This window comes from Lytechinus pictus, chromosome 5, assembly GCF_037042905.1.
Source record: "Lytechinus pictus isolate F3 Inbred chromosome 5, Lp3.0, whole genome shotgun sequence".
In the NCBI taxonomy this organism is placed as follows: domain Eukaryota; kingdom Metazoa; phylum Echinodermata; class Echinoidea; order Temnopleuroida; family Toxopneustidae; genus Lytechinus; species Lytechinus pictus.
This window is the reverse complement of record NC_087249.1, coordinates 39,068,703-39,177,328: the sequence shown is the minus strand read 5'-3', so window position 1 is coordinate 39,177,328 and position 108,626 is coordinate 39,068,703. Positions and strand designations below refer to the sequence as shown.

At 35.6% G+C, this 108,626-nt stretch overlaps 4 protein-coding genes across 14 annotated transcripts; 2 read left to right on the top strand and 2 right to left on the bottom strand.

Annotated features, from left to right (window-relative positions):
• Positions 1 to 27,318: 27,318 nt before the first annotated feature.
• LOC129262009 (sequestosome-1-like) lies at positions 27,319 to 37,450 on the top strand. Its single transcript, XM_064100351.1, has 8 exons — positions 27,319 to 27,673; positions 29,526 to 29,709; positions 30,075 to 30,170; positions 31,122 to 31,366; positions 32,607 to 32,916; positions 33,261 to 33,550; positions 34,205 to 34,328; positions 34,809 to 37,450. Exons 2-8 carry the CDS (start codon positions 29,538 to 29,540, stop codon positions 34,973 to 34,975), a joined length of 1,404 nt encoding a protein of 467 aa, XP_063956421.1. The 5' UTR covers positions 27,319 to 27,673; positions 29,526 to 29,537; the 3' UTR covers positions 34,976 to 37,450.
• Positions 37,451 to 38,498: 1,048 nt separating this feature from the next.
• LOC129262016 (tetratricopeptide repeat protein 29-like) lies at positions 38,499 to 54,671 on the bottom strand. 4 transcript variants are annotated; one of them, XR_010293752.1, is made up of 11 exons: positions 54,583 to 54,671; positions 49,225 to 49,500; positions 48,459 to 48,682; positions 47,466 to 47,651; positions 46,287 to 46,505; positions 45,254 to 45,339; positions 44,017 to 44,108; positions 43,456 to 43,579; positions 42,197 to 42,431; positions 38,717 to 41,308; positions 38,499 to 38,646 (listed from the first exon to the last, which is right to left on the bottom strand). XR_010293752.1 is itself a non-coding variant. In XM_054900051.2 (10 exons), exons 2-10 carry the CDS (start codon positions 49,452 to 49,454, stop codon positions 41,295 to 41,297), a joined length of 1,410 nt encoding a protein of 469 aa, XP_054756026.1. In that variant the 5' UTR covers positions 49,455 to 49,500; positions 54,583 to 54,671; the 3' UTR covers positions 38,499 to 41,294. The 4 variants fall into 4 exon arrangements, 2 of the variants coding, with proteins under 2 accessions (XP_054756026.1, XP_063956420.1); XR_010293753.1 differs by having other exon boundaries at positions 54,467 to 54,592; XM_054900051.2 differs by having other exon boundaries at positions 38,499 to 41,308.
• A 6,286-nt stretch (positions 54,672 to 60,957) lies between these two features.
• LOC129261437 (uncharacterized) lies at positions 60,958 to 74,665 on the bottom strand. Its single transcript, XM_054899498.2, has 7 exons — positions 74,578 to 74,665; positions 68,314 to 68,622; positions 66,476 to 68,082; positions 64,983 to 65,195; positions 62,359 to 62,669; positions 61,687 to 61,816; positions 60,958 to 61,230 (listed from the first exon to the last, which is right to left on the bottom strand). Exons 2-7 carry the CDS (start codon positions 68,618 to 68,620, stop codon positions 61,192 to 61,194), a joined length of 2,607 nt encoding a protein of 868 aa, XP_054755473.2. The 5' UTR covers positions 68,621 to 68,622; positions 74,578 to 74,665; the 3' UTR covers positions 60,958 to 61,191.
• Positions 74,666 to 86,131: 11,466 nt separating this feature from the next.
• Positions 86,132 to 103,006, top strand: LOC129262017 (4-hydroxybenzoate polyprenyltransferase, mitochondrial-like). 8 transcript variants are annotated; one of them, XM_064100347.1, is made up of 9 exons: positions 86,169 to 86,526; positions 90,581 to 90,636; positions 96,000 to 96,565; positions 97,063 to 97,229; positions 97,994 to 98,115; positions 98,791 to 98,876; positions 101,034 to 101,167; positions 101,338 to 101,526; positions 102,177 to 103,006. In XM_064100347.1, exons 3-9 carry the CDS (start codon positions 96,010 to 96,012, stop codon positions 102,342 to 102,344), a joined length of 1,422 nt encoding a protein of 473 aa, XP_063956417.1. In that variant the 5' UTR covers positions 86,169 to 86,526; positions 90,581 to 90,636; positions 96,000 to 96,009; the 3' UTR covers positions 102,345 to 103,006. The 8 variants fall into 8 exon arrangements, with proteins under 8 accessions (XP_063956412.1, XP_063956417.1, XP_063956415.1 ...); XM_064100345.1 differs by having other exon boundaries at positions 86,207 to 86,536; XM_064100346.1 differs by lacking the exon at positions 86,169 to 86,526 and adding an exon at positions 86,578 to 86,646.
• Positions 103,007 to 108,626: the final 5,620 nt, after the last annotated feature.

Here is a 108,626-nt window from a genome sequence, read left to right as displayed (position 1 = left end):
GGGAAGAGTAGTCCTTGCCTTACATCACTATGACATCCTATATGCGGCCAATTTGAAGTCTACATGGGTATAGTGATTACCAATGTTTACAACCTTTAAGTCATATCCAATGTCGCAGATTTAGGCAGTATGTTGTGAACAGTTGCTCCCCCCCCAAAAAAAAAAAAAATTAAGAAATTAAAAAATATATTAAAAAATAAAAATAATGAATAAAAAATAATAATAAATAAAAAAAAATTATGTTGTTAGTACCTTTGCCTCATGATCTAAATGTAGGCCAGCAGGCCTATATATACATGTAGCACTAGATGCGTTTTTAATACCACATGGCATAAATCTAAACAAGGTGGTTCACGAGTCGAGTCTCGCCTGATTTCGCGATCAATAAAATATGCAATATGAACCTTTGACCCCTTGATGACTTTTGACCTTATCATCCTCATGAACACATATGTGGTATTACCCAATTGTATCATGTGTAAACATACAGGTGTACATTAATTGATGCAGAAATAAAGAAATGAGGGCAATTTGAACAAAAAATTTGCCTTTTAACCCCTCAATGACCTTTGACCCATCAACTTCAACACACTTGTGGTACTACTACCCAAGGACCATTTCTACCAAGTGTAAGTACAATTGATGGGGAAATAAAGAAATGAGAGCAATTTGAAGTTGAACAAATACTTGACATTTTGGCCCTCAGGTGACCTATGACCCCATCATCCTTATCACACATGTGGTATTACCCAAGGATCATTTGAACCAACTGTGATCAAAGTCGATGCAGAAATAACGAAATGAGAGCAAGGTAAACAAGGTGACATTTGATTACCATTATGTCCCAAGTTTCATATCCTTTGAAGTTATGACATTTCAAAAACTAAACCTTGTTCATGATTCAATGTTGACGAGGCCGCCATCACAAAAAAGATCATTTTCAGTTTATTTCACTCTTGTTTTTACATGTTCCTACGTATAAGTCAACACGTGGGAATACAATATTGTACATCATCAGAACAGTTTTCAAAGAAATGTGGAAATTAGATCATGGCATTTCATGGATGTAAAGCTGTGAAATTTCAGCAAATTTTTGGGTAGGCTTTTTTTTTGTCCAACAGTGAAAACAGTTATTAAAAATAGTCCTAAAAATGTTTTATGCTTTTAACATCCATTTGAACGGCATTTAAACGTTTTGAATTCAGTCCTATTCTGAAAAAAAAAAGTTGAAACAAAACTCACCTGTGGTTGTTGTTGTTGGTTGTTGAGGAGTAAGGCGACCAGATTGGTAAGCTCTGACGACACACTCACACTCCCGTTGTTGACCACTTCCGCTGACTTGGGTGCCAAGATAACCTGCTGAGGCTGATTCTGCTGAGCAATCTGCAAATCAGGCACCTGTTGCAGTGACTGTTGCTGTTGCAGCAACTGTTGCTGTTGTTGTGCTTGCAACAACTGCTGTGCCTGCTGCTGTTGCTGTTGTTGTAGCTGCAGCTGCAGGGTCTGTTGCCCTTGTGGTTGGATCAGTTGTGGCATCTCCTGGTTGTTGAACATGCCGGTCAATTCTTCCTCGCTCATCCCAAGGAGGCGCTCTTCGGAAAGGTCTGAGTAATCCGTCATGTTCATGTTGAAGGACAAGTCTGAGAAACTCATGTCCTCTGCAAAGAAAAGTGAACATCAAAACATTCATTTTGCATCTACTCTCTATTTTCAACACAACAGGTGTAATTTTGTTTGTGCTTCCTTTTTGGCAAACATAACATGTACAGGGTGTTTCATTATCATTATTCTAGACCAAAACCTTTGACAGTCTCTGTGACTTCATTGACTTGTATAATACAAGTCATGAAGTCATGCAGGATGACTCCAGTCTACGGAGGGGTTGTAGTAAAAACAAGGTGCAGTCCAGTGGACCAACTTATTAACCAAAATATTTACTGTTAAATGGTTAATTCATAAGATACATAACTTTGTTTATCTCTAAAATTTATCAATTACTACAAATTTAACATTTTTTCCATCTTTTCTGCAACTTATTTTTGTAAATTTTCTATAAGACTTGATGGTATTAAGATAAAGATTACATAACTGAATAATATACCAAAAAGAACAAAGTAAAATGTTTTCTGCAAAAGGGTATAAAAAAAAACAAGTGGAATGCCTCTGGCTGTCTCACCTGCATTATGCGATAGCAGCAGTGCTGACTTTGAAAACTACTATAAAATGATTATTCACAAAAAACACCATTCATATAATGATACAATACTACGTTCATTGACATTTGACCTTGATCATGTGACCTAAAACTTGTCAGTGATACTTGATTACCCCTATATCCACATTTTATACACTATATATAAATATAAACTATGAAAGTTATGACATCAATCTAATAATTACCTCTAAAATGGCCAAAGTTCAATGACCTTGAATGACCTTTGACTTTGGTCATGTGACCTAAAACTCGCACAAGATGTTCAGTGATACTTGGTTACTCTTATGTCCACGTTTCATGAACTAGACCAATACACAGTTTACAGAGATATGATGGTAATTCAACAAATACCTCCAATATGGCCAAAGTTCATTGACCTTAAATCAGGGCGCGACAAACCTGCTTGCCCGGGGCAAGTGAAAATGATGTGCGGGCAAGCATTTCTCACAGTCAATTGCCCAATCGGGCAAGTGGTTGTTTTGGAAATAAAATAATAAGCTTAGCATATCAGTACACCCTCTAAATTTCAATATCTTTTGGATAATCACAACTATCTCTCATATTATGTCAAACAACAGTGGAAACTGATATAAAATCAGTGCCAATTACCAATAATTTATCGCCAGGTACCTCGTTCGAAAAAACCGTGCCATCGCATCTTGCGTTCTATGTGTGCAATGACTGTGCATGCGCTACTACATGTATCTTGCGCAATTTGCCGATGCAAAAAAACCCAAAACAAAACAACACCAAAAGTTGCTAAAATTTCACATTTTGCAAAAATCCATGAAATGGCCATCTATTTTCCATATTACCTTGAAATTGTTTTGATTTAGTTGGAAACTACCGAAAAAATGAAGAATATTCAGCTCTTTCTCGACTCTCTTTCTTGACTCTGATTTATGATGATGTTTTGGCCTCGGTAAATGTTTTTTTATTATTGTGGTCCCACATGTAGACTTTCATAATGTTGACCAAGTGTAAAACGATCAAACGATCAACGATAGTTTCACCATGAAAAAAACCCCATGAAAGTCTACATGCGGGACTACAATAGAAAAAAATATTGACCGAGTGTAACATAAAAAAATGATGAAGAAAAGACAAGAGAGAGGTGAATATTCTTAATTTTCTTGATAGTTTCCAACTAGTTTAAAATAAAAAATCAAGGAAATATGGAAAATAAATGACCATTTCATGGATTTAAAGATGCAAAATGTTAAATTTTAGCCACTCCACTTTTTTTTTTTAATTTTTTTTTTTTTACACATCATAAAACGATCTTTTTCAGAGTCAATAAAAGAGCTGAATATTTTTCACTGGCTTTCTTTATAGTTATCAACTAAATCAAAACAATTCTAAGGAAATATGGCAAACAGATAACCATTTCGTGGATTTAAAGATGCCAAACATGAAATTTAGCAACTTTTGATGAAGGTTTTTTTTTTAACCTTAAATGCCCATTTATAAATAGTGAAAAAAAATTCAAAATAAACGTAATGACTCAGGCCTATGTTGCTGAAATAAACTTTTAAATGTGTGTTCTTTTATACTGTACATGATTCTCAATTGTTGTTATTTTGTATGACCTTCAAAAATAAAGAGTAGTGCCATCATAATAAAAAATATAAAACAAATTGGGCAAGCAGTTTTTTCTATCGGGCAAGCAAATTTTATCATCACTTACCCGACAGGGCAAGTGACAAAAAAAATTTTTGTAGAGGCCTGCTTAAATGACCTTTGACCTTGGTCATGTGACCTGAAACTCGGGCGGGATGTTCAAAGATACTTGATTACTCTTATGGCCAAGTTTCATGAATCAGAGCCATAAACTTTCAAAGTTATGATGGTAATTCAACAGATACCCCATTATGGCCAAAGTTCATTGACCTTTGACGTTGGTCATGTGACCTGAAATTCGCACAGGATGTTCAGTGATACTTGATTACTCTAATGTCCAAGTTTTATGAACTAGACCAATAAACATTCAAAGTTATGATGGTAATTCAACAAATACCCCCAATTTGGCCAAAGTTCATTGACCCTAAATGACCTTTGACCATGGTCATGTGACGTGAAACTCAAGCAGGATATTCAGTAATACTTGATTAAACTTATGTCTAAGCTTCATGAACTAGGTCCATATATTTTTTAAGTTATGATGACATATCAAAAACTTAACCTTAGGTTAAGTTTTGATGTTGATTCCCCCAACATGGTCTAAGTTCATTGACCCTAAATGACCTTTGACCTTGGTCATGTGACCTGAAACTCAGGCAGGATGTTTAGTAATACTTGATTAACCTTATGGCCAAGTTTCATGAACTAGGTCCATATACTTTCTAAGTTATGCTGTCATTTCAAAAACTTAACCTTAGGTTAAGATTTGGTGTTGACGCCGCCGTCGGAAAAGCGGCGCCTATAGTCTCACTCTGCTATGCAGGTGAGACAAAAACAAGTGGGACATCTCTGGGCTCTGGCAGTCCCGCCTGCATTACATGACAAATAACAGCAGTATTGACTTTGAAAACAACTAAAATGAAATTATTCACAAAAAAAAACCCATTTATATTAAGTTCACTGACCCCAAATGACCTTTGACATGTCACTCTTGCAAAATGATCAGTCATACTTGATTACCCTTATGTTTACGTTGCAAAAGATCCATATTATAGGCCTACTTCAAAGCTATGATACTAATTACTAATACTATACTGTTTCAAAACTTAACCATGGCTAAGATTTCAATGCTAATAGCACGACAAAGTCAAATTTAATTAACCTAAACAGTCAGACCGCAGCTCGCGCGATAATGAGCATATTCACGGAGATTTATTCAGCGGCCCTCTAGCGGTCTCCGAAGGAAAACGTGCGATCAATTTGGCTTGATTTTCCCACTGAATCGGAGGGGCTGAAGTTATAGCTCTGTACTGGTCGCTAACTTCAGTTTACGTCGAAACGAATTGTGGTAAGTCATTCTCAAGACCTTCATCTACATTTTGGTACATGATTTTCCATATTTCGACATTTTTACCTCTTTAATTGATGCTTATTTTAGTAATATTTTAACTGCGATTTTGTAGTCGGAATTTAACTTTTGGTTCCTGACTTTGCTACATAACCAAATTGTTTTGATCGGGGTTTTTTAGAAAGAAGAAAAGTCACTGTTCAAAATATGTCAGAACCAACTTGACGCAAACTCACCTTATATTTTTATTTTAGAGAAAATGATACCCTAAAAATCAAGAAATTTACGTTTTACCCGGAAGTAACCTTCTCGTTCACTCCACGATGGCGCGAAAATTACGTTCGTCGCGGGTTGGTACTTGGTAGTATTTCGCCTTTGGTCCCATACGTTGAAACTTCTGTAATGATGGCAGATGGCTCGCATTGTATGTAACTGTGGACGGTGGACTTGTTTTTTTTTAATTAAGACTTAATATAAACGAAGCTTAATAAGTAGATCCCTTCTTAAGTTTTATTAAATGGTTATCAGGTTTCCGAATTCCATCAAGTTTTTATAGATTGAGATATTTCTTGATTTATGTTGAAAATTGTTAACCTTTTTTCTTAATTAAATTAGTCGAAGTTGAGCCCTATGATGATTTTTGCCCCAGGCGCAGGCTGCGGTTAAGAATTAAATGATGATTAGCTCAGACAGTCTACTCTAGAGACTATAAACAGTTTAAAGTCAAACTAAAAAGTCTGGTACTACCGTACTCAGTAGTATTTATAAACCATTTTGTTCAAATAAAAAAATTGTGGCTGTCACAGACAGTACTTAGTTACATGTAACATAATTCATACTTTGAATGATTATTTAGTAATTTAGACTATTTCTCTCTTTTTTTGTCTCTTCTACACACAGATCTGCATACTTGCCGACTCTGGTCTCTGCTTGCTACTTCATTCTGGAAGATTCCATCATGTACTATAACTATAATGGTCAGACCATGATTTGGACAAAGCCCTTTTTTTGTTTGCAAATTTTGGACTGATAATGATATAACAGAAAATTGATCTTTCTTGATATTGGAAACAAAAAAATTAGAGCACAGTTTTGGGGAGGACTAAGAATACTGACTTGGACAGGAATACATCTTGACAAAAATAAAAATTCAAAATTCAAAACCAAAGAACATTTTTAATGTTAATAATAGTGCATTGCAAGAAACTTTCTACTCAATCACACATTCCAAAATTAAGGGTAAGTCCTTTGATTAAACACAAACATGTAGTTGATTTGCAATTGAACATAAGTTTCTTGCAATGCCCCATAATTATATTTTATTCTCAAGCAACTCTGTTATATGTTATCTAATGTGCTGAAGGTTAAGTGCCATATATGTTCAAAAATTTTTTTTTTTCGAAAGGTATAATATATTTGTCTTTTTAAACGGTATTTGAATGTGGTTACGCCTTGTTTTTGTTTTCCACAGTAATTATTGCATATATGAACAGAAGTGAAATATTTGTTGTGAAGCAATGTATGAATGTTGTGTGATCATGGAGCTATGGTGTGATGGTATTATAATTAATTCATCATTTTTGTTATAAGACCGTAAACCTGGTGGATGTGAGGGAGTGGCCTGGATGAAAGGAAAGTGAGCATGTGTCCAATTACTGATTTGCATATGTTAAGACAATTTTGTTCGTGGATAAATATTAATGTGCATTCCCTATTCCAAGCTAAGAGTAAAGGAGAAGTCCACCCCACCAAAAAATTAATTTGAATTTAAAGAAAAATAAAGTATTGCAGAAAATTTCATAAAAACTATGATTCAAAATTCAAAAAATTACTATTTTGACGTTGAGAAATTTGCCTAATTTTATAAAACAATTATATGCTCATCTTGGTCAATGTGCAAATTACAGAACCAATTATGTCACACGCACTCTAATTTCTTGTGTATTTTTTTGTTTGATACATGTACATGACATGTATATTTTATTTTAATTTTCATTAACAAATTTTGAGAGGGATTTTAATTCCTCCATTAACATTCGTAGTTTCTATAAATGTAACCTATTGTGATTCGAGGAAGATTTTTTAGATCAAATTTGCTAAAATTTATATAATAAAAATGCAACAAAAATTTAAAAAGTAATGTGATGTGAGTGACATAATCAACTCTATTTGCATACTATTGTTTTGTGTATATAACTGTTTTGTGTTAAAAAAGGGAAATTTCTGTATTTATTCAAATAATTTTTGTTGATGTGCACTTGACCTTTAACTCAATTCCCTTCCCACCCCTGCCCAAATAAGTGTAATCAAGAACTTGAAAATCAAAAGCAGTGATTAAGAAGAAGTAAGATTTAATCATAGAGCTATTAATAGCTCCATGATTTAATAAATACAGGCCTAAATAGAACTTCACATGAAAGTAAAAAGAGAATAAAGCTGGGTAGGAACGATGAAGGAATATGATTTAAAGAAAAAGCCCGGCGGGTTCGAACCAGAGTCCTTGCACACGTCAAAACATTGCGATTACGCAATTCGCCATCAATCTCTTCCATACTACTTCCTGGTTTTTTAAGCTAAATGAAATTTTGTAAGTCTGTGCGCCGCTGTTGACCAATCAGAACGCGTCGGCAATTCTACTGCAATTCCAATCATTTTGCGATGGACATTGCCGTGGTTTTTTGTGGTTCCTGACTTTGCTACATCATGAAATTTCATAATTCTTTTTCAGTCGTAAAGAAGAATGTCTACGCTTTATATTGATTATAATATCAATTTGACGCAAGTGTGATTTCGATGCAAAAATGCGCTCTGTTTATTCACATATATTTCTTGAAAAAAATAATTGTTTCTAAGCTAGATATCGGTCTTCAAAATACATTAAATGTGCATTTTATTTAGCTGATCAGAAATTTCAAAGTTTTATCTATAAAATAAGACCAATTTTGTGAGGAATAAACGATTCTAAGAGCAAAAAACACCGATCGGAAAGTTCATCTTCACAGCTCATTACGTATGCATAACCACGGACGGCTATGCATACCGCTGAATAAAATAGAGCACTTTCGGACGGGCTGCGGACTGACTGTAAATGACCTTTTACCTTGATCATATGACATAAAACCCATATAAAACAATGAATGATACTTTATTATCCTCATGTCCAAGTTTCATGAGGGCGCTGTGTGGTTGATGCGGACGTGATTTTTTATCAACTCCAATTTGGGACGTTTTTAATATATTTTTCATCCTTTTAAAATCCGTATTTTTTAATACTATTTGAATAAATAGATGACTTAGGTGTCATATTTTAAGCCAGTAAAAACTTTGATCGTTTTTGATGTACGAAAATTGAGGATTGATTTGAATTGAAAATTTGTTCTCCTTCGTCGGACATCGTTTGTAACTGTGTACCGCTGTAAACGGGGATCTACGTGCGTACCCGGCCAGCCGGCCCTGGTACATGAGACCTGGATTTCGTGAGGCAGTTCAAGAGAAACACAAAGCATGGAATCGTTATCAGAAGAATAGAACTATCTCTAATAGATTGGATTACAACAAAGCCAGAAATAAAGCTACAAGTACTATCAAGCAGGCTAAAAAGAACTTTGAAAATAAACTGGCATCAGAGGTCAAAACAAATCCAAATTTTTTTTGTCAATATGTACAAAATAAGACAAAACCAAATCCTGTCTTGGAGAATTGATTTCCTGAGAGACCCTTTGACTCTACACTTAATGATATTGTCATTACAAGAGATATGATTCTGGAAAGATTATTAATGCTGGACAAAACTAAGTCTCCAGGGCCGGATGAGATCCCAAATCGGATATTGAAAGAACTTGCAGATGAATTAGCCCAACCTCTTGCCGATCTCTTCAATGAATCCTTGAGGAGTGGTTCTGTTCCTGTAACATGGAAAATGGCGAATGTAACTCCATTATTCAAAAGAGGAGATAAACGTAATCCCAACAATTATAGACCAGTGAGTTTAACAAGTACAATTGGCAAAGTTATGGAACAGATTATTCGTGATAAGATTATTAATCACATGGTTACAAACCAGCTGTATAGCTCACATCAACATGGATTCAGAAAAGGCAAATCATGTGCTACTCAACTTCTGGAAGTTATTGAGGAATGGACAAAGGATTTGGATAAAGGAAAATCAATTGACTGTATCTATTTAGACTACAAAAAAGCATTTGATAGCGTTCCCCATCGAAGACTTCTGCTTAAGCTTCATTCATATGGAATCAGAGGTAGTGTCTTGAACTGGATCAGATCCTTCTTAAAGAACAGAGAGCAACGGGTGGTTGTTCATGGATTTTTCTCAAATTCAGTTAGAGTCAGTAGTGGAATTCCCAAGGGAGTGTTATCGGTCCGGAGCTATTTCTGATTTTCATAAATGATTTGCCAGATGTCCTAGCTTCTCAAGCAAGTGTTATTAAGTTATTTGCTGATGACACAAAATTATTTGCTGAAGTTAACAACAATCAAGACTGGGAAATCCTTCAAGCTGATTTACTGAGGATTCAAAGTTCAACTTCCCTTCAATACAGGAAAGTGTAAAGTCCTTCACTATGGCAGAAAGAACCAGCACTATGACTATAAGTTAAGTTTGGATGGCCTAAACATCAAAGTGAGCCACAGTGAAAAGGACTTTGGAGTCATTTTCGACGATCAGCTAAGTTTTTCTCAGCACATAGATCATATAGCAAAGGCAGGAAATAAGAAGATGGGGATCATCAAGAGATCTTTCTCTTTCCTTGAACCTAAGAGTTTCAAGCTACTTTATAAGTCCAGAGTTCGACCTGCTTTGTAGTATTGTTCACAGATTTGGCATCCATGCTTAAAGGTAAATGCTAGTTTTGGTAACGATATCAAAATGAGTTCGTACAGAATCCAATGAAATGACCACCAAAGTGTCTGTTTGTATAAATAAAACGCATGTGCCAAAGGATTCTGGAAGAAATTGTGTAATTGCTGAGAAATCAGCAAATAAGCACAGGATTCGGGTAGAGCGTCGGGCCGACGCTCAAAGCAATAATTATACACTGTCCCACGTGCGCTTATCTGTGTTGGGGAAGTTCAGTCTGAACATTTTTCAGCGTAGATTTCAAGATTTCACAAAGTTCAGTTTATGTAACTGTACCAGATCTAGATCCTTGATGATATACTGACAATTAAGCCTGGTTTTACAGACTTTCTCATGAAATCAGTGTTTACTGCAACTACTGGAATTTCTCTTTAAAGAAGGATCAGGCGAAACTCGAGAGAGTCCAAAGAAGAGCTACAAAAGCAGTTCCGAGTTTACAGGTCAAGAGTTACCCGGAAAGGTTGGCTCAATTAAAGTTACCTTCATTATCCTACCAACGTCACAGAGCAGATCTTATCCAAGTGTTCCGAATAATTCAAGGGACCAACGATCTTGAGACTTCAAAATTCTTCAAATTCAATGAAGACTCCAGAACTAGAGGACATATATATAAGATAGAGAAACCCAGAGCAAATACTAAAAAAAGACAAAATTCTTTCTCACATCGAGTAGTATCTGAGTGGAATAACTTGCCAAATCAAGTAGTGAAGAGCACTTCCATAAACTCTTTCAAGTCAAATCTAGAGAAAACTTGGGAGCTCAAAAAGGAAAAGTTTAACCCTGACCAATCTTTTACTTGCCCATGCTCTCATTAATACCTTTACCTGCTGAAACCACACATCGCCATATTAACCAGTACCAGTCTATCTTCCACTTTACTGACTTCAAGAAATTGGAAGGTGGAGAGGGGCAAACAAGTTTTATAGGTAAAACTTTACGCCCACAACAAGGTATGTTACAAGGTATGTTAGATCCATAACCTTTCAAAGTTATGACATTTCAGAAAATACCCCAACATAATCAAAGTTCATTGACCCTAAATGACCTTTGACCTTAATCATGTGATCTAAAACTTCAGCACAAATGATCAGTGATTCTTAGTTTATGTCCAAGTTTCATGAACTAGGTCCACATAAGTTATGATGACATTTCAAAAACTTTACTTTGTTTAAACTATTAGATACGGGGTAAGTTTCAATTTGTGAAACTATTGGCAAAACATTGTTACTTTCACATCTGTTCCGAGAATATCCAAACTTCTCAACAGGCACCAAGTAATCACAATTTTGCAAGCAAAGGTCTTCAATTAAGTAAGCTCTTATACCTACAGATTTTAATGCATTTTACCTACTATTTGAAATAATTATCTTTAATATCTTTGTCTGCTTCGTGTCTTCTTTTTTAAAGCTTTGCAAAACTATCATTTGTGAATTTACTCAATTTAGGTCACACTTTTTACACTTTTTCAGCTGAGAGCACACTACACGTAGTCGATCGCCATAGAAATTTGAGATCCCAATACCAGCAAAATTCTGTCAAGCAATTTGACTCTAGGATCTTGCTTTCTGTTTGGTAGTTACATGTATGCCTTATGGCTTCAATTGATTTTGTATGCGCCATGAGAGGTGTATGAAAGAATTTCAACTTCATGATTATTGATAATATCTAAAATCTGCGCAAATTATGGTCACCCCATCATACATCATGCCTCACTGATCAACTCCTCATTTTTTATATTCATTTTCTCATTCATGTACGGTACATCAACTAATGATGAACTTGAACTTTGAAGATCATGAGTAGATCAAACGAACAACAAGATCAGACTGCAACTCAAACTAAATTTAAAGCACTTCTGCAGGTGCATCATCAGGCAATTAACAAAACTTGATTCAATACCGTTATTTTAAAGGAGAATGAAACCCTTGAAACCAACTGAATCCATATCAAAGAGAAAAATCAAAGAAACATATTGTTGAAAGTTTGAGGAAGATTGAATAAATAATAAGAAAGTTATGAGCATTTGAATATTGAGATCACTAATGCCATCTAGATCCTCCCATTGGCAATGCGACCAAGATCTGTGATGTCACACACATACAACTCCCTCATTACTTTAGTACTTTATTTCACTTGTATTCTCACTTTTATAGAGTCTATCACAAGGTGAGGTGTTCTTTTTATGAGAGGACAAGTACAGAGGTTTCACAACATTATATCATTGATGAATCGTTTGTCATATATGATTAGAATGAGCAAAAAGAGATGTTTTGGGGTATATTTTCAGTGTCCAAAAGGGGAGAGTTGTTCATCTGTGACATCATAGATCTTGGTCGCATTGCCAATGGGAGGATCTCCATAGCATTAGTGATCTCGACATTCAAATGCTCATAACTCTTCTATTGCTAGTCCTATTTTACTCAAACTTTTGTTGATCTTATTCTTTGATTTTTCTGCTTTCACAAAAGCTAACTTGCTCCAAGAGTTTCATTCTCCTTTAAGCAATTCATTGAAACAGTGTGCAGCTCCGCAGAGCGTGCAACCCAATTTATGCCCTCCACGGCCTAGCCAGGAGGCTTCTAGAGAGTAAAAATCATTTACTAATGTAGGCTTACTCTCAATGAAGCCATGTCTTCCTTCTCATTCACCTACATGAAGGACCCCAAAACCTGAAACTTTCACCCCCGAGATTTCTACTTTCCTTCTAAAAGATCTAGCCCTAAATCATGTACATGGGATAAAACTTCATTTCCGACATTTCTACGTTCTCGTTGTTATTTTTAAACAAGAATTCATCAAAAAAATGAGAAAAATATTGTGAAAAGACGGAAGAGACTTGCCCGATGTTTACGCCACCATCTTGTTTCCTATTGTTCTTCGCCAACGTTACGCAACGCACGCGTCCGAAAAAATCCTTCAAAACAAAGTTTTATTGCTTCAAAACAAGTTTTACATACCATACCATTGACAGCTTTAAAAATACATTTTTCAACATGACTACTGATGTACCTTGTAGTTGTATTTCTTTTTTTTTAATGATTTTTATCTTGAACATTATGACAAAATATATGGTCAATATGCTCTTTAATTAATTTCCTAATCTCATATATTTTGGAGAGGACTAGTCGACACACAATAAAAAAAGGGGAAATCACTGAAAATAACCAGAGAAATTGCTATGTATAAAACATTGCTCTGTAATGCAAGTAAGATAATTTTTCAAAAAGAAATTAAGAGAGGGGGAGACAATGAAAGAAAAAAAATAAAAAGAAAGACAGAAAGGACGAAGAAATGAAGGAAAAGAAAGAAAAAAAAGAAAGAAAAAAATATAGAAAGAGAGAGAGAGAGAATGGCTGCGGGGAAGAGAAAGATGGAAGGAAAGAAAGAAAGAAAGAAAGAAAGAAAGAAAGAAAGAAAGAAAGAAAGAAAGAAAGAAAGAAAGAAAGAAAGAAAGAAAGAAAGAAAGAAAGAAAGAAAGAAAGAAAGAAAGAAAGAAAGAAAGAAAGAAAGAAGGGAAAGAAGGATGGAAAGAAAAAAGCAAAAAAAAACTGAGGGAAGAGAAAGGAACAAATAAAAAAAGAAAAAGAAAGAAAAAAGGTAAAAAGAAAGAAAGAAAAGAAGGAAGGAAAGAAAGAAGAGAGAAAGAAAAGGTAAAGGATTGATGGAAGGAAGGAAAAAAGAAAGAAAGAAAACGAGAGAAAGGAAAGAAGGAAAAAAGAAAAGATATAAGGATAGATGGAAGGAAGGAAAAAAAGAAAGAAAAGAAAGATAGAACGAAAGACAGAAAGAAATGAAGGAAGGAATGAAGGAAAGAGATGAAGGAAGGCAGAAAGAAAAAATATGGAGGAAAAAAAAGGATGGATGGAAAAAAGAAAGATCAAAAGAACGAAAGACAGAAATAAAGAAAATCAGAAAGAAAGAAGGAAAGAAAGGAAGGAAGGAGAAAGAATGAAAGACAAAAAGAAAGGAAGAAATGAAGGAAAGAAATAAAAGAATGAAAGGGATGAAGAAAGTAAGGAAGAAAGTAAGGAAGAAAAAAAGACAGGAAGAAAGGTAAAGAATGGATGGACGGAAGGAAGACAGTAAGAAAGAAAGGAAGGGGGAAAGAAGGACGGATTAAAGAAAGAGGTAAACAAAGGTTGGATGGAAGGAAAAAAGATAGAAAGAAAAGAAAGACAGCTATAGTAACAGAAACAAGGCAAACGCCAAGCGTTGTCTCGCCTGCATATTGCAGTCATGAAGAGACTGCATGTCAAAACTACATGTATGCTATATGACTAGATGGACCTCTTTTATGAGTTTGGCGATCCCACCTCGAAGCTATAGAAAGTTATTGTGTGTACAACAGTACACAGCAGTGCCAGTCATGGAAAGTTCATTGACCTTTGACCTTAATCAAATTCAACTCACATTCGAACTTGACCTGCACCTTCAAGAGATGGACCTCTTGTTTGAATTTGGCAATCCTACCTCGAAGATATAAAAAGTTATTATGTGTACAACAAAGCACAGTGCCAGTCATGGAAAGTTCATTGACCTTTGACCTTAATCAAATTCAACTCACATTTGAACTTGACCTGCACCTTCAAAAGATGGACCTCTTGAATGAATTTGGCGATCTCACCTCGAAGCTATAGAAAGTTATTGTGTGTACAACACAGCACAGTGCCAGTCATGGAAAGTTCATTGACCTTTGACCTTATTCAAATTCGACTCATATTCGAACTTGACCTGTGCCTTCAGGAGATGGACCTCTGGTATGAATTTGGTGATCCTACCTCGAAGATATAGAAAGTTATTATGTGTACAACACAGCACAGTGCCAGTCATGGAAAGTTCATTGACCTTTGACCTTATTCAAATTCGACTCATATTCAAACTTGACCTGTGCCTTCAGGAGATGGACCTCTGGTATGAATTTGGTGATCCCACCTCGAAGATATAGAAAGTTATTATGTGTACAACACAGCACAGTGCCAGTCATGGAAAGTTCATTGACCTTTGACCTTATTCAAATTCGACTCATATTCAAACTTGACCTGTGCCTTCAGGAGATGGACCTCTGGTATGAATTTGGTGATCCCACCTCGAAGATATAGAAAGTTATTATGTGTACAACACAGCACAGTGCCAGTCATGGAAAGTTCATTGACCTTTGACCTTATTCAAATTCGACTCATATTCAAACTTGACCTGTGCCTTCAGGAGATGGACCTCTGGTATGAATTTGGTGATCCCACCGCGAAGATATAGAAAGTTATTATGTGTACAACACAGCACAGTGCCAGTCATGGAAAGTTCATTGACCTTTGACCTTATTCAAATTTGACTCGTATTCGAACTTGACCTGTGCCTTCAGGAGATGGACCTCTGGTATGAATTTGGTGATCCCACCTCGAAGATATAGAAAGTTATTATGTGCACATCACAGCACAGTGCCAGTCATGGAAAGTTCATTGACCTTTGACCTTATTCAAATTCGACTCATATTGGAACTTGACCTGTGCCTTCAGGAGATGGACCTCTGGTATGAATTTGGTGATCCCACCTCGAAGTTATAGAAAGTTATTATGTGTACAACACAGCACAGTGCCAGTCATGGAAAGTTCATTGACCTTTGACCTTATTCAAATTCGACTCGTATTCGAACTTGACCTGTGCCTTCAGGAGATGGACCTCTGGTATGAATTTGGTGATCCCACCTCGAAGATATATAAAGTTATTATGTGTACAACACAGCACAGTGCCAGTCATGGAAAGTTCATTGACCTTTGACCTTCTCCAATTTGACTCATATTCGAACTTGATCTGTGCCTTCAGGAGATGGACCTCTGTTATGAATTTGGTGATCCGACCTCGAAGCTATAGAAAGTTATTGGGTGTACAAAGTTATTATGTGTACAACACAGCACAGTGCCAGTCATGGAAAGTTCATTGACCTTTGACCTTTGACCTTATTCCAATTTGACTCATATTCGAACTTGACCTGTGCCTTCAGGAGATGGACCTCTGGTATGAATTTGGTGATCTCACCTCGAAGCTATAGAAAGTTATTGGGTGTACAACACAATTGTTGACGACGACGCCGACACCGACGCCGGAAATAGTGATATCTATGTCTCGCTCCGCTACGCAGGCGAGACAAAAATGAACAAAAGAAGGAAGGAAATTTAAAGAAATGAAGAGAGATTCAAAAGAAGGAAAGATTGAAAAGAAAAGAAGGAAAGATAGGCAGAAAGAAAAAAATAGTGAGGAAGAAAGCTCAAACTATCCAGTATCCAGTCATAAATAAAAAAGAAAATTTATCAATTTCCTTGGCTAAAAAAAATAGTTACGAAAGAAACCATGTTTATCAACATACACACAAATGCATATGTGGGACTGTCAAACAATGTATTTCAGTGTGTGCGATACAGACGATCATTCGAAACCCGATCTTTTTTAAGCATAAGAGTAGTGAAAATTTCTCCTTTTACTGCTTACAAATGACAGAGCTACCCCAATTTTTAGGAAATATGGACATTACAAGAATTTTCATTGGTAAGAAATGTGAATTTTGACAGTTCTGTGGGAGATTTCTTCCAGAGCAAACTTCGTTCGTGCAGCACCGTACTCCGTAGAAACTTAACTACATGCATCGGCTGCGTGGACTAGGCGCTAGCTAGCTAGGTATGCTAGACTGCCATTGATTCTGTGTGTGTGTGTACGTCTCTGAGTCTCTGTGTTTATTGCAGAAAATGGCGCAAATTTTGCAATTCGAATGATGACTGATAAACTTTTTTGAAAGAAGAAATTAATGATATTGCTTTTTTTTGTCTCTTTTTCTTTTCTATATTTTGATGGCGAAATATGGGGAATCTTTCTAAAATATAATTTCCATAGGAGAATTTTGCTTGCCCGATTCGGGCAATCAATACTTGCCCGACTCTAACTTTTACTTGCCCCGGGCAACCGGGCAAGCGCTTATGTCGCACCCTGTAGGTATGAGATCGAGATCACAGCGAGTATTTACACTCTTCCATAATGATTCCGAAAGGGAGGCGCAACACCCCCATCCACATGGGCGCAAATCCCAGGGGGACACGTCCCCCTTACCTAAAATAGTAGGGGGCACATTATCAAATGTCCCCCTACTATTTTTGGTCTTTTATATTGGAAAGAAATAGGCTACATCATTCAAAATCGAAATAAAACATGTATTTTGGAAGAGACGACCTTACTTTTGGAGTGCACTTTTTTTTTTTGTCAATTCAATTACAGATGGCAGATTTTTTAATCAAATCACGGGTGATATATAGATTTGAAAAAAAAATTGTAAAAAGACTGCGAGGAGCGAAGCGAGCCAGAAAATAATATTTTTTTGATGAAAATTTAATCAAGTAGTAGTAGTATTGCATAAAATTTAGCAACCTAATATAAACACATTTATATATACGCAATTCATCTTTCTTCTCTTGCCATTTCAACTAATTTCCCTTTCATGCTAATGTATTATAGCACTAAGGGTAGTCAGGTGGCGTAACAAGCTAAAATTTAGGGGGCTAGATAGTACGGCATATCGGGCATAATTTATCACAAATCTGCCAGTGAGCAAGCAAGCAAAAATTAGATTTTTTGTTTTGTTAAAAATTTCCTTCTGCGGCCACTCATTTCGGGATGATTTGTTCTTTCTCACATGACTTACCTTCTTTTTTCCATTTTCCTTTCGTTTTCCTTTTTTATGTTCTCATATCACTTTTCTTTTCACTTTTCCCTTTCTTTCTTTCTTTATTTTTTTTCTTTCTTTTAGCTTCTTTCCTTTTCTCTTTTCCTGTTTTTTTTCGGTGAAATCCACTCGGGGGAGGGCCAGCCATACCCCACCTGTTTACGCCTCTGAGATGTAAGCTCTACTCATGATCTTAATCTTCAATTTTTCTACAGTACTGGGGGTGGTGCATTTTCTCAAGTAAATTTTGACAAACCCCCAAAAAGGTTATCACACACAAAAAAAATTGTCATTTTGTCCCGCGTAAGATTTGACAGGTAAAAAAAAAAGATGGTCACTAAAAATGAAAGACTGTCATTTTGTCCGTGTAATATTTGACAAGTTATAAAAAGATGGTCACTAAAATTGAAGTTCATTTTGTCCGTGTAATATTTGGCAAGCCCCCCCCCAAAAAAAAAACGTTTTAACTAAAAATGATCGAAGGCCATTTTGTTTCTCTTAAAATTTGTCAAGTATAAAAAAAATTGTCACAAAAAAAATGAAGGTCATTTTGTCCCATGTAAAATTTGGCAAGCCCCGCCCCCCCAAAAAAAAATGGTTTTAACTAATAATGATTTTCTTGCGTAAAATTTGACAAAAAAAGTTTGTCACTATATTTGGCAAGCCCCCCTCCCCCCCCCCCCCCAAAAAAAAGGTTCACTAATAATGATCGAGATTATTTTGTCGCGCGTAAAATTTGACAAAAAAAAAGGTTGTCACTATTAAAGAAAAGAAGGTCATCTTGTCCCGCGTTATATTTGGCAAGCCCCCACCCCCCTCCCCCATTAAAAAGTTTGTCACTAAAAATGATATATAGAAAGTCATATTGGAAGCAAAAAAGAAAAGGCAAAAAAAAAGAAAAGAATATGAACAAAATATCCCCATTACAAATATTGCTGTGATTCTCATATAGGGAGAGGGGGGCACACAACTTTGTATTCTGAACGACATATTTTTTTTACATCCAAAATATTGACTATGAATCTCAAAAGGTAGAACGGGCCAGTAACGCTCACCCCCCCCCCCCCCCCCGGATCCGCCACTGATTCCAATCTATAATGACTTTTATCTGCAAATACTGATGCTTTGAAATCAAGATACTGAACTGAAGATTGATATGTTGTAATATTATAAATTATGAACGTCTGACGAAAAAAGATAACCAACCGATCACCTGACCGATCAGCTGACCAGTACGCGAATCACATCGGAGTTGATCAGTCATCACAGTGTTTGGAATGCTCACCAAGAATTCAAGAAAAAAGACTGAACATGCAAGTTTAACCTCAATCCATTAAATTTCAAATGTCGTAGAAGTTTACTTATGAATGATGTTAAGCTAAGAACTAATTTATACCAAAATTTTTACCATCCAATTTGTATTAAGGCGTACATTTGCCAAAGTCCTTGGTTGCAAATAAAAATGGCACTTTCTAACCGGTTTTATCAGTTATGTCGCCTATGAGGTCCATACATGTATTGTAATGTTTGGACCTCATTGAGTGACCACTCCCCCCCCCCCCCCCCCCCCCCCGGCCAGCGCCAGCAGCCCCTATCTCTCTCTCTCGTTTCTATTTCTTCTCAATCTCAGTGAGACTGAGACTGCACTGTCTGTGCCATGTGGATTCTTGGTAATACAGATTACAGAAGTTCCAAGTTAATTTTACTGTAATTTTTTTAAAAAATATTTCAAATTCAATTTTATTCATTTTTGAATTTGAATTTGACTTTTGTCAGTTCAATTGGAATTGATCATCACATTGGTAGACTACTTAGATTTTAGTGAAACATATATCAGTGAAAAGAGAAATAAATTATCTATTCAGTGAATCATCTCATACTAGCTCATCCTGTTAAAAAACTAACTTAGGCCTAGGCCTAGCTAGTTATTAATATTATAACATAACCTCGCATAAATGTGAGTCGATGGTGTAACTAACACTGTTGACAACATGTGGGACTGACTTTTACACCCGACGACAAAAACATATTTGTCGTTGTTATTTATAATATGAAATATAAACTTACCTCCTTGTAGATCAAGATCATCAAGAAATGTATCCTCATCATCTTCTTTTTTAACAGAATTAAGATGTGGATCCGAATTCATTACTGAATCGGGTGAAAATAACCAATGTGTTTGGTCTCCCATTTTGATTTCATTTCACTTTTCGACATACCGGTATAATTTATGCGTTGATGTTAACGTTGTCGTCATCAATCTTGTGATAAAAAGGCGTTGCGTGATTGGTCGGTGGCATATCGTGCCATGCCATGGCCTCTGTACATGTAGTCTTTTTTTCTAGCGCGCACAGAAGATCAACAAAATTGTAAGAGCTTAGTCTGAGGCACAGACCTTAATGAACTAAAAATGGTAAAAGGCCCCGGTAATTTAAGACACGACTCTTGTTTGGTACAAATATAATTTGTTGCTTCAGTACACAAGTCCCAGACAGTGCTACGGGAGGGGGGGGGGGGCATGGATGCCCTGAGCAGAGGCGTCGATCCTGGGGGGCAGGGGGGGCGATCGCCCCACCACTTTGAAAATATTGGGGGAGGGGCAAACATATTGTTTTGCCCCCCCCCCCAATAATTCCGCATGGGCAAAAATAGAATAAGATTGTAATGTTACACAGAAATCAGCAAGCGAGATTGAGATACACAACTTATTCTTTATTTAAAATCGCTTTCAAAATGTCCGCTTTTTCAGATTGGAATATAAGAATTTTCAGCTCGCGCTTCGCGCTCGCATCAATTCTGTAGTAAAAACCCATACTTTTCATGATTAATTTGTTAATATAAGTCCCGTTTTCAATTCTAAGCCTCAAAAGAACTCCCGCTTCTATTGGCAATATATCTTGTTCTTTATTAAAAACGTCCAAACTGTCAATTTTTTTTCACTGCAGATCGAAATATCAAAATTTCAGCTCGCGCTTCACGCTCGCATCTATTGTTTTAGATACCCATCTTAATCCTTGGTACCAAAAATGCTTAGAATATCAAGTTTTCGGGTCAGAATATAAAGAAACTTCAGCTCGCTCTCGGCACTCGCATTATGTAGTGAGATATGTATCCTCCTCATGATCTGAGTTACTACCACTGGCGTAAATCCGTGTTGAGGGGTGGGGGGATGACTGAAATATTTTGGAATTTTTTTTGCAATCATGTTTTTAGATATGCAAGGAATTGTAATTGATATGTCCACAAGCAGTGGCGTACCGTGGGTCATATGGCATTGTGGGGGCACCAGCAAAATTTTTGAATCACTGAGTGAGCGCGCAAAGCGCGCTCAGTTGCTAGTTATTCTGACCTAATAGAGACATTTTAAGGACAATGTCATTGAACGGATATGTATCTCACTGATCAAATAATGCGAGCGCGAAGCGCGAGCTGAATTTTTTTTATATTCACACCTAAAAAGGGACATTATAATCAAATTTGTGTAATCATGATAGGTACCTGTCTCGCTAAACAATGCGAGCGCGAAGCGCGAGCTGAAATTTTCGTATATTTTGACCCCAAACAGCGAGATTTTAAGGAATATATATAATTTAGGAATCCATTAAGAGTATGCATATCTCACCATAGTCATCTAATGCGAGTGCCAAGCGCTTGCTGATTTTATTAGAATTACATCTGAACACATGAAACACTTTTTGTAGTCATTGCAATCATGATTATCATACGCATCTCACTAATCAAATATTGCGAGCGTGAAGCGCGAGCAGAAAATTTAGATAAGTTAGATAATTCAGACATGAAGTGGGGCATATAAGGTTTCTTTGTAGGGATTAACTTGGACCATACGTATTTCATTAACCAAATGATGCGAGTGCGAAGCGCGAGCTGAAAATTTTTGATATTCAGATCAGAAAAAGGGACATTTTAAGGACTGATTTTAGGAATTCATGAAGAGTAGACATATCTCGCCAATCCACTAATGCGAACGTAATCACGGACAGGAAATGTTTTTATATATACGAAGACCTTAACATGGGGCAATCACTTTTTGAGTCATGTAAAAGAAGCATAGGCCTATGTCACTACATAAAACAATGATAACTCAAGTGCTAGGAAATATATTTGGTTTATATTGACTTGAAAACGGGATGTTTTAGTACAACAGGATTATATATCTCGTTGAACAGACAATGCGAGCACCAGGAACAATGAAGACGTAGGCCCTGGGCAAATTATGTTTCATAAAGTTATGATAAAAATGTTTCTTATGTAATGTAACATAACATAATTATAATATAATATAACATTATAATGAATAATACTTTCTTCTTTCCCACTACGTTTCTTTTCCTTTCTCCCTCTTTTCTCTTTTTCCCCATTTCCCCGGGTTTTTTTTGTCAGCCGATGGGGGGAGCATGTGCCTCCCATGCCCCCCCCCGTAGTTACGCCACTGTATGTCCATATGGCAAATACCCCTCCACTATTATCTTTTTACCCCATGATGGTTTAATGGTTTTATTAGAGATTACATTCAAAATTTTTTGACATTCCATCTTAATCCCTTCCCAAAGACCCCAACATTGATGAATTAGAAGAAACGGGGGTTTCTCTTCTGTGTTATAATAAGGACACAAGTATTTCGTTTGGAAATGGTGAACTGGCTCTTTATTTGCATTTTATGATTCAATAATATTGTTTTATTTGTTAAGCGGTATTTTAGGAAGAATTTTCACCAATAAAATAATCATCTCTTGTTATTTTTTTTTTCTTTCGTAAAAAGTGGGGGGATGATTGTACAGGCCATCCCCCCTCCTCGAAAAGTGGGGGGGATATACCCCCCCCCGGATTTACGCCAGTGGTTACTACAAACAGTCCTAAACATTACCTTTTTCCAGTTTTCAGGTCAGTATACAAACAAAATTCAGCTCGCGCTTCGCGCTCGCATTAATTTGTAGGTGAGATATGTGGCTCTTTCTCATGAGTTATATATATATATATATATATATAGGCCTATGTGTGTGTGTGTGTGTGTGTGTGTGGGTGTGTTTCGTGTGATCGAGCCGCGCCTTTGGAACGGGACCGTTGATTCATGATTTTGCCCCCCCCCCCCAATCTGAAAAATTGACAGACGCCCCTGGCCCTGAGGGGAAAAGACTGAGGGATGGAGAAGAAAAAAGGTTGGAGCTAGCTCCATTATGGTTAAGATTAAAAAAAAAAAAACATGAAAGGAGCCCAAAATGAGACTTACAAATTAATCACTTATTTTCTCTTTTATTTCATTAAATGAAATATAATATTCTCCTCATTATGTGTTCAGAGTTTTATTTTTACCTGAACATGTGGAATTACCAATGTTTTTACACTTTATTCGGTCATCTTGGTTCTTGATGTCAAATATGTATGCAATATAATTCAAACAATTAAAAAACAAGAAATGTTGAATAAAAGGCCATGCACAATATTTTCTCATTTTACATCCGATTTGATGAATTTTTTTGCGTTATACTGGTTTAATATTTCTCTGATTCAATTTTTTTTCCACATGTGCTATCACATTTTTGGTTATCGCGTAGGGTCGGGCAATTGCGAAACCCGACCATTCGAAAAAAAAGAGCCCCCTAGATTTCCGAAACGTCAGGTCCAGTTTTACCCGATGTTTTGTGAAAATTATAGCAAAATTCTCCCAGTCAGCCCCCCCCCCCTAGAACCGCGCCTGCCTTTTCAGTTCTGAATATCAAAAACAAAAATTCCAGCTCGTGCTTCGCACTCGCAGTATTTGACTAGTGAGCCTAGCCTACTTCTTTTTATTATGATTAGCCTATACAATGTTTAAAATTTTCCTGTTTTGGTCTCAATCTGAAAATTTTCAGCTCTCGCTTCGCGCTCACATTATTGTTTTAGATATAGGCCTATATCTTCTTCACATTCCTACAGTGCGAACAGTGTTACTTTTCTGATCAATATTAAAGAAATCAACTCGCGCTTCGCACTCGATTATTTATTTAGTGAGATAAGTGACATGATTACAAAAGACCTACTCAGAATTTGTAGACCTACTATTTTTAGGTCTGAAAATTCAATAAAAATGTCAGTCCCACTGAACACATGTCCTTAATCAATGTTTCTTTCATGTTAGTGTCAATCAGCGCATGATGGCTATAGTGAGCGCGCTCGACTGAGCGACTCAAATGATTTTTTTTTCGTGCCCCCTCCCCTCCCCGCCAAAACAACAGAGGAATTGTTATTCCAATCAGTAACACAATGATCCGAAAATTTTGAGAGGGCAATCGATGCCGTATGAGACATTTTTCCTTTAAAAATATATGGAAATCTAACTTTGTGATAGATTTTATAACACAAAAGTCATGTTTCCCCCTCCTTACTTTTCCTTTGCTTTCTTTTTTCTCTCCCCCCCCCCATATTTGCTGTACGCCAGAGATTCCGAAGGTTCTTATAATGAAAAAAAATATAAGATATAAGATTCTTCCTATATTAGGCTTCGTTATACAGAAAATAAAAATCGGATTTGTTATTCCGAAGGTTAAGGCCAAGTCCACCCCAGAAAAATTTTGATTTGAATAAATAGAGAAAAATCAAAATAGTATTCACTGAAAATTTCATCAAAATCGGATGTAAAATAAGAAAGTTATGACATTTTAAAGTTTCGCTTATTTTTCAAAAAGTAGTTATATGTACAATTTAGTTACATGCAAAGGAGAGAATCGATGATGTCCCTCATTCACTATTTCTTTTGTTTTTTATTGTTTGAATAATACAATATTTCATTTTTTTTCAAATTTGACAAGAAGGACCAACTTGACTGAACCATAAAATGTGACAGGTATTGCGAGGCGGACATGTTTGTTATTATCGGGGTTATTATACGAATGTTCAATGATAACTTAAGGTTTGCTATATCGTTATGAATACTGTATTGACCAGTCAGACTGCATGTCCCAAGAAAGTGGCTTGTTTCATCCAAGTGATATTCATGACTTGAGATGTTTTGCATATTTAATGAGCTTGATGCGGACCAAAACACCTCTTTTCATTCGGTCATTGCTGCTCTAATTGTGCATCGAATTTCATGAATTTGGTACCATTGTAAAGAAAAAGAATCATTCTTTCAGGTCATGTGTTTGGATTTATTCAAAGATTTTGTAATATAGGTTAAAATTTTGATCTAAAATATGCTACAAAATAAATATTTTCACCTGACAAAAGCTGCTATTTTCACACTTTATTTTTGTTTGAGCCCAAATGATTTTTATATCATGATAAAGCTGAATATGTATGCTTTGAAATGATATAGGTTTCAAAATAAGAATTGGTTTAATCGGGTCAAGATCACACTTTTCATTTGCCAAGTACATAAAGCAGCTTGAAAACAAGAATACTGCACTCTGATTGGTCAAAAAGACCACACAATGGCAAATTCCAACGGTTCCAGTGCCTGGGTTCGTGGGAAGGTCACACTTCCCATGTGGTAATCTCCTCAAATACCCCGCGCCTGTTGTTCTGTGAACCTTATCCAGCCAATCAGAACTCTGGATTTCATGCAAGTACAAAATTTCAGAAATCTCGTCTTGTACCTTGGTGGGAAAAGTGTGATCTTGACCCGATTAAAAGGTGCCGCATATCAAGAGTGGCATTGTGAGAAAGTACAGAAGTTTAGCTTCATGGTGATATAGATATCATTGAGGCTCAAAATAAAAAGTTTTGCACAATTTGCAAAAGAAAACAGAGCAAGAAAATTCAGTTTTGAGGCACATTTTCAGGCCAGAAATTTACTTATTTAACAAAATATTGTATACAAAATAAATGACCAATATGAAGGAGTAACTTTTACTCTATCTGATGGTGCAATAATATTTCATTTAACTTGAGGTTAAAACAGGTATATTCTTAGAGAAATAAAATCTCACGAATCACGAGATTTTGCAAGGAGGAGGATTCAGCCACGAGATGATTTGGATGAATCTGGCCTTTTTGCTCATTAGCATATAGGGACCTGCGGTCTGACTGAAGATAAAGTTCGTTACTATTTTGAAAGAGCGATGTCACAAATGAAAAGGGGTTTGTTATTCCAAAGGTTCGATAGTACGAAAATAAAAATAGAATTATTGTTATCATTTTAAAACATGTTCTTGTATCGTTTTCGATAAAACAGAGTTCATGGTGCCACAATATTACGGGGCAGGGCGGGATATGTCCCGGTGAATAAACATTAGAAAAGAGAGGGGCGGGGAGAAAAAAAGGGAAAAGAGTATGGACTGAGAAGAAAAATAATAACAGGGCATGAGCCTACTGAAAATATACGTTATATAATTGTCGTGACTTCATTTTGTTGAAATTGAATTGAGGTACATTTTAAAGATTGAGGTTGCTTAAGAAGTTTTTTTAATTTATCTGTATCAATTATTGTTTAAGGGTGACGTCATAATATGTTATAACCCTTATGTCATCTTACCCGGCTATATCCCGGCCCCTATCAAATATGCTGGCAACGCCTACTTATTTTCCTTGAATTGTGTTGTCATAATCATCATCATGCATGTCATGTTATGTTTGTTTCTTGACTAATGCCCATTCTTTGTGGGGGTTTTACTTCTAAAAAGGACGAAATATATGTCAAGTCATGATTAAAATTACTATAAATACTTTTAAGAGGATAATTATATTCAATTTCTGTACATCGATTGCGTTCAAATTCCAACAGTTTTTTTTACCTATTCATTAAAAAAAAATATCTTGCTTTACTTTGTTTTGAAAATCTGGTTTGAGTGAGAAAAGGTAATTAAGAAACAGAAAATGTTGTCATTATTGCGCCTTTCCCGCGACCATGAAAAGTATAGGCCTAATGAACAAGCACGACAATCATCTCCTTTTTGATAGGCCTATAATTTATCACAAAAAATAATATATATTTACCGCAAAGATAAAGTTCAGTTATTTTCATGAAACCTGTATTCATCCCATAAAACGATTCTACCTATCGATATAAGAGAGTCAAGTGAAATATGAGTTATATTTTTTAATCAAATTAGCCTGTAGTTTCGATCATCAGTAAGCTTAGGAGTTAGGTTGTCTGTTTCATTAATTTTAATGTTTTAGGCAATGAAACTTATTTCTTTGCAATATTCTCTTAATAGTCTTGCTTAGTCTTGGCCTCTGTTGCATAAATCTGGAGGAATAATATGTGAGTCAGCGATATTGAAAGCAGATTATGAAACGTTCCAGAACGGAATCTTTGGGGTCGTGTGAAAAAGGGAATAACAGAAAACACTGCACATAGTCTGCAAGTACAGACATCTCCTTTTAGACTTTTCGCACACTGCCCAGTAGTGCACATTGTAGGGTCTGAAATAGTGGGTCTAGATTGACTCAAATATTGTGGCGGATTTTAAAACTTTATTTTAATTGATACAGACAGAGAGTGTTTATTCTAGTAGTCTTGACCTGGTTTAATTTGTTTAAGTGTCAAAGTATAGTCTGTGTTTGCAGACTAAGCAACGTTCGACGAGACAAGTATCGATGACGTTATGTTCTATTTTAAGAAACGATGTAAACAAACATTGAGCTGTCTTTCGCTCGCTCGGACGAACAAATCGATCGTTCCGTTTTGGAAACGTAATGTCTACGTTCAATTTCGCTGAGTAAGTCCGGATTCGAGTGTTCCAGAAACGTCTTGCATTCGGGTATATAAAGGCAGCCACTCCCAGTCGACATCCATACTGCGATTCGGTAGAATCTCCGCAAGAGGCAACTGAGTGTCAACGTCTGCGTCCGACGTCAAAACCATCGATAGTTAATCAGAAACTACTAAGAGTAAGAATTCTACGCCGGCCCGGTAGATAGAGATATTAGACCACTTGTTAATTTCACTTTTGATCAGCCATATACAAAAGGGTAAATTGTTATTCTCTTTCTAATTCTACTTTTATTTAGGATCTATTTCATTAGACTCGATCGGGACAGTCTCTCTGTAGTGTAGGGTCCATGTTATACATAGACATGAGCCGAGATCGAAATTATACCCCAGTTAATATACCCCCGATGAGGCATGAATGTAGTATTTACTATTGCCCTGCTCATGAAATAATTAGTAGATATTCACTGCTCTTTAAGGACGTTCCACAGTTATGTTTGTGCGCATTATGATTTGCGCATAGTTTACACTCTGCGCGCTGACGTCACAATGGATGAACAGGTGATTAATTAGCTGCGGGTATGTGCTGATTTTTCTCATCTTCTGCACTTTAACTGCAGATCCGATGCGTTATTTCATGAAGCTAAAAAATGGAATTATTCCATGGACCATTCAAAAAAAGATTCTCTACAATTTCAAAATACTTTACTCTGCAATGCTGCCAAGAATCACAAATATTACCCCGAGTTTGAATAAATGGTAGAGTGGTTTTGATTTTTTCTTCACATAGATACAAAGCATTCGGCGCATTTTTGGTGTTTTACAAAGCACATTTGCTCTAATAAAAATACTGATAGTTTAAAAACAAGCACATGACCCCTATTTTTGAATGTTTGTTCCTCTTAGGTATACCTTCCTCTACAACTCTACAAATTTTGGTGAAAATGACATGGATTTTGAATAAAGTGCAGCATTTATTGTACTTTTGTAGTTTGTTACTGAAATTTCACATTTTTTAGATTGGGATTTTGTTGTCTTTTACGCCATTTTTAAGAACTGACAGTGCTGTTAAACATAAAATTGCAAACAAATAGCACTATAAATATATTCTCCATTATCTAACGATACAATTATTAACTCTCTTGCGAAATTTGATGACTTTTTCATGTATTTTGACTGAGTATACAGGTTTAAACTCATTGTAGTAATCTTGGGCGGTCTAAAAATGCCAAATTCTTTTGAATGCGCAATTCTTAAGAACATCAATTTGGGTGAACTTTGAAGTTCTATAGCAAAAAATCAAGCACATGGACCTATGTTAATTTTTGCATATTTCGAATATTAAGGTTCTAAAGTATCTATGTGCAAAGTTTGGTGAAAATGACATGGATTTCACTTTAACTGTGGAACGTCCTTAATTGCCTTTCTCTCGTTTTTAATTGTTATAACATTGCCTGGAAGAACAATCTTTGTTTGTTGAAATATATGGAGATACAGGTGTGAGAGCTCAACAGTGGCATAGGAATTAAAAATGGCAAGCAGAAAAGGTTGAAAAGAAACTGGATATATATATTGTACAATAAACAGAGTTTCTGTTTATGGTAACTCCCGCAGGAACTCGGCAGGACAGCGTTTTGCTGGTAAACGCCAAGCTGGTATATAACCAATTATCTAGGAAACATTTTACGTCTAGGTTAATCAGTCATAGTGGCTAGGACTTTATATAGACGTCAGATATTAATCTCGGGCCTTATTTCAAAGGGGAGACAATGGCAGCTAGAGTATAGGGATTCGAACTCACAACCTTGCGATTATGAGTCCAATGCTCTAACCACTGGACCACACGACCCGTTAACAGAGGGGTATAGGTAAAATGTGAAATATAGTAAGCCACCAAAGCCATGTCCTGGGATTCCTTATTGATTGCATGGCCTCAATTACCCTACCCCCCCCCAGCATTGGATTAAGATATTTTTTGTGACTTAAAAAAATCCATTTGTGATTAATATGGTATTAATATATGCCATGTAGATCGAAGTATAGTGGCCTTGCCTTAATTTTGAGTCCTGAAACAGATGATAATTATTATACAATAACCGTTCTCATTTTCAGATTCAACGCAACATGTCTATGACAGTGAAAGCATACCTGAAGCGGGGAGAGAACGCAAATGCAGAGATCCGTCGCTTTGTGATTGACGTTGCTGTGAGTTCAAACTATGAATACCTTTCCAAGAAGGTAGCTCAAGTATTTCCGTCTCTGGGTGAACCCGACAATTTCACTCTCTCCTGGAAAGGTAATTTTTTTTTCTTTTATTCATAAACATTATGAAGTTATAAATCAATTCCACTGGTCCATTCATTTTTCCAATTCACTGAAAGAAATAATACAGAAAATAAAGAAGTTAAATATAAATGATAATAAAGTTCTATTAAATAAATATTTTTATAATACACTATATGATCAGACAAATGGGTGGTCATGGTCCCCCATCTATTTTTTTTTCTTGCTTTTTAACTTTACTTAAATTTGTTATAATGTGATAGTTTGACATTACAAACACTATAAATGTATATGTGTTGGGGACTACATCAGTGATTCCCATTCTCTTATTTTGACAAAAATTGTTTGATTATGTTTTTTTTTTCTCCATAATTATAGATTCTGAAGGAGACAACATCACTTTCTCCAGCGATGATGAGTTGGTAGAAGCCTTGGGTCAGATAAATGATGACATCTTCCGGATCTATGTCAAAGGTCAGTTTGTCCTTGTTATCAACAGTAGACTGTTATCATGAGTATTTTCAGTAATGACATGATTAATATTATCATCATCGTTCTTCGTATCATAAATATTAATATAATTTCTGTTAGAAAAATGAAAATAATTTGATAATATGAAAATGATTTATATTATCAAATTATTTTCATTTTTGTTGTTATTAATGTTATCATTATTATTATTTTATTATCATTACTAGTATTATTATTACTATTATTATCATTATTATTGTCATCATATTTCATGATTATTGTTAGTAACTTAGTACTATCATTACTATTACTGTTATCATTATGGTTATAATTATTGTAAGAATTATTATTGTATGGAGAACATCATATTAAATTTTTCATTACCATGGGAACTGCTCATCAGAAAGTCAAAATCAAGACTTTCATTAAAGTTACCATAATAATATTAGGCTTTATGGAATTTAACTTTATTATTTTTCAGTAAATGATTCTAGTATTTTCCTTGAAATGAATTATTATAGTTTATTGCATGATTCGATTACCAATTGATACTGTTATGTCTATGGGGGGTATGAGAATGTCAGAATCCAACTCTTTCTCTCATATCCCCCGGTCTCTCATCTTTATTCGTAGGATTTGTATGATTTCATTTGACTTCATATCTTTAATAATGATAAATCCTTTTTTATGTAGCGCATTATACCTTTAAAAAAGGTCAAAATAAAAAAGAAAAGGTGAAGGAAATCTAAGCTGGAAATGTTATGATGATATTATCATCATAGTATTACATTGTTACTTTGATGACATTATTAATTATCACTGTCATATTGATATCATTATGTTCTTACGTTATTTCTATGATATTATTGTTATGACATTACTATAATGATATTATAATTATATCATTAAATTATTACTATGATCATATCATTGATATTTTATTTGGTGAAATAGGAAAGAAGAAGTGTTCCCGTGAAGCCCCCGCGTCTACCAGTTCTGATGACGGTGGTCGGGAAGAGCAGGTATACCATCCAGGCGTAATCTGCGACGGGTGCGAGAGTCGAATCCGCGGTCCACGATTCAAGTGCATCACTTGCCCTGACTATGACCTGTGTAAGCAGTGCGAATCCAGAGGCACCCACCCGGAGCACAGTTTCGTCAAGTTCCGCAAGCCTCAAGTCGGCCGCAGTCACCACGGTGTAAGTATCAAAGTGCCAATTTGCTCTTCTGAATGTATATCTTATTCACACCTCCCCAGGGGAGTGTTTCATCAATTTTTTGTCCAAAACAACTCGGATTGGGCTATTTTCCTTGATTCTGACTGGTTGGTAAACATAGCTATGGTAACTGTCTGATAATACAGACCTTGTCGGATAAAACACCTGACAAGTCCTATCATAAAACGCTTGATCTTCAGGTTTGCCACACACCTTAGAGGTACAGGCGCAGATCTAGCTTTTTTTCAAGCAGGGGGTTTTACAAGAAAATTGACAAGCCCCAAAAAAGGGGGTTTCAATACCTAAAGCAGGTACCGAGAAATTTTAAAAGCACATAAAAGGGGTTGGCTTCAAAATGTAGGTCTTTACTATACTCAAAATGTTGATACCATTTTCAGTTTATGATGGGTTGCCATTCCTGGAATCCTGGATATAAGCTATTTCACTGACTTAAGCTAATCATTAATCATTCTAAATTGGTTTTTTTCTCGTGTATAATCCATTTTATGTCCTCTAAGTATAAAGAAATGATTAATGATGTTGTTCATTTGAGTTGTCAAAGCAGATTAATGTTGACAATAGAAGTTGTGTACCTCTGTAGTGATATAATAATAATTAATAATAATTACTTCTTATTAAGCGCTTTTTCAAAAGTTACAAAGCGCTGTACAAATGACAAAACAAATACAATCGGTGAAAACTTAAAACAAAACTACACAAAATGAAACACTACTTGCAATATATTAAACATGTTGAAACAAATGAGATTTAAGCATCTTCTTAAACACATCAATAGAAGAACATTGTCTAAGTTTATGGGGTAATCTATTCCAATATTTGGGGGCAAACACAGAAAATGACCTATCACCTACTAATTTTAATGTTCGGGGGATGTGAAGAGGGATATGTGATGATGACCGAGTGTTGTACATTGATTGGCAAACTGTTAGGAGGTCTGACAGGTATGGTGGAGCTTGATCATTGAGACATTTGAATGTGATAGTCAGAGACTTATGCTCAATTCGATTTTTTACTTTCAGCCAGTGTAATTCTCTTATCAGGGGGGTTGTCTGTGTATATGATGGTTGACAGTAAATGATAAGGATATAGTTTAGAAAAAAATGATGTTGATCAGCCCAAGAGAAACTTTTATATCTTTTAGGATAAGGCAGTAGTCCTTTCAGAAAATGTTAATTTATTTATTTTTTCTTTTGCAACACAGGGATTTTTCAACAGACCTGGGATGTTCCGCCAATTTGGCCACCCTGGCTGGCGTCATTGGTGGCAGTGGAACCAACAACAGCAACAGCAGCAGCAGCAGGAGGGTGGTACCCAATCTGCTACCCAAGAGGAGCAAACCCAGGGGGCTGGTGGCTCTCAAAATAATGGAGGCTGTCCCATGGGCCCAGGTCCCTTCTGCCCCCCTCCTCCCCCACCCCCAGGGTTTCACATGCCACCCCCACCCCCACCTCCACCCCATGCTTTCCTGAGGGACATCGGACAGACTGTTGCCCAGATGCTTGACCCTCTAGGTAAGATGAGATATCGACAAATATCAAATTCTTCTCTTTTTTATTTGTAAATATTTTTTCCCTATTCTTTAACATTTTAGATCATTCTTAAGATGTGTTGAATTGATTCAAAATGTGTTCCGAAACACTTTTAAAATTAAACATTATAATTGTGTCAGCCTTGGATATCTAGGACTTGAACTTGCATATAAATGATTGACTGTTTTTCCACCAATTTAAATCATAAGTTTCCATCAGATTATGGTGCCTCCTGTTTTGAAGCTATTACACACAGAATTCATTAAGAACATAGCTAGGTTTGCTATAAAACTTGACTTTATATAAATGATTATTTTTTCATGTAGGAATTGATGTTGATATCGACATCGACCACCAGGGTAACCGTACACACTGTGCTGGAGAAGCCAACGCCTGCGGTGGAGGACGTGGCCGTGGGAGACATGGGCGTCGTCATGGGGGCAAAGGTCAACGTGGATGCCGAAAGACATGGCACGGTGGCGAGCAGACATCTATGGATATGAGCCAGGAGGATGTGGAACAACCGGGTCAAGAAGCTTCAAACAACCAAGATAAGGGAGCTAGCACACAGAATGAAGCCAGTCAGAAACAACCGCAAGAACCTTCTGAACCAATGGTATGTCCTTTTTCTTTTTTGTCAAGTTGTAGCCAATACCCTCCCCCTTAATACAATGAGTTGCGATAGATACAAATCAATCTCAAATTGTAATTTATCTAAATCTGTGCATTTAAAGAGATCTGAATAGAAAATAAAATCTTATTTTGCAATTTTTGAATTTTGCTTCTTTGCTTAAAAATTTAAAATTAATATGTATGAAACCATTTCTCAAAAAAGTTTTAGAAATTATCGTTTTTGTAATGTGAAAATACAGGATGAAAGAAGTTCTTTTATGCAGTTCATTTCAAAATAAAATGGGACATTAAAGTTAATTTATGAATACCCATTTCAAATTTGGATTGAGTCCAATCTGATATAGGTGTTGCCACAATGCAGCTTTTGATCTTGCTTGACCAACCATGTGGAACTCACTTTCAAAGGGGCTCAAAATGGCAATCTCAGCAATTTCCCTTTAAAAGCATCATGAAGTCCTTTTTATTTATGTGCACTTGAATAACGGTTCTCTCTCTTTCTCTGTCTTCTTAAAGTTCCTTGAGTATTCTTTTTTACCACAGTGAAAAATGGTGCTATAAAGCATATAAATGTATTGTTATTATTATCATCATGCAAGGCACTTATTGTGAATGCATCTTATCTTTGTTTCTTCTTAAGGAGACTACTGTGAAAGACAGAGCTGGTAAAAGTCCGAACGCCTCACCATCTGGGAGTGATGATGCAGACTGGACCATGCTTGAGAACACAGGAGGAAAGACTCCCTCCCAGACTCCACAGGAAGGTATGGAATCACATTCTAATTTTATTTGTTCCACTTTCACTAAAACAACATATACATTAGAAATTTATTAGTAAAAATAAAATCTTTCGAGTTTGATTAAATATTTGACGAGTTGAGATACAGTATGACCAGTAATTCAAGCGGGGTGCTTTCTGTTTATTGATGTATTTGTGTTTTTTTACATCAGCTTAATATTCTTGGGTTTACTTTTATCTAAGTAAACGATGATAATGATTATAAATTATAATCATTGTTATTATTGGTATTATCATAATTATCATCATTACTGTAACCAAAATTATTCTTATTTTTATTATCACTATTGTTATTATTATAATTTATAATAACAATAATGATAATAAAAATGAAAATAATTTTGGTGATAGTAATGATTATAATAAAATCAATAATAATAGTGAATATGAAGAATGCACCACATTGACATTGATTTTGACACTGCCCTGTTCTATCTCTTTTCAGGATCTACAGTGCATCAGACTGCTCTGAATCAGATGATGGCGATGGGCTTTGACAACGAGGGCGGTTGGTTGACCAGCCTCCTGGAAGCGAAGAATGGCGACATCGTCCGTGTCCTTGACGCCATCAAGATCGGTCACCAGCCTGCGTTCACCGGAAACTCCAAATAAAGCCGTTCTAGAGAGATTGCATCGTGTCGCTATTGTAACCGTAACTAAGTTTAGCTTTGCTACTCTGTATGATTTTTGACCCATTTCTCCAAAACCAATTATAAAACTTTCTACAAGTATATCAGGGGAGAGTTTCATGACAGGGCTTGTTGGATGTTTTCCATTAGTCTATATCATCTGACAGTTACCATAGCAACAGTCAGAAACCTGTGCTTCTAAGCCAATTGAAATTCAGCAAAAGTTGTCGGACCTGACACCTTGTCAGATGACAAATAGGTAAGGTACAAAAAAATGAATGGTTAGGTATGTCTTTCTAGTTATATCAAGCTACAAAATATTAACAAGTGGGTGAGCCGAGTCAGAATTTTTCTTCTAGATTTCTGCTAGTGTCTGTTTGGACATTACGCACACTTGCAATCTGCAATCGGCTTACACATGCATGCAGTTTAAAAAAATAAAAAATGCATGCATTATTAAATGGCAAACTATTAATTGAGTAGTCTGAGAAATGAGATATATATGTGAAGTTACATAATTGGTTTTGGAGAAACAGTCATTCTTTTGTTATATTTTATGGTGTATGTAAATATATTTTGATCTGATAAAGTTATCCATTTGTTGCAATATATCGAATCATATGAATTCAAGCAGTTTTCTATGATTGTATTTTATTCATAATAGTCATAATATATTTGTAAGAAAATTGTAGAGATAAAATTATTAAATGACACCATTCATTGTCATATAAGCAGAGCTGCCAAGATGAATTTTACATTTTCAGAATTCTTATCGTTCCAAAATCCACATTTTGATCCGAAAAACCTAGAACTATAATTATAGTGCGTGAAAAAAAATTATGAATGGATATTGGCTAAGTTCTTTCACTAATTACATTTCCTTCCCACACATAGATTTGTTTTTTAAGTAACCACTGCCTTTGAAATAGAGAGAATGCCAAGATATGGAATAAATGCATAACTTTATTGATGATCTTTAAATTGAAGGCCATCTTTCTTGACGATGCCTGAGCTGGTCTGGGCTCTGTCGTAGCATGCTTGTCAGCATTTGTATTGATGTGGTTAAACCATTTCCACATCCTGTATCTACACCTGGGAGGTGTTTCACAAAGATTTGAGTATTAAAGTCATACTTAAATGCCGACGCATACATGATATGCAACGCACGAACTTATTGATAGATATGCATTAGTGCGCATCCTCATGACACGATCTGACCAATGCGGTCTAGCCTTTCATACTGTACGCAACTCGGTATTTATGTGCGACTCTAATGAGGTGTTGCAAGAAACTTGCAATCAATTGCAAGTCTATTTTCAGTCCCTAAATCAATTATAAGTTATAAGTTTAGAAATAAATCACACATTTGCAATTGATTGCTAATCTGCTTCTTGAAACAAAGCAGTGTAATCTGATATGCTACAGTTAAAACTTATCTATTAGTTGTAAAATTGCAACCAAATACTTGCAATTGATTGCAAAATTTTCTTGCAACACCCCCTAAGTCATACTTAAATCTTTGTGAAACACCCCAGATTTAGTTATCAGTCCTTCATAAGTTTTATATCCTTTGAGGTTTGACTTTTGGCATGATCTTTTTTGGACTTTTTGTACTCGAGATACTAAATTCATAGATTTAATTCCTTCATTTAAATACATAGTAAATAGTGCAATGGGTGATTTCAAGTTAGGTGCTGACCTTTCGGTGTTGAAGCAATTTTTACATTAGCACAGCACCAAACATGAAGAAGTTGGTTGTGGGATTACTTACTCTCACCAGGTGTTTAACTGTGATCATTTCATTTTTGTAAAGCTGAGAAAACCTTTCTAAATTGTGTTTCAAACACCAAAACCAAACTTGAAATTATGTAATGAAATGAAATGCATACATAAACATAAATACATTTTGGCATTAAAAGAGAGCTTTCTCATAGTTGTATTCCCAAAGCAAACAGTATAAAGTAACCAAGAATAGTTCTCTCAAAGTGATTAACATATTTAAAATGCTGACATGTATTCTTCTAGAGCGATGGCCCAGTAGTATTAACATACTTCAGTAAGATCTTGTAAGAGACATATATATTTTATTTCATATAATGATATTTTATATATATATATACACACTGCATTAGCATGTATACTGCTGTTTAATAACTCTATGACGTTGTACCCGCATCTGTGAATTATGTGAAATTAACATTTTTCTTTTAATGTATGTAAAGATACAAGAGACTTATTTGTATCATAAAGGGTTGTAGGGGTGTTCCATTACACTTACTGCTAGTCTAAAGTGAATATATTTGGCATTATATCAGATAATGGAAAATAATTGCAAATATATGAAATTCTTGAATATGCATCCGGATTTTAGACTGAATGATTTTAAGCATGAAAATGGTTGATGCTGTCTTTAAAGTTGATGTGTCCTGCAATAAATGTGACATTTGTGTAAAATCAATTTCAAGTTTCCAATCTTGACTTCTTTGTGTTGATGTCGTGCAGGAGCTTTCTGCCATTTTGCTTTGTACTAAATATACATGTAGCATGTGACCACTAAACTCTGGAATCTATGAAAGGTAATTGGGATTTTGACAATGATTTATGCATATTCCATAGACTATGCATAGCCAGTAGACTAAATTTGCACTATTGTCCAACCTTCATTTATCCATACGGTAGACATTCTGAAGTTTGCATATTGTAAATCAAAGTTTCAAAGTATGATTAAAACACAAAATGCTCTGTATAAACAAATACCTTCATCCATTCCCGAAGGAATCTGTTATTTTGAAAGAGAATGAGAGAGAGAGAGAGGGAGAGGAGAAAAGGGGAGAGGGAGATGGCGGAGAAGGGGCATGGGCAGGGAAAGAAGAGAAAGAGTGAAAGGGGACTCGAGAGAGAAAGAAACAAGAGAGGGATGGTGTGGAGAGAGAGAGAGAGAGAGGGACCTAAAGATTTAAGAATGTTTCCTAAAGACTCACGGCCACTACACACCTTATGATTGGTCACAAGTCATATTTGCAATTAAACCTGAGATCAAACAGAAAAAAAAGCACTGTCCAAAATGCTGAATCAGAAGTTTCCACATCTCGTTCCCGTTCAAAAAAACTTGTTATAATAACAAATTTGCAATAACAGTTGAAATATTGAGAAATAATTCACCTTGATAGGCTGATAATATACCTCTTAATATAAAGTGAGCAGCAGTTATTTTAATAATTCTTTATGACTTGGGAAATAGTTGATTTATGGAAGGTCAACTGATACAAGTTTACCTGTATTTCTCAGCACATTTTCTATGACGATGGTGTTGGTTTTTAAAATGAAGTACATGAAACTCATAATATTTCTACCACCTTACTACACCTTCCTCTACAAAATTTATGAAAATGACATGAATTAACATTATTTTTCCATAATTATAAAGATTTCAAATTTATCAAAGTAATTAATGATAAGACATCGCAAGAAAATTAATGAGAAACAAGACCAAACATCCAATCAAGTAAACTTTTTAAAAGTCCATTACATTAGCCATGGAAACAGCCATTTATTGATGAATGTGTTCATGGGAACATAAAAAGGAATATGCATGAAAATTACATTTTAAAAGCCACCTCTGGACCCGTTTCATAAGGATATTTTTTTTGACACCTATTGTAACTTTGCCATTATGGCAATTGTCATGTAATTTCCATGGTAGTTACAATAATGACAAAGTTACAATAGTTGTAAGTCTGTTCATGAAATACATATATACTGTACATGTACATATATAGGTAGATTACATGCATAACCTACATAACAATGTTACATATGCATACTTGTAGGAGAGGTTTACCCTGATTGGTTTAAATAAAAACAGAGAAATAAATTAAATATATATCAAAGATTTAAGACCACCCCAGAAAAAAAAGTTTATTTGAATCAATATAGAAAAATCAGACAAGCATAAAGCTGACAATATTTATCAAAATTGGATGTAAAATAAGAAATTAATGATATTTTTTTAAGTTTTGCCTGTTTTACACTTATATTTTCTGCACGATTCAATGATATAGGAGTGACTCACGCTTTCTTTTGATTTATTGTTTGATTTGCACAATATTTCAATTATCACAGATTTTACAATAAGGATCCTCATGATCAACCCACTAAAAGTTCAAACAATGCTAATTCCACATGTTCCAGGAGGAATGAAAGTTTGTTTTACATGAAAATGAGGAGAAAATTAAAATATTTCATACAATAAAATACAAAAAAGTAGTGAGCGGGTGATGTCATCAGGGCCCTCTTATGTATACCAACCAGGAAATGCGTATAACTAAACTGATTTGTGAAATGAAGCGAAACCTTGAAATGTAATAACTTTCTTACATTACATTTCATTTTAATGAAATTTTCAGTTTTATGCTTGTTTGATGTTTCTCTTTGTATTGAAATAAACGTTTTGTTGGGGTACTAGACTAGCCCTTTCATGAAGTATTGGTGAAAATCTGTTGAAGAATAATTAAGTTATTGACTTTTTAAACTTTACTTTACTTTACAGCTCGTCAATGCCATGGGAAATAAATTCCAGAACTGTTTTTCTTAAAAGATTGACTACGGTTTTACCTGTGCAACCAAAATATAATCTGACAAACGATTTCATGCTTCATTCCATGCTTCAAGGTGAAAAATTTATCAGTCATTACGAACCAATAATAAACACCAGGAATTCATGGAATTTATATTTATGTTCATGACATGACAGCACTGTATCTTGCCAATGTCTCCAGAGATGAAATTTGTCTGAAAATTTGTTTCAGCATTTCGTATACATTCGTTTTGTCTTAGGAAAAATAGCACATACCAAGAAAAACAACTGCCGCTTCATCAAGTACCCCATACAAATTTAAAACGATGACTCTGGAATGTACATTGTAAAGTCATTTTACACTTTACAAACAACTTTATCCATCATCCCATTGCATATCTAAAGTCATTTGCTTGATGATGACATTTTAATTTAATTCATAAATAATATTAGGGCAATACAAGAAAGATGATTACTACCCTCAATCATCTGGGCAGCCTTATTGCTAAAGGATAATTTGATATTACCTTGACAATACAGTTTGTGACACATTCAGGCCTGGACACATTAAATGTTCCAGGAGTATTAAGTTTCAAGCATTGCTCAAAAACTGAAATTGGCATCATAGGACTTGACGATTGACCGTATACAGATTCTTAATCCTATAAGTCCTCTTCAGGGTTTGTTTAGAGGGGTCAATCTGACATGTGTAAGTTCCATGCAAGGCTTGCGGGTGAGTTGCGGGTGATTGCCCGCAACTAAAGCGCAACAAAGTTTTCAGCATGTTAAAAAATCTTCTGCATGCAAATCAGACTTGCCTGCGCTTCTTCGGGCAACTGCGTGTGAGATGCGTGCGATACTGTCAATGCAGGGTATCAAAAATAGTTATTCTATCAAATGTTAAAAATAAATGATCAAATGAGCAGAAAGAAAATACCAGCATGTGTCACGCTAATGCCTGACAGAGATACAATGTACTCACTACGGAGGGGACATGTTCTTATTGCTGTATTGCATATATATTGATATATGGTTAGTGAATCTGTTTTGATTTAATTATTTAGGGACAGGCTGAGCTTGTATTCTTATTCATATTCGGCTTAATGCTTGTACTCGCATGTCATACTCAACTTTGAATATGGAGCCTCGAGGCACAAACTTCAAAACCATTATGTGTACAGGAAATGCATCTTATGATATCGGTAATAAAGATGTCTGAATAAATATGTCTGAAGTACTTGACGAAACCAGTACATATGAAATATTATATCAGTCGAGAATATCACTAAATAGGTGGGTCCGCCTGATGGATGCTTGACCTAAACAAGCAAACCTCTCACTCTCATCATCTCAAGAACATCTGCAAGAATCTTTGGCAGTGAAGATGGCTGATTATCCAAAAGGGGGAGATTTATCTCTCAATTTCATTCAAAGCATGTCTGGAAATATTTCATCCATTTTCAAACTATGTCAATGTAGATGCTTCATGGTACACCAAATATCCTTTGTGGGCATATGTTTGGAGCATCCAAACTATAATTCGTTTTATAGCAAGTATCTAAAAAAGGGTTCCAAGTGGACGGTATCCTCAAGTTTGATAATCTATTGTATTTACAATAGTCTTTACAAAAGTATCTCTATTTACACATATGAGCTCTGATGGACACTGGCAGAGTTCCCCAAGGAAAGACACAGACATTCTGACTTCATTTGGTATTTATCACTGTCAGTGGGATCCCTCTAAAAAAAAAAGAGAAATATTTGAGACTTATAAGACATTTGATTGAGAAATTAATACATTTTACTATGATATAATAAATGCACAAATATCAAGTTTAATGATACAATGTCACAGATATTTCATAGAGATAAAGCTGAGGAAAAGTTTTCATTTGAATTTGGTTTAAAGGATTAAACAAAGGAATATTCAATCATCTATGCTTTCACACACTAGTATAAAGTAAAATATATTTCAAAGATTTTTTTTAGTAAAGGGGAAGTTCACCATGACATAAAGTGGTTTTGATGAAATTAGAAAAACAAAAACAAATGAAACATACAAGGTTTTGAAACATCCTTCAAAGAATAACAAAGTTATGAATTTATAAAGTTTTTTTTTGTCACAAGCGAAAAGCTCCTCCATGTCACTAAATGCATCAGTCCCTAACGCTGGATTTCTAAAGTTTTATTTATTTTTTGTCACAAGCGAAAAGCTCCTCCATGTCACTAAATGCATCAGTCCCTAATGCTACTATTATAAAATAGCCTATAATCTAAGCGGAGACGTCAGCAATATGTCTGATGCGGAAGAATAAGTAGAGTGGCTATGAAGTAGCTATTGCCTATACACTCTGGTCTTGCATTAGCTGTTGTTTTATTGTTCTTGATGAATATCCGGTAGCAGTTTTTCATACAAACAACCCTCACCGAACTATGGTTGGGCAGCTGCTCGCATATGACAACACAAATTAAAAGATAAAATGAAATCTATTCTGTGATGGATTTTCCACACACCGTCACCAAGGTTTTTCTATAGTTTTTCTGCTTTTCTTCTTAATTACCGGGGTGAACTTCCCCTTTTCGCCTTCGTGTCTTCTAAATATGTTTCTCAGATCTAACGATACCAACCTTCCTTTGCTGTAGCAACCACAAAAGCATCGTTCCTGACGTCCTTCCAATTCATCAGCTGAGCCATGATTTTTCTTGACGGACTCTCCACCACCGACACGAACGATGTGAGCGCTTTGTGCGCGCTGGAAATCCCGAACTGCGTCCTGGCCTCCTCAACTGTTTCGGGATCCCCTAAGCTACGGGCCATAGTGTAGGCTTTCCCAAAGTAATGAGATGCTTTTTCGTATTCGCCCTGGATAACAACAAAAAAAGAGATGATGTCAATACTTATCATAGGTTATGTGATGCGAGGAAAAATCAACAGGGGATCAGGATAATTTTGTCCCCAAAATTTTTTAAAGATCCCTGAAATATAATTAAAAAAAAACCCCTCTCCATTCACAACAATGTTAAAGTTGTTTCAATGTTGCAGGTCTAGGCAGAAGGTTGTGGAAAGTAGCCCCCTCCCCCCAAAAAAATAAATGAATTAAAAAAAAAAATTAAAAAAATAGATAGATAGACAGATAGATAGAGAGACAGACAGATAGATAGAGAGAGACAGATAGATAGATAGATAAATAAAAACAAATAAACAAATACATAAATAAAAGAATAAATAATTAAGTAAATAAATAAATGAATGAATAAATAAATAAATTAATGAATAAATAATTAAATAAAATATATATACATATATTGCCTGATGAGATGGGAATGTATTTTGAAGAATACATGCTCATTACCTTTTACAAAAAACTCATAATTTTTCCTAGTGGTCTTCCTTTTATTTTTATATAGCAACCGTTCATCAGCAAAGAAGATAGCATGTAATGTACATGTTCAGGTCCAAATGCACCAAATTTTTTTAATTTTAAAGTAAAATTTGAAGCAATAAGCATATTTTGATAATGCCATCCTGATTGGTTTCTTTAATAAATCTTTGTGTGCTTGGCCATGAACCCCCTCTGTGCTAATTATTTTCAGGGAGGGAAGCAATGCACTGTTTGCTTGAACGTGACATGCGAAGTTCGTGAGGCACTGAGTGTACGCATTGGTGCAAAGTACACATGGAAAAGGTTACAGAAAGTGTATGATCATGATGGTATCCTAAATGATTTCTTCATATCTTAAAATAGCAACCTAAAATGTTTCCTCATATGATCATATACTACATGGCATCCTACATGGTTTCTTCATAACATAATAAATAGTATCCTAAAAGGATAAAGTACTAACATTGCAATCAGGAAAGAGTCCAAAAGACAAAAATATTTTACCAGTGAATTATAAATGGCACCAAGACAGCTACAAGCTTGGCTCAGTGCCTTCTCCTCGTTGTTCTTCTCAGCAATTTCAACAAACATCTCTAGGTAAGTCACTGCCTCATCTCGCTTTCCTTGTCTGTCAAAAAAATAAAGATAAAAGAAAATAAATCACTATTTACTTAGTAATCCACATTTTAGAATATCTTACGGAAATGTTGTTGCATTTGGCATTCAAATGACTGGGAACAATTACTGAAATAGTTCTCTTCATCATTAAAACAGAAGAAAAAAGCCAAGTAAAGATAGGAAATCAATAATATAAACGTGATCTTGAAATATTTGGCTTCCAACATTTTCAACACAGAGTTAGGCCATGGCCAAAGTAAAAATGGACTTCAGAATATGGGCCCGTCTTTTATGAGTATCATAATGTAAATATGTCCATCATTTGCGCTGGCATTATACCGAGCTGTGGAATGTTGTAGATGATCATGATTACAAGAATCGATGACAGACCACATGAATTGTCCCATTGATGAAATGAATGTCTAGTTATCATCATCATTATCTTACCTCTCATATGACTTAGCAATAGCTTCACATGCTTGCCCCATTCCAGCTTGGTCATTGTATCGTTTACAGATGTCCATGTAACATTGTAAGTGCTGCAAAAACAGAATAAAAAAAAACATCTTATATTCGTTCTCAAATTATTTAAAGGTCAAGTCCACCCCAGCAAAATGTTTATTTGAATAAATAGAGAAAAATCAAACTAGCATAACACTGAAAATTTCAACAAAATCGAGTATAAAATAAGAAAGTTATGGCATTTTAAAGTTTTGCTTATTTTTCACAAAACATTGATATGCACAACTCAGTGACATGCAAATGAGTCAGTCGATGATGTCCATCACTCACTATTTCTTTTGTTTTTTATTGTTTGAATTATACAATATTTCAATTTTTACAGATATGACCATAGGGACTGACTTGACTGAATCATATAGTACATATATTAAGCAATGCTAATATCACATGTTCAGGGAGGAATTGATCACTGTTTCACTTGACAATGAGGAGAAAATTAGAATATTTCATATTTCATATAATAAAATACAAAAGAAATAGTGAGTGGATGACATCATCAGTCTCCTCATTTGCATACTAACCAGGATGTGCATATAACTGCTTTGTGAAATTAAGCGAAATTTTAAAATGTCATAACTTTCTTATTTTATATCCGATTTTGATGAAATTTTCAGTGTTATGCTTGTTGGATTTTTCTCTTTTTAATCAAATCAATTTTTTGTTGGGGTGGACTTGTCCTTTAACAATTACAAATACAAAATAACAAATATTGTATCCAAAATTCTTTGTAATTTTTGGTTTGTTCATGCAAGTGATTGGATTAATCCTATAATTCATTAGCTTTTATTCACATCTTATATCCATTAAATTTGTCACTTATTTTGTCATTTTTGTCATCTGATAAGTTTTCTTTATAGTTTCCAAATGAATCAAAATACTTCAATGAAATATGGACATGATATGGGCATTTCATCAATATAGACATGTGATATATGAGTTTTGAACAACTTTTGGGGAAGTCTTTCCTTCCATACGATTAAATGGGAATTACAAATTGTCCAAATGGTTATGATGGTTGTTTAAACATTGATTAAACATCTTAACTCAGTTCTAATCATGACCAAGGTTACAGTCATGATTGTGAACGTCATTCATCATCAAGATTCCATAAGGATATCTTTGGGGCATAGTTTAATTATATTTATCACAAGGTTTCTGTTACCATCAATGCAGTCTCACTGTCGCCGGATCTCTCATATGCTTGACCTAATCTGTAGCTAGCCTCTCCTTCTTTTTGCCCATCTTTACCTGAAAAAACAAAAACAAACAAAGATTCCACATAAAATTCATGAACAGACAAGTCATATGGTACAAGATTAGATGAGAAAGTGACTCTTTAAATACAACAAGGCAAAATTAATTGAGGTTACTGTACATGAATATATAAAGATAAGCGTAACGCAAACAAAAATCAAGGAATTATCAGGGCAGAATAAAATCAATCTATTTTACAACTTGCAAGAACCCAAGATTAAATACCTAAAAAAATAAATAAGGCAAAAGCTCATTCCAGAATGATGGTTTACGACATATATTTACCTTATTTCTTGTTTATGCCATTCTTGTTAATTTTGCCAAACGAATGCGAGAATTCATGCCACATTCCTCACAAAAGACACAACAAAACTGAATTTAAATATTACAATGAAGCCAAACTAAATGTATGGCTTCATCTTTTCTCATTACGTGGATCAATTCATTTTATTCTTGTTGAATAATGGACAAAATACATGTATTAGCAAATTTTATGCACCACTAAAAATATTTGATGACATGAAGGTAAAGGTTATTTCTATATGCAGTTATAATTAGATATTATATGCCAACAGAGTAATTCCAAAACAATCTTTTATCCAGGATATTACAAAATTCTCAAATTATGAAATATTTGCTTCTTTTCCATATATTTTATATGCTGTTATGTAAAATTGTCTAGAAAGCAAATAAGTTGTAGACTATCAAATATAGAAAATGAAAGGTAGGACTAGATAAGGGGAGGGGGAGGGAGTACAAGGGCCTTTATTTCATTATTTTGTTGCAAGTCATTATGGGGTTGCCAATTGCTTCTATGGTGTTACCATTGACCTTCTTCCTCCTTCCTTTATTGGATGGGGGGGGGGGGGGGTGAGGGATCAAAAATATTTTGTAAATCGCCTGCCCCCTTATTAATTTGCAAAAATTAAAAAGTTTCTTACTTTCTTTGGCCATTTGATGTGCCTTGGTGAGATAGTCGATGGCCTCTTTGTGATCGGTGTTGTACTGACTCTGGAAGGTCTGCGCCGTGGCGGTGTAAAGGCGTCTCAGGTGCTCGCACGCCTCAGAGTGAAGCGAAAGATTCTCCTTGGTAAGCCATTCCTTGGATGACGTTAATGTGTAGAAAGCCTCGAAATGATCAGCAGCCAGTGAGAACTCCCCTAAAAAATGATTTCAAAACAAGAGAAATAATACAGCGCATCTCAGAAAGAAAAAAAAAAAAAATTTTAGCCTAACTTAATAGCAAAGATTCACAACTGATATGTGACAGTGACAAGTATTCATAAAACTAAGGTCGTAATCATTAACTTGAGATCCTGAAAGTCATCAGAAGTGAGTGAGAACTCACCTTACAATGATTTCAAGACAAAAGAAATAATACAGCACATCTCAGACAAAATTGCCCAATAATCATCCTTAGGGTAATGTTGCAAGAAAATATTTGCATTCAATTACAATTTTTTTTTCGCATTATTATTTTTTCGCATTAATCTAAAAATTTAGCTGTAGCAAATCACTTTACACACCTCAATGCAAGAAGCAGACAAGAAGCAATAAAGTAAAAATTTTGAATGAATTGCAAGACATACAATTATAACAATAGTCACTAAAAATCATGGACTCTTGCTGCATGAAATGTTCACCTGATCATGTACTGCTCAGCTTAATACTTATTCAGTTTATTGACCCGTTCCAAGGTGATTACCAGTACAAGCTATTTGGGGAAGTTACAAATTGATGCAGAGGTTCGAGCCCTGGTCACGTCTTTCGGATGGTGACATTAAAGGTCGGTCCCAGACGTAAATAATCATATCCGATTGATACACGTCTGACAAAAATCAAATACACACACACATTACCAGTACATGTCGTATTCTACTCCAACTCAAGTCCCATGGCCGATCTTGTTAGATCGAGGGCCTGTTTCATAAAGAGATAAAGCTATTGGAGAGTTGCCATTATGGCAACTACCATGGTAACAGGGATCAGCAGCCACTCACAATCAAAGTTTCCCTGAAAGTTCTAATGATGGCAAAATTACAATAGTAGTAAATCTTTACGAAATGTGCCCTAGACGTTTCAACTGTCTAATATTTGATAGAAAATGATCTCCAACTCACCTCTCCTTTCAAAGCCGAGACCAATGTTACAGTGCGCCTCAGCCTCTTTCCTATCTCCTCCTTCCACCACCCTTGTGGCCGTCTCCAGACAAGATTGAAAGAAGTGATCGGCTAGCCATAAGTCGTTTTCGTCCAAGAAATACATAGCGAGCCTTTCCCGCTCTGCATAGACTTTGTTCATGTCATCTGCAAGCAGCCAAAAAGAAAAGGTCAATAAAAAAAGTGGCAAAGAAAAGGTTTTCATGGTACAGGGCTCCACACTAACTCATTTTATTCTGCAGGACTGATAGAAACAGATTGGACCATTAGTTAACAAGCTTTACTTTTTTTAATGGTACAACCTAAAATGTATTGATCCAATCATCCAAAATATAAAGAAAAATCAAATATTGAAATACATGCAAATCCATGTTATTATATTTTTCAATGGTGCTGACATAATTTTTACTAGTCATGTCAGACAAGCAAATTTACTGGCCCTACAGAGTTTTTTTGCCTTGTTATTGACTGTTGGACCAGTGCCAGTGTTAAGCCCTGTATAATACATGCATAATATAATGACATAAATATATACAAAATTTGACAGAAGCAATTAAAAAGTCCTATAATCTATATTTCATTTCTCTAACATTTTGAATTACTTTGTATAAATTATACACAAACTTCATTAAAAATAGACTTGCTGTGTGTCAATTATCCCTCTCAATTCAGATTTTTTTTATACACACCATATTACATAGCATTGTACAATTTAAATTTCCTTCCCTGATAGGAGTGGTACATGTACCATGCCCTAAAATCAAAACAAAAATAAATAAATAAATAAAGAGAGCCACTGACAGTCCCATAGGGTCCAATGTAAACTTTAATACAATATAGAAAAATTGAGCTGGTGAGATAAAAAGTAGCCTTGGAAAAAAATTATTAATTTTTTTCCCAGGTTGCTTCAAGATTGTGGGGGGGGGGGGGTTCATGCTATGTCAAAAAGACTACCTTGTCTTAGGGCAAGCTCAGCCTCTGTGAGATGTTGTTTCATCTGCCTCAGTTTCTCGTGCTGGTCTGCAAGTATGGATCGATCCTGCAGCAGAGAGTCTGCCCCTGCATCCTCGACTATTTTCTGCTGGTGCTTCACGAGGGCAAAGATCTCGGAGAAGGAGCGGTGAAAGCCCTCCTGAAGAACCTCCAAGCATAGGTTGTGGAAGAAAGTATTGCGGTATCTACAGGACAGAGAACATATATGTGAAAGATGCCATTGCGATTGTAAAGCCTTGGGGAAAAAAAATTTACACTTGTAAGCAGATATATATTGAAGAGCTTTCCTATAATGGCTAGGGGCAGATCCATGATTTGCAGGAAGAGGGAGAGGGGAACTTCTGATATACAAAAAAAAGGGTTGAAAGCAACTATTATTGGAAGCTGTTAAATGTAAAAAAAATCAGACAAGCAAAATCAAGAGACCCTCTTTGCACCCCTATTAACTCAGGACTCTGAATACTTATCACTGCTTTACATTTTTACTATACTATCAATGAAAATCTGAAGGGTACGAGTGATTTAAATTTTTCATGCATATTTGAAAGGCATGTTTCAGCAAGACAAATAAAGTTCATAAACTTGTAATTTAAACACACAACACCATTATTTCCCTTCACAAATTTGAAGATTTTGGACTTTTGGTGCATGATGAGGTCTTAATCAGCCAGCTGCAGTCATCAGTTTCATTGACAATTTTGCTTGAAATTGATGCCGAAATACTTACTTCTGGGTCTCGATCTTGCTCATCTGTGGACTTCGATTTCTACCAGATCCGTTCTTCAACGAGTGCTGCCTGTCTCTTCTACCTTGCATTCTGTATTTTGGCTTGGTATACTGCTCTGCCGGTCTCATCTTGTTGGGTGGACTGGGAACCCTGTGCTGCATGACCGGTTCTAGGATAGGGGAATGCCCTCTCGTGTTGTGAATAGCTGGCAGAGGAGCAGCCATCATCATGCTCTCTCTCTTTCTCTAATAGCTTCAGGAATGCCTCGTTAATAAGCTGCCAAAGAAAGTTTCAGAAAGTAGTATCAAGGGTAGGCACAATAATAAAATGGATTTTAAACACATTTTTTTTGTTAAAAAATAATAATAATAATCACAACTCGTGTAATACCACAAAATATTGTGCTCCTATCAGATATGCACTGATTATGCTGTTGCCACCTTGGACACTGTACATTTAAAAATGACAAAATTTATAAAAAAAATTAAAAAAATCATTATTATTGCAATGAAGATTTATAGAATTTTGAAGTAAATTTGATAAACAGATGGGGAAAAGATCAGTCCATTTTAAATTCACACAGTTTATCCTTAAGATTTATTTCAGGGTTTCAATTTCCAATTACACAAAGACATTTGTCTTCAAAACAAATTTTGAATTTCAATAAAAACAGCATGATATTCCCCTCTGAAAAAAAATCTGAAAAATAGCCAAGGGTCGCCAAGTCACTGCCAAAGTCCATGGCGCCCCAGTCAGGGTTACAAGCTCTTGCATAGTCTATAGTAAAGAAATCAAGTGATTTTTCAAGGCTAGTCTGCATGACAGTTTTATCATTTGACTTTAAAAAAGTGCAAAAAACAGCATGAGAATGTTCTTCCGGAATCTTGGGCAAAGGATTTTACATAAATTTTTTTTCACAAATCTGAAGAAATTTTTTTTTTAATTCGGAATTCCGATTTTAGTTGGGAAAATATCAGGCCTGTAAAATTCAAATTGAATTTGAAATCATTTCTGATTCTGTTCAATTAGATCTAGATGAGGACCTAACATGTTAGGTCTAATAGATTTTGGTCTGTTTGAGTAGTAGTTCCCCATCCCCTTTCTAATTCTATTTTCATTTTATTTGAATTATGTAAAAAAAAAGTTATGTCCAAGGACCAAGACAAAATCGCCTTGAATTTGATGAAATGAACAAGTCAGGAGTGCAGCTAACCCAGGGAGCCCTGGGGTGGTATTCTGAAAACGTTCTTATCTTTGTTCTTATCTCAATGAGATAAGAAGACGCTAAAATCATTGCAAATCGGTATTCTGAAAATCTTCTTAACGCGTTCTTATCTCTGTAAGGACTGCCTCCTTCTTATCTTCAACACGCCCATTTTTAAGATATTACCAATCAAAATGCGCTTTATATTGGCAGTTTAACCAATAAAAGCGTTCCTTATGTGAAGAGAATATCATGGGCGCTGCGCGTGCACTGTTTCTTGCGCACTGCGCGAAATAGGCATTTTATACGCAATGACTGATTATTATTTCGAGACACGTGCACAAAATAAAGAAAGAAAGAAAGTAAAGAAAAAGGGTAAAGAAAGCAGTTACGAATAAGAATAAAACAGGAAGAAAGAAGTAAAGTAAGTAGGCAAGTAAGAAGACAGAAAAGGGTCAGAATGAAGCAGAAATTTAAAAAAATAAAAGGATCAATGCAGAAAACAATGAAAGAAAGAAAAGGTAAACGAAAGAAAGCAAGCAAAAGGAACTTTAAAGAAAATTTTAAAAATGAAAAGAAATAAAAAGGAAAGAATACAAGAAAAAAAAGGAGGAATACATAGAATGATAATCAATGATAAAAAGAGGAATATAAAATTGAAGGAAAAATAAAGAAGGAATAGGAAAAAAAACTTAAAGGGGAAAAAACGAAAAAGTACAAAATAAACAGATTAAAAGGGATAAAATGAAGGAATAAAGAACCAAAAAAAAGTTAGAAAAAACGAATGAAAGAAAGTAAAAAAAGGAAGGGATAAAAATATGTAAAAAGTGAAGGAAGAGAGAAAAAGGGAAAATGAAACAAAGAAATAAAGAAAGAGAGGGAGAGAAAGAAAGAGATAAGAGAGGGAAGATAAAAGATGAAAGGAAAAGTAAAGCAAAATTGAAAACTAAATAAAGATAAAAAGTAAGGTAAATTCAAAGAAGGAAAGAAAAAGAATGGGAAAATAAAAAGGCAGGAAAAATGAAGAATGAATGAAAAAACGAAGAAAGATTAATGGAAAGAATAAAGAAAAAAGTGAAGTATAATTTACCCTAAAAAATGAAGAAATAAAAAGATTACAAAAATAAATAAAGTGAAGGAAGAAAGGAAAAAAAAACAGAAAGAAAGAGAGAAAAGGTGAAAGAAAAAAAACTTAGTCAAGAAAAAAAGGAAAAAAATCGGAAAGGGAAAATAAACAAGATGAATGCCTCTGGCCGTCTCACCTGCATCACGCGATTCAATATAGCAGCAGTGCTGATTTTGAAAACTACTATAACTCGCACAAGATGTTCAGTGATACTTGGTTACTCTTCTTTCTACGTTTTATGAACTAGACCCATACACTAATATAGAGATATGATGGTAATTCAACAAATACCCCCAACGTGGCCAAAGTTCATTGACCTTACATGACCTTTGACCTTGATCATGTGACCTGAAACTCGTACAGGATGTTCAGTGATACTTGATTACTCTTATGTCCAAGTTTCAAGAGAAAGATCCATCAACTTTCCAAGTTATGATGGTAATTCAACAGATACCCCCATTAAGCCAAAGTTCATTGACCTTTGACCTTGGTCATGTGACCTAAAATGCGCAAAGGATGTTCAGTGATACTTGATTACTCTTATGTCCAAGTTTTATGAACTAGACCAACACACTTTCAAGTTATGGCGGTAATTCAACAAATACCCCAATTTGACCAAAGTTCATTGACCCTAAATGACCTTTGACCTTGATCATGTGACCTGAAACTTGCACAGGATGTTCAGTAATACTTGATTACTATTATGTCCAAGTTTCATGAATCAGATCCATAAACTTTTAAAGTTATGATGGTAAATCTACAGATACCCCCAATTCGGCCAAAGTTCATTGACCCTAAATGACCATTGACCTTGGTCATGTGACGTGAAACTCATGCAGGATGTTCAGTGATACTTGATTAACCTTATGTATAAGTTTCATGAACTAGGTCCATATATTTTCTAAGTTATGATGACATTTCAAAAACTTAACCTTAGGTTAAGATTTTGATGTTGATTCCCCCAACATGGTCTAAGTTCATTGACCCTAAATGACCATTGACCTTGGTCATGTGACGTGAAACTCATGCAGGATGTTCAGTAATACTTGATTAACCTTATGGCCAAGTTTCATGAACTAGGTCCATATACATATTAAGTTATGCTGTCATTTCAAAAACTTAACCTCAGGTTAAGATTTGGTGTTGACGCCGCCGCCGCCGCCGCCGTCGCCGCCGCCGCCGCCGTCGCCGCCGCCGTCGGAAAAGCGGCGCCTATAGTCTCACTCTGCTATGCAGGTGAGACAAAAAGGAAGGACCCCTCGGTAGACCAGCAGCACCATGATTGATGTTGCTGAGCAGGGCCATCCTCCCGTTTTTCATTTATCAATTCACATGTATAATTTTATATGTATTGTTATTTGTTTTTTAACGGAAATAAATTCAATTAAAAAAAAAGAAAAAGAAAGAATAAATCGAATAACGCAAAAAAAATAAGGAAGAAGTTAAAAGATTCAAAAGAATAAAACAAAATGAAGAATGAAAGAAATGAAAAAATACAAACAGATAGAAAGGAAGAAAAAGCGAAAAGAAATAGGCCTAAATGAAATAAAGAAAGACAGAACGAAAGGAAGGACGAAAGAAAGAAATAAAGAAAAAAGGAATAGAAAAAAGAGACAGGCAAAATAAAGGGTGAATGAAAGAAAGGTTGGGAGGAATACTTGTTACTACCAGTGGCCATCGATTTTTAGCAAGAAAGAAGGCGGACAGCGTAAGATGTGATAACCCTCTAGCTATCTTAAATATTATCATAAATATCGTAAAGAGATAAGAAAGAAAAAAGATAAGAACGTTTTCAGAATACCACTTATCTTTATTTTGTTCTTATCTTTTAGCGCGCTTTTGTATCATATGCGCGAATTATAAATTTACGCGCTCAGCATCGATGGAAAGCAAGATAAGAAAAAGATAAGAACAAAAGATAAGAAAAAGATAAGAACGTTTTCAGAATACCAATTTGAGAACGTGACGTAGATAAGAACAAAATTAAGATAAGAACGTTTTCAGAATACCGCCCCAGGACTTGTCCGTGTAATATTAGGCAGAGGGTACTCTCCAAAATAGGGTAGAATGGGGTCGAAAGAGCACCCCAAATAAAAGGGGGAAAAATAAATTATGCACTTACCTCGATTACCGTATAGTATACATGTATGGAAGAGGCACAAACTGGACCCTCAAAAAAAAAGGAAAAAAAGGTTTGTTCTCCTTCTTTCAAAATTGAAAACAAAATGGCTGATCGATACCGAGGTATGACCATTTTTTGAGGGTCCAGTTTGTGCCTCGATGTCAGGATTCTGTGTCACGATAGACCTTCATCCATGCATGGCATTATCAAGGTAAGTGCATAATTTATTTTTTCCCCTTTTATTTGGAGTGCTATTGTGACCCCATTCTACCCCATTTCGGAGAGTACCCATGTCTGCCTAGTTATTACACGAATACACGGACGAGTCCTGGGCTCCCTGGGTTAGAGTGCAGCCTGCAGGACACAAATTGTTTTTTACTTCATAAGAAGCTCATTCAAGTCGACTTCACACACACATGACACAGACACAGTTCACTAAATAAATCTGCACAAAATATGACAATTGTCAGCATACATCTCAAAGTCAACAGAATAATTACATGGAGAATTCTTAATGATAGCTGCTGATGGCAACATCAATTTTTTTTTATCAATGATAACAGAAAACAAGCCAAAAAAGCAAAGTCAAAGATTCACATATTCCACGCACGGAGCGAAGCCAAGCTTCAGCTTCATGACCCACGGGCCCGCCAAGCTTCTGGGGAGTTTTTGGACCGATTTCGGCCTGAGCTGCGCCTGCGAAGACGTCATCAAAATTCAAATCAGATTTCTCTCGCACTTTGCAACCAATTTTTATATTTAATTGTGAATATTCACTTGCATAACATACTTTTATACTACATCCTGATGCCTCATAAAATGTAATTTAACCTTATGATGATAAGAATTTGATTAGAATGCGAAAAAAAAATGAAAAAACTAGCTAACGGAGTTCAATTCACTCACCGGTGAAGTCGGTTAATTCGCGGTTCGCAGCTTTGTTGTTATGGAAACTTTGGCCGATGTCGCTGAAACGTAGAGGGCGTGGCGTCAATTAGCTCTTGGCAAGTCAGAGTGAGATCGACGGAAGCTCGGGCAACTAATTTCCACTTTTCATATTTTTATCAAAATGCCATGCAAATACAAAAAAAATTGTGATTTTTTCTACAAATAAAAATGAAGGCTGTAATTGTGAACCTAACATGAAATATTTGTGGGCATACAGATGTAATAATTTCCCACATAGCTCCTTCCCTTGCATTGTCACAGACCCACAGATCATCAAAATATCCTTATAGCTGATATAAGGTATAATATTTTTCTATCAGCGTTTTTCTCAATACGGGGTCGAAACTTGACTGAAGCAAGAAAGGTGGTAGATGTATTCTTAAATCAGTTGAACTAAAAAAAGTTCCCAAAATTCAAAAACCTTTGACCAGATACCTCCTGAAGGCACTTATCGCGAGGGTGGATCCATGCATTCATGGCCGTACACAGACATTTTTCGCGGGGGGGGGGGGGGGGGGGGCAGCACGCATAAACTTTTCGAGAAAAAAAAAAATCGAAAGCGAGGGAGCGAAGTGACCGAGCTTGTCTTTGGGTCACTTTTGCCTCTCTTACAGTGGAATCGAAGGATTTCTTGCATACTTTTGGTGAATTTTGTGAAAATTTTCAGTAAAGAAATGTAAGTTTTCAAAATTTCTGGGGGGGGGGGCAACTGCCCCCTGCTGCGTTCGGCCATGCATGCAGTGTACCTTATAATCAATTTAATATTGAAACACTATGCTAAAAATATATTTGTTATGTATGCATATGACATTTGTTGTAAAGGTGGAACAATAATTCAATTCATTTGGGGAGTCATTCACAGTTCACACTTTTTATTTCAAAAATCCAATTTTGTGAAAATTTTTGACATAATATTCAGAAAACAGTATCATATTTCACCCTTCTCTCTTTCCTTTTCTCTTTTTTTTTCTTGCCCCCCAGTCCCCCCCCCCCCCCGGACCCGCCATCTGTACGCCACTGCTTTCCCACGGTCCTGCATGGGAACGATTTTTTAATACGGTGGAGTGTAAATTTTACATGCAAAAAATTAAAAGTTTCACAAAAAATTAAATTTCTGCTATTTGGGTTTCTTCACCCCACCCCCCCCCCCCCGATCAGCTTTGATTCATTTTTTTTAAATCTTGAACGTGATGGCAATGTATAGGTTTATGTAACTGAATTGATAACATGAATAATGAGAGCACAGCTGCGTTAATTAACTAGCTGCAATAAAATATTCCTATATTGACCTACAAAGTAGACATATAACAAACTCAGCAAGACAGTATTTTTTATGTCTTTACTAATAAGTTTAATTGGAGTAGAGGGTACTAAGTTTTCTATTTCTCCCCAGTCTTTTCTTCACTTCTTCTTTTTTCTCGCCTCTCCCCTTTTCTCCTTTTAGCACCGTAGGCCTACGATAGGCCTATGTGGGGCTCTATAGTCTACAAATGTAGACCCACGTCTGCAGTGTGTGTACCACAGCTGATTCAACGAGTCTGCATAGCAGAATGGCTCGCTTCGCTCGCACTTTCAGGCTGGTCTGCTTCGCAAACCAGCAGCAGCGCGCTTCGCGCTGAGATCCCACCTCACGTCGAGCCATTCAGAGTCTGCATAGACTAGTGGGGCTCTGTCTTTCCGTCACGTTGTTACACTGGCCCTATTTAAAAGAGGCAAAGGCGGTTTACAATATAGGCTACTAGATTAAAGAAAATTGTGGGGAAAAAATTACAACTAATTTTTTCCCCTTTCACTCTCTCCCTTTCGCCCAATTATTTTCTTTTCTTCTTTCTACAAGTTATTTCTTTCTTTATCCCCGCTTCTTTTCCTTCCCCCTTTCCTCCCTGACTCCTTCGTTGTTTTATTTTCTTGTTCCCGTGAATTTTTCTAGGAGAGCTAAATGAGCTGGTGCAGCCAGGAAGCAGTTTCAAAATGGTCCTTTTCTTCACCTCATCATTTTTCTTAGAATTCTCCTTTAAAAAAATTCATCTTTCCCCTCTCCATCTTTTCCTCCCCTCTTTCTCCTTTTTTTTTTTTTTTTTTTTTTTTTTTTTTGGGGGGGGGGGGGGGCAAGAGACGTCGGCGCCCTACAGCCTGTGCAACAACCCCTGGACAATAGGATAAATGGACCCTTATTTACAGTGATAACTTTTAGTTTCTTGTTGCTTTCTTTGCTTGTCAATTTCGTTTGAGATTATATAAATTGGACTGATTTTTAACTCTTTGGCCCGAATATTAAAAACAGGATGCAATTGTGGAATGGTATAAAACCATTATACCATGGTTCAATTGAAACCTCTTGAAAAGTTATGGGCGTATTTTGTAATAAAGCCAAGAAAATATACCCCGGCCATGTGGGGGGGGGGGTAGGTTTAGTGTTTAATAGTGTTTGTTAAGGGGGGTTAGGGTTCCCGCAGAGTCGTGATTAGCATTTTACAAATTACAAAAACTGAAATTTATTTTACCAAAATATATTATGATAACTTTATAGTAGTCTTGTTTTGCCACATCTCGATTATGTATTGTAATGTCATATGGGGTCATACATTTCAGTCACATTTAGATAAAATAGTTATTGCTCAGAAAAGAAGTGGTAAGAATTATTTCTAATGCTCCATTCAATTATCATACCAATGAACTGTTTTCAAAATTAAAAATCTTAATAAAAAGTTATTTGATAGACATGAATGTTGCTATTTTATGTTCAACTATAGAATGAATATATTTCCAGAAACTTGTAATAATATCTCTAAAACAAAATGACTCTCATTATGCATATCCAAACCCGCAAGAATAAAGATTATCGCTCATTTTTAACACGTTCAACCACATCTCAACAATCCTTACGATTCAATGGTCCAAATTAAGATACGGAATAACTTATCACAAGATTTTAAAGAATGCTCAACAGCACTAGCGTACCTACGGGGGGCAGTCTGCCCCCCCCCCTGACGAGCCACTACCCATGCAAAGGACGTATCCTGCCCCCCCTGACGAGCTTGAAAGACCTTTTTTGCCCCCCCTGACGAGCTTGAAGACCTTTATTGCCCCCCTGACGAGCTTGAAGACTTTTTTTTTTGCTTGTCAATTTTTTTTTCTGGTACGAAATCCTTTATTTGTGATTGAAGCCTTTTTTTTTTTTTTTGCTTGTGAAATTTTTTGGCAGACGGTTTTGCCCCCTGTGGAAAATCCTAGGTACGCCACTGCTCAACAGCCACTATAGATTTACAAGAAAACTACGAGATTTACATATTCATAACTTACCCTTATAGGTGCACCCTTGTAATTTCAAAATAAATCAAGTTTTTTAATGTTTTTGTTGTTTGTTTAATTGTTTTATTGTCTTATAATGTACATGCTTATTGTCGTAAGTTGTAAATACCACTGATTTCCTGTTTTATTTAATTATTTTGCATTGTATATTATGCTTGTTTTGGGCCCCGGGTGATAAGCTCTTTGCTTATTAAGGGGCCCACACCTTATTTATCAATTCCTAATTTTATTGTACACATTAAATTGTAAATAGATGTTTTTATTGTTTTTACACATGATAAATGAAATGAAATGAATGAATGAATTTCGAAAAAGTCTCCTATATCCCAAATTTATGAGAATATACTAAATCGAAATAGTTTAAGCCAACTTATAAAGTTGCCCACACGTACGACTGAGACCCCTTCCTCCCTGATGCATATTAAGTAGTAAAGTAGAGCATAATTAGTCAAAGTGGTGTTATTTACTTAGGTTATAAGTGATCATTCATTAATTAATTGTTCAAGAAATCTTATTAGGCCCGTGTTCGGGCGCCATAGAACTGCATCCATTAGGAGATTAAAAGGTTCAATGTAGATAATTTTAATTTTAATTTATCCCGATCAGACTGGTCTAAAGTAACTGAATGTACCGATGTATATATGGCTTGGGAAAATTTCAAATCTATATTTTTATCAAAAGTAGATTATGTGCGCACCTCTGAAAAAAGTAAAAATTAAGCAAATGACTGTACAATTGATTACCCATTAAATTATCACTTTGATTAAAGAAAAAAATTTAGCTTTAAAAAATATGAAAAGAAATGTTGGCAAATTAGACCTCGAAATAAAGTATGAAGTTTTAAGGAACTTAGTAGACAAAGGAAGGTTAGAAGAACCAAAGAAGAGTAGGCCTATTGTCAAGAACAAATCGAAGAAAACAAAACTGAATCTAGAAAATTGTGTAAGAATTTGGAAGGTTTAGGTCTAAAAAGTAAAGACTGGTCAAAAGCCAGTTATTAATGTACAATGTAAATTATAAAGTCACAATTAAACTGAAATTTCAAAAGAGTTTAATCTTTATTTTACGACTGTTGCCGATAAGTTAGTCTGTAATTTACCGGTAAATGCATATAAATTTCACGCAGAAAGTTTACAGTTTCAAACATTTATAAAGAAAAGAGTATTTCCAAAAATATTTGTCATTCTTCCCCTGTTACAGATAAGCTTGTTTTAGATGAACTAAATAATTTGAAAATATAAAAAATTACTGATCTAGATATGATACCTGCAAGATTTTTTTTTTAGATGGGGCAAGAAATTTGTACAATTCACTCGCCCTTCAATTATATAATTAATTTCACCCGTGTATCAAATATCAATAGGTACAATACAAGAAATAGTAATTTTAATTTTGTATTACCAAAACGTTAAGGTCATACATGCAGGGACCACTTTCTATTTAATGACATCCAATTAATTTTTGCAATGCTCTTTCTCATCAAGTTAAAGCTATTCAAAGTTTTCCTCACTTTATGAGTGCATTAAAGAAGCACCTAAAACTGGAATCTTCTCGAGAACAGTATTACCAATAAAAAGCACACATTTTTTAACAGCTATTTTATAGTATTGTAAATAATGTAGGATATGTTAAAATATAATCTTGTTTCATAAAAAGTACTCATGTTTAGGATGTTACAATCTTACCGACTCTATTATAAAAAGTGACTTCTTGTCCTATTAGACCACGATTCCTTACAGATATATACCCCATTAATCTTTAATTAATATTATGGTGTGACAGAACTTATCCATTTTGCATCTCTCCTTTTTTTAATTCTTTCTTTCCCTTTTCCCTCTTCGTCTCTTCTTTTCAGTGTATCTCTGTCACTTTCTCCTTTTTTTAATGACAAAAATAATCCAATGATTTTCGAACAAATTGTGTTATATTTGTATGTTCATTATTTACTTGTGTTTTATATATATTTATATATTATCTGTGTATTCTTCTACATTGTACATTGTGGACATGCATGAATAAATATGACGATTTATTCTATGATTAATGAACTAAATCATCATTTTCAATTTATTGTTGTAATAATTGATAAATTAATTACCCTCCATTACTCATTATTCAAATTATTACTCATGTTTAGGATTTTACAATCTTACAGACTCTTACAAAAAGTGACTTCTTGTCCTATTAGACCACATTTCCTTACAGCTATACCCCATCTATACTTTTCACAATTAAAACTCTCTAAATATACGTTAAATCCCCTTACATGCATACCGCTATGCCTTCATACTTGCAACATTCAAGTATCTAATACCCTTGAAATCTCGGATTACAGACTGACTTAAAGGACAAGTCCACCCCAACATAAAGTTGATTGGAATAAAAAGAGAAAAATCCAACAAGCATAACACTGAACATTTCATCAAAATCGGATGTAAAATAAGAATGCTTTAACATTTTATAGTTTCGCTTAATTTCACAAAACAGTTATATTCACATCCTTGTCGGTATGCAAATGAGGATACTGATGACATCACTCACTCACTATTTCTTTTGTATTTTATTATGTGAAATATGAAATATTCAAATTTTCTCTCTGTTGTAATGTGAAACAACGATTAATTCCTTCCTGAACATGTGCAATTAGCATTGTTTAATACTATATGGTTCAATCAAGTTGGTCCTTATTGTCAAATCTGTAAAAAATGAAATATTGTATAATTCAAACAATAAAAAACAAAAGAAATGGTGAGTGAGGGACATCATCGACTGTTTCATTTGCATGTCACTGAGTTGTGCATATCACTGTTTTGTGAAAAATAAGCGAAACTTTAAAATGTAATAACTTTCTTATTTTACTTCCGATTTTGATGAAATTTTCAGCATAATGCTTATTTTTTTATTTTCTCTCTATTTATTCAAATCAACATATTTCTGGGGTGGACTTGACCTTTAATTTCATGCAGGCATCGACCACTGTCTGGATCTTAGACGGCAGATACTGTTTAAAGATCCAGACAGTGGTCGATGCCTGCATGAAATGAGATCATCATGCATTGATTGCTGTGGCTTTGGTCTTCCAAAAACCAATTAACCCAAACCAGAGCTAAATCTGCGGCACTTCTATTCCGGCGCCAACCATCTATTTACTTGTTCTGTAGTACCTGGATGAGAACAGCTATATCCGATCATTTAGCAAACCCTGCTTTATCCATGGACGAGGTGAAATCCTTTCAGGAATAGGAGACTCCCGTTTCATCTTCGAACTTTCCAGTTAAGTATGGAATCTCCAGGCTGCGGGGGGAGGGTTGAGAAATGAGAAGTCATTTGTTACATCTAGTTAACACTTTCATTGTACCTCATGTTCTCTTGTAAAATGTTTTCTACCCATATGTCTATTATCGTGTACTGATTAAAAAAGCACGGGGGGTGGCTGAATATGAATAAAAAATGGACTGTAATCACAAAAGAGGTCAAAATAATGCTTTGCAGGATCATTTTTATATTTTAAAAATGTCTCATTTATAATCTTCCTCAAGTCAGTGAGCATCTATCCACATCCTTCAATGTCCATGATTCCATTTACTCATGTTAATGTCCACATTCCTGCATACTAGCAACACTGCTGTGTTAAAACCATTAAAAATCATATTGTTATCAAATCGGTGCAAGCAATTGTATAGAAAATGGAGAAAGGAAAAATAAAGCAACTCCTAAATGGAAAAAGATAAAAGAAGAAAAACTACTGACTTGCTTCACGATAATCCCCATGCAGTTACATCTCCTTTTTTGAAGTCCACCAAGAGATTCTACCCTCGTTCCAATGCCATCTAAAATGTTGTAGACAGTTTCCTTGTTGGTGTGAATATCACACTCGAATCTTTACAAGAAAACGTTCATAATGAAGGTAAAAATAATTTTATGGTAATGAAAGATAATCAAAATATAATATATGAATATGTTAGAAATTTCGGCAAATATTGGAGTTAATTGCATTAAATCCTGATAAGTCTGGTTGAACGTTAGCCGATTCAATCAAGTAAATTTATATATTGTTTGTGATTGGTTGAGTTCTATAATTTATGAATTCATCGAAATTCTTTTAATGAAATCAAGGCTGAGGATAATGCACGAAAACGATACTGAAAACCTATTTCAGTTATTAACTTTCCAGAAAGTAAGTACCGTATCAGAAATATGATATTTACTGGAATTGATATGCATCGGGTGTTTGGTGAGCCTTTACTATAATACAGTTCTTTGATGACAATTTACCACCTTATAGAAATAAACATTTATAAAATGTGAGTCACATAAACCGCTTGATTGTAGTGAACCCTTTATCCATAACTTGTTGAAAGTTTCTGCATCTTTTTGTGAGTACTTTACTAGATGTAAAAGTTCAATAGAAATCAAATTAACCTTAGTCGTTTGAAAGATCTAATGCCCTTGCAGCATTTTACAATGTCGATCAAGCCCTCGGCATATTCCATTTTGATCTCAACCATACACAAGGTCTCAAGCTGTATCGCCTTCTGTTGGATTGTACGCCCAAACTTCTCGCATGTTGACTTTGACACAGTCGATCCATTGGTATTGAGTAGCCCATTGATCTCTATCCACCGAAGCGTGTGGCCCATCTCACCAAGACTGCACGTGATCCATTCTAAGGCCTGGTCTAGGTTGTCCTCATTCCCAATCCAAATCTCTACATCTTCCACAGCTGGAAGGCACTGTATATTTATGGAAACAAATAAATTTTAGATATTTTTTTTAATGTGGGGATGATAAAACATAACACCGTTAAGCTGTTTTATTTTACCTTGAACATGTTTAACTCTTAATGAATCCATAACCAATATTTATTCTTAAAGTCTGTTACCTATATGCATGGACTTATTAGAAATGGACACTCATCGAATAGTTAACGAATTCACTACCATGTGACCGTCATTGTGCTCTGAATAACATTCTCTTAATATTTTTCTTATTTCATCCTACCGTGTTCCGCCGTCAAATAGGTCATGAGTTGAAAAGAAGCAATTTGTGATTAGACATTGATATTGCATAAACTGTATGCGCAGAAGATGATAAATCACTTAACTCCTGGAAAATCGAAGTGCCTTATGACAATCTTAGTTCCATGTGTTTTATTTGGGAAAACATATGAATATATTCTAAGAAAGAGGCAATATTGTGATTAATAGACTATTATATTCATAAGCCAATTTTCCTCCTAATATTCCAGAGATATGTGGCTCATATCGTGTCGAGCGTTTACCTTTAATCATGGAGCTATGTTGTTGAGGTCATTATGTGCGTGTGGAAGTGTGCGGATCAAATAGTAACATATTTTAACCATAGAGCTATTAATAGCTCCATGTTCATGATGTTTTAACTCACAAAATCGTCTGCTTCTTAGCTTTGCTGCTTCACATCTAAAGCATGTTGATTGAGAAGTATTTTCCGACACAGGGCATCAGCCAACAAACCAAAACCAGGAAAGCTGTGCCCTTTTAAATGATCAGCTTGGTAGTCGCTATAATTATTGTCAAAACACCTGTATGTTGCGGCGGATCTCGTTCGATCAAATGATACCGTTGAATGTCCATCTCTAATAGATCCATGGTATTATGTCTTGAAATAAAGTAGTAAAAGGCATAGAGGCATTGCATGCTGAAATAAAAAAAAACTTTTTGTGCAGTTTTTGTCCAGGGTTTTTGTATGCGTTATTATAGTTTGCATGGAGTCGTGATACATTGAGTCCTCTCACTGAAACAAAACAAGATTGATTAACAAGTGGAACGCCTCTGGCAGTCTCGCCTGCATTACGCGATTTAATATAGCAGCAGTGCTAACTTTGAAAACTACAATAAAATAATCATTCACAAAAACACCATTCATATAATGACATAATACCACGTTCATTGACCATAAATGACATTTGAACGGTGACTTAAGACTTGTCAACTACACCCTTGTCCACATTTCATTCACTCTATCCATAAACTTTCAAAGTTATGATGGCAATTCAACAATTACCCCAACATGGCCTAAGTTTATTGACCTTAACTGACCTTTGACCTTGGTTTTGTGACCTAAAACTCGTACAGGATGTTCAGTGATACTTGATTACTCTTATGTCCAAGTTTTATGAACTAGATCCATAAACTTTCAGAGTTAGGATGGTAATTTAACAAATACCCCCAACACGGCCAAAGTTCATTGACCTTAAATGACCATTGACCATGGTCATGTGACCTGAAACTCGCACAGGATATTTAGTGGTACTTGATTAACCTAATGTCCAAGTTTCATGAACTAGATCCATAAATTTTCAAAGTTATGATGGTAATTCAACAAATACCCCCAACTTGGCCAAAGTTCATTGACCCTAAATGACCTTTGACCTTGGTCATGTGACCTGAAACTCAGGCAGGATGTTCACTCATACTTGATTAATCTTATGTCCAAGTTTCATGAACTAGATCCATAAATTTTCAAAATTATGATGGTAATTCAACAAATACCCCCAACTTGACCAAAGTTCATTGACCCTAAATGACCTTTGACCTTGGTCACGTGACCTGAAACTCGAGCAGGATGTTCACTAATACTTGATTAACCTTATGCCCAAGTTTCATGAACTAGGTCCATATACTTTCTAAGTTATGATGTCATTTCAAAAACTTAACCTTCGGTTAAGATTTTGAAAATAATTCTCCCAACATGGTCTAAGTTCATTGACCCTAAATGACCTTTGACCTTGGTCATGTGACCTGAAACTCAAATAGGATGTTCAGTAATACTTGATTATCCTTATGGCCAAGTTTCATGAACTAGGTCCATATACTTTCTAAGTTATGATGTCATTTCAAAAACTTAACCTTAGGTTAAGATTTGATGTTGACGCCGCCGCCGCCGCCGCCGCCGCCGCCGTCGCCGCCGCCGTCGCCGTCGGAAAAGCGGCGCCTATAGTCTCGCTCTGCTATGCAGGCGAGACAAAAATCGTATCGAAACCCCAGCCGATTCGTTTTTTTATTTACCCTTGTGAGATGATTGAACGTCTCCTTTTGAAGGGACCAAGTCTCCAATCGACGCACGGATCGAAGGGGTGGGAGAAGCTCACCATTCTCCACATTTATGGAGGAGCTGTTCAAATACAAGTTGTAGAGGTTGTCAAATGATGATAGACAAGACCAAAGTCGGGTTGTCATGGTGACTGAGAGATTTGTGCTGCACAAAGCAACGGATGTGATCTGAAATTTGAAAAGATTGGGGTGAAGATAGAAATAAAGTTAACTCGAGTTACCTAAATAGAAAGTAATGCAGTCGTTTCGCAAAATACAATATAAATTTGATCGTTAATATAAACTTTTTATTTCAATGTTTTATCATTCAAATTAGTATAATCCATGAATACAGGCTTTTCATATCCAATATTTCATTTCCAATCCCTATATCCCTTGTCTGACCTGTGCAGGGGCCGCGGAAGCGGGGGGGGGGGGGGGGGGGCTTCAGCCCTCACTTTTTTCCAAAACCATGTACAAAAACGTAAAAATGACCATATGATTGTGATTTTTTGCATGGTCAGCCCCCCTTCCACTTTTGGCTCAGTCCCCCACTTTGAAAACCGTTCCGCGGCCCCTGCTGCATGCTGCAGTCGGAGGTCACATGGTAAGGTCAAAGTGTTCAAAGTTTTTGTAGAAATGTACCAAACCCGACGGTGCTCTCACTCCATGATGTGTCACTGCATCGTAGCAATCCAGTCGGATTTGAAATGGTCTACACATGTTGAATATATGGTCAAGAGCGCAAATAGTCGTTTATATGTTCTTCGCACTTTGAAATATCATAGTCTGTAATTTCAGGACCTTATAGTTGTATATACTAGTTTCGTGAGACCAGTTGTTGAATATGCTGTACCTGTATGGTCAGGAGCACTAACAAAACAACAAGTACAAGTCATCGAACGTATTCAGAAACGTGCCCTTAGAATCATTTTTGGAGCAGCATATTCTTCATGTGTGCAATTATTGCTTTAATTATTCGTCGGAAGACACCTTGGTAAAACTATTATGTTCATCTTTCCCAGGTTATAGTAAATCATTAACATTTAGTTATCTAATTTTTACATTTTTCAATCGAGGATTATACAGCTACGAAATAATAATCGTCTGCAATGTAGATGAAGATTTGAAAATCTGAGTAAAATAGAAGGCCTGTATTCCGAAGTCGGGTTTAACTAAGACCATGGTCTAACTCTGTGCTAAAATTATGGGAAGCCAAACATTTCATTTTGTTTAAAGTGAATGCTCCTCATGTTAACTGTGCTCATCACTAATTATTTAACGGTGAAGACAATTGTCATACTTATCCTTCCCAGGCAGTTAATAATGTTTTGGGAGTCAAATGAGCTGATACATCTACTGTTAGAGATTTATGTAACAACTGGCTTCCCGGCCATATAGTTAAACCACAGCTTAAAACCAGAGTTTAAATTAAACCCAACTTCAGAATACGGGCCAACGTGTATTACCGCTCTCTTGGCTACCTGCGGTAGCCTTTCCAAACCAGTCATCATCATATCAGTAAGAGGATAGAGATCAACTTTGCCATCCCAGAAACACTTCCTCAAGGCGCTGGCCACACTGTGACAGTCATCTACATAAGATCTATCTGCTTCCAAGAGACAGCGCAACACCAAACGGCATTTATAGTAGAGAACAAAGTCCTTAACCTGATTGGCAATGTGTCTGAAGACGGACAGACAGGCTGGTCTGTTAGCACCTGCAATGAAGCAAAGTACATTCTCCAGTTCCAGGGTTTTAGCTACTGTGTTGACTTCTTTGGCCAACAACGAGTCCAGTTTTGATGGGCTTCTGAACTTGATGTAGCGACTCTCTCGGGTGATACCTAGTCGTCGCATGTATATACTCGCACAATATTCCTGCTGAAGTTTGTGAAAGAATTCAACCGTTGTCTTTGATGTTTGGCGGTTTACCAGATGTTTAATGGGAATACTGGAAGCAGAAAGGATCCCTAGCTTAATGCCTATTTTGTAAGCATCAGGATAATGTTTGAAATCTTCTACTTGAAAAACAAGCTTCTTGCTATCACTTCGAAGTCCATCAAATGCAAATTTACCCAAATCATATAGAATATCTTCAAGTTTTGCCTCGCTTGGTAAGAGTGATGGAACCTCTTTAGCTAATGCATGTTGAAGCAAGAATTGGTTTATGCTATCAAACAGACTTGTCAGTGAATGAGCGTTAGATAAAGCTTCCACTTCGTATAAGTGACACACCATAGTACAGAACAATGGGACTTTGATCAAGCTTTCCAGAAAATTATTATTGCGGATATACTTGATGAGTTCTCTACCACCGTTGGAACTTGATCTTGCTTGAAAATACCGTCTGATAAACTGTAGGGATGAATCTGAGCTAAACCCTTCGATGGACATCTTGGTGTATATCCTTGAAAGTTCCCCTTGGCTAAAATCTCCCTCCAGGTGTGGTCGAGTGGTAACGAGAACTCTGCAGTTCTTCAGCCTAATGTTCCGGAGAACTTTCGTCAGACTCGTGATTGTCGACTTGATACTTCCTTTGAACTCATCATATCCATCAAATATGAGAGCGCATGACTCTTGATGCATCTCGAGAAAGTTTTCTATTGATTCCGAAGTAACACCAAAAGTTTCACCTAAGAGCTGTGAGATGATGGTTTCACCCAAAGACACAGATTCCTCAACCTCCCTTAATCTTAAAACGAAGAGAGCTTTCAAACCTTTCATGGGTGATCCATCGGTTTGGTGCAACCAATCATAAGCCAATTTTGCGACTGCACATGTCTTACCATGACCACCGGGTGCCGTTAAAATAATACGTTTAGGGAATTGGCCATCGATTTGAGTTCCAAAGATGCCATTAACCGATCCTTTCAATGGTGTCTTCTGAAACTGTCCCGTACTTCGGTCAAACTTAACAAGATTGATATCCGTAAATAAATGTTTAAGATCTGCGAAGTCATTTGGGTCCCAAGGCCTACGTTGAATTTGACACAGGACAGTCTTGTAATGGTCTTTCAGTACTTTAAGGCAGTAGTTGAAGGAAAACATTGGTTGGCATGGTATTGGTTTGGGGTCTGTAGTAAGGGTAAACAAAAGAAAAAAATGATGGTACAATTCGCCATAAAACTGATTTAGTGAAGAATACCTTTTCTGGTTTACATATGAATCGAAAATAAGACATTTCACAGGAACAAGCAACAAATACAGGACAGAAAAAAAAGTTATTGTTTTAAAATAATCAATAAAATAAGCCCCGACCCCCTCTTCGACATGCGGGAAATCACGGAAAATCTCAAGAGTCTAACCTGTTGTATGCTTTATCTCCCCAAGATATTCATCAGCCAATGCAACCAATTCGGCATCGAGGAGACACTTCCTCAGTGTATCTGGTTGGTCTGAGGGTGACACCTTTTGACGCCAAGCAAATAGCATAGACCTTGTTCCTGCACAAGTCACATGATAACCACTCCGGTTGGTGGCCATAAAACGATTGATTTCGGCTTGTTCGAAACCAAGTTTACGCCCAAGTATCTCAGCATCTTCTTCTGTCTCGATGTCACTTGCTAGCCTAGCTAGGAAGTCATCACCCAGTTGGAGGGATCTTTTCGTCATAACTGACGATGAGGAACGAGAAAAAATGTTATGTTTATAAGCTCCTACTACATGAAATTCATGGAAAACATTGAATTGATAATTTCCATATTAATAATACCCTAAACATGTTAAAACCAATCAAATATTACTTGCAGTTGCAATCTTTTAACGATCATAATATAGCCACAGAGATTTATTTAAAAAAAAAGGAACGATCAGTGGTCCAGTATGTCCAAAAATCCGAGATGGCTTCCAAAACTTGGGTCTGTCATGGTTGTTACCTAAAAACTGACACAGTTCACTTAAAAATCCACCTGGGAGATATGATTCTTGTTTATATACTATGGTTTCAAGGATCCAAGGACCCTTAGATTAGTTAAAATGGTATGAAGCTGTCAATTTTCCCTAAAAACTCAATGATGGCTTTCAAAATGACATCTAAAATGAGTCCCAACACTTCAAATAGTCATAGTTTATACAATATCCACTTGTGATGAAATATTTGGTGTCTTACTCCATTGTGGTTTGAAAGCTAAAATGGTCACTTTTCCTTTTTGTAAAAAAAAATCCAATGTGGCTTCTAAAATTGCGTAAAAATTACTGCTGTTCCGTAATCATGAAAACATATAGGTTATGATCAAGTTAAGATCACTAATAAAACATATCCTTTTGTTCTCTCTTGATAGTCTGATCTGGAGGTTGTCAAGCTGTACAATAAGATAATTTATGTCAAATGAAAGGGCTCGATTTAATGTTCTAATGATTATATTTTTAATTCAACACTGTTCAATTTCAATAAACAAAGAATCGCACGCGCGCGCAGTTTCAATAAGGGTTAATGTATACTTGCGTTCTGAAAAGGCGAAAAATTCATGAACTACATACCAACATCACCCTTTGGAATATTTAGGTTAGGATCTGTTAAGGCGACCGCACACCTTACGACTGGTCTGCGACCCGATTTCAGAATAAAATGTAGTAGAATTTGATGCTAATATTGAGACTTGGAATATCTTACTGTGTAATGTTCTAAATCATCGTACGAATACCCAATATGATCAAATCTGTGACTATGGTATCACCCTTCTTAGAATAAAAGCGAATTTAATATCTAGTCGTAATGACGTCATAACAGTCGTACGATTGGCTACGATTTGAAACTAATTTGGCCTTTACTCCAAAATAAAGGCTTGCAAACTTTCAAAATGGTTATAATATTATTCTTTCAATTAATTTCAACCTCAAATAAAATGATATGTTCCATTCACATCTTCAGAAAATGAGCAAAATGCGATTTGTTCCAAAATCGGATCGCGAACAGTCGTAAGGTGTGCGGTGGCCTTAATAGGGATTGGGTTAGCCTGGGTTAATCCTAAAAGGCCCGGGGCGGATTCCGCCCCCTATATTTTCACGATAAATCCGCCGTGCGAATTTTTTCAACCACGCCGCTTGCTTGCTTTTTACTTTCAGATCTCGCGCAACTTTTGAGACCAAATTTGCGATGCCCGGGTACACGGTGACGAAATTACGCAACATTATGTAAGTGCATGTCAGACCCAAAACTGCTCAAAAACGTGAATTCATGTACAAATCTAAAATTCATAAATGTATCATTATTTCTACTTTTATTGATTAAACTTAATTAATTCTGTCTTGTTTATGATCAGAATTAAGTCTGCAACAATTTCCATCGAAAAAACAATGAAAAACAAAAAGTCGAAAAACATATAGAAATACCTAAGAAATTAACAAAACAATAAAATACATAAGACAAAATTGCGATACCAAATTCTTTTTTTAAGTACATTTGATCGGGATCCTACAAAGAATCTGTGATTAAAAAAATAGTAGTTTTGAGGCAGTATGATAGTTGATTAGAGAAAATGTTTTATTTTATGAATAAATTAGCATAATTAATTCATTAAATGGAAAATGTTATTAATTCAAAAAAATTTAACCATACAGCCTTGTATAAATTATATCGCACACTATACCACTGTGCAAATTTTCGCGGCGCTCGCGCGATCGAAGGCCGAGATCTCAGGGGGGGGGGGGGGGGGGGCGGGCGGATTCCGCCCCCCACCCGGCTGTGAGATGGGTCCAAATAACCCGGCTCTTTTAGGGTTATGATTAATGTTAGGGTTAAGTTTAGGGTCAGGTTAGGGTAATGGGGTTGGAGGGTTAGAGTTAATGTTAGCGGTTTTACCTCTGTACGTCATTATCTCCTCTGCTGTTTTTACCTCTGCAATATTACCTGTGGCATTTTGACATCAGCATTTTTTTACCTCTGCCATTATTACCTCTGCTATTTCAACTTTGCCATTATACCCCTGCCATTATTACCTCTGCCATTTTTACATCTGCCATTTTTCCTCTGCCATCTCCGGTGCCATCTTTTATACCTTGCACTGATAGGTTAAGGGTTTCAAGAATAGCGGCAGTATTGAACTTTGCTCCTGTTTGAGAATGCAACCTATATTTGCACATGAAATAGTGCATGACGCACCCCATTTCCATATTCAACCACATGCCATGAGTTTTCATCATGCATATGAATTTTCATTATGCTTTGATAATAATAAGCTACCTTTCTCCTAACTTATGTACAGTGCGTCTAAAAAAAAACTGTACACTTTTGAAATGGCTGCCAAATAAAAAATATGTCACTTTGGGGGAAAAGATTTAAATATATGGAAAGCCAATAAAGTCAACTTTCAAATGACACCAAAAAGTTGGAAAACTATTCATGCTTGAGTGAGCACTACACACTTAAAGGTTAAGTCCACCCCAGAAAAAAGTTGATTTGAATAAAAAGAGAAAAATCAAACAAGCATAACACTGAAAAGTTCATCAAAATCGGATGTAAAATAAGAAAGTTATGACATTTTATAGTTTTGCTCATTGTTAAAAAAAATGTTTTTTGCACAACTCAGTGATATGCTAATGAGAGAGTCGATGATGTCCATCACTCACTATTTATTTTGTTTTCCCATTGTTTGAGTTATACAATATTTCAATTTTACAGATTTGACAATAAGGATCCCCTTGTTTGAACCACAAAATTGGAAAACAATGATATATACACATATTTAGGAAGGAATAAAACTTTTATTCACATGACAATGAGGGGAAAATTAGAATATTTCATATTCCATGTAAAGAAATATAAAAGAAATAGTGAGTGGATGATGTCATCAGTCCCCTCATTTGCATACCAATCTGGATGTGAATATAACTGTTTTGTGAAATTAAGCAAAACTTTAATATGTCATAACTTTCTTATTTTACATCCGATTTTGATGAAATTTTCAATGTTATGCTTGTTTGATTTTTCTCTTTTTATTCAAACCAACTTTATGTTGGGGTGGACTTGTCCTTAAAAACAAAGGGTATGAAAATTAGGCTGGGCAGGAATTAAGTTTCCAATTTCTTTCAGTCCTTGAGAGGCGAGTCCTTTGGAACTTGCAAAGTTGAGGGTGTCGTGATAAATTAATGATCAATCATTATCAATTTAGGTTGTTTGAGCAAATTTCATAAATTATTTAAATGAAATTTAATACATGGGTGAACGTGAATTGCAATTGTTAGTCATGTGGATCTCAGCAGTGTGTTCATGGGAGTCAGGAGAATAGGGATGGGATAGGACTTAGGATGGGATAAGGGTCAACAGAACAATTAGCCACCCCCCCCCCTCTACCCTCTTCACCCCTCCTGAGAGACTAGGCTTTGCTAGGCTGGGCAGGAATTAGCCTTCCACTTTTCTGAGAGGTGTGTCCTTTGGAACTTGCAAAATATAAGGATGTTAAGCTAAATTATTGATGAATTGCGATAAGTTTTGCTTTCTTAAGCGAATTTAATGAGTTACTAAACTGAAATTCAATGCATGAGTGAACAGGAATTGTAGTTTTAGTGCAACATTTTCAGTTTATCATGTGGATCTTTGTGTTCAGTGTGTTTGTGAGAGTCAGTAATTAATGTGATGGTATCTGTTGCATGCAAGGGGTGAGATAGGGTAAGACTTGCTTAAAAGGGCATTCTTCTTCTTTGTGTTCTTTAACAAATTACAGGTCATGTGCCCCCCCCCCTCTCTCTCTCTCTTTCTCCTGGGTGGTATTCAAATCTTAACTTCCAAGTGATCGATAGTTCATGGGTCACGTTTTTTGGGTGATTAATTACAAATGATTGCTAACAAATTGACTGATAATTATGATCTATGAAATAATTCATTTAAAAGGCTGAATGTTTGATTGATAACATTGATTGAGTTGATTTATTGTTGATTGAATGATTGATAGGTAAACGTTGGTGACATAATTTTCAGAATTTATCATTAAATTGACAGTTATTCGCTCTGGACTTCATGCGTACATGTGTATTAGCAATCAGACTCAATCTCAACAGGAGGTGGGGGCTGTAGGAGGGAGGCTAAATGTTCTGTTGACCCTTAGCCCATCAACCTACTTCACCCACTTAAGTTCTATCTCACTGCTATTATCCTGACTCCCATGAACACACTGCTGAGATCCACATGACAAAGTTAAAATGCTGCACTAAAAATTGCAATTCATGTTCACTCATGCATTACATTTCAATTCAATAATTCATGAAATTCGCTCGAACAATCTAAATTGATCATTAATTTATCACAACACCCACAACTTTGAAAGTTCCAAAGGACTCGCCTCTCAAAGACTGAAAGAAATTGGAAGTCTAATTCCTGCCCAGCCTAATTTCCATACCCTTTGTTTAAGTGGGTAGTGCTCACTCAGCATGAATAGTTCTCCAACTTTTTGGTGCCATTTGAAAGTTTACTTTATTGGCTATCCATATATATATAAGTCTTTTCCCCAAAGTGACATAATTTTTATTTGGCAGCCATTTAAAGTGTATATTTGTTTTTTGAGACGCACTGTAGAAATAGCGGCTTTGACACAGTTGAAGGGCTAAATCAAACTTGAGTTCACATGTAAGCACCCACTCACTCTTTGTTATTCTTAATAGCATGATCAGTGGATCAAATATATATCAAATGCTGTATACATGTAGTTAAATCAATATACACACAATTTCCGGCGTTTCATTCTAGTTTCAGTATCATTATGAATTAAGTTATTGGATATCAAAATGGTTTACATAGTAAATAAAACAAATGATATGAGAAATAAGGATGTTGAACACGCTTATCCAGCTTCCTTTCCGACATTTTCTTCTGCGACATTATTTTACTCCGGTCTTCATATCTAAGGGGGCCTAGGCTATAGAGTTAAGAATGTAATTTTTTGAAACAGAGTTTTTTTTTAACAGAATAGCGCAAATATAAGGACTGCGGTTTATTTACTTTTGGAGGTTGGAATTTATGTTTGACTCGACGAGCAAATATTCCATCGGGGCAATTGTCTCTGGAACAAAATATGGAACTTTTATTTCCCGTCGTTTTAGGTTAGGTTTTAATGTACTTTATTTTAATTTTCAATTTATTTCCTTACTCTATTTTTCCTTTTATTTTATTGTCCTTTCTCATACGTCTTGCCTTTCAACAGTCTGCAGAGTGGATATGAAGTAGGCCTAAATTCGATATAGACTCGACGCCAAAAATTGCACGGATATTATTGGATATGAACCCATTTACCGTCATCATGGTCATAGTCACGATCGAGTCACATTGCATAGGCTTCCAGTTCAAAATTGTCTCTCAGGAAATTATCACTGGTGAGAATTATTTTTTCCCCTAAACTCATTTCAATAAATAAAGGACTGTGTTAAAACATTTTTTAAATAGTGTTTTAGATATATATGACATCATTTCTGATTACAAAAATGGTAGGCCTACGTGTAGGTGTAAATCTCACGTGAATATGTTTGAGTGACAATATGTAAATGTATAAGCAAACCCTAAGGTTATCGTAAATCATGTTGATGGTAGTGATAATCACAATAAAATAAATTTTACAAAACTGTCTAAAATTATTACTCACCGATTTTGATGATAATTCCTTTGTATGCAAGCACCAGTGGAATGAGGCCAAGTTGGTATTATCATGAACTACAGCTGCTGATATTTTGTCTGCAAGCAAAAAGCCAGTGTGGGGCACACATACGTTAATTCGCGCTAAATGCATTCTGCATGGGCAGGCGTAAATCAGGGGCGTAACACGGGTCGGTGGCTAGGGGGGGGGGGGGGGGGGCAAGAGTAAAAAAATTCCCAGTCATATCATGGTATGAACATGATTTATTTTTTTATGATTGTGGCCCGAGCATTAGGGCGAAGCAGCTCAATGCGTGATAAGTACAAAAAAGAGGGTTCAAAGCATGACGCACGCAACTGCTTCATGTAAGTCCCGAGCGAGCGAAGCGAGCGGAGAAAAATTCACATTTTCATGAGAATCTAACTTTGAATTGATTATGACATGGTATTCAGAAAATAGCATCATATCTTACATATTTTTCCTTTCCTTTCCTTTTCTCTTTCATCTTTTCTTTTTTGCTCTCGGTTGTAGAACTTTTTGGGGCCAGTGCGGCGGATCGGGTCCGGGGCAATGGCGGCACCAGGATTTTTAACTCGGGGGAGGCAAAAGAACATTGGGGGGGGGGGGGCAATACACAAAACCTGTTAAGGACAAGCTGTTTGCATTGGGTCATGAACAGATGAAGATGATATCTCACCAATAAATAGATAATGCGAGCGCGAAAATTTTTGATATCCTGAGATGATGACGACGTTTTAATCACTTTTTGTAATCATGAACTGGATGGCTACCTAATTTTATAAGCAATTGATGCGAGCTGAAATTTTTTGATTTATGAAAATTATGAATACGCAGGATGTGTTTCTCGCTATAAAATGAATGACAACTCTAATCGCGAGAAGCATATTGACTTGAACATTGGATTTTTAAGCCCAATGTGAACAGATAATTTACTTATTTCATTTCATTTATTGGTTTCTGCAACACTTTTTCATAAACGCATGAACAAAGAAAATACAATAATAATATACGTATAGCTGACAAGCAAAACATTGAACATAATTGCATTTTTTATTAATATATATCGATTGTTAGAAGGTTACAGGGGTTGCCACTATAAGCTAAGCTTGACTGCGTGGCAACCAGTCAACAGTTGCTGCGAGCGCGTAGCGCGAGCGACATTTTGAATTTTATATAATGACCTGAAAGATAAAAAAAATTGTTTGGAGCTAACAGTGAATGGATGAGAAAATTTTAAAGAACGAAAAAGCTGTTTTGGAGCACTTTGCAGCTTTAGTAGGATGCTTACGACAATATTTATTATACATTTTTTTCTCAAAATTTCGGGGGTGGGGCCAACTCACTGGGGGCAAATGTCCCCTTGCCTTTCCCCTTGGTGCCGCCACTGGTCTTGGGCGTAGCCCCCGGAACCTCGTGATATTTTCAAACATTGCAGATGGCCACTGTTTTATCAAATCGCGGGTACATACACAACACATTAAATTGAACGCAGTTGCGGAAAATAAACGAAATATTTTTAGGCAGCACAACATAGCAAATGTGGAAAAAAAAATTGTAACAAATTTGGCATTTCAAAATGATTTTGAAATTAAATTCTACTTATGTGTAGTAGCTTTGGAAATTTAGCCAAAGAGGCCTTTTACGGTAAATCTTGCCAGCGAAAAGCTTTACTTATAGGTTAGGACACAGTGATATAGGGGATATAGCTAGCCCTTGGCTAACTCTTTGCTAGGGCATTATTTTATAGCAATAACAATTCAAAATACTCCGTAAACTTTAACCCGTTTTCTTTCGCTTCCCTCCAGCGTAGTGGGCGTCCAAATTCATCTAACATATCAGTAATTTTAGTGAATCCCTTTTCTTTTATGTTTGGTTTATAAATAGATTTTCCTTTAAATGTGATATATTGATTGTTCCATATAAACTCATTGGTAATATCTATTTTCCTTTCCAATAAACATCATGTTTGTAAAATGTCCAACAACCAATTTGACACTTCAATATTCAAATATTTCATATCAAAATTACAATAAAAAAAATATATTCTCCACCGACAGGTGACAACAATTCTATACATATATCTGTCCAGCCCTTCGAAGTTGAGGAGAAAAGTCTCGAAATCCATTTAATTTTCTGAGCTTGAATAATCGATTTGATGCAAGTCATCTTTAACCCCCGTCATCGTATTCTTTAACCAACACTTCACGTTTTACTCTATCAGGACCACCCCAAATGAATTCATACAGTAATGTGTTCACTTTATGAATAAATTAATAAGGTATAGATAATATGCTGGCTGCATATAACAGCTGAGAGGTAGCAAAAGTTTTCACAATATGAATTTTCCCGTATAATGATAAATTCCTGGCTTTCCATAAATTTAGTTGAGATTTAATGTTGGATAAAATTCTTTGTAATTGCGCCATTCTATCCTCAAAAGAATAAGAGATGTCGATTCCAAGAATTGTCAAAACGTTAAAAAACTTTATATCTATTGGTATAGATGGGTTTTGCAAACTGAATTGTCCTATAAACATTGCTTTCGTCTTATCGTAATTCAGTGAGAGTGATGAACATAATTGAAAATCATTTAGAGCTTCCGTGAGGTGATGATACGACTCAAAGTTTGACAAATAAACCGTTATGTCATCGGCGTACATAGACAACTTAATTTCATGAGTATTTTTTAATCTTATGCCTTGAATGTTTTCATTTTTTCTTATGTTTATGGCTAGCGTTTCTATAGCTAATATAAAAAGATATGAGAAAGTCAAAAAGGGGCCTAAGCTTTCGATCCTAGCAGAATCTTCGTCGGAGGCAAAAAAAAATAAATTAAAAAAAAAAAAAAAGATATGGAGATAAAGGATCCCCCTGTCGTATTCCTTTTCCTACCGTAAAATATCCAGTTGAAACGTTATCATTCATCACACAGCTTTCAATGTTTTTGTAAAGAACACTGACAAAATTGCAAAAATTATTCCCAAAGTTAAAACATTTCAAAACCTCTTTCAAAAATTGGTGATTCAATGAGTCGAATGCTTTTTTAAAATCGAGGCTTAATAAAATACCGCCCAAACGCTTAAGCCTAGTATAGAACATTGTCTCAAGTACTGTTCTCACGGCTTCACCTATGTATATATGGTAAAATGTTTTTCAGTCTCTGTGCTAAGGCTTTAGAGCCGATCTTGATATCAACATTTAAGAGAGTTATGGGCCTATAATTGTCTATAAACATTTTATCCTTCCCTTTTTTGTTATTAGTGTAATTATACCTTGCCTCTGTGACGTAGACATAATTCCTTGTTCAAAACTGTAATTAAGAGTATCTAAGACCAACGGTCCAAGTTTGCTCCAAAAATGACAATAAAATTCGACGGTTATTCCGTCGTTACCGGGTGATTTGTTCTTAGCCATGGCAAATAGAGAAGAAGTGCATTCCGAAAGAGATAATTCTTTCTCGCATAAGTCACGCTGGTTTGGCGATAACTTGGGTATACAATTTGACTCCAAAAACTTACAGTTACTAAACGATTTGGGGTCTTCTGTTTATATAAGTTTGCATAGAAATTCTTAATATGAGTATTCACTTTCAAAGTATCGATTAAAATTTCATCCCCTACTTTTAGTCTGTTAATTGTTGATCTTGCGTTGTTGGCCTTTTCCAAGTTTAAAAAGAATTTGCTGTTTTTCTCTCCATATTCTACCCAGATGGCGCGGAACCGGACTATTATACCATGAGTTATACGGTCCATGTGCGCTTCATAATCTAGCTTAGCCTTTTCATATTCGTCAACATATTTTTCACCATCTTTATCTACCAAAATCTGAAGATGTTTTCATTTCCCTTCTAGCTCCCTTTTCTGCTCTCTTGCTAATCATGCTAATACATTAGTATTTCAGGATATTTTGTACTTCCTCACATGTTCTTCTTTCCTTCCTTTTCCCGCTTCCCTTCCATTTTCCCTATTTATGTTGTTGGCTTTCCTTTCCTTTCCGTTCAATTTCCCTTTTCCTTTTTCTTTTTCCTGCCCCCCCCCCCCCACCTGTAACGCCACTGGCGTAAGTAAAGATCAAATGAATTTATTGATTAAAATAATTCGTATAAAATAGACAAAATGCTTGTATATTAAAATATTATTAAGATAAGAATACGTTCACACTCTTTCATTATTTGGGCCTTTGGAGAAGTTAAGACTGCATAACCAGTATTGTATTTCCAGCTTTCCTTGCCTTAAGGCAACAAACCACGCCATTTAGCAACGGGTCGGGGGAACTCCCCGATATGACTAGAATATATATGGTACACACCAGGGGGCGGATCCAGCCTTCGCCAGTGGGGGCGGGGGCGGAATTTTTTCAGCCACATTTTTCCCGATCGGCCGCTCGAAGTTGATTTTTGTTTGTTTTATTGAAGGGGTAGTCCTAATAGTCACTTCTAAGCTTTATTCTTATAAATCATTATAAACATATAATAATCTCATAAGCTTTATTTAACTAGTGCGAGCGCGAAGCGCGAGCTTTTTTTTAAATATAAATTTGATATATTTTATCCTAAAATTTAAACATTCTGGGCAATGTTTGTGATCCTATAAACGAGATGTGTATCCAACTAAATAATTACTACGAGTGCGAAGTGCGAGCAGAATTTTTTTATATACGTTTTGATCTTATCAAAAAAGGATTTGTTAATGGCTGCTTGCAGTTAGCCATGAAGACGTTACATATTTCAACAAACAATAATGAAAGCGGGAAGCGCGAGCTGAAAATTTACACATTTCTACCTGAAGAATGGGACACTGTATTCATGTTTTGTAAATCATGAAAAGAATAAGTAATTGGAAATCTTCCCACATTAATAATGCGAGCGCAAAGCGGGAGCAGAACATATTTTTTTATAATTATGATCTGAAACTGGATAATGATTTAAATAGAGAACAAGCTACGTATCTGAATAAACATGAGCGCGCGTGTTTCAGATTTCGACTTAGAATCTGGGCATTCTAAATACCTTTTTATATCATGAAAATCAATAAAGCGAGCGCGAAGCGCGAGCTTAAAATATTTGATATTCCGATCTGAAAAGGGGTCAATTTAAGCTCTGTATTTCAACCACTTTGTTGGAAAATTGTGAGGTGGATAAGAATCACATTTAAAAAAGAGCTGATATGTTTCATTATTATTACTTTGAGTTTTGATCGGGACATTCTAAGAACATTATGTCATCATATGAAAATGATGACTATCTTCCTATTTCTCTTCCTAAGCACGAGATGAAACTTGTCGATATTCCATTCTAAAAATGGGGCAATTTGATTACTAAATTAATATCTTATGAGAGCACGAAATCTGTTAATATTATGGCCTGAAAACTGGACATTTAAAGCACTTTTGTAAATATGAATACGATGCATGATTTAATATACAGTGCGTATCAAAAAAAAGTTTACACTTAGAAAAAAGCCTGTAAAATTATAAATTGGTAATATCCTGGTGATTTTTCCACATTTTAACATTGGTAGAGATCCATTTAAGCAAATGACGATATAACTGTCGAAAAATGTTTCCGCTTGAGTGAGCACCACTTATTTTTGAAAATTTAGTGAAAAATGATTTGCGCAGAACTTTGAAATAGTTATGCGAGTAAAAGTAGACCTTAATCATGAAGGGCACGTGGAATTTAGCTAGTAAAATTGATTTGAAGATATCTTTTACCTGTTTAACTTGTTTCCTTGCTCAAAACATTTCGAAGAGTCAAGAGTGCATTGCGCCCCATCCCGCTCCCCCTACACCGAGGCCATAGTGACGATATTTGCTTTACACTGAGCTGTGATTTACATGAAATGGCTTAGGCTTGATATTCATTTTGTTAATCATTGTCAAGCTTGGGAAAAGTGTGGAGAAATGAGTATTGAATGAAAAATGAAATGTAAACCCACTTTAAATGATAAAAACTTAGTGAAAAAATGCTGGAGATGTCTGATATAAACTTTTTTCTTCAGATTCAGTTATGTCCTCAGATCCAGCTGGCACATAAAGGGTAAATGTTGTGCTTACTAAGTGTTGAAATTTCAGTTTGGGTGGAAAAATTGTTACAAAATGCTTGAATGTATTCGTTTTATTTCAATTGAATAAAAGGGCAAGTGAAGTGTATGAGAAATGTTTCGCAGGGTAAGTTTAATTTCGCCCTTTCCCCTTGACACAGCGTGAAAACTAGCATTTCTGCGCAAACAGATTTCTGCGAGCTTTACAATTTTCGCGCGCGTTTCACGCTCGCATTGCCTGATAGGTGATTTACATATTTTGCTTAATATGGAGCTTAAAATATCAAGTTTTGAAGTCAATACACAAAACACATTTCAGCTTGAAAATCGAATTGTCATTATTTTTTTTTATTTAAATATTTATGTTTAAAAGTGCTTTGTAAAAATGTCAGTTTTATGGTCTGAATATTAATTTCTGCTCGCGCAGCGCACTCGCAAAATTTGATTCGTCAGGTGCCTATTATTTTCGTGTTTTCCATAAAGTTCTCAAATATCCCTATGCAGGTCTAATTGTCAAAAGTATCAGCTAGCGCTGCACGTTCGCATTTTGATTGGTGAGTATGTATATCTCAATATTAGTTCTATAACAAACAGCTTAAAATCCCCATTTCATGACAGTTTATCAAAAATTTCGCCACGCGATTAGCGCTTGCATTAATTATTAAAAACATATTAACTCATACATCCAATTCATAATCACAAAGGTGCTTTAAATGTCCAGTTTTCAGGCCATGATATTAACAGATTTCGCGCTCTCATTAGGCTTATAAGATTAATAAATAAGAGATTATTTTACTAATCAAATTGTCCCTTTTTCAGAATGGAATATCGACAAGTTTCATCTCGTATCATCTTCATATTATGACTGGCGCGTATATAGCCAAAGGGGCGGTGGGGCGGTCGCCCCCAAAAAGAAAAAAAGAAAGAAAGGGAAAAAGGAGAAAAAGAAAAAGCGGAGCTAGGGAGAAAAGAGAAGAACGGTGATGTAGCTTTATTGTTTTTCCTTCTTATTTTTGTCAAAAGAATAAATGAGACGTTCTTCTTTTTCATCTTCATACAAAATTTTGCTTCCGTGCTCTGCGCGGGATAAATATCGAAAATGCCTTTTCTCTTTGTTTTCCACACTATTTTTTCTACTCACACTACTTTTTCCCCTCCCCGGCTACGGGACTCGTGTATTTCTTGCAATAAATTATATATACATTGGTTCAAAATATGTAAAGTAGTTTTTTTTTAGATCTTCTGGTCATCCAGGGCGGGTAGACACTGCCGCCACTCCCCAAGTCCGCATATGCTATTTTTGCTTTTCAGCAACGAATTTTTGGCAAGTATCTGCTCAAGGGGGCATTAAATTCGCGCCGTGTTATATGCAAAATTCCCGGAAGAAATAAAAAATAAATCTGCTCGCGTTTTGCGCTCCCACTATTAATGTAGGAAGTTCCTTAATTACTCATCTTTTTCATGATTTAAAAAAAAAATGGAATCGAGTGTCCCGTTTATAGGTCTAGATATTGATAATAATATAATTATTATATAATTATTATATTATCATCATTATTACTATAATTATTATAATTAATATATTACAATATAATAATATAATGATAATTTCCGCTCGCGCTTCGCGTTCGCATCAAAATATCCTGTTCAAAATTACAACATGTGCTTATAATTTTCAAAAAGTTTAAGCTCGCGCTTGCATCATTTGATTTCTAAATTATGAAATGTCTTCATGGTGTAAGCATTTCTTCATGTCTTCATAGCGTTTGCAGTTATGCAAGCAATCCCTTTTCGATCAGATAAAAATATATAATAAAAATTTCTGCTCGCGCTTCGCGCTCGCAGTAATTATCTAGTTGCATACACATTTTGTTCAGGATCACAAACATTGCCCAGAATGTTCAAATTTTAGGACAAAATACATAAAATTTCAAAAATAATCTTAGCTCGCATTATTTATCTTATGAGATTATTACATTGATTTATAAGAATAAAGATAGGAAGTGAACATTAAGACCACCCCTTCAAAAAGAAAATCAACTTCGAGCGGCCGATCGGGAAAATATGGCTGAAATTTTTTTTCGCCCCCCCCCCCCCTATTAAGGCTGGATCCACCCCTGTGTAATAATTTCCCACATAGCACCATCATGCCTTAAAATGACACTTCCCTTGTCACAGACCCACCGATCATCAAAATATTATTTCCTTATAAAATATGATATTTTCAGTGTTTTTCTCGGTACGATCGAGGTCTGCACTCATCGGGGGGGGGGGGGGGGGGGCACTTACATTGACGAGTGGATACCATGCACGACCAAAAAAAAAACACGTAAAAAGGATGTCTTTTTCAAGATAGGGCACGTTACGTACGTAACGTAGTAAGGGTGCCCAAAACACTAAAATAATGAAAAAAGGTTATATATTTCGCTAGGAAAGTTACGTGTTTAGGGTCAAATAAAATTTTCGAGGGTAAAAATACTAAAATGTTATATGAAGGATGTACTTTTTTATAAGAATGTGAACATGCGCCGACACGTAAATATTGTTTGTCGCAAGGCCTCTTTTGCTCTGAGACGTATTGGAATGATTCGGTCATACCTTAGTAAGAATGTGACTGAGATCCTCATTCATGCTTTTGTATCTTCCCTTCTTGATAACTGTAACAGTCTTTTGTACGGAACCCCGGACAAAGATATAGCAAAGCTCCAAAGAATCCAAAATTCAGCCGCAAGACTTGTCTCCAGATCCAAGAAACACAACCACATCACCCCAATCCTCAAAGAACTTCACTGGCTACCTATCAAATCACGAATTCGCTTCAAAGTCCTTCTAATAACATTTAATGCTGTACATGGTTTTGCCCCTCAATATATTTCTGAACTTGTTTCTCCATACACCCCCTCTAGGACACTTAGATCATCAACTCAACTACTCCTTCAAGTACCCAGACTAATAAAGAACTAAGACGCATGGTGAAAGGTCCTTCTCCTACAGTGCCCCAACCCTTTGGAATTCCCTCCCCAGTACTCTCCGATCACAAAATAACCCTGGACTTTTCAAATCACAACTTAAAACATTTCTTTTTAATGAAGCATTCAACTAGGCCTTTCCAAATACTTATGCCATACATGTATGTAACTGATTAATGTTGCTGTTGCCAATTGTTATTCTAAGTAATTCCTTATATTGTATAATTTTTATTTTTGTAAAGTGCATTGAGAGTCCTTTCAGGTCTGAAATGCGCTATATAAGAACCACATTATTATTATTATTATTACTTTTTGCCCCAACAGTCATCACTATACGTGTTTAGAGTCTGATTTGCGCGAGGTGTTGGAGGTGGGGGCCGTACTAAACCCAATGATATCTAGGTAAAGGTAAAACCGACGTCCGTGACATGTAACAATTAAAATATCGCTGTACTTGTTTATAGGGGTTCAATTCAGGGAATTGCCAAGGGTATCGTTTTGTTTCCCATACTCGTTCAGGGTATACAGTGCGTCCCAGAAAAAACGAAACCGAGATTTAGCGATGATTTATCATAACTTAATCGCAAATACAATAGACAAATGACCTACCAATGTAAAGCTTAGAACCTCCTCTTTCATCTGATATGACTTAAATTATTCCTCATTCACGCATGAGTGAGCAAAAACAATTTGAAGAAAGGATACAAAAAAACTCATTTGGCGGGGGGTATCTGAATTTTAAAAAGAAAATCACATGCCTAAAAAGTTCAATATCTGCTCTTTAATTTGATACCTTAATCACAAAAAATGGTCAAGAAGTAAAAAAGTTACGTTCCCTCGAAACAATTTGTATTTCCATAATTTCATTAAATAAACGTGTTTTCACCGGTTTCCCACAGAAGCTATCGCATGGTTAACAAAAGACTTAAAGGGGAATCCAGCCTTGGCTATTAAATGTTGTGTTGGGAAGGAGAAAAATAGATTAAACAGAATGGTGAAAGTTTGAAAGAAATCGGACAAGCAATAAAAAAGTTATAGCTGCTTTATAATTGAGACTATGTAGATTTCAAATTGGCAACTGAGTAAGTAAATTATGACAAGGGGCAAGGACTACTTTCCCATAGGCCACGTACTTTATTATCAGGGATTTGTGGTTTTCTCCTAAGTACCCATTCCCCTGGGGCAGTAATCTAAATATAACCCAGGTAGTATATTGTTTTATGTCCTCATGAAAGAAAAATATGATTTGAAATAAAACTTTTGGGGAAAATTACATTTTAGCCATAATATGTATTGGAGTACATGGAAGAGTAGTCCTTGCCTTACATCACTATGACTTCCCATATGCGGCCAATTTGAAGTCTCCATGGGTATAGTGATTACCAATATTTATAACTTTTAAAAATTCATAACTTTCTTGTTGTTTGTCCAATATTGTTCAAACTTTCACCTATCAACTTGTCTGATTTTTCTTTTCCTTATAAAAACAAGTTTTTATTTGGGTTGGATTCCCCTTTAATGCATGGCTGATCGTCAACAAAACGGAGTGTCGAGTGAGTTTGAACGATAGCCTGTAAAACCTCTTCATTTTATGAAATTATTGAAATTCAAGCCTTATTTCAAATAACCAGAACTTTCTTATTTCTTGACCGTTTTCTGTAATTGAGGTATCAAATTAAAGAGCAGATATTGAACTTTTTAGAAAATGTGGTTTTCTTTTTGAAACCCAGATACAGCCCGCCAAATGACTTTTTGGTATCCCCTCTTCAAATTGGTTTTGCTCACTCATGCGTGAATGAGAAATAATCTAAGTAATTTCAGATGAAAGAGGAGATTCTAAGCTTTACAATGGTAGGTCATTTGTCTATTGTATTTCTTATTAAAGGACAAGTCCACCCCAACAAAAAGTTGATTTGAATAAAAAGATAAAAATCCAACAAGCAAAACAGTGAAAATTTCATTTAAATCGGATGTAAACTAAGAAAGTTATGACATTTTAAAGTTTCGCTTAATTTCACAAAACAGTGATATGCACATCCTGGCTGGTATGCAAATGAGGAGACTGATGATGTCATCCACTCACTATTTCTTTTGTATTTTATTATTTGAAATATGAAATATTCTCATTTTCTCCTAATTGTCGAGTGATACAACGATTGATTCCTCCCTGAACATGTGGAATTAGCATTGTTTAATACTATATGGTTCAGTCAAGTTGGTCTTTATTGTCAAATCTATAAAAAATGAAATATATTGTATAATTCAAACAATAAAAAACAAAAGAAATAGTGAGTGAGTGACATCATCGACTCTCTCATTTGGATGTAACTGGCTCGTTCATATAACTATTTTGTTAAAAATAAGCGAAACTTTGAAATGTCATAACTTTCTTATTTTACATCCGATTTTGATGAAATTTTCAGCACTATGCTAGTTTAATTTTTCTCTATTTATTCAAGTCAGCATTTTCCTGGGGTGGACTTGACCTTTAAATTATGATAAATCATCGCTAAATCTCGGTTTCGTTTTTTCTGGGACGCACTGTATACCCTGAACGAGTATGGGAAACAAAACGATACCCTTGGCAATTCCCTGAATTGAACCCCTATAAACACAAATGGACAAATCAAACCCGGACAATTATTTCCAGAGAGTAGAGTGTGCCAGAACAAGAGGACACTCTCTTAAATTTTCCAAGCAACGATCTAGACTGGATATACGGAAACACTTCTTTAGCCAAAGGGTTGTCAATCAATGGAATAAACTCCCACAGTCCACAGTTGACGCACCAACACTCCTGCAATTTAAGATACAATTATCAAAATTGGGTTTTTAAATGGGTTCTAAGAGCCTCCTTAACCCTGCCACACTCATCTGTACACCCTCGTCATGAAGACAGTGAGATGTGGCCATCAAGGTAAATCAAGGTAAATCAAGGTAAACAAGTACAGCGATATTTTAATTGTTATGGGCCTAATTGTAATAATGGTAACAAGACTAAAAGTAAAATCAAAATCAGACAGCTGCAGCTCAGCCTGGTAATCGGAGTAAGTATGAATTTTATCGTATTCTTTCTCCATCATATTTGTTTTCCATTAAAATGTATAGTTCATGGCATAGGCATACAGATTGCGTGTAATAGTCTGTTTAAAGTGAAATGTTGAAAATATCGCATCTTATTCTAGGTTTTTTCCTCCGCACGATTATTCCAGTCCCACACGTGTCTATTTGTGTCAGTAATACAATTTGCATCAGTCCAGAGCTGATCTGAACTGAGCCCACTCATTCAAATATTAGCCTGGACTCTTAGAGATGATACTTTTTTATGATTTTGATATTGTCATAACATCACGGAGCGTGAGCCTAGACACCCATATGGGACTGTGCCTAGCGAAAGTATCATCAAAATAAGACTGTAACTAGTAGGTTAGTACTTAGAAGGAAATTCCCTGGCCTTGTCCACTTGTTCACTGCAACCATCCTGCCTGTGGGGAATCTACAGAGTACAGGTAGGACTATGGTATGCCAATGCTGTATAGAGCACACACTTTAAAAAATCATTAAAATATCACTTTTGTGACCAAAATTACTAATTTCCATACATTTGCAATTTATTTTTCATTAGTAACCAGGAAATAATTTTTGTATTCATCAGGGCGCTCAAAAACTTAAATTTGAGGCATATTTTTGTGTACGCCCTCTATTGGTGGAAAGTAATATGGTAAGAAAATTTTCATTTTTCAATCTCTATTTTTAATTAAGAAAAAATAATTTAAAGAATCAAATTTACTTAAGAGTCAAGTTATATGATGAACAGCTGTAATGAAAACTGACAGTGTAAAAAAATCAAGCATTTGTCCCAAAGAAAAAGAGAAAATAAGCCAAACATTGCTACCCTTATTTTGCAACACATGGAGATGTAACTGAGAACAAGGTTATATCATAACCTTGTTCATTGAATGAGTGGCCTTGTCCTTGCTTCATTAAAAATTACTAATAATTAACTAGCGATCCTATTTTAAACTAAAATTTTATTAAATTACATGCGTATAACTTAAAGGTATGACTGTTTCCCCCCAAATTTTTTTAATAGAAAAATGAGGTTTCTTACCAGACCGATGTCGTGTATCCATTCTTAAACACTCTAGCCTAGGCGACACCCCAATACTTACCCGTGCTAATAAACTGGGACTCCACTCACGCGCATTTGGGCCGCCCTAGCTTAGAACTAAGCTTTGTTTTACTAAAAAATAAATCTTGTAATGATTCAATAAATGTTACTTAATAAATTAGTACTGTTAAATCAGTACTCACCGGTTCTTTTCTTGAATTTTCTGGCAATTTCCCACGCTTCTGGCTTCAATTCTGCGGCTGTTCCTGTCGCGGTAGACAGCTACATATGCAACTTTATTTATAAATAGAGCGCCCCTTACGATAATTGTTAAGAACGCGGCCAAATTGTTAGGTTTTTTGCACTGTGTCCAAGGCGTTTTTATTTTGTTTGATTTTTTATTTTTTAATAAATATTATGTTAAATAGCGATTTTTACGTCAAATATTGAATTCATATCACAAAATATTTTTAATTGTAGAAATATATATAATATCATGCAATTATTTATTCTATATATATTTTATAATAAAATTTATAATTGTTGCGGTCTTTAAAAAAGGATAGTCGATCGATCAGGTGATGACTACTCGTATCACGTGATCTGAAAATCAGCTTCGTACCGCTTTGATCGCACTCGACGGGACCGGACAGACTGCCAAGAAAAGATCGAAAAAGGACTCAAATGTAAGTTTCCCTTTATTTTATAACATTTATAGTATGAGTAGGATTATAGTTAATGGGTAATTTTTTAATAAATGCTAAACAAATGAGGACAAAGCTTGCATTTTTCGAGTAATAATCACTAATATCATAAAAATACTTGGGTGCAGGACTTCTAACCTGTTTTTAACGCATTGTCGCCTATGAGGTCCATACATGTTAATGTTTGGACCTCATTGGTACTAGGAGTGTTCTTAAAGTACACTGCAAATACAATATATATTATAGGGCCTAGGCAGTTTTTTTATAGGCCTGAACCGCTTCGATATGACATAGCTTCGATTAGACAGCTGGCAGCCGTCTGTTTCGAGGAGTTTTTCAACATTTTTTTATTTTTTTTATTTCTCCTCGTACACAGACGGCTCGCTATCGTGCAGCCACCATTAGGGGGTGAACAATGCAAAATCCCCCCAACGGGGCACATCGATTTTTGTCTTTATTTCATAAAAATATTGAAAAAGAATTGAACCAAAATAGAGATCATTATTCCGTTTTGGCCTGAAATGCACCAAAACGGGGAAAAATAAATATAAAAGGGGAAAAACAGTGACTTACTTCGGCTGTCGCGCAATTTCACTTCCCCGTTTTATCCGAGCTTAAGTACATAAACATATGGCCATTGAGTCCCCTGTACAGATCGCGCTAGAACTTCGGTCTCTGTATTTGGTGAGTGGAGCCAACGTAGTTCAGCGGAACAACCAGCATAACAGAGACCGAAGCTTTTGGTCTAAGCTTCGATGAGCTATGTTACGAAGTGCCGTTTTGAAGAACAATTCATAGATTGAAATAATTATTTATTAAATAATAAATTTGAATAAATAATAATTATTCTTATAATATCCCATTCTTTAAGTTTCCTTTCAATTTCATCCATGGTTATGAGTGCGCCCTTTTCCCTCCCTTTGAAGATTAAACATTAAACGTCTTTTTCTTCATCCTTTAATTCTACACCTACAAGAATTTCCTCCCAGCTTAGATTACTAATAGATATAAAACCAAACATCTTACAATTATTCCAAACCAAACAAGCATATTCACATTCCAAAAATAGAGTGCGATATGTTTCCTTACTCTTTTTACAATATTTTTTTTGGTATTTCCCTCATGATCAAGGATTTATTGATGAAACAAATAAAATTCAGCAATACAAAATATACAAATCAAGGCAGTATCCTCTAGGGATCAAAATGATATATACAATATTATATCAGATGAATTCAAATGTGAAATAATCTTGGTAGCCTAATGTCTACATTTTGCATCTTTTCATCTAATCAAATTTTTCCTGCTATCTCTCTTTTAAACACATAAATAAGACCATTTTCTCTTCTATCATACTGAGTTAAATTTCTTTCCAGAACAAACTTATAAATACACCATAGAGCTACTACCAAAACGATGTATAAATCCTCATGTTCTAGAATGAATAAACAATTTATGTCGATTTTTATTTCTTTATGAAAAACATCTTTGATAACTCTGTAAATAAACAAAAAAGGGTTCATTTAACTCGCAAGTGAAGAATGCATGGATAACATCTTCTTCAACTTTACAGTGTAGGCATTTGTTATCGTTTGCAATACCCCATTTATGAAGGTTTTGTTGGGTTGGTAGTAAGTTATAAAAAAATTTGAAACAGAACTCGCGTAATTTGTTTTCCTGAAGATTCAAGAAAAATCTTTTGAAAACATTCGACCATGTAATATTAATAGACACATTTGTTTGCCGAAATAAACAGTGCATATTTACAAATGGTATCCTATTACAAGACATAATCTATAAAATGATTTACTGCTTAAATCTTGTATTCGTTTTTCTTTTTTGTTAACAATAATACAGGGGACTTCCATTCTTTTATTTAGTGGGTATTCTGCATTCGTATTTGTCATTTGATGTATCCATACTTTTGGTATAGCTTGCTGGAGTTTCATATAATCAAATATTAAATTTGCTTTACTTTTCTTCATTCTCAACATACCAAAAATTTGTTCTGTTCTCTTAAATGAGCCGTTTTCAATTAAATCATTTAAAAATAGGATTCAAGCAATATACCAGTCTATAATAAAACATACTGCCATTAAACATTATACTTTGATTAAACCATAAAATCTCTCTAGCTTTTTCATTTTCATGCTCTTTATATTCCAGACATACCTGAGACCTAATCATCATCCATGCGTGCAACACCTCTCCATAAAATATAGGTATTTTCTCTTTTATAGTCTTAAGAATGGTTTTATCATAGTTACAGTTGGGCAATAACTTTACACCTAACTGATCAAACCAAGCATTACTCATAGTTATCCATATACTATTACTCTCACTAGCTTCGTTCAAAAATTGACCAAGCCATTTCAATCTAAAACTCAACAACTGATGATTTATGTCAGTCATATTAATACCTCCATGTACATAACTTTTCGTTAAAACCGTTCTCTTTAGTTTTTCTGTATTTGAACCCCAAATGAATTTGAAGATGATTCTATTTAATTTTTGTCTCGCCTGCATAGCAGAGCGAGACTATAGGCGCCGCTTTTCCGATGGCGGCGGCGGCGTCAACATCAAATCTTAACCTGAGGTTAAGTTTTTGAAATGACATCATAACTTAGAAAGTATATGGACCTAGTTCATGAAACTTAGACATAAGGTTAATCAAGTATTACTGAACATCCTACCTGAGTTTCGGGTCACATGACCAAGGTCAAAGGTCATTTAGGGTCAATGAACTTTGACCATGTTGGGAGAATTATTTTCAAAATCTTTAACAAATACATCAAATCTTAACCTGAGGTTAAGATTTTGAAATGACATCATAACTTAGAAAGTATATGGACCTAGTTCATGAAACTTGGACATAAGGTTAATCAAGTATTAGTGAACATCCTGCTTGAGTTTCAGGTCACGTGACCAAGTTCAAAGGTCATTTAGGGTCAATGAACTTTGGTCAAGTTGGGGGTATTTGTTGAATTACTATCATAACTTTGACAATTTATGGATCTAGTTCATGAAACTTTGACATTAGGTTAATCAAGTACCACTGAATATCCTACCTGAGTGTCAGGTCACTTGACCATGGTCAATGGTCATTTAAGGTCAATGAACTTTGACCGTGTTGGGGGTATTTGTTAAATTTATACCATCCTAACTCTGAAAGTTTACGGATCTAGTTCATAAAACTTGGCCATAAGAGTAATCAAGTATCACTGAACATCCTGTACGAGTTTCAGGTCACATGACCATGGCCAAAGGTCATTAAAGGTCAATGAACTTTGGCCGTGTTGGGGGTATTTGTTGAATTACCATCCTAACTCTGAAAGTTTATGGATCTAGTTCATAAAACTTGGGATATAAGAGTAATCAAGTATCACTGAACATCCCCTGTGAGTTTCAGGTCACAAAACCAAGGTCAAAGGTCAGTTAAGGTCAATAAACTTAGGCCATGTTGGGGTAATTGTTGAATTGCCATCATAACTTTGAAAGTTTATAGATAGAGTGAATGAAATGTGGACATGGGTGTAGTTGACAAGTCTTAAGTCACCGTTCAAATGTCATTTATGGTCAATGAATGTGGTATTATGTCATTATATGAATGGTGTTTTTGTGAATGATTATTTTATAGTAGTTTTCAAAGTTAGCACTGCTGCTATATTAAATCGCGTAATGCAGGCGAGACTGCCAGAGGCGTTCCACTTGTTTTTTAATTCATCTGGTATCGTGTCTATAATCATCAAATGAATGACTTGACTGAGTGCTAAAGACTTCATTACTGTGACCTTCCCAAAAATCGTAAGGTTTCTTCTTTTCCAACTCTGTAGTATTTTTTCTAGTTTCATTAACCTATTCTTCCAGTCTATTTTCAACGCCAGATCTTTATCCATATTGATATTATGATATTTGACTGGTTTATCACTCCACATCAGGTCATAAGCCGATATATTCCATTTCAGATGTCTATCTCCAATCCATAACATAACACTCTTATTTTTATTCAATTTTGGGCCTGCTAATTTGCCAAATATTAGCAATTCATCCAAAATGTTTACAATATGTTTAAAATATAACAACAAAGATTATTTTGCAAGATTTTAAAACGGGACTTGATAATAAATGTTAGGTTGCTAGATCTCTGTTTTCGATTTATAGATTTTGTTTAGGAAATGTAGTTCTAATGTTGACTTCAAGTGTTTGTGAGACATAACTTAGAAGCCCATTGTGCTAATTATGCTATTCATGATGGTTAAATCTCACTAGAAGATGAAATGTGATGCCATAGGTCTAAATATATATATCAGCACAGAAAATCCTTACAAAAGTGTATTTTCCATGTTTTTTTTAAATAAATATAGGTGAAATTCAAATTCAATTATTTTGCATACTTAGAAAAGAAAATTCACATTTCTTTCAATCATTTTGTCATAAATGGTCATTTTCAAACGTGTGTGACACGACAATTGGAGAGAGTTAAGGGCTCATATCTTTAAACTTAAAGGTTATGAATCAATCATGACTACCCTATTATGTACAATGCAGGACTGGCATGGGCCACTACCAGTTTGATTTGAATGCTACAATTTGTTTTAGTAGATATGATTGAAAAATGATGCGTGAGAGACACGACAAATTTTGGACATGGGTTTCTGACCATTATCACTTATGATTGGATTCGTGCCCAAGTAGCGGTCCAGGAGTACTGTGAGTACCCATACATGTACGTAAATAGTGTACCTATCTAGCACACATAGTCAGAATCAATCAAACCTTCTATATGGAAAATGGTGCCCTCCTATATACCGTGAGTGACACGACATCCAAAACGTGAGTGACACGACAAGTGCAAAAATACAACATTTATCTCAACAACGAAATTATTTTTGGCATGATTTACAAGAGTTAAATCCAATCAACCAAAAAACAAGCTTAATTACATAACACCTGCCTTTTCAAAGTTGATAATGTGTCATCCTAATGATTTATTCTTGGTTTATGGTCATATTTGCCCATCAACTCACATTCCCTATACCATACCGCATTATTTATTGTCACACTCTGGCTTCTACCACTCTCCTCTTTGGAGGAGGAGGCACTTGAAGGAGGTGTTATGTGGTCTTGGCATTGATATAACTCAAACATTCTTTTTGTGGCCTGATTTCATTCAAAACTTTAACTCTTTATCTGTATTTGACAGTTTACGGGTTTACAATTCAGCATCCACAAATGATGGAATATTTTTTCCTTGTAAGAAAGGTATTCTCAATAGTCACTTGCACCATCTGGCATGGTTTGGTAGCCAATGATGTCATGTATGACTCCTTTTTCTTGAAATATTGGATTACAATATTATCCTCCTTAAATATTTTAGGCCTTGTCCAAATAGGACTTGGCAGCTTCAATGTCTTTTTTTGTACACTGTACCAAACCACAGTTACTTGGCTGCACACTTCAGATAGATAAATCCGTGAGAAACTTTAATAGGGATCAAGTTCAACTCATCAAGCATTGGTTTTCTCCTGAACACTGCTTGTATGTGGACCCCTCCAAAGGCACTGTACCAAAATTCAGAGTTATGATTTTTTAGCAGGAATCTTGCAAGCTGTTTTTCATTGCTAATTATCATATCTGATAATAAACCAAACCACGAGTAATACATGGAAAGCCACGAGGTGAAAGACGCATAGTTAGTACCTGATTCTTGCAAAAAGCCACAGCACAGTCTGTTTAGTATTACCTACATGTACAACTTCATATCATTAGCCTTTCCTTTGATGAGCCCTTGGATGTTACACTGAAATTCAATTCAGCATCCCCAACCATCAAATACTCCCCCTATACCTCTATAGCTTTTTCCCACGAGGTCCAGCTCAGTTCTAACCAGGGTACCTCCCAAGAAAAATTGATCTACATGAAAACAAGGCAACTCACCAAAGTTGCTTAAATGCAAATTTTCGGTCTTGGTTAGGACTTGTTGGTACCTACCTAATTTACTCTATCAATTTTTGTGTGTAATGCAAATCTGCTCCGAACCCACATTGGCCCGCTCACGGTAGTTTGCTGTGTAGACCCTAGTTCATCACTAGTGGTATGAATGGTGGCCGAACAAAGAATGATTTTGAACCAGGCATGTAGCTACTTCAAGCAATATCCAGAATGCTCTTTAAATTTCAGTGTATTCTCACCTGAGATGTTCTTGCGCAAAAAATTTGTTTATTTCATGTCCTCGAACACATGCTTTGTGGCAAAAAAGGTTAATTTTAATTAATCAGAAGGAACGTGGTTTTTCTGATTTTGAAAGAATGTTTGGTGTTCACAGAGATTTCTTCATACTCTTTTCTACCATAAGAATATTTCATCTATTTCTGCAAATTTCAAAATAAGATCCCTGACCTTGTTACATGTAGCTTTAAACCTTTCTTAATTAGTAAGACAAAGAAATAACATTCCTAAAAAGATAGGTGAACGTTCTGCTCATTTCTGTAAATGGAGACAGAGAATGTTCAAGTCATACCTGACTAACTTGAACCATCGCCAAATCTTTATGCACTATAAATATGTTCATTACTATGTATAGTGGTTTTCTCTTGATATATTCATAATTTTGTGTTGATTGATTATGTTATATATTCTTTTATCTCAGTACATCATTAAAATATGAATGAGGATCCGAGTCTTCACACGAATGGAAAGTTGTCAGGATTTTTGAAACTGAGGAAACCATGGAGAGGAAAGAAAATAGATGAACTCAACGTCAAATTCAATATTTCCATTGATAGGGGTGAAGTTGGGAAAATGGAAAAAAATATTAGCCTTTCATAGGCCTAAATGATGTCAGGAACAACATTTTGACTCCATCCCTGAATTTATCTTGTAAAATGCTTTAAAAATTATTCGATGTCCTTTTTTTATACACAATATGAGACCGTGAGTGACACGACATTTCGTGAGTGACACGACATTGTGAGTGACACGACACAACTTTAACAGTTAATTATAGCTTAACCTTAACACATTGGACCAAGTTACTTTATATACAATAAGGTATGGGAAAACTGTATTTGCTCCTGTACTGGGATAAATAAATTTTCAGAATACACAGGTCTAGAAAACTTTTTGTCTTTTAAACGTGAGTGACACGACATCCAGTTTTGAAATCTTTAAAGATCTACTTTTTTCAGAAAAACACTTCAGATAATTTTTTTTTCTTATTTAGGAGTTAGATACAATACAGAACTTGTATCTTACCAACAAATAGGCTTCTAATACAAATTTTATATTGTGATAGGCAATATGTGAATTTTAATGCAAAAATCAGCATTTTGTAACATTAAATTTCCCTTGCACTAAATTCACTGTATTTCCAGACAAAATTAATAATTTTATGTAACTGAAATGAAAAAACATACTTTGAGATGTCTAGTTTAAAAAACCATTGAAGTCTACTGATTTTGAGCAAGTTTTAATTTTCACCCCCATGTCCACTTATGTTTGAAAATGACCAAATGTATTCCCTGAACTTAAATACGCTTGAACAGTAATTGTGTTTCTTAACAAATCTCTAATTTGTTTTTATCAGGATTGTAAAAATGGCAGCTACATGTATCTCTGCTGTGACCTGCTACACTTCAAGGTTGTCCATGGTTCCCTGGAGGATGACGATTCATAATCCATTAAAAAGTGCAATATGTTTATCTCAAGCTGGACTTCGGCAGCAAAATGAAGTACATGTACGTGGGTCATGCGTTTATGGAAGGGCCAGGTTAGACACTCTACCAAAGGACCGTAGGACCTTAGAAGATAGAACTTGTACAAAATATACAACTTTGCATCATCAGCAGCAGCCATCTTGCAGTTCAATATCCCCAGACAATCCTCTAGGTAGCAGTTCTATCACATTTCCAGTACAGCAGTGTCGTTGGTTTGCAATGCATCATAGTCCTAAACCATTTCCAAATGCTTTCAGGACTGACTGTTCTATCTTAGACTTGTCAGATAGTAAGAGATCCTGGAGGTTAACTTCAAGAGCTCCTGTTGGAATAGAATCAAAGCGACATCTTAGTCTGAGTCCAGCTGGTATCGTCAACGCGGCTCCCACCAAGGTGCAGCCTTACCTTCGTCTCATCAGGCTCGATAAACCAATAGGTAATTTCAGGGTACAAGATCTTTATTTTGAGTCTTCTTTCACCCAAATGATATACATGACTATAAAGATTCTGCATATCTAATGAGCTGGGTGCAGATCAAAACACTTCTTTTAATTCGCTTATGCTGATCTGAATATTTATCCAATATCGTGTTTTTGGTATCTTTGTGAGGTAGAACGCTCACTCTTTCATATGTCATGTCAAGTTTGAACTACATGTATCTCAAAACTTTTGTAATGAAGGTGAAACGTTTGATCTAGAATATATTTTCAAAAGTTGCTCTTGTTACTTTTCATTTTTGTTCAAGAGCCCAATTAATTTTTACACCATGATAAAGCTGGAGATCTAGGCTTAAAAATGGAATAGTTTTCAAAAGAAGAATGTTGTATATTTAGGTCAAGATTACACTTTCTATATGCCAAGCATATTTTGGAAAAGTATTTCCAAACTCAGCTTTCCTTTGTTTATTGTACTCTTATAAATGTCTTGTTTCAGGTACTTGGTTGTTGTACCTGCCGTGTACGTGGAGTATAGCAATGGCTGCCTCACCTGGTCAACTCCCTGATTTTTACATGTTGGGTATCTTCGGTCTGGGAGCTTTGCTAATGAGAGGAGCTGGCTGTATCATTAACGACATGTGGGACAAGGATTTTGACAAATCTGTAATTATGTACTTGTTTAGAGCCCCTGTTGCATGAAAGTTACTATTAATGGTGACTTTGCCGGCCAATGGCTACTGCCATTGAGTCCTTGAATGTGATTGGCTGTTGAGCATTGTTTACATGGTAATTGCCATTGGATGGTAAAGTTACCATAATGGTAACTTTTTTGCAACAGGACTCAAAGTCTAAAGTCTAAATAAATCTATGTATATATATAACTACAGGAAGGAGTCTCATTCTATCGTTTCCATTGATCTTTTTCTGCATTTTACATGGTGTGATTCAAAACATTTTTTGGGGTGTTTTTTTTCATTCTGCCTTGTCAATCTTTGACATTGTTATCATGGCATTCATTTACATGGCAAGTAATTGATTGTCAAAAAAAAAAAGGTTGACTTGCTTTTTTCAATCTTATTAATGTGTCAAAAGAATGACCAAGCAATGATCAGGGAATATTGATCAACAGTCGCCTGTAAGTTAAAAGCATCTGTCAGTGAGATGTAAGGAGGTTGTTTCACAAAACTTAAATTCCCTGTTGCGTGTGGTATACAATGCATCAGCACATTTGCTCGATTGCATAATAATAAATAAGAATTTGTGTGAAATATCAAGTGCATGTGAGCACTTATACATGATTTTAGTCAAACTTAAACACTTAAACATATTAAACACCCCCTAGGTGGTGTTTCCAGAGTTTTGTAGATCTCGATGTACCATGGAATAATGATCAGGAAGAATTTTTTTACATTGTTTGAATTCTGAAGGTTGAAAGGACGAAGATTCGGCCCTTGGCAGCAGGAGAAATCACTCAGTTTCAAGCCCTGTGCTTTCTTGCATCTCAGCTCTCAGCATCTCTAGCTATCCTGCTCTCATTTAATTGGTACAGGTATGTCTATATGAGTGGGTTCCCCAAGGCTATGCAGTGCCCCATGTCTGTTCGTATGTGTATCATGGATCTGGGCAATTCTATTTTCTGTTCTATAATAATAATATGCAACATTTATTAATATCAGAGATAATCCTATGTGATCAGGTCCCCCATGCAGTTCCATGACATTTGCTCTGGCGGCAAATGTTCTAATGGAAAATCTGCAAGTTAAGCCAGACATAAAATCTAACCTACAAAACTAAATAAACCCTGATCCTTATCTTTACATTGTGCTGACCCAGAAACTCTATTACAATCCTCACTTTAACCATATGCCCTCTGAGATATTAAGACTAGAGCATTTGTCTCAGGAGCAAACGTGTCACCTCCCCATGCAAGTGTCAGTGTCGGTGTTCTGATTAGATTTGGGGTCATAGGGTCACAGCTCACAGAAGTCTTTACTAAGCATACCTTTCATAATATTCTCCTGAAGTATGAAAACAAGTTTATCGCTCTTAATTCAAGTTTCAATGTATTTAAACAAATTTTGGGGCATAGTAAAACAGATTGCATACCACATATACACTGAAATACATAATAAACATTTAACAAATAACATTCTCAATTTAAATAACATGAATTATATATTTTTTTCCCCCATCTTTTCCACAACTTTGGCTTTTTCTTAAACAGTGTAGCGCTTGGTGCTTCTTCAATGCTCCTTGTGATCAGTTATCCACTCATGAAGAGGATAACCTACTGGCCTCAAGCTGTGCTAGGTATGACATTATTATACAATCCTCTACCCCAAAAAACAATCAGTGGTTAACCCTAGATAGACTGGGCTATTTCGACGCCTAAGAAGACGGGGGGGTGGCTGATTCAGCCCCCCCTTATGATCTCGGCCGTCGATCGCGCGATCGCGACGAAAATTGGCACGCGTGTTACCCATGGCATTATCTACAATACTAAAATATCAAATTCGGCAAAAAATCTCATTGCTCATTAATTATGTTAATTTATGCGTAAAATCATAAGTTTGCTCTAACTAACAAAATAATGCCCCTAAAATGCTAATTTTTGTTTCACATACTCTTTATAGGCATCTGATTAAATTTATTTAAAAAAAAACATCACATTTATTTTTTATGTATTTTATTGTTTTCTAAATTTCTTATGTATTTCTTTGTTTTTCGACTTTTTTGTTTTTTTCAATGGAAATTGTCGGAGACTTTATTTTGACAATAAACAAGATAAAATTAATTGATTTTAAGCAGTAAAAGGAAAAATATGATACATTTTATGAATTTTGGCTAAAAACACTATTTGCATTGGATTTGTACACAAATTAACATTTTTGAGCAATTTGGGGTCTGCATGCACTAACGAAATGTTGTGTAATTTCGGAACCGCGTACCGGGGGGTCACAATTTTGGTCTCAAAAGTTGCGCGAGACTTAAAAGTAAAAAGTCAGCGAGTGACGCAGTCAAAAAAATTCGCGTGGCGGATTTATCGCGAAAAATGTTGAGGGGGGGCTGATTCAGCCCCCCCCCCTAGTCTTCTTAGGGTTAAACCTTTATCAGAAGTCTCTATGCAGTAAGCACTCTACAGTAATGCAGCATAATTACCCTGGCTTTAGAGGAATAAATTTGTGCCAGGTATCCATTTACTTCATTCACCTGTGTTGAGTGCAGCACAATGTGGATAAATTTCTTGCTGAAGGAAACATGCCATGGCTTACAATTAACTCGCGTCTCTCAGATTAAAGATGAGAGTCATAACCACTAGACCATCATTCCCCTTAATTTTTATAAATTTATTTAATTTTGTTGTCAACATTTGAAGCTTATACAGGACTTTAATAGAGATTTCTCATACCCACCTGACAGTGAAAGAGCTGCTTTCGAATTGGGAAAACTATGATTACATTCTTACATATGTCTGTAATACAGGGGTGAATATGTTTCAAAAAATTTATTTAAACAGCAACAGTTTATTCTTTGATATAAATGATAATAATAATGATATTAATAATGGTGGCTACTTATCTAGCGCACAGGTCTACCTTTCGGTGCTCATGGCACTTTAAAAAAAGGCCCTGCTATTATTATTCCCCCTGCTAAGCTAGGCAACCGATTAAGGCGCACACAGCTTTTTAAGGAATTACTTCCTGCCGGTACCCATTTACATCACCTGGGTCAAGTGCAGCACACAGTAGATGAATTCCTTGCTGAAGGAAATTGCGCCATGGCTGGGATTTGAACCCACGACCCTCTGTTTCAAAGTCCGGAGACTAATCCAATGGGCCACAATGCTCCAAATGTAGATATTTATTATATTTTTCGTGAATCAGTAATATTTAGTTTAATAATGGCTTTAAATCCATAGCAACTAGGTAAGACCTCATTCAGCAATTGGTGCACAGGACTCAATCTTGTTCAAGCACCACAAAGCAAAATATACAAAACCAGCAACATGAGGTTTCGGATGATTATCATTCAGTGACGCTATCAATAGTGTGATTTGAAGAATCCATGACATTTGCTCCGGCGACAATTGCTCCGCTGCAAATTCCACACATTATACACTATACCCTAACCTAAACCTAATCCCTAACAGCTAAACCTAACATAAAACCCTATTGCAACCCTAAACCTGTACCTTAGACGAAATAAAGCCCGGAGCAATTGTCGCCGGAGCAAATGTCATGGATCCTTCAAATGTTGTGTCACCGACTCGAATTATTTTTTGTAACCACACATATGGTTTTGGTGCGAGAGAAGGCCATCTGGATTGTAGCACTAACACTCAATCTGAAATCACTATTAATATACACATTTTACTTTCATTGTTTTAAACTAAAAAAAAGTATGTTAGTTAAAAAAAAAAGATGGTTTCTTAATTTAAAATGTATTATCTTGTCATTTTTCTTGTAGGATTGGCATTCAATTGGGGAGTTATATTGGGGTGGGCAGTGATCCATGGGTCATGTGATTGGAGCGTTGTCCTTCCTCTCTACCTCGCTGGTATCTCCTGGACATTGGTCTATGACACCATCTATGGTCATCAGGTACACACATTCATCCTCAATATTTTTGTCTCAGCAGTCCACAGAAAATGGTTATCAAAGGAACTCTCGTATCTTGTGTTTTATACAACTTTACAACTTCAAATTTTAGTGAAACATCACTTTGATGTCATGCAAAACTCAATTGAATTTCATGTATTTTTTTTTTACAGGACAAGAAAGACGATATGCTGTTGGGCCTGAAGTCGACTTCTATCTTCATGGGTGACAACACAAAGCAGTGGCTGAGTGCCTTCGGAAGCCTGATGATCTGTTGCTTGGTTCTATCAGGGTACAACGCAGGACAGACGATGCCATACTACTTGGCTGTTGCGCTGGCTGGAGCAAAACTCTCACACCAGGTCAGTTCAATGCACTGCAATGTGACGATTTTACCAGTTTTTCAAGATCAAGATTGATATTCAAACTTCTACCAATTTCATTTCAATTTCAGCATAAATTGGCCCCTCTTTAATTATAACAGTTTCTCATAAAATATAAATTCAAATTTTCTTCATTTATGAAGCATTCTACATGTAGGTAGTTCCAAATTCTCTAAATTTGGTCTCAAATTGTTATATTGATGTGTCACTTTCCTTTTTTATATTTTTTAGCTAAAATTTGAATTTTCTGTTTACGTATTTTTAAGATTCAATCTTGATATGCAAGTATAGTGTAATATTTCAAAGTTCTCTTTTTTTTTGGGGGGGGGGGGTTACCTTTTTCATTAGTTTGATAGTTATTTGGTTACATTTTGTTAACTCGCAAGTAATTATTTAATGTTTCATGTATTTTTCTATATTCTGTAAACTTCGTATGTGTCCATCTCAAGATTGTTCTACAACGTCTTCAATGCAATAATCTAGATTGAATTGAATTGTCAGCATAGGCAGTTGCCAGTAATGACTAAAACTTGTCAGCGCTGATAATTATTGTTGGTTCGTGAAACACCCCCTGATGTATCCACCACATTGTGAAAATGGTTTATTTTTGTGTATTCCCCCATTCACAGATATGGACAGTTGACATCAACAAGCCAGAGGATTGCTGGAATAAATTCTATTCTAACAAACGTCTCGGATTGATCATCTTTGCTGGCATCGTAGCTGGGACTTTAGCGAAGGCTAACTTAGATAGTGAAGAGAAGACTGATGATCTAAAAGAAAGACTGGGAGTTTAATAGAACTTTCTCTTATTTGAGTTTAGTCTGTTTCCTTAATAAAAAAGATACTAATAATGTTCTTATTTACTCAGGGTAGCCTCTTCAGCTCTCATGAAATATTCTACCCTTGCCATGCATAACATAACATTATTATTCCCCTTCTCCATTTTAAAACATTGAGTGCCCGACAAAAAGGCAGAATGTCCCATTTTAATGAACTAATTTACCCTGGCCATGCATACCATGAGGGTATTTGTCACCCTTCTCCATTCTACATGTAATACATCGAGCACCTGACAAATAGGCAGAATGTCCCATATTAAAGTATTTTGTATGACTTGGCCAGGTATTGAACCCACAATCTCCAATTCATGAGGCGGGTGACCCACCGCTGAGCCACCATGTCCTCGCCAGAATGCTGACTTGGACACAGAATATTTTGTATGAATCTACTGATTATTGAAATAAGAAAATAAAATGATGAGAAGGATAGAGTCGGAATCAACGAGGATGAGAAGGTTAACAGTGTACCAGAGAATGCAACTGTCCTCCAACAAGGAAACAGACAACAAATTCCTTGCTTCTTTTATACTGGAAAATTTCATATTTTAATAATGTATTAAGTAATTTGATGTTCATGTAAAGATCTATGAAATGCAATAAAATATATTATATACTTATTACTTTTCTGAGTTTTGTTTTTATATTCATGGATAGATAAGTTGCTTGCCTGGTATAATGTGATGAGATAAAAAGCATTCAAGCTAAGATGATTTGAATTTAATTGCCCATCTTTCAGTAATAAACCGACCCACATTTGGTATAAAGCTTCAAAATCTGAGTTCCACAACAATTTTGCCCATCTTTCAGTAATAAACCGACCCACATTTGGTATCATTCAAATGATAATTTGAAAGCCAATCGTAACACTAATCTTGAGGAAAACCTATTTTCCTATAGATCAGTGTCACGATTGGCTTTTCATAGTTAGACCTCAAACTTTGGACCAGAGTTTAAATTCAACTCCGAGTTTAGAATATGGGATAAAGAGAATTAGACTATCAAGTGGGTTTTGTACCAAGTGTAATGTAAACAGCAATCGGACCAAATGAGTTTAGCCCATGTAATATTGGACTATTTGAGGAGGAATCCAAATGCTTGTAGGCCGACTTGTCAGTAACTGAATGTTCAACAAGAGGTTTGCATGGTGGTATGAACAATCGCGTCTTAGACGGACAGTCGACCTGCCCCAAACGTGAAGTCTTCTCTCCAGCTCCTGCTCTCCAGGGCCCCATCTTACAAAGAGTTACAATTGATCCAATCAATCGTAACTCTGGAAATCCATCAGTGTCATGATATTTTCTAAGAAAAATTTGCACAATGTCCTTTGTATGCAGTATGCAGAGAAATGCAATGAATTTTCAAGAAAACAATGAATGCATGAATAACATCATAGCTCGAAAATATTTTTAACAAGCGTGCATAATAGATGTTGACGTTGCTGGCCGTCCATAGTTGCGATTGATCGGATCAATCATAACTCTTTGTAAGACGAGGCCCTGCTCCACTCGGCGACAAACTCAAACCAGCCTTCTCTCTCCTCTCAACTCAAGCCAGCCTTCGACTCAAGCCTCTCACTCTGCCTACTACTCGGCTTTCTACTCCTTCTGGTGTACAGTCCTTCTAAGGACGACACTCGGTTCCAAAAGATACTCTACTTCCTAGCTTCCACTTTCTTGCCTTTCTATTTCACTTCTACATCTGTCCACTTTTATCTCGGTCCATTGTACTGTACACCATTTTCACGATGAGACACACTGAAAATACAACTTCTTCAAAGGTATTATCTCCATTTACATGTTTATGTTTATTTTGCATACACATTCATTGTAATTAGTAGTACATTCAATAATAATGATTATTATTATAATTATCAGAATACAAAGCAAATTTTATACTTCATAAAAAATATACGCAAAAAAAATCTGTCGATGTTCATCACTCACCAAGATGAAATAAAATATTTTTAATTACAGTACAAGTATTCAGTTTCATGAAAACTGAATAGTTTCTTGTTCTCTTTTTGATATGCTTAGAGAAGAATTTTGTTAGACATGACATTTGCTACCGTCTTTAAATCATTTTATTCTGTATGGAGATAGTGAAGCCATTTGTTAGGGCGACGCAACTTAGAGTATGGTGTATTACCAAGCATAGTACACCATACTCTAAGTTGCGTCGCCCTAACAAATGGCTTCACTATCTCCATACAGAATAAAATGATTTAAAGACAGTAGCAAATGTCATGTCTAAGATCTGACATTCCAGACTTTTCGCATTTCCAAGGAGGAAACTCTACAACGCACCAATTCCTTTGAAATTGCAAGTCAAACCGCATTGGAGAGCTGAGAGGCTTTTGATGAAAGTTGATGGACCGGGACAGCACCGGAATCTCTTGACCCTTGACAACATCTTTGCAATTGTTCTTCCACGCCAAATCTTCCGATTATCTGCTGTCCCAGTCCACCATTTTCGACAAAAGCCTCTCAGCTCTCTATTGCAATTTTACTTGCATTTTCAAAGGAATTGATGCGTTGAAGAGTTTCCGCGCAGTAAAAGCGAAAACTCCCTATTGTATTATCTAACTCCAGTGGTAAACAGAAAAATCATACTAATAATTTTGGGGTGAATCTAATTTTCACATTGTCAGATTGACTACTGGAAACCAGTTCAGGTAATTGTTATGAGAACATTGAAGCAATCTTCGAACTTGGTTTTGCGATGGAGTCCAAGTAAGTAGACGAGAACGGGTTTTTGACCAATGTAAACTACAAGGAAGTTTTAAAACGTTGAAATGATTAAATGACTGAAATATAAAGAAAGTGTTCATTTGTTTTTTGAGGTCTTACCGTAACTGAAATTAGCAACCCACATTTAAGCAATGTAGGTATTTCGCATATCAAGAAAGGGTGAAGTTTTTTGCGCCTATGCAAGGCTTAAATATGTGATGTCACACGACTCGCACTCAAGGGGGGGGGGGTGGGGTTGATTATCCCCACACAATACTTTCATTCGAGTTAAGTGGTCTGAGTGTGAGGCCAACAATGACTTGTGCACTGAAGGCCTGATATTGAAATAGCAAGTTTCATAAGAGTTAGTCTTGAGTGATGACCCACTTGTTGATCAAAGTTTCAATCAGGGTCTGTACCTGCAGACTAATTGGGGCCACTGTATGCATTGCAGATCCCCCCCCCCCTTTACGTTAGATTAAAAATGACATTAACTGAAATGTTTAGTGGGAGATTTGGTGATCTGGAAATACTGTGCAACATTACACATTGATGGAATTTATCATAATCTCAATTGTGACATGATTAGTTGAGAATTTCATCAACATCTGTTGTCCGAAAGATTGTCAAATCTGACAACTTTCCTTGAATTTGATTGGTTAAGAAGCACTTCTACTATGCTAACTTGTTGGATATATCAGGACTTGTTGGATAAAACGTCCGACAAGTCCTATCATGAAACGCTTCCCAGATCGACGCAAAGTATTACGGTTTCAAGATATTCAACGACACATACAAAACAATTGCAGCGAGCACATATATAAACATGTACTGTGATATAGATACATGTACATAACAAAAACAGTACATTCATTCATTCACAAAAATACAACGCAATGTCACTGAATGCAAGAAACAATATTTTTTATAATCAAATCTAGCAAAGTGAGCCCTTTTCATTAAGTACCCTAATCCCATCCGCCAAAAAGAAAATTGAAACCACATTCTTCATAGACTCTCAAGGCACTCTCCAAAATAAATGTGAACGTTATAAAAAACATCAATAAAAAAATTATAGCCCAAAACAAAAGAGTAGGTAACTATTGGAACATTTCATGAAACAATTATCAAGCGATTTTCGACTATTTGTCATAAGCAACTGAAATCCTTGCATCCGATTGGCTCAGAGCAAATAAGTTGTGAAAATTACTAACAAAACTTTTCAGGGAATGCTCCCCAGTTTTCTGTTGAAGAAAATCTAACTAATAAATAAATAAACAAAAAACCTTTTAATAAAATGAAATCAAATTGAAGATGATAATCTAACTCCAGAGTTCAATTCACAGGCAGACATACCATCAGAGAAAACATAGCACCAAAACGAATCTTCGATAAATGGATTCTTGATATCGACAATAACCGAAAGTTCCTGGATGTAGCACAGAACCCCCACCCACCCCCCCCCCACAAAAAAAAATTAAATAAATCTTATGACTGAGAAAAGGGAGAAAGAGAAATAGGAAAGGAAAAGAGGTAAAATATGATTTTCTGCATTTATGTCAAAATCTATTACAAAATTAGAATTTTGTATTAAAAAGCCCCAAATTTTCGCTCACAGCTTTATCGAAAATTTACCACATAGGCCATATCTGGCCCCCTCAAAATTTTTGGCTCATTTCGCTGCTGCTCAATAATGTCAATTCACGTTGCAGTGATGGATATAACACTAAATCAAGAGTGGTAATGGACACAGGATTATTGTTAGATCAATTAGTACACTACTACGTAGGCTACATTAAAAAGAAGTAACCAGTTAAACTCCCAACAATCTGTCTAAAGATACCGAGTTAATAAAGAACTTAAGATTAAGTAAATCTTTGGTAAATTCCTCCAAAAAGTGTCTCACTTTTCCACTCATGGAAAGTTACGTCCTAAAACTTATTGTGAGGATGATATTCAATAAAACCCATGTTGGTCGATGTATTTTATAATTTTACATGAAAATGTTTATTTGCCGTGATCTGGGCAAAAATAGGACAACTGCATGTTGTTTTTCTATGTATAAAACTTCTCACAAATGGAATATGCCAAAATTTTTGGATGTGATCTTACCATATAGGCCGAATTATACTTCTGCTCCTCAATCACCAAATTTTATCAAATAAACATTCAAAGGCTCTTCTCAAAAGAAAATAAACTGAGTTGCTAAATACAGTTCACAATTTTTCCTAACCTAAACATAATTGATGGACATATCAAATCCACTTAAGGCGACCGCACACCTTACGATTGGTCTGCGACCCGATTTCAGAATAACATGTAGTAGAATTTGATGCTAATATTGAGACTTGGAATATCTTACTGTATAATGTTCTAAATCATCGTACGAATACCTATGTTCAAATCTGTGACTATGCTATCATCCTTCTTAGAATAAAAGCGAATTTAATATCTAGTCGTAATGACGTCATAGCAGTCGTACGATTGGCTACGATTTGAAACTAATTTGGCCTTTACTCTAAAATAAAGGCTTGTAATCTTTCAAAAGGGTTATATTAGTATTCTTTCAATTAATTTTAGCCTCAAATAAAATGATATATTCCATTCACTTTTTCAGAAAATTAGCAAAATGCGATTCGCTCCAAAATCGGATCGCGAACAGTCGTAAGATGTGCGGTAGCCTTTACATAACTTCATGTCATAAGGAACTCAAGCTCCTGAATTTTTTTCTTCTCAAATCAATTTCAGAAAGAGAAATTTTCCAAAATCAATCCTATAATCTTTCGCATGATATTTTTAATGAGCAAAATCCGCCATTCACTTGAATACTTTTATGTCACTATGAATACAAGGATCTGAATAAAATTGAATTCATGAGCAAAAGAACCCTTCATCATTCCGAAATAGGAAACATACATTACATTATATGACATGTGACCTGGGCCCTGTCTCACAAAGAGTTGCCATTGATCTGATCAATCATCGCAACTGTGGAAAGCCAGCGGCTCCAACATCTAGAATGAGTACATCCATTCAAAATAAAAGGAAATAAACGGACGCTCAACTAGCTGCGTTCTCAATGAGCTCTGATTTTCTTTTATTTTATAACTATTATACGTCACACAGATTCCTGATTTTAGTCCTGTGATATTGTATTCTTGTCATCTTAACTCATGGACAAACTTGACTTTCAATTTCCATCATTTGGTGAGATTTTGTGACTTACACTCTGGTCATCCTTTCCTTAATATGCCAAGTTACCCAAAGTGTTTGTCTTTTTATTTGTAAATAACATATTTATGTTTGATTGCTACATCACGTTATCATTTTATTGTTATATTTTGTAAATCCAATGCAATTCAGCCTAATTGGCTGCGATATGTGGATATTCTAATAAAACCATAAACCTTAAGGGGAGGGGGTGGGTGCAAGAAAATATTTGCAATCAAATGCAAATTTCAGATGCACATTTACAAGTGATACATCAATTTCAACTAAAAGTTGATCAATT

Excerpts from the sequence above, each read along its gene's own strand:
- LOC129262009 (XM_064100351.1), top strand. The coding sequence starts at position 29,538 with ATGTCTATGACAGTGAAAGCATACCTGAAGCGGGGAGAGAACGCAAAT. Across the intron at positions 29,710-30,074 it reads TTTCACTCTCTCCTGGAAAG|ATTCTGAAGGAGACAACATC; the intron begins GTAATTTTTTTT and ends CCATAATTATAG. Across the intron at positions 34,329-34,808 it reads CTCCCAGACTCCACAGGAAG|GATCTACAGTGCATCAGACT; the intron begins GTATGGAATCAC and ends ATCTCTTTTCAG.
- LOC129262016 (XM_054900051.2), bottom strand. The coding sequence starts at position 49,454 with ATGATGATGGCTGCTCCTCTGCCAGCTATTCACAACACGAGAGGGCAT. Across the intron at positions 47,652-48,458 it reads TGAGCTTGCCCTAAGACAAG|ATGACATGAACAAAGTCTAT; the intron begins GTAGTCTTTTTG and ends GGCTGCTTGCAG. Across the intron at positions 45,340-46,286 it reads ACATCAAATGGCCAAAGAAA|GTAAAGATGGGCAAAAAGAA; the intron begins GTAAGAAACTTT and ends TTGTTTTTTCAG.
- LOC129261437 (XM_054899498.2), bottom strand. The coding sequence starts at position 68,620 with ATGACGAAAAGATCCCTCCAACTGGGTGATGACTTCCTAGCTAGGCTA. Across the intron at positions 68,083-68,313 it reads GGAGATAAAGCATACAACAG|ACCCCAAACCAATACCATGC; the intron begins GTTAGACTCTTG and ends CCCTTACTACAG. Across the intron at positions 62,670-64,982 it reads CGTTCAATCATCTCACAAGG|TGCCTTCCAGCTGTGGAAGA; the intron begins GTAAATAAAAAA and ends ATAAATATACAG.
- LOC129262017 (XM_064100342.1), top strand. The coding sequence starts at position 86,489 with ATGAAGACAGTGAGATGTGGCCATCAAGGTAAATCAAG. Across the intron at positions 97,230-97,993 it reads ACAAGGATTTTGACAAATCT|GTTGAAAGGACGAAGATTCG; the intron begins GTAATTATGTAC and ends TGAATTCTGAAG. Across the intron at positions 98,877-101,033 it reads CTGGCCTCAAGCTGTGCTAG|GATTGGCATTCAATTGGGGA; the intron begins GTATGACATTAT and ends TTTTTCTTGTAG.